The 130,863-nt window shown below is 37.8% G+C and overlaps 1 protein-coding gene across 3 annotated transcripts; it reads left to right on the forward strand.

Annotated features, from left to right (window-relative positions):
• Positions 1 to 24,102: 24,102 nt before the first annotated feature.
• On the forward strand, positions 24,103 to 112,635 carry IKBKB (inhibitor of nuclear factor kappa B kinase subunit beta). 3 transcript variants are annotated; one of them, XM_074209027.1, is made up of 23 exons: positions 24,103 to 24,277; positions 24,968 to 25,088; positions 31,696 to 31,790; positions 35,204 to 35,321; positions 42,205 to 42,274; positions 54,897 to 54,985; positions 57,838 to 57,927; positions 66,074 to 66,198; positions 72,115 to 72,222; positions 75,530 to 75,659; positions 77,284 to 77,478; positions 78,831 to 78,945; positions 81,410 to 81,533; positions 82,429 to 82,580; positions 82,713 to 82,774; positions 86,139 to 86,248; positions 91,033 to 91,082; positions 91,195 to 91,294; positions 92,483 to 92,630; positions 96,608 to 96,726; positions 103,421 to 103,511; positions 105,277 to 105,397; positions 111,304 to 111,385. In XM_074209027.1, exons 2-22 carry the CDS (start codon positions 24,984 to 24,986, stop codon positions 105,352 to 105,354), a joined length of 2,274 nt encoding a protein of 757 aa, XP_074065128.1. In that variant the 5' UTR covers positions 24,103 to 24,277; positions 24,968 to 24,983; the 3' UTR covers positions 105,355 to 105,397; positions 111,304 to 111,385. The 3 variants fall into 3 exon arrangements, with proteins under 3 accessions (XP_074065128.1, XP_074065129.1, XP_074065127.1); XM_074209028.1 differs by lacking the exon at positions 105,277 to 105,397 and having other exon boundaries at positions 111,304 to 112,635; XM_074209026.1 differs by lacking the exon at positions 111,304 to 111,385 and having other exon boundaries at positions 105,277 to 111,296.
• The last annotated feature ends 18,228 nt before the right edge of the window (positions 112,636 to 130,863 follow it).

Genomic DNA, 130,863 nt, shown 5'->3' on the forward strand with positions numbered 1-130,863 from the left:
TCCTAGACTTGAGAAAAGCCTAGAAAGGAGTGGGGAAGGAAGGAAGGAAATACATCCTTTTTTTAAATTGTGTCTTTATTGAGTGTCTACTCTGTGCCAGTCACTTTACTAAGCCCACAAAAAGGAGAGGGTGAAATCCCTAAGGCCCTAAGGCTAAGAGGAAAGGTATCATGGAAAAAAGGAAGAAGAATAGTATTATCTGGGAGTAAATAGGGGTTGAGTTGCCTCTGAGTAGGAGTTCACACATCATTTGAGGGAAAGAATTTTTCTGTAGAAAGGGTTGGGAGGCCAGCAAGGCCTGGTTGAGGGCAGAGGGAGTGTCTGCAGTATTTTTCTGCCTTGTTTAATTGAGTGCTGGCAGAGGCCCACCTGGAAATGGTGCTAGGGGCAATGGTTCTAGCTACTCTTGGGTCTTGAGGTCATTAATTTAGGGGAATTCCAGAGATTCCAACAGAGGATTCATTCTTCCCTCATCTCCTTTCTGCGTCTGATTTACAGAATCACTTAGTTACAGAGAATATTGACTCTTTATTTCTTATCTTTGGAAGCACAAGCAGCGCACTGCATTTCTAACAGGTCCCTCAGGGTCAAGAGGAAACCTGCCAGCAAAGTCCTCCCAGCATTCAGTCATGAGAGGTTCAAGTCTCACTAGCCACAGGACTGATGATTTCTCTTTTTGTATTTCTCTCTAATGTTTTCTCCATGGTTACTAATCTTAGCCATCTTTCTTTGAGAAAATTGCTATTTTCCTTCTCTCTAAACAAAACTTGAATTTTAAGAGAATTTATTAGTATTATAAGAATAATGTAATAATTTCCATAGTAAAAAGAAAGCCAGCCTCAAAACCAGGTAGACCTGGCTTTAAATTCCATCTCCTATCTTTACCAGCTATGTAACCCTAGAGAAGTCACTTAACTGCACCATGCTCTAGACAAGTATAAATTCTAAAGAAGACATGCAATGGTGGGAAAATCAAACATCCATCCATATTGTTGTTGCCATTGAATCATTTCAGTCATATTTGTGACCCCATTTGCTGTTTCTTGGCAAAGATACTAGAGTGATTTATCATTTCCTTCTCCAGCTCATTTTACAGATGAAGAAACTGAGGCAAAACAAGGTTAAGTGACTTGCCCAGAGTTACACAGTTAGTATCTGAGACTAGATTTGAACTCAGGTCTTCCTGAATCCAGGCACAGTACTACATCCACTATATCACCTAGCTGCCCCAGCCATATTTTTTTCATTTTGGGGGGAGCAGTAAGTGTTATTTTATTTTTCCTCCAGTTACATGCAAAAACAAGTTCCAACATTCATTTTTAAAACTTTGAGTTTTGAATTCTTTCCTTCATATTCTTATATAATAATAAACAATAGTTAATGATTATTAATAACTAACATTTACATAGAACCTTAAGGTTATAAAAGCATTGTATCACCCCCACTTGAATGGATGAAAATGAAGAAGTATTTATTAAGCTTTTATTACATTCTAGGAACTATTTTAAGTTCCGGGAATAAAAATACAGTGCAATCATGCAGATAAGTCACTTACTTTAAAGAGTTTTCTTTTTACTAAGGGAAGACACATAAAAAGGAGCAATAGAGAGGAGAGGAGAAAGAAAGAAGAATGACTGAATGAATGTTCTCAGTCACATGGTTTGGAGTGGTCTAAGAAGTAGTGGGCTGTCCTGGTTCTAGGCAAGATAAGGTCAACTTATCTTGGGGATAAGTGACTAATTCTTACCTGTGCCACCTTGGGGTTAGTTCGTTAATATAACCACATCACCTCAAAATTATCAGCACCATTGTTCTATTGGTCTCATTGCAGATGTCTTCCCTTGAGCTAACACTTAGTCTCAGGGTGTGATTTTTGGTTAGTATATGATGTAATTTGCAAATGGTCTTTTGACATATGGGACATCTATGGGACAGCGACTTCTAGGTTCCCTTTTGTAACCCAACCTCCTGTTATTATTATTTTATATTGAATTTTTTTAGGACTGCTAGGTGGTGCAGTAGATAGAGCACCATCCCTGAAATCAGGAGAACCTAAGTTCAAATCCAGCCTCAAACACTTGACTGTCAGACTGTGTGATCTTGAGCAAGTCACTTAACTCTGATTGCCTCACATCCAGAGTCACATGCAATCATCCTAATTCATATCTAGTCAGCAGAACCAGATGGCTTTGGAGGAGAAAGTGAAGTTGGTGACTTAGCACAGCATCCCCTAACTTAAATCTAATTCCCTTGCTTGACATGGCATCACTTCCTTGATATCATGGTCTTCTTTGAAAACAAAGGACAAGGGGCAGCTAGGTGGTGCAGTGGATAGAGCATCGGCCCTGGAGTCAGAAGGACCTGAGTTCAAATCTGACCTCAGACACTTAATAAATTACCTAGCTGAGTGAACTCAGGCAAGTCACTTAACCCCATTGCCTTGAAAAAAAAATAGTGAGTCAGATAACAAAGGACAAACATCACTTTATACTGAAAACTTATAGACTTACTATATTGACTGAAAGGATAGGATATGAGCATAATTATTGGCACTTTGTTATGAGGATAACACAACTCTGGTGTTACCCAATAGACAAAAGCTTTCTAAACCAGACCTGCACTGTCCAAATAATTCGCTGTAATAGTAGGAGAGGGATAGTGGTGGTGCTGGTGGTGGTGGTGAAAGTAGCAAAGTAAATCCCCAAGTTCCAGATTCTTTCTTGGTTCTTCCAAGAACAGAGTCCATGTGGATGACTTTTTTTCCTCTGAGAGTCATACATATTCAGGAACTCTTCTTTCTAAAAAATCAGGACCCCAAACTCTCAAAATTACAGTTTCTTCTATGTCTAAAAGGATGAATTCTTGCATCACATGAATAAGGAAAACAAAATTCTTCCTCCTTTTCACAGGAGACTATTGTTCAGGAATATTGACTGTGAATCTCCTCCGTTGACTAAGTGAACAAACACTTCTATTTCGGTTACACACTTCTACTGGAATTCTATCACTGCCCTGATTTCTGTCATCTCTTGGGCTGGGCTGGGAAGGTCCACTCTCAGGAATTCTCTCAAGTCTTATGGACCAGCAAGTTCAAGGGCACATTTGACAAGTGTTTCTGCCCTAAGATGCCATTAACTACAAAAAGGCTAATTTATTAACAATTATTAACTTATGAGCAATCTATTTCTTTCTTCTATCCTTTGTTACTGTCATGATGACTCACTAGCAAGAAGGTACAATAAAGAAAAGAATGACCTTGAGGCTGCATTACCAAACTTTTTGGTGATAGAAGCAGAGTTGACTCTACTTGGAGCTAATATTCTACTTGGTTTACCTCTTTTAGGCCTTTTTGTAGTTGTTCAGTCATGCCTGACTCTTCATGATCCCATTTTGGGGTTTTATTTCCAAATAGACTGGAGTGGTTTGCCATTTCCCTCTTCAATTCATTTTACATGAGGAAACTGAGGAAAACAGTATTAAATGACTTGCCCAGCTAGGAACTGTCTAAGGCCAGATTTGAACCAAGGTCTTCCTGACTCTAGACTCAAGGAGCTATCCACTGTACCATATATCATTTTTGCATTATGGTTATTTATAAACATGGCTATTCCCTTGTATACTGAAATGCCATGAGGTAAGAATTTTTGTCTTACCTAGCCTTGTATTTTCCCCATCATCTAACAATACTCTTAAGATAGTAAGTAGTTGATTTTATTTAAAGTTGAAGGAACTTAATGAAAGTCTTTCTTTGCAATCACAACCTAGGAGAGGAATTAAGGAACTCATTATCCATTGTATGAAAAAACAAATAAATACATACAAAATAAATGTAAACATATTTTATACATAAAATATATAAAAATAAATAAGAAATAATTAACAGAAGAAAGATCCTAGAATTAAGAGGGATTGGGAAAGTTTTCCTATGGAAGGTGGGATTTTAGTTGAGATTTAATGGAAATAAAGGAAGCCAATAGATGGAGATGGAGAGAGAGAGCATTCCAGGATGGGGGACAGTCAGAGAAAATCCTGAACTGAGAGGAGAGTTTTGCTAGTAGAACAGTCAGGAGGCCCTTCCCAGGAAGGAAAGTAAGGAATAAATAAGTAAGAAGTAAGTAAGAAAACTGCTAAGGTAAGAGGAGGCTAGGTTATAAAGGACTTTGAACACCAGGCAGAGGAGTTTGTGTTTGATCTTGGTAGCAATAGGAAGTCTCTGGAGTTTATTGAGTAGGGAAGAGGTGACATAGTCAGACCTATGCTTTAAGAAAATGACAGTGACTGAATGGAAAATGGATTTAAGTGAGGAGAGACTTGAAGCAGGTTGACCCACCAGCAGGTTATTTCAATATTCCAGGCATGAAGTGATGAGATCTGTATCAAGATGGTGGCAATGTTGGGGAGAGAAGGAGTATAATCAAGGTAAAATGAATAAGCCTTGGCAACAGATTGAATATGAAGGGTGACAATGAGGAGTCAAGGATGACATCTAGGTTGTGAGTCTGAAGACTGGGAGGATATTAATAACCTTTATAATGACAGAAAAGATGAGATAGGAATAGAGTTTAAGGGAAAAGATATAGAATGATGAATTTTTTAATAATCCTATATACATAGGTACTTTATTGTTTATATAATTTTAATCAGAAAATCATTTTATTATAATAGAAAAATATTCATGCATTTATATCTTATACTTGCTTGTTTGATATGTCTCAGTGATTTCTTGCTCATTAGTGATCCTGAATTCCTTGATTCTCTCTACCTTCATTGTGCTAGAACACAGGACATGTTTAACAAATATTTATTGATTGTCTGATTTTCTATAAAAACTATGACCCACTGATGACACTCATCTGAAAAATTCTTCTCCTGCTTTGGACCTGTAAGCAAATTAGTTATCTCTTCACTGACTCATACCCAAAGGCTGTTAAAATAAAGAATTACTATAATAGTTCTTTTTAAAGTTAAATCTTAAATTTGATTCTAAAACACACAAATCTCAGGGTATAACCACATAGTACTGGCATAAGGTAGTGGAGAATTCTTGATACCTGGAGACAGGAATATCTAAATTCAAATTTGACTCTAGACCCTTATCTAGCTGTGTGGCCTTGATCAAGTCACTTAATCTCTGTCTCAGTTTCCTCATGAGTATAACACTCACTTCCCAGGGGTGTTGAATGAATAAAATAATATTTATAAAGCACTTTGCAAACATTAAAACACTATACAAATACCAGCTATTACTGTCATAGAACTATGGAATGCTTATAAGAGCCTCATAGCCTCATGAGGACTTTCTGCATGTGAAGAAAAACCAAGACCTCATCTTTAGAATGTGTCAATGTTAGTATTTGTGGACCTGCTCCTAAGCAGTAAATGACCTGGCAAGAGATGAAAAGATTTGGAACAACCATAATGAGTGGATAAAAACTGATTGGTGACCCCTAATCAATATCAAATGAAACATAATTCAGTGAGATGAAAACTGGTCAAATATATTTGCCCACTATCATGGATCATGGAGGGCAGCTAGGTGGTGCAGCAGAAAAAGTATTGGACTGAGTCAAGCAAACATAAGTTCAAATTTGGCATAGACAATTACTAGCTGTGTCACCCTGAGCAAATCACTTAACTCATCTGTAAAATGAACTAGAGAAAGATATGGCAATCCAATAATTTTGCCAAGAAAAATCCCAAATGGGGTCCTGAAGAATCAGACACAACTTAAAAATAACTGAACAACAACAAATCATGGAGGATTTCCAGGGTGGAATTCAAAAGGAAGAGATTCTTCATTTGCTCCTATTTGTAGACAACATTGTCCAGATTGCATCCAGTCTGAGAGCATTGTCAAATCTCCTTCATGATACCTACAATCAATAAAAAGAGATTAGCCTAACTACATTGGAAAGAAAAGTCAAATGAATGAAAAATATGCATTTAGATGGACTTTTTTCAAGATTTTATTAATGTTTTGTTATTATATTACAAATATTTACAGACTCCAACCTTGTGAAAAATCTCTTATAACTAAGTAAAACAGTTAAATAAAATAACAACAAAATGACCTTATCTGAAAGCATATGCAACATTTCACATATATTGTGCACACATCTCTATATTTAAAAAAACTAAACAGAAAATCTATTTTTCTCCTCATCGCCCATCCAATTGAAAAAAAGAAAAAATTTCTTATTCTTATAATAAATATTAATAATCAAAAAACCACAAATTTCCTCAACATCTCTGTGAGTGTATATGTTTCATTCTGAACTCTAAATCTATCACTTCTCTGTAATGGATAGCATTAATAAAATGGATAATAATAAATAGCATCATTGCTTCTCTGAAATCATGGATGGTCAATATATTGATCATTGTTATTATAGCTTTCACAGTTTTTTATTTTTACAGTGTTATTGTACAAATTGTGCTCCAGTTCCACTCATGTAATTCTTTAGAAGTTCACAAAAATCCTCAAAATTGTTCCTTTTTGTAATATTGACTATAGTATAAATACTTCATTCAGTGTCAGTTAATATAAATCTTCCCATGTCTTCTTGAAATCATCAATTTCCTTATTTTTTACAGCATAATAGTACTAATAGTAATTGTGGTATGTGAATTTGATGGAGTCATATATAATTGGGATAAAATATAGAACTGGTTTATAAGTTCACATTGTTAATGGACATTGAACTGGACCCAGAACAGGACAAAAAGAACACTTTCAATGATTTTAATGATTCCAAACCTCTTCTTGAAATTAATATCTTCTAGCAATTCTAAACAGCTACAAATGTTGTAATACCATAGTTTCCAAAATACTTTAATTGTAGTTCACTCAAATGGCATTCATGGTAGGTGTTAAAATACTACACATGTTGCCCAGGAAGGTGCAGAAGTGGTACAAAAGAAGTGTAATCAGAAAACAAAAAGGGTTAGCCAAAATAAAGAAAAGTATGGTCCAGTTCCACTAATTCTCTTATGATGTCAAGAGGACCCCCAGAACACTAGGCAGATCCCTAGTGGACATTTCATGGAAGAACATGGAGAAGAGTCAAGATAAAAAGACATACTCCCACCTTTGGAGAGAGGGAGTAGAATCCACACAGATGGCATCATAGTTGCATCAAAGTATCAGAGTCAAATACAGTTTCCTGTTAGTTTTGCCATCAAAATACTACACAATTTCAAGACTATATTTCCAGCATTGCAATTACTACTTTTCCATACAAAAATATGTGTATTTGTTGTTGTAGTTTTGTCATTTATGTCAGGTACAACTCTTTGTGATCCCATTTGGGGTTTTCTTGACAAAGATACTAAAGTGGTTTGCTATTTTCTTCTCCATTTCATTTTACAGATGAGGAAACTGAGGCAACCAGGCTTAAATGGTCACACAGCTATTAAGTGTCTGAGTCAGATTTGGACTTATTTCTTCCTGACCCCAAAATTGGTATTCTATCAACTGTTCCATCTAACTGCCCTTCTCATACCTTTCTATACAAGAATTTGTGTTTTAGAGCTATCCATGGTTACCAAATAATGAGGCATCAATGAGTCTTCTAATCATAATTAAAACCAACAATATCTCAGGAAAATGGATATTTGGAACAAAACTTCTTAAGCAAACTTTCACCCAGATTGTTGATTGTCTTTAGGAATGCAATTTCAGTTTTCTTAACTAATAGTGATAGCTGAATATTATGTATAATGATGGTGCATCATCATTGTATTGCTGGTTATTTTTGCTAGGCAACCACTGGATGAAGATCAAATACTGATGAAATAAGAAGGAAGACATTTCTCAAGACAGCATTGACTTTCACCATATAGAGCCAGTCATCACTGCTATTCCACTATCTCTGGTTACTAAACACTAGTATACAATGTCTCACTAGACTACTTTGTACAGTTATGCCTTTCTCTAGAAAACCTATCACAGAAAAACCTGGACTTATACAAAAGACAAAGGATGGAATAATTGTTTTCCTTAAAAATGAACTCAATGCATTTGAACAAAGACCAAAAATTTTTACCTTTAATTTAGAAAAAAAAGTCCATTATCTTATTATGTAATTCTGCTATCTCTTATACTATATCTTTCTTCCTTAAGGATATGATTTCTCTGGGGGCAACTAGGTGGCACAGTGGATAGAGCACTGGCCCTGGAATCAGTAGTACCTGACTTCAAATCTGGCCTCAGACACTTAATAATTACCTAGCTGTGTGGCCTTGGGCAAGCCACCTAACCCCATTTGCCTTGCAAAAACCTAAAAAAAAAAAGGATATGATTTCTCTCATCACATTCAACTTAGATCAATGTATACCATAGAAACATTGTAAAGAGGGTGGCTAGGTGGCACAGTGGATAAAGCAACTCCCCTGGAGTCAGGAGTGCCTGGGTTCAAATCCAGTCTTGGCCACTTAATAATTACCTAGCTGTGTGGCCTTAGGCAAGCCACTTAACCCCCTTTGCCTTGCAAAAAAAAAAAAAAAAACGTTAAAAAAAAAAAGAAATATTGTAAAGACTAAAAGACTGCTTTGGGGTGGGGAGGAAGATTGGGGGGAAATTGTAAAACTCAAAATAAATAAAATCTTAAAAAAAATTTTTTTAAATGAACTCAATGGAAAATTCCTTCATCATTTCCCCCCACCTGGTCTAGTAGAAATAATTCAAACCATCATTTGGCCAAAAGGAGAATTGAATTTTACAAAACGTAGTGTGGTTTGCAAAGTTCTTTAGATGCATCATTCCTCTTCTAACTCTATTCCAACTCCCTAGATTCCACCAAAACACCTCAACTGTCTTCTCACCCTAGAAGATCCCTCCTGGCTGTTACCTCCTTCTCACAGCAGGGAGTCTTTCCTAGACCCTCCATTTTAAGGAAGAACCCAGGTTAGCCATCCTTCCTTCATTTCTCAACTCCACTTCTGGCTTTCTAGACTTCCATATCACTCTCTCCATTCTCTCCCCAAACTTTTCACCTTCCTTTTATGTATTGTTTTTCCCCCTTTAGAATGTAAACTCCTGGAGAGCAGGGATTACCTTTATGTTTGTTGATATTTTTAAGCCACTTAAGCAAAGAGCTGTATACATAGTAAGCATTTAATAAATGCATGTTGACTTATCTTATTTGACTCTGTTAACAATCCAATGAGGTAGGTATTATCAGCCCCATTTAACAGTTGAGAAATAAATTGATAATAAGAGAGGTTAAATATTTCTTAGTGGTCCCTTCTATAGTAATTGTCAAAGGTCATATTTGATCCCAGTTCTTCCAAACTTCAAATGTAACTGTGCACTATGCTGCCTCTCTGAAGTACTGAGTTGTGAACTCCAAAATGTCATTATTAGAAGTAGTATGGGGGGCTGCTAGGTGGCGTAGTGGATAAAGCACCAGCCCTGGAGTCAGGAGTACCTGAGTCAAATCCGACCTCAGACACTTAATAATTACCTGGCTATGTGGCCTTGGACAAGCCACTTAACCCCATTGCCTTGAAAAAAAATCTAAAAAAAAAAGAAGTAGTATGATATCCTCATTTAAATTCAATTGACATGGGAGGTAAGATATCACCCACTAATGTCACTGTTCCCCTTTGAAATGAAGAACAAACAACAGGGTGGTGTCAATTGAAAGAGTATTGATTCTGGAGTCAAAGGATAGAGATTTAATCTCTCACACTTTCTGAGTGATCACTTATCTCAGTTTACTTATCTGTGAAATGGGAGTGGTTAGTTGGTTCTTGTCCTTCCTCATCAAAGAAGAGCAAAATGACATCACTATGTTTGAGACACATTACAATATATCCAACTGTGGCTGATCAGACCAATACAAGCTTGGATTGCTCCTCCATAGTCTGGGCACAGATAGTCCATGTGAACACCTGGGGTGGGTTCTCTAAACTTGCGGATGTCACTTTCTTTTGAGTTGCTTCAATTCTGCCTTCCTCATAGAATGCAACCCCCTCACTGATGAGGGCATGCCATGCTGGGCAGTCCTAGGCCAGTGTCTCCTATGTTGTACAATCAGTTCTAAAGTTCTTCAATGAGGCCTTCAGGGTGTCTCAGTATCACTTCTGATCCCCTTGTTAGCACTTGCCTTGTGTGAGTTCTCTATAAAATAGTTTTTTTAGCAAACATATGTCTAACATTCTAACAGCCCATCATAGTTGTACTGTCTATAGTAGTGTTGGAATGCTAGGCAGTTAAGCTAGAGAAAGGAACTCAGTGTCTTGTATCTTCTCCTGCCAGGTGTTCTTCAGAATCTTCCTTAAATGGAAGCAATTCAGTTTCCTGACGTGGCACTGGTAGACTGTCTATGTTTCACAGGCATAAAGCAATAAAGTCAACACAATTATTCTGTAGACCTTCAGTTTGATAGTCAGTCTAATACCACTTCTTTCCCACACTTTCTTTCAGGATTCCCAAACACTGAACTAGCTCTGGAAATGTGTCTGCTAACCTCATGGTCAATGCACACCTCCTTGGAAAGGACACTGTCAAGGTAAGTGAACCTGTCCACAGTACTCAAAACTTCTCCATTTGCTGTAACAATTCCACATATGGATGGTGTGGTGCTGGCTGATGGAGCACCTGTGTTTCCTTGGTGTTAATTGTTAAACCAAAACTATCACAAGCCAGCACAGTGGATAGAGTACTGGTTTTGAATTCAGGAGGACATGAACTCAAATCTGACCTCAATTGGACATTTATTAGCTGTGTGAACTTGGGTAAGTCACTTAATCCTGATTGCCTCATATCTAGAGTCATCACCAGTTGTCCGAGGTCATATCTGGCCACTGGACCCAGAAGGCTCTGAAGGAGAAAGCAAGTCTGGTGACTCAGCACAGCGCCCCCTCAGTCAAATTCAATTCACATTTTTGTTTTGGCATCACCTTCTTGATGCCATGGTCTTCTTTGAAAATATACAAACATTATTATCATTATCATCATCATCATCATCATCATCATTATCATCATTATTATTATTATCATCTCAAAAGGGAAATTAGACTATTTTCTTAGTCTCTGGCTCTGGAGTAGAACTCTGGGGGAAATCTCTTATATAAATTTGAAACTTGGCTCATGTCTAAGATCTCCCTAAAAAAGGATTAAGTTCCTTAATGTTCACAGTAGTGTGGATATCAAGAATAGAAGAGCTATTTATTTCATCTATCACAAATAAATATATAAAGAACCAAAGATACATAAAAGCACACTGGCAAATATTTAAAACTGGAAACAGTAAGTTAATCAGTCAACTAGCATTTATTAAAAACCTACTATAGGCTAGCACTGCACAAAGCAGCATGGATGCAAAGAGGCAAAAAACAGTTTCTACCCTCAAGGATGGGAATGCCAAGTGACCCCACTGTGCATAGATAGCTGGGGCTGGAGCAGGAAGACTACTCTTCCTGAGTTCAAATCCAGCCTGTGTGACCCTGAACAAGTCACTTAACCCAGTTTGCTTCAGTTTCCTCATTTGTAAAATTAACTGGACAAGGAAATGACAAACAACTCCAGTATCTTTGCCAAGAAAACCTCAACAGAAACTTGAAGAAAGTCAAGAAAGCTAGAAGTCAGAGATGGGGAGGGAGATGGTTCCAGGTATTAAAGAGAGCTATCAAAAATGCTCAGAATCAGGGAAATGGAAAGCCTTGCTTGAGGGACAGCAAAGATGTTAGTGTCATTGCATGTCATTGCATATGTTAAGAAAAGTAAAGTATAAGACTAGAAAGGTGCTAGATTATGAAGGGTTTGAAAGTCAAACAATTTTTCTACTGAATTAGAAAAAATAATAACAAAATTCATTTGGAAAAACAGAGAGTCAAGACTATCAAAGTAAATACTAGAAAAAATGTAAAGGAAGGAGTTTAGCAGTACCAGATCTTAAATTTTATTATAAAGCAGTAATGATTAAAACTATCTGATACTGGCTAAGAAATAGAAAGGGAGATCATGGAATAGAGAAGACATAATAAAAAGGAGTAATAAACATAATAACCTTGTATTTAACAAACATAAAGACCTAAGATTTTGGGATAAGAATTCATTATTTGGTAAAAGTTGCTGAAGAAACTGGTAAGTGGCATGGCAGGAACTAGACAGAAACTAATACACTACTAAGATAAGGTCAAAATGGATACATGACCTAGATATAGAGAAAGATTTTGCAAGAAAATCAGAACACAACATATTAATTATCATGGATAGGGGAACAATTTAGGAATAAATAAGAGATAGAGAGCAAAGTTAGGTATAAAATGGATAATTGCAATCACATTAAATAATAAAAAGGTTTTATACAAACAAAATATACAATCAAGATCAGAAGGAAAGCAGAAAATTGGGAGAAATTTTTATAGACAGTTTATAAGATAAAGGTCTCATATCTAAGATATATAAAAAACTTTGTTTAATCTAAAAGAATATGAATCCATCCTCAATTTATAAATGATCAAAGAACATGAACAGGTAGTTTTCCTATGAAAATATGATTAGAGAAATGCACATTAAAACAAACTTGATGGGGCTGCTAGGTGGATAAAGCACTAGCCCTGGAGTCAGGAGTACCTGGGTTCAAATCCAGTCTCATACACTTAATAATTATCTAGCTGTGTGGCCTTGGGCAAGCCACTTAACCCCATTTGCCTTGCAAAAAAAAAAAACCAAACTTGAGATACCATTTTACATCTACCAGATTGGCTAAGATGTTAGAGGGGGAAAGTGACAAATGTTGACAAGAATGTGGAAAATTGGGACAATTTACTGTTTGTGAAATTGTGAAATGATTCTACCATTTTGGAGAGCATCCTGGAATTGCACTCAAAGAGTTATTAAATTGAGGATAGTCTATGACCTATCATTACAACTATCTATTTCCAAAGATAATTAGGTGAAAAAGAAAAGCAGCTTTCTTTGTGATGGCAAAGAACTGGAAACCACAGGGATGCCCATCAGTTGGGAATGGCTTAACAAGTTGTGATATATGATTGTGATAGAATACTATTGTGTTATAAGAAATGAAGAACTCAATGATTTTAGGGGGAAAAAATGGAAAGACTTGTAGGAAATAATGAACCGTAAAATGAGCAGAACTAAGAGAATATCATATGTAATAATAACAACATTATTTTAAGAATGGGGAAAGAATAAGTTTGGGGGGGCAGAATTAAGATGGCAGAGTAAAGGCAAGAAATACCAGAAACTCTCCCCTAGGTCATTCCAAATGTCTTTAAATTATGACTCTAACCAAATTCTAGAGTAGTGGAAGCCACAGAAAGACTGAGTGAAACAATTTTCTGTCCCAAGACAACTTGGAAGATCCACAGAAAGAGTCTGTTCCACTAGGTTTGGAAAGGATCTGAGCATAGCCCAGGTGGCACCAGCAGCCAGAGCAAACTGGCTCCAGTTATCCAGGAACATTTGGTGGGGCACTTGGGTCCCTGGGGGTGCCGGGGTTCATGGCAGTCAGGTGGTCTCCAGACCTCTCAGTCCAAGAATTGCCAAGGGCAACTTGGAAGGTCAGCAGGAAAACTCTGCCACACTAGAGTGAGCTTGGAGCCCAGGTCAGCACAGGTCTCAAAGCAGCCTAGTCCCCAAGAACCAGAAGCAGACCTGTGGACCACCCCACAGCTGCTTCCAGAGCACTCAGCACACAGGGGAGGCTGCAGAAGTCTCTCTGCTATCCCTGGGACAGAACTCTTATTCTTTTTCCATACTCAATCCAGGTAGCAGTCTGGGACCCCATACTCCATACTGGAATAGGAACCACCCTCAAAGTTCAGGACAGAGGGGAATACTTATGGTCATCTACAGATCAGAGCATAGACCAGGAGAACAGTCAAAACCTCTCATAAGACCTTGAAGGAATTGAGGTTACCTGGGAGGGGGAATATCCCTGAAAGCAGCTGCAAAAACTCTCAAAAGCCTGGGAAAGTGCATCCTCCACCCTAGAAGTAGAGCCCCACCTTAACAAAGAGTTAAAATCAAGTCAAAATCTGAGGAAATCACCAAACAACAGAAGAAAAAGAATCTGACCATAGATAATTACTTTGGTCTCATGGAGGATTAAAATATACACACAGAAGGTGACAAAGTCAAGGTTTCTGTATCCAAAACCTCAAAGAAACATATAAAATGGTCTCAGTTTATAGATGAGCTCAAAAAAGACCTTAAAAATCAAGTAAGGGAGATAGAGGAAAAATTGGGAAGAGAAATGAGAGCAATGTGAGAAACATGAAAACCAAGTCAGCAACTTTGTGAAGGAGATACAAAAAATACTGAAGAAAATAACATCTTAAAATCCAGTTTAGGTCAAATGGAAAAAGCAGTCCAAAAGGTCAATGAGAAGAATTCCTTAAAAAGCAGAATTGGCCAGATGGAAAAGGGGATAAAAACATTTCTGAAGAAAATAATTCCTTCAAGTATAGAATGGAGCTATAAAACTTCATAGGATAGACCCCGCTTTTCTTTCCAATACTTTGCTATGGTCATCAAATTATGGGAAGTAGTGCATTTTAGTAGACAATGTACATACTGTATAAATCTGGAGACCGAGGTCCTAGTACCAGTTCTGCTGCTTAGTATAGATATGACCTTAGATAAGACCTTTTGTCTCTCTGGATCTAAATTTTCTCTCTTGTTAAATAAGCAGTTGCAAAAAAAAAATAGCTAACTTTTGAATGCTTTTAAAGTTTACATAGCAGTTGACACATAGAAGTAGAACATGACATGAATCTTCACCCTTGGGGAAGGTTGCCCTTTTCTTTCTAAGTAACAGATGATGGTACTAGAAGCAATAGGAAACACCCTCACTTTGTTCAAGAATTTCCTTGCTACCCTAAAGGAAGGAGAGAGGCTGAATGCTTAAATGACGAGAGAATTCAAGTGTCTCTCTTATCCCAACTCCCTTAAACCTGGAGGGATGTTAACCAAATCAGAGATATGTTGCCCGGGGACTGGGAGAAGGGGCATAGGAAGGAGATTTACCCTAAACCAGACAGGAATAGGAAATGAGATTTGGTTGAGTAGGATGAGTAGGGAGACTTCTCTCTATGATCCTCTTTATGTGTAGGGTGGGGCTGTGTGCTCCATATGTAAAAGAAAAGAGATTTTCAAATAGTCTGGATAATATGCTCCACCCCCAGATCCCATAAAAAAAATACCTATAATATGACCATCTAAGGCACTAATGTTCTGCTGGTCCCTTTATTTAAGAGTTAGATCTTGGGGCGGCTAGGTGGTGCAGTGGATAGAGCACTGCTCCTGGAGTCAGGATTACCTGAATTCAAATCCAGCCTCAGACACTTAATAATTACCTAGCTGTGTGGCCTTGGGCAAGCCCCTTAACCCCATTGTCTTGCAAAAAAAAAAAAACAACTAAAAAAAAAGAGTTGGATCTTGAAAGCTGTTTATGAAAGGACAAGCTACAGTAATAGTCTTGGAGAGAAACCAGCCCTGACTTGGTCTTCTTCCTTACTGGAACACCACCCATGACATTACTGTGAATCATAGAAACCGTATAGATCTCTGGAAAGGAAGTATAGCTCCATGTGATGAGGTTCAGGGGGGACAAAAGGAGAGGGAAGGGTCAAAGAAGCCTGAAACTCCCCATGGACTTGGATGTGAGTGTTTTCTGTATATTTTACTTGGTAATTATTTCAAAGGATCTATGATTTCATTGTGGTGGGTACTCCATCCAAAGGTACAGATCACAACCCATCTATATTTTCTCAATTTGATGTGACCTGCTTTATGGCAAGTCATGTCAACAAACAGGCTATTGCAATAATCTGGGTATGAGTTGATGAGGGTTTGCAACAGGGGGACAGTGTCAGAGGAAAGAAAGGGGTACATGCAAGAAATGTTATGAAGGTTAAATTGACAAGTCTTTTGAACAAATTGGATATGGAGGTCATAAGATATTAAGGAGACATGGATGACAACTTGATAGCAAGCTGGGTGATTGAAAGGATGTTAGTACACTTAATATTAATAGAGAACTTAGGAAAATGGAAGAGTTTTGAGAGAAAAAATAAATTTAAGCTATCCAGGTCAAGAAGTTTAAGAGGCAGTTGGAAATGTAAAACTGGAATTCTATCCTCTTTATCTTCCCTAGCCTCACACAATGCCCTGAATATTTTTTCAGTTTTTCAAACAGTTAAAATTTCTTCAGTGTAAAAGATTAACAGAATATAGCAATTCATCCGTAATGTGATAGATAATTTTAAAAAATTCCTTATCATTTTCTCCAATCTTTAGCTCAATTGGGCCTCAGTCAGGATCATATAGGGCAATGTCCACGGAAGAAGGTTTTTCATTTTGAATTCTGCTGGCATGGTCTTTGAAATTCCAGGGTCACATCACAATAAAGCATTCAAGTAGCACCTTCAAGGAAAGTCTAAATACAGTAAGTATTGTAAAAAAATGTTTGCTGAATTGAAATGAGTCAATTTTGCGTTGCCTGAGGGGCTCTGAGTAAAGATAAATATCTCTTCACCCCCACCCTCATTATAGGTTGCTTCCCAAGGATCATTTTCTACCAAGTCTACTAAAAGAGAAAGTCCATTTCTTAATTCATTCTAACTAAACAAGTTTGTTTTGTTTTGTTTTCAAATTTCTGGCTATAGAAGATCAAATACAGAACCAAATTTGAATTTTTTGAAGGAGCAGGTTCTGACTTGCATGCTCTCAAATCTTTGCATTCTGAAAATCTGGAGGAGGGTGGGCTCGCTCAGCAACAAAAGTTGCTGAGAACTTGACAGAGGGCCTGAATTATAACTAGTACTCAAGGGCTATTAGATTCTTTGGCACTGAAGGGGGATTGTGGAGGCAGCATTCTTCCTGAGCCTGGATACTCTCAACTTTGTTTTCTTCCTTGCCTTGAAACTGGCTCTTATTACTATGACTCAGCTCCTGTGTGAGTCCAAAGACAACCTGGCTGCCTTCCCTCACTCAAAAAGAGGCCTGTGTTGCTTTTCCCTGTTAATAAAATGAAGGGGAGTCCACAACCCTAAAGCAGAATATCCTGGCAAGTTGATATAACAGACTCCCCCTCCCCCCTCCCCACACACACAAAGAGAAAATAAAATATTGCATCCAGGCCAGTGGTAGGATAGGAATCTTTCACCAACCCACATGAACTGAACTTTGTTTAAATATTATTTTATTTTATTTTTTCCAATTACATGGAAAGATCGTTTTCTAACATTAATCTTTTTATAAGCTTTTGAACTCAAAACCACCTTCTCTTCCCTCTCCCCTCCCCATGGCAGCAAGTGTTCTGATATAGAATGTACATGCACAATAGTGATAAACTGAACTTCTAAAGGGAAAAAAAAAAATCCAAGTGAGTATTGCCCAATAAGGCAGTTCCCATCTTATTCATAATTCCTCTACCTAAATTTTGTTCAGACAACTAGGTGCCACATTGAAAGGAGTGCAGGGCATTCAACTGAGATCAATGTATACCATGGAAACAATGTAAAAACTAACAGACTACCTGCCTTTCTGTGGGGGGTAGGGGGAGGGAACCAAGATTGGGGGGAAAATTGTAAAATTCAAAATAAATAAAATCTTTCTTTTATAAATAAAAAGAAAAGAGAAAAAAAGGAGTGTAGGGCCTCAAGTCAGAGAGACTCAAATCTGGCCTCAGATATGTACTAGCTTTGTGACCCTAGGCAAGTCACTTAACCCTGTTGACCATAGCTAGATGGTGCTGTGTGCCTTGGAATTAGTACAGGAGTTTGAATCTGACTACAGACACTAGACACTAACTAGCTATGTGACCTTGGGCAAGTCATTTAAACCTGATTGCCTAGCATCCAGGGTCATCTCCAGTCCTGTTTCATATCTGGCCACTGGATCCACATGGCTCTGAAGGAGAAAGTGAGACTGGTGACCTAGCACAGCATCCCCTCATTCAAATCCAATTCACATGCATGTGATGCCATCACCTCCCTGATGTCATGGGTCTTCTTCAAGAATAAAGGACAAACATTATTAATGATCTGGAGAAAGAAATGGGAAACCACTCCAGCATCTTTGTCCAAATGGGGTCACAGAGTCAGGCATAATTGAAATGACTAAATGACAATTTCTAACATGTTCTCTCTGTTACCAATTAGACTAATTGTCTTCTGAGTTTTCTAGGAATCATAGAATATTAAAGTTGGAAAGGATATTGGAGACATTCAAAATAACCTTAGAGACCATGTCTCCCGGATAGGATGTTACACTCCTCTGAGGAATGGAATGCTATTTTGTATTCCTTTTCTAACTGCCCTGTGCCCTCAAAAACAACATAATACAGTGGTTAGAGATGGGCAATCAGGATATCTTGAATTCCAGGTCCAACAGCCCTGTTTCAGTTCTCATTCTTGAGCTTTCTGTAGTATTTGACACTACTAACCATCCTTTCCTCCTGGATGTTCTCTCTCCTAATTTTCCCAACACAGCTCTTTCTTGGTACTACTATCTATCTGGCAGCTCTTCCTCAGTCACTTTTGCTGGATCACCAATCCTGTCCCAACTCTCTATCTGTGGGTATAACCCAAGGCTTAGTGCTGTGCCCTATTATCTTCTCTTACTACATACACCCTTTCTCACTTGATGATCTCATCAGCGTAGTGATCTTATCAGCTCTCTGAAGATGATTCCTAGTTCTATATATCTAGCTGTAGATCTCTCAAAAACTCCAGTAGTGCATCACCAACTGTTTGTGGGATATTTCCAACTTTATTGCAGGAGACATTTACCTGAGAGTCAGAACACACTTTAGAGAAGGCCCAGAGAAGCAGTATCCAATTAAGAAAACCAATTGCTTATTTGAGTCCACAGGGTCCAACTAGTCCATTATATCAGATAAAGATACAGTCCTCCAAGACTACAGCTCTTAAATAGAACTCTAGCTTTTGTTCTTGTAGTTTTATATTGCTTTCCCCAAACCCAGTCCTCTTCTTTAACTCTATTTCTGTCAGGGATATCACCATCCTTCCAGTTGACCAGGGTCAGTCAACCCTTCTCTCTCCTACAATCACCATACTAATCCAGCTCCAGTTCTAGAGTCAGCTCTAACCTACTTTGGAGAGAACTGACTTAAATTTTCAATGTGAACATTTGTTGCTGTTGTTCAGTTGTTTCAGTCATGTCTGACTCTCCATGACCCCATTTGGAGTTTGCTTGGCAAAGATACTGGAGTGATTTGCCATTTTCTTCTCCAGCTCATTTTGCAGATGAGGAAACTGAAGCATACAAGGTTAAGTGACTTGCCCAGGTTCATTCAGTTAGTAAGAATCTGAGCATTTGCACATCAGAAATGGGTAATTTTAAAATTAGGACTTGATTTATGGTTTTGTTAATTATTTAAACTTGAGAAAGTAAAGGAGAGAATGTTAATAATGCAGATCAATCTTTTTTAATTTAATTTTTTTCAAATTCCATGTAAAGATAGTTTTCAACATTCATTTTTTGTTAGATTTTGAGTTACATATATTTCTACCTACCTCCCTTCCCATTTCCTCCCTTTGACTGCAAGTAATCTGATAGAGGTTACACTTGTACAATCTTGTTAAACATATTTCCATATCAGTAATATTGTGAAAGAAGAATCAGAATAAAAGGAGAGAAAAGAAAAAACACAGAACAAATTTTAAAAAGTGAAAATAGTATGCTTTCTTCTGCATTCAGACTCCATATTTCTTTCTCTGTGAATGTGGATAGTATTTTCCATCACAAATCTTTAATAATTGTCTTTGATCATTGTACTGCTGAGAAGAGCTAAGTCTATCCTAGTTGATCACCATATAATATTTCTGTTATTGCATACAACATTCTCCTGGTTCTGTTCACTTCACTCAGTGGCAGTTCACATAAGTCTTTCCAGGTTTTTTGAAATCCACCTAATGCAGAACAATCTTAAAAGTCCCAGACTTAGAGAACTAATTGTTAAAATCATTTACCAGCAAACTCTTGCTCTATACCTTATCAGTTGTCATCTTACTCCTTTATTTGACATTCATAGCCCTTCACACCCTGCTTTCAGTTTCTTTCCAGATTTATTATATGTCATTTTACTTCATGTATACTTTCGTTTCAAACAAATCAACTGCTTCCTATCCCACAATATGACATTCCATTTCCCACCTCAGTTGTCTTTTTACTGGCTGTACCCCATGCTTCTCCAAAACTCTAAAAAATAGAGATATTTTTAAGAATTTCTAGCTCCCCTCCCCGGCTCAAAGTAGTTGATAGTGTTCTTTCTAGGTTCAAAATAACTAGTATTTATTTGTTCATGTCTTGCTTCATGTATATAATAGCTGTGGAACTGTGAATAGGTCAGTGCCCTAGGCACATCTTTACCTATACCCATTAGCATCCCTTCTACTGTGCCAATCTGAAAAGATGGAGCAGTGGTTTAAGCACCAGCACCAGAGTCAGGAGAACTGAGTTCAAATCTGTTTTCAGATACTTGACACAACCCAATTGCCTTGTTTTTAAAAAAAAAAAACACTTTAAAGTGCAGGGAAGGGGCTGATCTTTTTTGTGGAATGAGTTTCTTCAACCATCAGTTCTCTATACCAGTGAAGTCATATCTAGAACCTATCTGTAGATGTATCTGATTAAATATATTCATCCCAGCAGAATGTGAACTCTTTTAATGAGAGGGGAGAAAGCATTTGTTAATAATAGCTAACATTTTTATAGCATCCAAGATTTGCAAATTTCTTTACATATATACATTAGGCAGCCAGGTGGTACAATAACTAATGGCTATACTTACTAGCTGGCTTGGATACTTCCAATCTCTTTAAGTTTCTTCATCCGTAAAATGATTATATGAATAATATTTACCTTTCAGGATTGTCATAAAGATAAAATAGTATATTTGTAAAGTGCTTTGTGAAACTTAAAATTCTAGATAAAGGTAGGCATTATCTGATTCTCGCAACAACTTTGTGTGGTGGGTGCTGTTACTATTTCCATTTTTACAGATGAGGAAACTGAATCTAAACAGTGAGATGACTTGCTCAGTCACACAGTTAGCTCTAAAACTAACTTCAAAAGTCCTTAACTCTATCTATCACACCACTTAGCTTACTTAGGGGAGGGGGATGGTACTGGAGGACATCTGAGAGGGAGAAGTGGAATAAGTCAAACACCCAATACTATGAGCCAAGCACTTTACAAATATCATCTCAATGTATCCTCAAAACAAATCTCTGAGGTAGGTGCTATTAAGATAATCACTTTACAGATGAAGAAATTGAGGTAGGCAGAAGTTAAATGATTCGTCCAGGGTCATATAAATCAGAAATTGTTTTTCAGTTGTGTCTGACTCTTTCATGACCCTATTTAGGGTTTTCTCGGCAAATACACTGGAGTATTTGCCATTTCCTTCTCCAATTCATTTTACAGATGAAGAAACAGAATTAAATGACTTGTCCAGGGTCACAGATCATAAGTGACTAAGGTCAAATCTGAACTCAGCTCTTCCTGAATTCAGGGCCAGACCTCTTATTTACTAATTCACTATATTCCTGTGCTTAGGGAGAGAAAGACATAATTAAAACTCAAATTGCTTACATCCTATTTAGGAATAATAGGGAAAGACAACTTTGGAGCAGTAGTGGCCAGGAAGGTACACTTTGGTTAGTAAAGTTGTGAAGATGGTGGGTAGGGCCTTAGGAAACTAGATCGACATACCCTTGGGTAGAGGGGAGAGAGAAGAAAGATTCAGGGTACTCAAAGAGGAAAGGCTGTTGGGTGAGAAGATGGTTAGGAAATAGGAGATGATGTTACTAAGGGAGAAATATCTCCTCTCTGAGTTCACATGGTGGATAACTGCTGCCAAATGTATATTTACAAGACAGAAATTATAGAGGTAAAAACCTAGGTTTTATTATTATACTCAAGCATAAATTCAGGCCTTAGGGAAAACCTGAACAATGTATCATTAGGATTCTGACAAGACTTCTTGTGGACAAAATTATGTCAGAGTGACAGAGAAATAATTCATTTATATATTCCTCTTAGCCCCAAAAAGTTAAAGAGAAGATGGAGCCCATATTTCCTTCAATGTCATTAAAATTGAGCAGTCATCATTTTAGATATCCCTTAAGGAAACAAATCTCATCAAACAAACTCTATGAGTAAACAAAGTCAGGTTATAGATTAAGCTACATTTAGAGGATTTGAAAATGAACTAATTAAAAAGGAGAATTTACAAGCCCAAGGACTCAGAGACAATTGAGAACCTTTCTCTGACTTCTTATTTAAGGAATATTTAAGGCTCTAAGAGTTAGGTGACTAACTAGATGTCTTAGTGGCTGGAGCACCCAGTCCAGAGTCTTCAAATTTGGTCTCAGTTACTTAATAGCTATGTGACCTTGGGTAAGTTGCTAACCCTTATTTGTTTCAGTCCTCATCTATAAAATGGGGACATACTGGAGAAGAAAATAGATAACCATTCCAGTATATTTGCCAAGAAAACCCCACTTACAAGTCAGACATGACTGAACCACAATAATGTTCAAGCAAATTTTTACATCCCAAGGGACAATGAATTTAATATTAAGACAGATTTTTAGTTAAAAAATTTTCAGGAGGAATGGTCCTGAGACTGAAATAAAAGGAAATAAAAATTCTCATAACAAAATGAAACTTGTCTAGAGTCTACCTAACTTAGCTGACCATTCGCCAAGATGGATGTGGGGGAAACTGAGGATAGGAATGGGCTTCTCATATTATCTTTGTACCCCTAACACCTAAGCACAATGCTTATTAAATAGTTGCTATTTGTTCTTCAATCTGGAAGAAAACCAGGACATTAGGAAGGTGATGATATGACAAGCAAATGAACTGGATTTAAGTGAGGGGGTGTTGTGCAAAATCACCAGCCTTACTTTCTCCTCCAGAATCATCTGATTCCGGAGACCAGATAAGAATCAGGGTGATGGGAGATGGTCCTGGATGCGATGTTGAATACTTATTAAATGGATGGTTGGATGGGTGGATGAAATTATCTAGCCCAGGGCTCTCATTGTATGGGTGAGGAAAATGAGGCTCGAGGAAGTTGTCTAAAGTATACTGGTAGTTCTAAATCTGGAGAAATTTTAGACACAAGGCTTTCCTACTACTATAGCAGACTTCTTCTCCATTTATCAAGGATAAATTTCTTTTGAATTTCTTCATTTATCTTGGGCTCCAAACATTACCAAGTTTTTGTAAGAGCAAGAAAAAATTTACTTTAAATACCCCTTATATCAACTCCAGCACATAAATCTCAGAGAGAGGCACTGGTTTGCTCAAGGCAATCAGCTAATACAATAGGGTAAAGGGGCAGCAGTTCAATTAAATCTGGCTCCTCTGACTCTCTTCCTCCAGGACTCTTTTGAATTTATTTTTCTTTCTTCCTTTTGCCAGGACAACACTTTCCTTTGGAATGGGATTTAGCTGCGATTTATCCTTTCACCTAAAGGGAGGGGAACCTCCAGAAGGGAGAAAAAACTGACTTCTAAGGGGAATGACACTGTGGTAACAGCAAATTCTTGTAAATCATCAACCAATCCATCCTAAGCAGGGACCCATGGAAATTCCACCTCATACAGTGTCAGAGGAAACAGAAAGAGTCTCCCAGTTGTGGGAAGGTTGAGGAAATCCCCATCCTAGCCTCCACTCCCAGAACCTGTTGTTTTATGTCTGAGAAAGGGCCTGAGACTTTGTTGCAGCCATTCCTTGTTTGGGGAAGCGTGTGTGTGTGTGTGTGTGTGTGTGTGTGTGTGTGTGTGTGTGTGTGTGTGTGCTCCCCCTTCCATTACTCCCCTCACCCCCCCAACATACACAAACACATGCCCTGGGATTGTGGGGGGTTTTGGTTGTTTTGTTTTTAGAATAATACACATCTTCCCAAGAAATCCCAGAGCTGGGGACCATCCTGGGAAGAAGTCAGGTGGATTGGAGGGGGTGTGCTTTAGGACATCCAATCTAGAACATGAGAAGCCTGCAGCAGAAGGCCTTGTCGGTCCCTGTGGTCCCTTTAAGAGCCTGCCCGTCCCCCCACCATGTGGCCTGCTGACATCAGAGCAGGAAGTGTTTGAGGAAGTTTAGAGCTGCCCGGCAGGCTGTCTAATCCAGGTCCCCGCACCCTGATGTGGGCAGGGGGTACCCACCCACCTAAATCCCTTCAGGTGGTCCCCACCTCCCTCCAGGGATCTCTGTTCCCTGCCCTGACAAGTGTGGTCTCCCCTTCCCCCCACCACCAGGCAGGTGAGTTAAATCTTCTCCCTCCCCCCCCCCACCCCCCGGAACCCTAAACTGGGGCAGGTGGCTTAAGGTCGAACCAGTCATGCCCTCCCTCTAGTCCCTCTCCTTGGTCACTTCTCTCCTGACTTCTAGGGAGATAATCTTGGAGGTTCCTGTCTAGAGACTTGGGAACCGTTTCTACTGAGTTTGAGCCTTTCCCACAAAGTCTGTTTTGTTTCTGGGTGGTGAGAGTTAAAATCCAGGAGATTTTGGTAAAGCTCAGAGAAAGAACATCTTCTGGTGTGGGTTCCCCCACTGATCCATTGGAAGTGGGTGGTTTGGGGTGGAGCTGAAGAAGAATTCATTCATAGGCTCCCCATACCATATAAAGGCATATGTAATTTCCCAGGAGGTAAGAATTGACTTTCAAAATATTTTCACAGGGGAAAGTGGGAGAAACCAGCCTTTAAATGAAACCTTAGGTGTATTCTTTTAGCGATTGAGGGAAATCTTTGAGTAAGGGAGGTGGGAGAGGTGTAAAAGAATTTGTTAGATCAGAGTTTCTTTTTAAAGAAAAATAAAAATCCACTTTGTCCCTTTTCACTCCTATCCAAAGGTAGGAATTATCTGTCCTGCGTCCTCTCTCGGTGGGGGGGGGGGGGGGGGTCGTCTTGTTTTTCCGACCTCTAATCCTCCTCCTTTGAATTCCCACAGCAATAACTTCTTCAGAATGAGCTGGCCACCTTCTCTTCAGATTCAGACTTGTGGGTCCTGGGAAATGAAAGAGCGGCTTGGAACTGGGGGATTTGGAAATGTCATCCGGTGGCACAATGAGGTAGGACCCCTCTCTAGTCTGGGAAGAGGTGAGGGCATCTCACAATTCAATTCACAAGTGGTGAGATTCATTCTATTTGCTCTAGGTGCCCCCTCTGGCCATTTTCCAAGCATTGACTTGTTCTTGGGTCTGGGTGGTAGGGTGGTTTCACTTAGAGAGTAGTGGCAAGGAGGCAGAAAGAACCTGGATCACAGTAGGTTCCTCAAGTTTGAAGCCTATCTTTCAGAGAAACCTTGGAAATGTTATCTACCAAATCAATCAACTTGCCTTTATTAAACCCTTACTGTGGGTTTAATGGGCAGGAGAAATAAATAAAAAGTGAAAATCCCTGACTTCAAAGAGTTTATAATCTAGTTTAATGCCAAGTGCCTGGATTTCATCATTAAAGAACAAATTAACATCCTAACAAAATCTTATCAAAACCTATTTTCTTAAGGTTGAGGCTCACCTTCCACACCAGAAAGTGCAGCAAGTTCTTCAGCATAAATCCAGGAATCTGGCTGAAATGAAGAGTCACATCACTTGATTATTTGTCTCTGAGGTCCTTGACTGGACTGTCATGCCCCATGGTTACGCAACCCCCAAACGTGAAAGCATACCAGGTCTTCTCAGTTCCAAGTGGACAGGACTCCTGGATGTTTGGAGGAGTCAGGTTGCTCAGAAGAAAGCTCTCATCCTTGGCACAGAATCAGGAGTATAAATCAGCCCAGTACCTGAAAAGACCCATGTGGGCGGGGTGGATTATATCTTAAACTCTCAGATCTAAATGGATGATCACCACCTGAGGTTAACTCCCTCTCCCCAACTTGGTCTAGCTTGAAATACAAACCTTCCTCTTAAACAAAGTAGCCAAATTATTACTACATTATAACATTAAATTCATTAAACATGAAGTGTCTGCCATAGGAAAGGCCCTGAGCTGAAGGCTAGTAGAAAGACTAAGCAATCTCTGCCGCATTCTATTTTAGGGACACAATGTGGACAAGTATAAGTAAATGTAAAATATTTAACCTGAGGTCTTGAAAATGAGTGATAATCTTGTAGAGTGAATAAATAAAACTTACAGGATTCAGACTCTTTGAGGGACCCATAACTCACATTTCTGTAGTATATAGTATGTTCCAGCATACATATCTTCTCACCCAACCCTGTAAAGTAGAGAGTTAGTGATTTATGAAACTCCTGATAAGGAAACATCAAACATCAAACCTGTATTGATTTACACATTAGAGAGTGGTCTGAGACAAGGATGAAGTGACTTGCCCTCTAGTGTCCCATATTCCATTTGCGTAAAAGGTGGGACTTGAATTAGAACTTTTGACTTGGAGGCCTATGCTTTCTCCACTAGGCCATGCTAACTCTCCAGTGTTGTGTTATATTGTCCATTTTACAAATGAAGGGAGGTTTGGCTGTCTTGCCCAAGATCAAATGGCTATATGGTTTTTATATGGCAGTATTCTTGTTGTTCAGTCATTCAGTTGTGTCTGACTCTTTATGACCCCATGGATCATATCACACCAGGGGTGTGCATGGGATTTTCTTGGCAAAGACACTAGAGTGGTTTGTCATTTCATTCTCCAGTGAATTAAGTCAAACAGAGAATAGGATCACACAAGAATAAGTATCTGAGACCAGATTTCATTTCATTCATTTCATTTTCTGACTCTAGGCTCAATGCTTTATCCACTCCCATTGAACTGTCTCTTTATATGGTAGTTCTTGGGCTCAAATCTTGTTTCTCAGGGCTCATTCTCTTGCATCACCCTCCATAATAGGTCCCTTCTCAGTCTAATCAAGGGTAGTAATTCTTACTTTAAAAAAATATTTAAAATGAAGGAAAGGAGGGTAGGAAGGAGAGACAGACAGACAGAAAAGGAACCAGAGAGAGAGAGAGAGGGAGAGAGAGAATTTGCCTGTAAGTGTTCAACTGACTAGCATATTCAGTTTGAAATAATCTCCACCTGCTCTCTCTATGAGTGCCCACACATTACTTAACTCATTCCTTCATAGCCACAAAGGGTATTTTGGTTTTGACCTAACCATGGGCATATAGGCAAAGTCTGTGGGATAGTGAGTGTGTGTGTGTGTGTGTGTGTGTGTGTGTGTCCTGCACATTACTATTAAGTTACTTCTCTATAATACCATTTGCCCACCACACACGCACACTCCAGTTGGCTCTGCTTTCTGGGTGTGCCCTGTTATTCTCAGGCCCCTGTGTGGGTGCCTCAGTAACAAGATTGCATTTTCTTGACTAAAGGCCAGAGCTTAGGGTATAACTTCCAGGGAGGGCACCCTCATTGGAAAGGCTCATACCTGACTCACCATGAGGAAGCTGCCTTTTAGAAGCAGCTCTGTCTTTCCTTTCTCTAGAAGCCAGTCATAAGGATAAGTCTAAGTAGAGCTGGAAAGGAATTAGAAAAGATATAGTCTAGCCTCAAATTATAGATGAAGAAACTGAGGCCCAGGATTTAAACTCTAGGCCTCTGACTTCAACACCTGTGCTCTTTCCATGGACCACACTGCCTGAGACCTGAGAGCTCTATTTAGGGCTGAGAGTCATTGAAAGGTGAGAGGAAGCAGCATGCTCCTGGAGCAAAGCATGTAGGTAGGTGCTTCCAACTGAATCACCTGGAATTTTGAAATAAGCTTTAAGCATTGATGTGGACTAAACCTAAATTTAGTGCAAGAGGTTCAAGTTTTTTTAATTTTATTTAAAATATAAAAGGTATTCATGAACTATAAAATCTAATTATAACTATTTAAGTAATTAAAATTTTAAAATGCATGATACAAGAATTTAAAAGGATATAAAGCACAATTCCCTTTTTGTAGTCAGGAACTGAAGGAAGCAAACCATAGGTAGTTCAAACTTCAGAAAATTATTCTGGTCACTTCCCTGTCCCTGGGTCAGTCCTATTGTGTAGAATTCAAACCACAAGACCTATGATGGATGTGGGACTGAGCCAATGGCAAAGGGATCTGAATGACCAGATAGAAGCAAGTTCAAATTCCAACTACATCCCACTTCTTGGAGATCAGTTTCTAATAGTTTTCTGGGGGGATCTTTCACCATTAAAACAATCTCAAAAAAATAAAAACTAGAAAATGAGAATACAGCAATAAAAATTCAAAACAATATAAGTTGTTATTTTTAAAATTGGGAAAATTCTGTCAGTGACAGTTCCAAAAGACCTTATAGGATAAAATAATAGTGGCCATAAAATAATACTATCTCATAAAATATTATGAGATAAAAAAATGGCCAGGAGGGCGGCTAGGTAGCGTAGTGGATAGAGCACTGGCCCTGGAGCCAGGAGTACCTGAGTTCAAACCCGGCCTCAGACACTTAATAATTATCTAGCTGTGTGGCCTTCAGCAAGCCCCTTAACCCCATTGTCTTGCAAAAAAGAAAACAAAAACCTAAAAAAAATGGCCGGGAGTAAGCACCAGGAACTTAAATTCCACTAAATGAGTAAGATATACAGCTCTGTCACCCCATCACAGGTCTAGAACATCTGAATTAAGACAACTAAGAGAAGCAGATAGATGACTCAGTACACAGAGTGGCAGACCTAGAGTCAAGAAGATCTGAATTCAAATGTGGCCTCAGATACTTACTAGCTGTGTGACCTTGGGAAAGTCATTTGACCCCATTTGCCTCAGTTTCCTCATCTGTAAAATGAGCTAGAGAAGGAAATGACAAATCACTTTAATATCTTTACCCCAAAAAACCCAGAAAGGACTCACAAAAAGTGGGTCAGAACTAAAATGACTGTATAACTACAAGAGAACACACACCTGTTACATGCAGTCTCCCCAAAGGCCTAAGATGAAATTGTGACTCATACATTCAGTGTTCCCAGGGCCCCAATCAAAATTTTGCCTCCTTATGAGCTTCATCAAGGAATAATACCAAATTTGGGCTCTTTAGGAGTAGTTTAAAGTACTCTTCTATGGAGGTTGGATGAAGATGACACCTTTTCAACTAGATTTAAAACCAGACCCCCTTTCTTCCAAGTTAGTAATTCTCCAAGTATTGTCCCAACACCCTTTCAGGGGGTCTGCAAGGTCAAAATGATTTTGGGAGTAATAATAAGGCAGTTTAATTTCTAAAATGGCAAATACCAATTGATAGAATCCATGTAATCAAAACCTCTATGGGATCCTTTGTACATTTATAGTACCTTTACTAAGTAGAACTTAGGGTCTGGAGTCAGAAAGACCCAAAATTAAATTTGGCCTCAGATGCTAATTGTGTGACCTTAGGCAATTCACTTAACTTTCTCCTTTCCCTTTTTCCTCAACTGTAGAATGGGTATAATAATCTCACAAAATTGTGAAGATCAGATGAGATAATGGCTATAAAGCGTTTAGCACATAGGGCCTGCCATGTAGATGCTTAATAAATATTTGTTCTCTTCCCCCTCTGCAAGTCGTCCCAGGTCTTTCAACTTATATAACTTTTAAGATAGGGGAGAATTAAGTTTCTTCATTTTTAAAAATACCCTTATTCCCTAGAGTGTTTTTTTATATAACACTACTATTTCTTTGCTTAGTCTTCCATTCTTTCCCTCTCTCTATGCATCTGATCAGTCACCAGGATCTATTAATTCTATTTCCACAAACTTTTTCTTATCCATCTCCATCTTAATCACTCCTACTAGTTCAGATCCTCATGACTGTTATTCTGGCATATTTAGACAGAAAGGGTCAATTCCTGAAGCCTCCTACATTGACAGAGCTCTTCTTCAAGAACATCTGATTTGGCCCCAGCATGGAGGTACACATCTCTATACCTTGCTGCTAGAGAGGCTGAGGCTGTTGAATTGCTTAAGGAAATTCTGAACTGTAGTAGGCTAAGCTGATTGGGTGTCTTCACTAAGTCTAGCACCAATATGGACTGGAAAGGAGAGGATTTTCAAAAAAATAGAGGGATAAAGAGAATGCCTTATTGCTATCCTCAGTGAGTCAAGACATCAGAGCCAAATGAAGGTCAGAACAGCACCAGAAACTTCAGATCCACCCAATAGAAGCTAAGATGTCAGTTTTGTCCTGCCATGACAGGTCCAGACTATCAGAATTAAAACCACTAAAAATGATTTTTAATAGACCTCTTGCATGCTTCCCATGGTAAGACTTGGCAGAAGTCATTACTGTGCTAATATCAGTGATCTTTGAAACATTAAAGAGATTGGTAGAGGTACTGGAGGACTTTATGGATCATGACCTCCTGCCATTCTGAAGAAGCTCTGGATCTCCTCTTAGAATACTGTTTTTAAATAATTGGAGGAAATGCTAAATTTCAGTTAGAGAGATTAACAAATTAAAAATATTTTCTATTATATTAACATTATAATATGATATATTTTATAAATATAGAAAGTAAATATTTTCTACATTTCATATAAAATTATATAGAATGTATAAATATAAAATAAACATGATATAATTATATGTATATATAACAAATAAATAAAATAACAGGTAAAAGGAATATTCTGTTCAGATTTCTATATCATATTTGAAGAAGAAAGTTGATAAGCTAAAGAGTGTCCTGAGGTAGACAACCAGAATGGTAAAGAGCAATAATGATAATAATGATCATAATAATAATAGCAATAACAATCTATATAATGTTCATTATATTATTAATATGATATGTGATTATACCCAATAATTTACTACCACTGCTATTACTACTACTACTTGCACTAATACTATGACTTGCACTCCTACCATTACTAGTATTGCCGCTACTACTACTATTAGTAAAACTAGCACTGCTATTAATGGTACTACCACTGGTGCTAGGAAAACTACTAGTACTACCACTACAGCTAGTGATACTACTAGTACTACTACACTCCTACTAATACTAGTGCTAATACTACTACTACTATCACTAGTACTGGAATTTATTTAGTACTTTAAGGTACTCTATATTTGTAATCTCATTTGACTCTTAAAACAATCCTGGGAGGTACGTGCTGTTATTATCCCTATTTTGCAGATGAGGAAACTTAGAGACTCCACACAGCTAATAAATATCTGAGACTGGATTTGAACTCATAGCTACCTATAAGTATCAGTTGAAAGAAATGGGTCTATTTAGCTTGAGAAAAAAGCATATTTCAAAGACCTGAAGGGCTGTCCTGAGGAAAAGGGATTATACTCTTTCTTTTTGTCCCAGAAGGTAGGACCAGGAAGAATGGATAGAAGTTTCAGAGGAGCAAATTTAGTCTTGATATTAGGAAAAACTCCCTATATTAATAGAGTTGGCTTAGGGTGGTGGTGAGATGTCTATCTGACATCCCCTGGACCCCTTCCAGCTCTAAGATCCTGAGAACATGAAGCATGATTTCTACCCCCAGGAAGTTAACACACATGTGACAAAGAATAATTAGATGCTCAACTATATGATGCTGATTAGAAATTGGTAAAAACACAGAGAAAAAAATAAGCTGGAGAAATGAGAGATAGCCTGCTAGGGGAATCTGGGATTTGACCTGGACCCTGAAGACTGTATAGAAAATAGCTCCCACATCAGGGAGTACTCCAGTGTCTATTCATCACTTCCTTATCCATTCTGCACAAACTATTCTTTCAGGAAACAGGAGAGCAGATCGCCATCAAACAATGTCGTCAGGAGCTTAGTCTCCGAAATCGAGAGAGGTGGTGCCTTGAAATACAGATCATGAGAAGGTGAGGTTCTGGGGATCCTACCCCATCAAAAGAGGTATCCTGAAGCTTAGGGATAATGGGGACACCATGACCAATAAACAGAAAAAGTAACTCAAATCTATAATGACTGTCCTCAAGTCCTAACCTATGATATAATTGGGAGGCCAGGCGGGAAGGAAAGGAACAGATATGTATTCCATATGCTCCTTTCACTGATACAGGTGAGCAACTCTCTATATATTATAGTTTTATAATTTAAAAAGTTACTTGAAACAAAGTTGTCTTGATTGGTTAAGTGACTTTTGTATGGTCTGTATATATGCCAGAGGCAAGGCTAAAACCCAGGTCTTCCTGACTCAGAGCTGACCATTCATCCCTTGTACAAAAAAAATACTTTGAAATAGTCATTCTTGTTTTCATCTTCCTTGTGTTTCCCTAAAATAAAAGAATTGTCAAGTTGATAGGGCTTTTAGAGATTTTCTAGTCTAACCTGCCAGGAATTTTAGAGATTGTTTAATCTAACCCACCTAGGCAAAAGCATTTTACAGCATCAAGAAGTAATCTATTGTATACATCTTCAGAGATGGAGAACTTAATATGTCATGAGGCAGCTCATTTAAATCTTAGTTTCACCCAATAAGAAATCTTTCTTAATCAAGATGAAAGCTATCTCTGCTTTCCACCATCTACTCTCATTGGTTTGAATTCATCCTCTGGGGATCAAGAAGAATTCGGTTCAATTCAGCAAATATTTAGAGCAAGATTTATTCTTCTTCCACGTGACAAACTTTTATGTGTATGTATGTACACATAGATATATGGATATATGTCTATACAAACATATATATATATATATATATCCATGTGCGTCTATCCATACACATACATATGTCTATATCTATAGCTAAATCTAAATCTATATCTATATACAGAATTCCTTGAATACTGTATCATTGCTCATTAAAATCACATTAAAATTTCGGTAACAGCAATGTCAATAGTACCATAGAGTCTATTGATCATCTCAAAAAGGGTAAAAAGAGATCAAAGCTAGCAATACAAACAGGTCAGGAGGTTTCTCTCAAAGCTAGCTAATACTGTATATAACAACAGCAATATATTCAGATAAAGATAAGACAATGCTAAAGATCACCCCTAATAAAACATTCCCAGAAAGATAGAAGGGGGAAAAAACACATTTATGTGATCTGAATACAAACCAAAAAAAAAAAAAAAAAGACTGCCACCTCTAATCCAGCAACTGAGTTGCATTAAATTCTTCATCATTTCATTAGACGAAAGAATCTCATTATTTATATATTTTCTTCTTTTGTTGGCCTATAAATAGCATCTTTAGGTTTCTAAATATTATTAGGGTTAATTGTATATTTAACCAGAGTCCTTCTTACTATCATGGTAATATTTGCATGCTAGAAACTTTAATAATTGCTTGTTGAATTAAAGGGGAGACAGCTAAAAATAAATTACATTTATAAAGCACTTTAGAGTGTACGTGGACTTTCCTCGCAGTCTGTAATGTAGAACTAGACAGTATATTATTTGTATCATCTACTGTACCACATAGTGCTTTACCAATATTCTCATTTGATCCTCACAACAACCCTAGAGATTATGCTATTAATATTCCCATTTTGACAATGAGGAAACTGAGATAGAGTAGTCATAGAGTTAGTGTCTAAGACTAAATTTGAACTCGTCTTTTTGATTCTAGGTCTAGTGTCCTAACCACTGCACCACCCAGACACTTCTAGATTATGCAGAGGAAGTAATTAAGTAATTAAGAGGACATAATTAAGCCCATCTCCTCTCCCTTCAAATGCAGTGTTCTTTTCCCAGCACCATATTGCCCATGAGAAAGATTTGCTGTCAGATTCAGTGTGGCCACTCTCAAAGCACACTCTTAAGCATCCTTTGTTTAGACATTAATGAGGTGGAGAGTTTGCTTTCTTTGGATTTAGAATCTGGGTACTTTTACCTGGTGAACTCATTCTTCAATGCATGGAACTGCCGAAATATAAAAAATGTAGAATTGCATGATGTGTACTGAATTGGGGAACAGGAGGAATATTCAAGAAAGACAAAGGATCTATGGAAATCTGAAAAAAAATTAAAGAGTAGCAGGCTAAAGGTTGATTGTCAGTTGTGGTCCCAATGCCTATAAACTTTATTTTTCCCCTGGAGACCCCCATTTGATTCCAGGTACAATTGTACTTTTTGGAATGAGGCAGCTGAGATATGGTAAAAAGACATTCAAAAGCAGACATTGAATAAACAATTATTAAATGCCTTCCTAGGTACCAGAATTGTGCTAAGCTCTGAGCTTTAAATAAAGAAAAACTCAAAAGACAGTCCCTGCTCTCCGGAGCTCACAGTCTAATGAGGTCACCTGGTACAATCTCTGGGCAAAAATTCATTCTTAACCATCCTCAAACCACCAACTGGAGACCTTCAGAAAAAGAGACCTCATTTTTCTCTTGAGGTAACTCAGTTCATTTTTGGTTACCTCTAGTTTATATTGATGAAGGCTGCTGGATTCATCTTCATGAGTTCAAATCTAACCTCTGACACTTAGGAGGAGTTGACTAGTAACCTATTTGCCTCAATCTCCTCATCTGGAAAAGGAAATGGCAAACAACTTCAGTATCTTTGCCAAAAAAAAAACAACCCCAAATGGGATCACAGAAAGTCAGAAATGACTGAACAACAACAATAACAACAACCAAAGTTTATATTGATTTAAAATCAGCATCCCTGTAACTTCCTCCTAGAACTTTCATTAGACTGTGATCTTCTTAACAGCTGGAATTGTTTTTGCCTGTCTTTGAATCCCCCTTCATTTACAAAGAAAATAAGCATTGTCAAAATGGGAGTATTAGTAACACCTACCTACCTGTTAGGGTTGTTGTGAGGGTCAACTTTAGATAATATTTATAAAGTGCTATTAAGCCACTTAAACTTCCTGAGACTCAGTTTTCTCACCCGTAAAATAAAAATCATAATATTTGAAACTAGGACCTCTGGCTCCAGGGTTGAGTTCTCTGTTCCCTGGACCATTCTGTGATTCTTTGGTAGAAAGAGAAAAGAAACTTTATGTAAAGGACCTACCATTAATGAAGCAGTAGAGTGGAAAGAGTTCACATACAACTCTAGGTTCACATTCAACTTTACTATTTCTATGACCTTGAACACTTAACCTTTTGAGACTGACTTCTCAACAGTAAAATGAGAGAGTTGCATTAGATTGTATGCTCAGATTCATTTGAGGTCTAATTCTAAAATCTCATGAGGACAATCCATTGGGAGACATATAAATAAATAAAATTCTATTCCTGACCTTAGGGAATTTTATAGTCTAATAGCAAAAATGATGAGATATTGACAGTTTGGAGATAATACATTGACTCTCTCCTCAGACTTAATCATCCCAATGTGGTTGCTGCCCGAGATGTCCCTGAAGGGATGCAGAAGCTGGCACCCAATGACCTTCCCCTGCTAGCTATGGAATATTGTCAGGGTGGAGACCTCCGAAAGGTAAAGTACTTGGGTTAAGGCCTCTAACCCCTTCGGAGAGCCAGGAAGTGGAAGAGATTTGGGACTTCTTTATTTGAGAGGATTTTGAGGAGGACTTTTCAAGTTTTTAAAAATGAGGAAACTGGCAATAGCCAGGATGACTCTACCCTAATTTCTTTAGCTTCTCAAGTATCCAGGACACCACCCAGTTTCCAGTTTGGTGGTGATGCAAGATTGTTCTTGAATATCTTTATCAGAAAGTTGTACAACTAGGATGGGGAAGTCCCCATCCTGCTTCTCAGTTAAGATGAGGACGACCAGCACTGCTGGGTCTGGATTGGAGTCAATGAGTGGAATGCCAGCTTTGTAAATCATAAAAATTGACTTCTTTGTCAATTCATTGGTGCCTCTTCTCTATTTGAGTTTCAGAGTTGTAACCTGGCCATATCAGAAAATTATTTTTTCCACTACAGACCCAAAAAGACCAAAAAGAAGTTTAAAATGTGAGGTAGTAGGGGGAAAAAATTGGAGCAAGAGTCTTCAAAACAGCTGCCCTTTCTGCTTCTGTCCTCCACCATGGACTTACTGTGAGATATCTCTTGGTCTCTTTCTTCTTCTGTGAAAGAGAAAAATTGACATGTCTCCAAACCATTCGAGAGATTGTTGTAAATAAATACAATATGAGACATTCTGAGAGGATAAAAACATTTTGAAAAGTAAAAACTGCTATGAAAGATATTTCCTGTCAATGGTGTTAGCAACATTTCTCTGAACGTAATTTTCCCAATTAGTCCTGAAGTCACTGTAGTCATCTCACTTAAAGCACTGGTATGGACATGAGGATGACAGTGCCCTGCCCTTTGTTTTATTACTACCTCTCTCCATTCAGGAACATCATAGATATTCATCTATTTCGTCAGTTAATCCCTCTAAAACTTTTTTCCTTTTTTGAAAGAAACTTCCCTGTTTAGTTTTATTATCCTAACTCACTTATCCACACATGGGAGGTGGGCACAGGAATGATAGTGTTTGTCAGCAGGATATGAGCATAGTCACTGGTATGATAAGATAGGAGAAAGCCATGGAAAATCAGAGGATCTGATAACACTGGGTATTTGAATTTTTTTCCTTCTATTTTGCTAACCTTTGAAAATGTTCTGAGTATAGACATGATTTTTATAAAGACATTTAAAAAACTGGTTGTTGAGGGTTGGGTTGTTTGACTTTTTTGTGGGGTGGGAGGGTGGGACTGATGGAATAAACAGCATGTGTTTTGGAGTAGTGGATAGGAATGGTATCAGACCATAGGAAATCCTGAAACTGAGCCATAGGAGAGGCTAGACCTAACGTAGTAGACAACAGGAAGAAACTGAGTAAGGGAGGGAGATGGCAAAAATGATACTTCAGAAAGGGTAGTCTTATACTGTTGGACAAGAATAACTGAAAGGAAGAAATATGGAAATAAATAAAAATACAAAGAAGTTAAGATTTGTCTCGCTCACATTAATAATAATAATAGTAGTAGTAGTAATAATAATAATAATAATAATAATAATAATAGCTCATGGGCAGCAAAAGGGTGCCATGGATAGAGATCTGGGTCTGGCATTAGAAAGAGTTGAATTTAAATCCAGCTTCAGGTACTTACTAGCCATTGGACTTCAGGTAACTCACTTAATTCCTTTGCCTTAGTTTCCTCCTCTAGAAAATGGGAATAACTTTAGGACCTACCTCTCATAGTTGCTGTGAGAGTTAAATGAGATAATGTTTATTCCAATGCCTAGTAATAGGAGAGGCTATTTAAATGCTAACTATTATTATTATAGTTATATAATACTTTGAGGTTTACAAGGTACTCTGCCAAAACTATCTCATTTCATACTCACAGCAGTCCTTGGAGATAGATGATATTATTATCACCCATATGATAAATGAAGAAACCAAGGTAAACAGGTTAGTGGTTTGCCTTAGGTCATACAATTAGTAAATGTCTTAAGTCGGGATTTGAATTCAGATCATATTTCATATATATATATATATATATATATATATATATATATATATATATAATTCTAAAACATACTACTGCTCTGATAAGAGTTTACCCAATCAAAAGCATTATTATTCAAGAATGAGTGTGTGACTCACTGCCAGTTTCATGACTCACTGCCCATGGTTGGAGTCACCCCAAGTTCTAAGTGTTGTCATCCCATTTGCAGGTTCAGAAAGTGAGTTTTATCAGTTCACCCGAGATTGATCAAGTTCTAGTTATTCTGCTCACCAGATTCATAAGAGACTATTTGGTAAGCTAATAGACCAAATGGTTAAGGGTATGAGAACCAGTCATTGTCATTTGTCCAGGGTGCTCTTTGGTGAATAAGTTTTTGGAAGAAGCCAACTTAGTCAAACATAGTGGGGAGGGACAGATCTGGTAGAGAAACCCATGCTCTTTTGACCATTTCTGCCTATAGGGATAGTATTATTGGTTGTTCAGAATTATGGCACTCCTTCTGGACACTACTGGAGCCATACTGATACCAAATGATACTATGTATAACTCTTTTTTTCATTGTCCTTTATCAGTGGCCAAGAATACCACACTTCCCTATGACATACCTCCAAGATCCCAACTTATCTTCTATTAATTTCATTTAAATTGATGCCTTCCCTTCAGGGTGGTACCCTGGAGTGCCTCACTGAGAATGATGAACTATCTCATGGGGTCATAAATTTAGCTCCAGAAATGAATTTAGAGGTCATCTAGTCCAGTGCCCTCATTTTAAAAGTAAAGAAATTAAAGCCTGGAAGGGTAAAAACGACTTGCCAAACAAGGTCAAAAAAGACCACACAGGTTATAAATGACAGAGCTGACATTCAGACTTTGGACCCAGGCCTCTCTAGTTCTTTGCTCCAAGTTCAATCTTAGTAATATAGACTTAGAAAGGGAAGGAACCTTGGAAGCAAACTAGCCTCTTATTACTAGATTGTAAGTCATCTGTTTTATCCACTTTTATTGTGGATTGCTCTTAAAGGTGTGACTGTAGGATCACAGATTTAGACCTAAAAGTTAAGAGTTTAACCCACTTCCTGTTACAGATAAAGTAACTGAGGACCAAAGATGGTAAGGGACTTGCCCAGGGTCATACAAGAAATAATAGTAACCAAACTAAGATTCAAACTGAAATCATCTGACTCTTGATGCACCATATTGTCTCCCAGGGTGAGGAGACCTTTGTAGATGGCCACTCATAATTCATTTTGATTCTGATTACCTTCAGTACCAGAGAATGATCTCTTTGCAGCTTATTCTCATATTCTGGGAATAGCAGGGGATCCTGTTTGTTTATCAAATGAAGTAATATTTGTGAAACACTTATGCCAGTACCTTGTTGCCTAATAGGCAATTAATAGATGCTGCTTTGCTTCCCTTTTCACTAACATCTGTGTGGGTAAAGGGGTAGGCAGAAGCCAGAACTGTCTGATCTTTCCTTCCTCTGGCGGGAACTTGTGAAAGCATTCCCTGATCTATGAGTGATCTATCCTTCTTTTATGGCTTGCTAATGAGTCAGCTTATAATGTGCAAACAAAATCCAAAAATCTCATATCCAAACCCTGCCCCCAGCAAAAAAACTCAATCCAAATCAAACTCTTTATCCCTGAACATAGAGAGACAAGACTGGCTGACAAGTAAGCAAATGAAAATGCCTGAATTAATCTGTACAAATATTTATTAGCTCCATTCTAAATAATTGCACTAAAATATTAATAAAACCATACAATAAAAAATCAAATGAGATCATATTGATAAAGCATTCTTGTTCCCTTCCCCTTCAAACTAAACCTCAACTCAGATAGTAAGAGATAAACTATTTTGGCCCAGAGAGGTAACTTCACAGAATTCACATAGTTAGTAAATAACAGGGACTGATTCTAAATCTATTGCTCTTTCCTCAGCAGCATTGTCTCTCACATTTACACAACACTTTCAAATTTATTTAAAAAAAATATCTTCTTAATGTTGTTATCCTTATTTAACAGATGAGGAAACTGAGTCATGGAAAATTTAAGTGAATTGCTCAGTGTCATAAGGCTAGTATGATTTGAATTCAGCTCTTCTGACTCTAAGACCAGTGTTCTCCCATAGTTGTCTGCATGTAAGGAGGCCTGCACCCCTGACTCCCAGTGACTTCAGCTCCTCCATGAGGATAGGATGAATATAGGCTAACTTTCAATGGATATTTTTCATCCTGGCCAATCTAAGAGACTCTTAGAAAACGTGATCCATTGCACAAGTTAGAAACTGGCCTGCCTCCTTCAGACTCAGCATACATAGCAGGGAAGGTCCAGGAGTAGTTCTAGGTTCATCTTTGACTGTAGCTTCCAGGTCTGGCTTCCCTCAGAATCCCAGGTAGGTAGTGTGACTGAATACGGGGAGATGGGAGCTCTCCAAAGTGTCACTGGAAGGGAACAGAGAGAAGTCATCCCTTGTCTGGGGCCATCCATCATGTGAAACTTCTTTGGTGTGGGTCCTCTGCTCTGGGGCATATTGTGACCCCTCTGTAATTTAGAGTAATTTACAGGGTAAAGTTCCTATAGTCACATAACTTATAACACCACACAAATAATAGAAATAGAGACTGGACCAGTCACTTCATTGATATGGGAGAAACTCCCTTTTCCAATTTAGACTGATATAATCTCTGAAATTTATAGTTTTAAAAGAGATGCCCAGAGCAGGAGATGGAAAACTAGAAACCTCAGCCAAATTGTCTTTGGACAATCCTCAGGCAGTTGTCTTTTGTTTGTTGACCCCAGGCCTAGAGCACTGAGAGATTATGTGTGACTTGTCCAGATTCATACTACCTGCCAGACACTGTTAAGTGATGGGGAGAGAAAGAAAGGAGCTCACTGTTTAATGAGGGGAGATAACTTACACAGAACTATATGCAAACAAGCTAAATTATAGATAATCAACAAAAGAAGGCTCTAGAATAAGAGGGATTGGGGAAAAAATTCTTGCAGAAGTTTTATCTGGGATTTAAAGGAAGCCCTAGTTGAATAGAGTCCCTGGTCAAGAGTCAGGAAGACTCAAATTCTTGAATTAAAATCCAACCTCAGACACTAGCTTTCTGACCCTGGACGAGACACTTAATTCTATTTACCTTAATTTCCTTATCTGTAAAATAAGCTGGAGAAGGGAAGGCAAATCAATACAGTATCTTTGCCCAGAAATTCAGGAATAGGGTCAGAAAGAGGCATACATTGAAAAATGACATTGTAGAATTATCCACTTCTTGGTTTGCAGCCCTTTACATAATTATCTCTCATTTATTCCTTATAGCTACCCTATGAGGTGGGTCTTAATATCATCTCAATTTTACATATGAGGAAATTGAGGCAAAGAAATTTAATGATCAGCTGAGGACCATACAACTAGTATCTTTTTTAAAAACATTTTTTGAAAGACAGTGGGGTTAAGTGACTTGCCCAAGGTTCACAACTAAATATTAAATAGCTGATACTGGATTTGGACTCGGGTCCCTGACTTCAGGGAAAATGCTCTATCCACTGAGCCACCTAGCTGTCCCCCATACAGCTAATATCTTGAGGCAGATTTTGAACCAGATCTTTCTGAATCCCTATCCAGTTTTCTATTTACTTTATTACACTATACCTCTCTAACAATAAATGTGGTTTTTAGAAGTTCCAACTCCAAGTCCAGTGCTCCAGGTGATGCAATGTATAGAACCCTGGGCCTGGAGTCTGGAAAATCTGAGTTCAAATTCAGCCTCCAACACTTATTATCTGTATGATCCTGGGCAAGTCATTTAATCTATTTGCCTCACTTTCTTCCTCTGTAATTGAGGATAACAACAGTACCTACTTCTCAGGTTTTTTTATAAATACAGCAAGGTAATAATTGTAAACAGCTTAGTTAGCTATGTAAGCATATGCTATTTAAATGGCTGTTTTCTTCCCCCACATCCAGATTTAAAGCCATTGAAGGACTGAGCTGATTAAAAATGGCTTCATTTTCATTTATGTCTACCTTGGCTAGGTTTTGGGGGTGGAAGGGAATTAAAACTCACTCTCCAAAATGTATTCTCTTTTGATGGAAGACATAGACATAAGCTCTTATATAGAAGCATATAATCCAAAGATGCGACCATCCCTGGGGATATGTGAAGCCTGAGCATTTTGTATTCTACAATTGTCCTATGTTCCTTAACTTAAAGACTTTATCCAGCTTTGTAGTCAAGTTGGAATAAATATAAAGGGCAGTCTTGAAAAGGGCAGGAAGAAGAATTTTATAGGATTATTGATTTAGAAATGAAAGGAGTCCTTGAGATCATCTTATTTTATAATTTCATATAATTTATATAATATGCACATATATTATATATAATTTATATAATTTTATCATTTCATACAGCTTATATAGACATTTTATAATTTATATAACAATTTTATAATTTCATATAATTTATTTAAAAGACAATATGTAATACATAATTTATAATTTTGCATAATTTATATAATATATAATTTAATAATTAAGAAACTAAGGCTAGAAAATTAAGTGACCTTTCCAAGGTTACACAGATAAGTGGAGAAAAAAGGATTCTCATCCAGCTCCTACACCTCCAAATCCAGTATCCTTTCCAGTATTCTCTGCTGTTGGTCATGGGATTGTCACCAAAGAGCACAGGTGACATTATATTTGGATACAACCCATTTCCTAAAAAAAGCAGTTATGTCCTAAGGGGTCAATGACTTTAGTCAGTTCATTAAGTCTTAAGGGTGGAGCCTGGTACAAAGCTTTTGTGACCTCTCAGGTAATTTGCTGCTACCTATAAAAGGTGGATAGAGTCTGATGTTCTTTTTCCCTTTGAAACCCTGACAGTACCTGAACCAGTTTGAGAACTGCTGTGGTCTTCGGGAAGAAGCCGTCCTCACTCTGCTTTCTGACATTGGTAAATTGGATTTCAGAATGGGTAGGGTTGTTGGATTTAATAGGATGGTATATGGGTCAGCTCAAAGGTCCAGAGGAACTGAGGAGCCATCTCAACACATTGTGCCTTACATAGAGAGAGAGAGTGAGGGGGAAGGGAAGGGAGGCCGCAGGCCAGACAGACAAATGCCAAACTCAAGTAGACTGCTCTTCTTTCTTGTCTAAATTATGAAGATTGATGATGTGTATAAATTGATTTCCTTTCTCATTAAAATAACTCCACCCCCTTTTCCCCCTGGAAGGGCTAACAATAACTCAAAGTGTCATTTAAGTTAATTTTATTTCCATGCAATAAATTCTTTCTCTTCCAAAAAAAGGGAGATTAGGAAAAATGATCTTTGTATGGTTTTTTGATAATTCATATGAAGAGTTTTTCCTCAAGACAACCCTTTGAAGTAAGTCATGAAAAGATGATTATCCCTCTCTCCCATCTAAGGGAAACTGAAGTTCAGAGATTAATGAATTTGTTTAAGGTCTTCCAGTATTTTTATGCTGTCTGCTTTCTACTCCCAGCTGCTTCTCTCAATATCTTCAGTCTCCTGATTTTTGAAGTATTGTGTGAGGAATGCAAGCAGGATCCAGGACAGGGTGATGGCAATCTAGTAAGAGATGAAGAAAGGCTTTAGATACATTGATTCTCTAGAAAACCAGAAAGCAAGAAAGAAAGTAGGAAGTCCCAGCTTATCCTCGAGGTGGTTAGTATAGGTTAGCAATGTAGTATTATAAAGGAGTGACCATGGAGCAATCTAAGGGGTATCTTTATATTTCTGCTGTGCATTACATAATGCAGACAAACTTTTCTTTCTGTCTGTCTTTCTTTCTTGTTTTCAACATTCATTTTTGTAAGATTTTGAGTTCCACACTTTTCTGCCTTTTCTCTACCCTCTCCTTGATTGTGAACAATCTCATATAGCTTATATATGTGCAATCATATTCAACATATTTCTTTGTTAGTCATGTGAAAGAATAATCAGCACACAAGGGGAAAAACATGAGAAAGAAAAAAGTAAAACAAGTTTTAAAAAGTGAAAATAGTATACTGCATTTAGTTTCCATTTTTTTCTCTGGATATGGATATTTTCCATCACAAGTTCATTGTACTGCTGAGAAGAGCTAGTTGGTCATCACACCATGTTGCTGTTAAAGTGTACAATGTTATTCTGGTTCCGCTGCAGCCATACTTTGCTTAAGCAAGGTTCTTGAGCTGTAGTCTTGGGGTAATAGTGGGAATCCCTTCCCACTCTTCATTCTTCCTTCAATACTTTTCCTTTGGCATCTATCACATGCTCTGCTCTCCCTCATACCCTTTTGGTGTCTTTGACAGTATATGGAAGGTGTAGGTGGGGAGAGAGCTAGATAGTGCAATGGACAGAACACTGAATCTGGAGTCAAAAGGACCTGAGTTCAAATTTGACCCAGACACTTATTAGCTGCATGAACCTGGGCAAGTCACTTAACCCCAACTGATTCCAAAAATTTTTTAATGAGAGTGAATGGGTAAGAAGGGAGTGAGAAGAGGTGGAATGACTGTCAAGATATGGTACCTTTGAGGATGGAAGACTGACTATAACCTCCCATTATCTCTCTTGCCTTTCCTCACCTACATTCCTGGCAAATATGATGGTTTACCTGTCTTATCTAACTCCAGTGTATTTCCTCCAGCACTGACTACCAAGGGTGGTAACCTTCGTCTGCTAAGGGAGGTTTGGGGACCCTGGGAGGGAGTCATTCTGTGAGGGTGGAAGGCCACTAGTCATCTTGGTATTTTTCCACATGTAGTATGATTATGTCATGGACATTCCAACCAAATCAACAACTTCTGCTTTGGTGTTATTGGCTACACCCTAAATCACTGAAGATGAAGTGGTGAGGTTGGTAGACTTTCTTTTGCTCTTTTTTTTGGCAACTTGTTTTGTTATCCTATAAGGTAATTTTAATTTTGTTTAGTTAACCCTAGTCACTGTCTTTATTTGGTACTATTTCTTTTTTTAAAAAAAATTTTTTTTCATTTAACAAAGACCTACTTTCCCATTGAAAAAGAAAAAAATAAAATGAACTGCATAATAAATATGCTTAGGAAGAAAGAAAACAAGTATTTTATAAGCATCTTTTATATGCTAAAGTCTTTACAAATATTATTTTATTTGATCCTCACAGTCACCCTGAGAGGTTGTGGTGTTATTATCCTCATTTTATAGATGAGGAAATTGAGCCACACAGGTTAAGGGATTTGCTCCTCACACAACCAGTAAGTATCTGAAGTCAGATTGAAACTCAGGTTTTCCTGACTCCAGGCCTAGAGCTCTATTCACTCTCCTGTCTATTTGCTGTAGTCAAGCAAAATAGATTCACATACTGGCCACGTCCAAAAAGCATCTTTCTACATTGATCCTGGGGTTTAACACCTCTCTATCAATAGGTGGATAGCAGGCTTCATCATCAGTCCTCTGGAATTGTGATTGCTCATTGCTTTGATTAGGGTTATTAAGTCCTTCAAAATTGCTTGTCTTTTCAGTGTTGTTCCTGTATAAATTGTTCCAGATCTGTTCACTTTACTCTATATCAATTCCTACATGCCTTCTAAGGTTTTTCTGAAACTATTCCTTTTCATCATTCCTAACAGCCTAATCATCTTTCATTCCATTTAAATATCATAATTTGTTCAGTCATTCCCCAGTTGATGTGTACTCCTTTAATTTTCCATTTCTTTGTCACTATAAAAATATTTTATGCTGCTAAAAATATTTTGCTACAAAAAGGATCCTTTCCCTTTTTTTCTGATATTTTGGGGCAGGTCTTCATTGGGAAGTACAAGCATTTTTTCAAGAGTCTTTGGAGTGTTATTATTCTCTGCAACTGTGTGTAGACCACCCTGAAAAAGGGAACCAATGAACCCAGAACTGACAACTGTTTATTCTCTTCTTTAAGATTTCCAAGAATAGGGATTCTCTGACTTTCTCTATTATTCATTCCCAACAAGAAATCCTTGTTCTCCTCATGGTAAAGAAATTCTTTCTTATTTCTACCCCAAATATCTTCTAGATTAATGTAACACTATTCCTTTTATTTAGTCCTCAGTAAATGAGGGGCAGGGAACAAGTCTACATCCTCTTCATAAGAACTGATCTGTACTTTTTATATTGGTGAAATGCTGAACAACATCTTTTCCTAAATGGTATAGTGATTACAGCATTAGCACATTAGATGTTTTCCATGCTCTGTATATTCCTAATTGCCAATCCTCACTTTGGGTTTGTTCCTATCAGTTTAGTGTGGATTGCAGAGAATTAGGATGCAGTCAACAAACCATCTCCAGCTTCTCTGCATTAACCTGAGCAATCCCTATGTCTTAAATGAACTCCCTCTTTATCCTCATGTCTCAAGAAGCTTTATCTTCCTTCAAGATACAGAGCAGGTCCTGGCTAATTCCTCCAGTTGGAAACGTTCTCTACTTTCTCCAATATTCAGAGAGCACTGCATTCCCTTCATTTTGTTTGTCCTTCATTTTTTAAAATTTTTATTTAAAGGAATGGAGTAAAATGACCTGACCAAGGTCACAGCTTGGCAATTAAGTGTCTGAGGCCAATGCTCTATCCACTGCACCACCTAGCTCCTTGACCTTCATTTTCAAAGAAGACTATGATATCAGGGAGGTGATGCCATGACAAGCATATGAATTGGATTTGAGTGAGGGGACACTGCACTAAGTCACTAACCTCACTTTCTCCTCTGGAGCCTGGAGGGTCCAGTGGCCAGATATGAATCAGGACAACTGGAGATGGCCCTGGATACAAGGCAATCCAGGTTTAAGTGACTTTCCTAAAGTCATGTAGCTAGAAAATAAGTGATGGAGACCAGATTTGAACTCCCATCCTCCTAAATCCAAGTGCTCTATCCACTGTGCCACCTTGCTAGAGTACTTATATATGTTCCATGTGATATTCCCTCCTTCCCCATAAAATGTAAGCTCTTTGAGAACAAGGACTATTTTTGTCTTTGTGACCCCCAATGGCTAGCACATTATCTTGTCAGATATTAACCTAAAGGCATCATTGCACTGAATTGAATTAATAAAGAGCAAATAGAATTCTATACAATTCTCATTTGACCTAACATTACTGTATGCTTTCATCTATTAATACAATTTAAATAATACTGTTCCAGATTTTTTTTTTGTTACTGAGTCTTTGCAGCCATGTCCAATTTTAGTGACTCCATTTAGAATTTTCTTGGCAAAAATGCTGTAGTAGTTTGCCATATCCTTCTCCACCTCATTTTACAGATAAGAAAACTGAGGTAAACAGGGTTAAATGTTTTGTCCAGCATCACAAAGCTGATATTGATGTTTGTCCTTCATCATCAAAGAGGACCATGATATCAGAAAGGTGATGCCTGGACAAGCATATGAATTACATTTGAGTGAGGGGGTGCTATGCTAAGTCATCAGTCTCACTTTCTCCTTTGGAGCCATGTGGGTCCAGTCCTCTATCCACTGCACCACTTAACTGCCCCATTGGTCTTGGAGTCAAGAGGAAAGGAGTTCAAATCTGGCCTCAGATTCTTAACACTTACTACTGGGTGACCTTGAACAAGTCACTTTACCCTGATTGCCTCGCATCCAGAGCCTCTAGTCATTCTGAGCCATATCTAGACCTGGATCCAGATGGCTCCAGAGGAGAAAGTGAGGATGGTGACTTAGCCCAGCATCCCCTCACTCAAATCCAATTCATGTGCTTGTCATGACATCACCTCTCCTAATGTCAACATCTTCTTAAGGACAAATGTCATCAACAAATGATCATATAACAAAGCTAATAAGTATCTGAGGCCAGATATGAATTCAGGTCTTTCTGACTCCAGGCCCAGCACTTTAGCTCCTTTGTTCTAGATTGGAGGGAAAGGGATAAGTATTTATTATATATTAAGTATTTCTAAAGTTCTTAATACTGTGCTAAGTACTTTTTAAATATTATCTGAGTCTTATAACCCTGGAGAATTAGTACTATTATAAATTCTGTTTTGCCAATGAGTAAACTAATTCAGAGATTAGGGGATCTTCCCAGTGTCACACAGCTGGTGAGTGTCTGAAGCTAGATTTGAATTCAAGTCTTGAACTTCAGGGATGACACTTCATGGACCATTTACTTTAGACTTTCCTTTTTGGGGGGTATTCTACCTTCATATCCTCTTTTATCTTATCCATTTTACTATTTTTAAAAATCAATCACTTACTTAGTGAGTACCAACTACATATATAGTATAAAACATGGCCTCAGTCTACAGGAGATTTATATTAAAGCTCATAAAACTGCTGAAAGAATGTGTCAATAATAGATAATTAAACAATTATTAACAATAGAATTCAGAAGGGGGAATATTTGAGTGCTAGGGAGGTCAAAAGAAGGCATTTTATTTTTCTCTATGTGTATTTTTAAAAATTAACTTATTTCCAGGGAGGCTAGGTGGCTCAGTAGATAGAGCACTGGCCCTGGAGTCAGGAGTACCTGAGTTCAAATCCGGCCTCAGACATTTAATAATTACCTAGCTGTGTGGTCTTGGGCAAGCCACTTAACTCCATTGCCTTGCAAAAAAACAAAACTAAAAAAAACTAAAAAAGATTAATTTGTTTCTGATGTTCGTTTATAAAAATTTTAGGTTCCAAATTCTCTCCCTCTCTGTTACCCCTTCCCTCCCCATTGAGAAATCAAGTAATATGATATCAGTTATACATGTATAGTCATGTAAAACATTTCCATATTAGCCCTGTTGGGGGGGGGAGGCAAAAAGAAAATAAAGATGGTGAAAAAAAAATATGCTTCAACATGCAGAGTTCATCAGTTATCTCTCCAGAGGTAGTAGCATTTTTCATCATGGCTTCTTGGAATTGTTTCTTAACAATTAGAGGAGTTCAAATGTGACTTAGGCCACTCTCCTCCTGGAGGTCTTCAAGCAATGCCTGAAGGATCCTTCTCTGCTACAATATAATGAGCTGGATAAATGGCTACTGAGGTCATTTCTCCAATTCTATGAAAAGTTAATAGAAATTAATGACTAACTGAATATATGTGTAAAAGAAAGGGATCATAAAAATGACTCTAAAACAGGCAGTGAATATAACTCCCACTCCCACCTCATCCCAATTGAATCCTCCCTTTTTACAAAGTAAAAGAACTCAGCAAAAACACCCAATTTTGTGGCATGATCTGATTCCATACAACCTTCTGCCTGTCACAGGTCCTACTAAGAAAGGGGAGAGATGAAAAATGAGATAATATTTGTAAAACTCTTTGCAAATCTTAAGGACTGTATAAATCCTAGCTTTCATTCTTACTATATTTCTATATCTGTTCTTCCTAATCATTATTGGTTTTTCAGTTATCCAGAATTCAACTTCTTTTTAGTCATTTTTAGATTTACATTGCTATTGCAATGTGTATTTTTTCTTCTAATATCTTAGCTGTACCTTAGCAATCAATTAATTCAACCATCTTTTTTTATAGATGAGAAAACTAAGCCTCACCCAGGTTATATGACTTGTCCAAGGTCTCGGAAGTAGGATTTGAATGTAGGTCCTCTAGCTTCATAACCAGGACTTTTTTTCCCAAAAGAATTGGCAGCTCTTCTGCAACTTAGAATCTCAGAGAAGTCGGGGGACACAAAGAAGTCAGACTTATGTTAGTATGTGTCACAGACTAGACCTGAACCCAGGCATTCCTGTCTCCCATGCCAGATCATATTACAGTACCATGTTACAGTATCCTGCCTTAGTAAGCACCTAATGTTGTTTTTAATGCAATTGGACCTGTGCCCAGCCTCTCCAACAAAGTGGTCTAGCATCAAGGCAGAAAGTAATTAGATTATTTGGAGGAAAAGGGGCTCTTTGGTGAACTTTGAGATACTTGTGAGTCAGGAGATTATTCTGATTTTTGAGGCCATGGGAATATTACTAATTCCATTTGTTTATTTTGCTTCAATAGAGGAGCAGGGTGAAGAAAGAGTGGAAGGGAAGAGTCTTCCCATCAGCACCCAGAAATCATGTAGTAATAGTACCAGTAGTAGTAGTAGTAGTAGTAGTAGTAGTAGTAGTAGTAGTAATATGGGCAGATCGTTAAAAAGCTATGACTCAATCAGGAGATTTCCTGTTTGACTGAAAATGAGAGAGGGGTGTGAGGATGGAGGAAAGGAGAAGGGGAAAGCAAGAGGAAATGGATAGATCTAGCATATCCCAAATTGCCTGGTGGTCATCTGAAAGAGAGAATGCCACAATAGATCTGGCAGCTCCAAAATTGCCAGGGACTAGCAAGACTTGTGAGTCTGGGACCTCAAGCTTAGGACTGAAGAAAGCCAGGTTATTAAAAGTGTGGTGTTTAGCATTGTTAGGGTGGCAGAGAAGTGGTTTGTAATTTTTCCACTGGGACTTCTTGAGGTGAGCTGAGAGATGCTTACTGCAGAGAAGTGAGAGGAAGAGATCTTGTCAGACACTGATAGCAGCATCTACCACACCTCAAGCTTTCAGCTGCACCTACAACGGCACAGAAGTAACCAACCCTTCCCGTTGCCATACCAAGCTTATTTTGTTCTGCCACTCTCCCTAAACACATTATCCTTTGTCTACAGAATTTTTTTAAAAACACTGTACAAAAGTCCCTTTCTTCAGTTCCCCCCCCATTTGCCCCCAAATATCTTATAATAGTCACTCCCAGCTAAACTAATTTTATTTATTTGTTTGTTGAGACTAGATCTTCTACCTAGCTGGTTTGGAAAGACAGCAACCCCTCACAGGCACACTCCCAATACTGACTGGCACAGAATTTTTTTGTTGTTTAATAATTTTTAAATTGTATTCAACTCTTCATGATCCCATTTGGAATTTTCTTGGCAAAGATACTGGAGTGATGTGCCATTTACTTCTCCAACTCATTTTACAGGTGAAGAAACTAAGACAAATAGGATTAAGTGACTTGCTCAGCATCTCATAGCTAATAAGTATCTGAGGCCATATTGGAACTCAGATCTTCCTAATTCTAGGCCCAGATTCTCTATCTACTTTACCACTTAACTGTGCCACAAAAGCTTTAAAGCTGCTCCATTTTTCCAATTACTGTAGGTAGCCTAGCAATTCTCCACTTTCAGGGGCTTACCACGTTGGTACAGACTTAGGATAGAAACTAAATGAGCCTTAAACTCAACTGGGTTTAAGCTCAGGATTTCTGAACTCAAGCTACCAGCCTCAGCCTCACCAATAGCAATAATAGGGGTTATTACCTTGTTCCCCTAAAACTAACTGGGTTCATTTGTATTTATGGAATACAGTCAAACCCCACATTCATTCTTTGATTCAAGCTATAAGTCTCCATATCTGGATTAACAAAATAGCTAAATGTCCAGCAAGATCAAGATCGGTTTTGTCATCTGTAAAATGAGGGGGTTGTTTATGATAGACAGATTCTGAGGACCCATCCTCTAGAGTTAGTAATAGTAACTAACATTTACACAGGGTTTTTAAAAAAGGTTTGCTAAACTCTTTACAGGGGATAAAGCACTGGGCTTAGAATCAGAAAAACTCATCTTCATTATTCACATCTTTGCCTGGAAAATTCCAAAATAGGGTCATGAAAAGTCATATATGACTGAACAACAAAGCACTTTCTAAATATTATCACATTTGATCTTCACAACAACACTGTAATGTGGGTATTATTATTTGTTCCATTGATCCAGGAAACTGAGGCTGACAGAAATTAAGTGACTTGCTCAGGTCTTCCTAACTCTTGAGTCCAGTTCTCTACCTGGTTGCCTCTAGTTCCTCCTATCCTGAGATGAAAGGAGAATGTTTTTTAAGGAAAAACCCTTAGATTTCCTGTACTATTCATGTAGCAATAAGCAATGTATATAGAATTGTATTTCTATCTGTAAAATTAGTCTGTAATTCAGATTTTTTCAAAAATTTAGACATTTCTTTAGATAAAGAAACTTTATGGCCTAAGCTCTACCCTCAAATCTGGAAGACCAGGGTTCAAGTCCTTCGAAACAGTCTTTGTGACTTTGCCTCCAGGGCCCTGGACAGTTCTGCAAAACTGAATTGTTAATAGTTTCTGATCTGCATTTTTAAAGGGAGTTTGCTCATTGAGAGTTTCCTTTCCTGAAGAAATCTATAGCTAGGGCCCCCAAAAGAAGCCAATGTCATCCAAGTCATTTTGATTCCCTGGTTACTGGTGCTTGGATATGAATGGCCTTGGGGACTCCACCCATTGGAACTGACCAATGATTTTGCCTAATACTTTTCTAAAATAGTTAGAGGAAGTCCTGTAAAGGATATTATAGAAATACTTCTTGATTATTATTCTTTCTGAAAATTACTCAAGTATGTTTCCTTCTGCTTGGAGAAGTTCATATTATGAAATCTCAAGTATGTATGATGAGGGCTCCAAACAAAGGTCTCTATCTCAGCTTCCCAAAGGCTAACATGTATCCTGCCCATACCAGCAACTTCCGTCAGACCTGGGACTGGCCTTTGTAATACATGTAAGCTTATATCATCTTTAGTTGGAATTAACTCCTCTTACTCTTCTGGACTTAGATGAGTCAGCAATGAGTAGTTTGATGTAATAGCTAGCTGTTCTTATTTCTCTGAATTAATAGAAGGCTGTGGGTTTAGTTTTGCTATAAATATCGGTTATTTTTTAACATTACCAGAAAACCTAGGTTCTAGTCCTTCATTCTTCTATGTGATCTCAGATAAGTCACTTGGTGTTAATCTCCTTGGATGCTGGAGTCTTCTGACCTGTCTTCTTTGAATCACATAAGATTATGTAACTCTTGAAAACAATGAACTCTTATGCAACTAGAAGGTATCATGAACTCTATTATAACAAATAGTATATGAAAGTGACACTGGTCAAAATGTCCAAAGGTGTGGGTTCTAGACTAGCCTCTGCCCTACAGCCTTTGATATGACATAATATTTGAAAATAAAAAGTCACAGTACCAATTATATAATAAGTATAAAATAAATGCTTATTCCCTTTTTATTCTCTTTGTGCTTCAGCTTCTTTATCTACAAAATGAGATTCTTAAAATAAGTGGACCTCACATTGATTTAGAAAAGCCCAAATTAATATTACCTATGTTTTTATATTTTTTATTTATTTTGCTAAATATTGCCCAATTACATTTTAACCTGGTCCTTTGATTTTTTTTTGAACTACTAAATGACAATCAAAACCTTTTATAAGCTGATCCTCTCCTACTTTTACACACACACACACACACACACACACACACACACACACACATTCACACTCATATATGCTTTTCTATTCAGAAACACTGATCTTCCTCCTTTAAGTCTCAGTTAAAACCCTACCTCTATAAGAAGTCTTTCCCAGTCCCTTTTCTCATTCTAATGCTTTGCCTATATTGATTCTCTCCAATTTAACCTGTTTGCTACTTGTTTGTTGATAGTAGTTTACCTGTCCTTTGCCTTTGTTTCCTTAGGTCTTAATACTAAAAAATGATTATTTCTCTCCTATATTAATAACCAGTTATTAAATTAGAACTAAGGTTTTTCCCATTTCTATTTCCTCACTCATTAATCAGCACCTGTAGACTGTTAAGCCAGGGCTGATTATTGGATGAAATTTTGATCAAATCTGTCCAACTGGAAAAACTTAGGTCTGAATAGAAGCTGAAGAAATTCTAATCTAGGTGAATTGGTGAATTCTGGCTCATTATGTTTTTTAGTCAGGTCTGAGTAGAACTGGATTCCCCCTTTTGTCTATATTGAAAGAGTAAGGTGACACAGTGGGTAGAGCACCAGCCCTGGAATCAGGAGGACCTGAATTCAAATGTGGCCTTAGACATTTATGAGCTTTATGACCCTGGGCAAGTCACTTAACCCCATTACCTCACATCTAGGGCCATCTCCAGTTGTCCTGCTCCATATCTGGCCAGAGGATAATGATCCAGAGGAGAAAATGAAGCAGATTACTTAGCATAGCACCCCCTCATTCAAATCTATTTCACATGCTTGTCACAACATCACTTCCTGGGTGTCATGTTTTTCTTTGAGTACAGAGAATAAACTTCATCATCATCATCATCATCATCATCATCATCATCATCACAGATTTTCCTAGTCTGGGGGTGGTCTGGGAAGAGATATGTCTCTGTGTTCAGGCCTGAGTGATCAAAGTCACATTCTCCAGGCCCTATTTAGAAATATGCCCACCTCTCATCATAATATTCATTCTCTCATTACTTATCCAAGTTGATTTCCACCCTCAGGCACCCCCCTTTTTTCAAAGGCTTTATAAGCATTCAAGATACTTCATGTTAGCATTTATAGGCATTCAAGATACTTCATCAAGAGGAACAATTGAACTCATTTTATTGATTAATTACTAGCTATAATGCATAAAAATTGATTATAATTTACCCAGAAATTCTGTTTCTTGAAAATTTTCCTCATCATAGTACAGTATCTGGCACATAGTAGGTGATTAATAACTGCTTATGGACTAACTTCTTGCAATAATAATAGCAACATGCTGCTTTCAGTCTTACAAAGCATCCATGTCACAACAATCCTTTGAGACAGGAAATAAAAGTATTATTATCTTCATGCTATATAAGAAAAAAAGTCAGACAAAGTCATCTGTGCAAAGTCACACAATTAAGAAACACCAAAGACTACATTCAAGCCCAGGTCTTTTCTCCTGACTCTCAAACCTGATGCTTTTCTACTTTTCATTCTGGGTGTACCAGTTTTTATCAGTTTGAATAATATACTTTGCAGTGTTCCCAGAATAATTGTACCTCACAGTATCCTCCTCAACTTAATACATTCCTTTTGTCAAGTACTTTCCTTGTTCCCATCTTCTATTTTGTGTTCTCCTTCAGCCTTGAACTCTTCCATGATGGGGGAATCTCATTCTCATGAGGAAGCCCATTCCATTGCTAGAAAATTCTATGATGGCTTGCCTCAGTACCTCCATCTGTAAAATGAGAATACTGAGACAGCATTTACACTACCTATCTCACAAGATGACTGTGGGCACAGCCATTTGTAAAAATTGAAGTATTAGCTATAGAGTGACAATCTTAGCTTTTTTTGGAGAAATGTCAAACCTGAATAAGGAAGGACCTGGATCCTGCCTCTCACACATACTGGCTGGGTGATCATTGGAATTCACTTAACCTCTCAGTGTTATGCCCCCCAGCATAATTAAAATTGCAGAATTTTTAATTATTTAGTTAAAAATTGTAGAATAGTTACCCATCTGAATCTTTGGAAGGAGCTTCCTCCCCAGGAGTTCCCAGTGCTAATAATATCAAAGGTATGACCAAAAATCACTATATTAATGTAAAGAGTTATCACTAATAAAAAAAAATTAAATTAAAAAAATTACCCAGAACGAAAGTGAAGACTATAGCAGAGACCTCTAGAGACCTCTGGTCTTTTCCTTCTTAAAACACCTCAGGCAATTGGAAAGAGTTCAAATTTGAGTTATAAAGTCATAGGAAAAATTCTAAAATGTGAGATATTCTGTAGACTTAACAGCTGCTCCTTTTCCAAACCACAGCCTCAGCACTAAGATATCTTCATGAAAACCGAATCATCCATCGGGACCTGAAGCCTGAAAATATTGTCCTGCAACAAGGAGAAAAAAGAGTGAGTGACTCCAGAGCCTGGTGACTGATGGTTTTGTATGTGGCATTCATCTCAGGGAGTTCATTCTTGGTAGAGAGAGGAAATGTTTTTCTGCCTCTCTGTTTGTATTTTCATTTCCTCGTGTGAAGCTTTTATTTTTCCCTGGGACCACTTTTAATAGCTTGAATAAACCAGCTCAGTATGAAACTTCTGCAAATCAAAGTGCATCTGAATGGCTGGCATTGTGAAGAGCCCAGGTGGCACAGGTCTGATAAGGGAAGGATTGTTTACCCCTTACCCTCAAGGGCCTTATGATTCTTGGAATTGAACCTCTATTCCCATTGATGTTGATTGATCACCCCCACTTTAGTTGTTATACTAGAAATGAATTGAAAGCCAGTTCTAGACCTTGATGCCAACATTAAGACTTTTAGGCATGAGAACTGGTGTGAATTTTGGCATAAGAGAGATCTGGGTGGTCAGGAAGATTTGGAGGAAGTGTCTCCCACCCATCCATCTATCTGGATATTTCATGGGAACACAGGAAACTTTGTGTTGCTAGGTCAGACCCATGCTCCAGCCTTCTTTGTATTTATTCTGTTGTTCATAGCAGCTTAAAGAAATGCAACGTGATGGTCCTCCCTGGTCATGGTGGCCAGGGAGGGGTATTGTGGTTTGGTGGTAGGAAGACAAAGGGTTGGTGAATGGAGGCCTCTACTGCAGGGACTAGCTTTTTTGGTAGTTAAGTGGTATAGAGAATAGAGCACTGAGCCTGAAGTCAGGAAGACCTGAGTTCAAATCTAAATTCAGACATTTACTGGCAACTGGATTTGAGTGAGGGGGGCTGTGCTAAGTCACCAGCCTCACTCTGGAGCCCTCTGGAGTCCAGAGGCCAGATATGAATCAAGATGACTGGAGATGACTTTTAAGTGACTTGCCCAAGGTCACATAGCTAATAAGTGGCAATGTCTGAGGTGAGATTCAAACTCCTATCCTCCTGTCTCCAAGACCAGTACTCTGTCCACTGTATCTACCTCATATTATAATGAAAGTACCTACTTCCCAGGATTTGTTGTGAAGCTCAAATTAGATAAAGTTTGTAAAGTATTTTGCAAAACTTCAGTGCTAAATAAGGAACTAGAGCATGATGTAGATTATATTGAGCAAATTGACTTACCAAAATAGAGAGAAATAATAGAACATTGAGATAGAACAGTAGATAAAGTGCTGATTGAATTCTAATGTAGCCTCAGATATATACTAGTTGGACAAGTCACTTAACTGCTGTTTGCCTCAGTTTCTTCATCTATAAAATGAGGATAAAAATAGAACCAACCTCCCAGGAGTGTTTTGAAGATAAAATAATAATAATAAGTGCAGACCTGATGCATAGTTAGTTGTTGTCCCTTGAGTGTTTTTCAGTCATGACTGACTCTTTGTAACTCCATTTAGGGTTTTACTGGCAGAGATATAGGAGTGGTTTGCCATTGCCTTCTCCAGCTCATTTTATAGATGAGGAAACTGAAGCAAATGGGGTTAAATGACTTGCCCAGGATTACACAGCTAGTAAGTGTCTAAGATCAGATTTGAACTACAAAGATAAATCTTCCTGATTCCAGGTCTGGAATTCAATGCACTGAAACACCAATCTTCCTTTTATTTTATTGTTGTTATTGGAGTCTGAAGCAAAACGTATGTCAGGCATCAAAATAAGAGGTTGGATTAATAAAGTCCAACTCTGGTCCTAGGGCCTCCCTTTCCTATCACTGGTTGCCTGAATCATCATTACATCTGGATCCACTCACTCCTCAGCCAGATTCCACCAGCCCCTCAGCTATAGGGAAATCTCTGACCCATAGTCAAATTATTTCTGTCAATGTTTTTGTAAAAGGTATGTCAATTTGTACCTCTGTGCTCCTTCTAGTCTCATTACCTTCCCTCAATTTCCCTTTAACTTTCCAACCAAGGTAGCCTCCCTGGCCATTGATCTCCTTTATGTAATGTCTCCCCCATTAGACTTTAAACTCCTTTAGAGCAGGGACTATCTTTGCTTTTGTATATGTTTTGTTTTCTCCTGTGCTTGGAACATACTTAGTATATTCATTCATTCATTCATTCATTTAAAAAAACTGGTGTCGAATTCAAATAAAAATGAGTTGCCCTGAGGTCTTCATTTTGACTTTAAAAACCCACAAATTAAAGTTACTTATTTGTTTTATTTATTTTGTTAAACTTTTTTTCCAATTACAATTTAATCTGGTTCCACCTGGCAATTGCAACATTGATTCTGACACCACTGATGTAAAGGCCAAGGTTGAAATCAAAGGAATAGGGTGGGTTTGGGGTGGGGGATGCCTAACAAAATCTATACTTGGGCCAAGAGAATTATTTCTTACCCAAGACTAGTCTCAATTCACAATGATCAGGGTGAATCCATATCCTCCAAAGCTCAATCTGAACCCATGATGCTGATGCCATCTTCTTTGGGCTTCAACCTCTCCAGGAAGTTTCTACTCACCTGTGTGTGAGTAGCAGTGGAGAGGCAGCTTTGTTTTTTCAGGTGGGAAGATGAACAGTAGCCTTCTGTCATACTGGGACATCACAGCTGGTATTTTAGGACTACAGTGACAGAACTCTCAGGCTTCCTAACATCTTCTAGGAGAAACCAGGATATGTGCCAAAAGGAGTCAGTCCCCTTTGTCCCAATGTACTTGAATTTACTGTATCAGATGGAGGATGTTTACACAATCTTGGAGTTAGGTGATTTAATCGTTAAAGTTCTCTTTATTCCAGCACAAAGATGTTTATGCTAGAAAGCATAAAAACAGCATGTTTTTTGTGATAAACCTTATTTTTTTAAACTTTTTTCCCAGTTAATACACAAGATCATTGACCTAGGATACGCTAAAGAACTGGATCAAGGCAGTCTTTGCACGTCCTTTGTGGGGACATTGCAGTACCTGGTAAGAGGTGGGATTGGTACATACAGCCATTGCTTTTTTATGTGATAAGCCCCCAAGCCCCTTATTTTCCAGGACTCCAGACATGCTCAGTTTATTTCTGCCCTAGGCATCTGGATGTTTTACTGGAACACGGGAAACCCATCTTTCTGAATCAACACCATGAACCAGTCATCCTAATATTCTTTTGTTTGTAGTAGCCTCAAGCTATGGGTCATGATGGTCTTTCTGTGAATCATATCCCAGCCATTTATGACTTTGCCTCAGTCTTAAACTCCCACTATGGCTGGGAAAGCCACAACTTCTCTCTGGCCCTGAGCTCCCTCATATATAACCTGAGAAAGTTGGATTTAGTCATCTCTAACATCTTTTCCATATTAAAAAAAATATGCTTAATTTTTTCAAATCCATTTACTGTTACTAGCAGTTTCCTTTTATTTGTGCTAATCATAACTCATCCATTTTTCATGATTAGATTTTGACAATCTTGTTTGTCCTTCATTCTCAGAAAAAGACCTTGACATCAGAGAGGTGGTGCCATGACAAGCACATGAATTAGATTTGAGTGAGGGGATGCTGGGCTATGTCACCAGACTCAATTTCTCCTCCAGAGTCATCTGGGTCCAATGACCAGATATGAATCAGGACAACTGGAGATGGTCCTAGATGTGAGCAGTAAGGGTTAAATGACTTGCCCAAGGTCATACAACTAGTAAGTGACAAGTGTCTGAGGCTGGATTTGAATCCCTGTCCTCCTGACTCTAAGATCAGTACTCTATCCACTACTCCATCTAGCTGCCCAGGAATCTGATAACTATAAATGCCATAATTTCATATATTCTGTAGAGTCTGTTCTAGGGGAGTTCTACCCACCATTACTTTATTTTCTTCAGTTATATGGTATCTCTAAGAGATTTATTGTTGTTTTTTTAACACCTTTTGGTTTTTGTATCATCTTTTTTTTATCATTTTTCTTTTTCAATTATAGAGATAGATAGTTTTCAGGATTCATTTTTATAAACTTTTTCTACCTCCCAACTATGCCCAAAAGGCAATAAAACTGTACATACCCTTTGATCTAGCAACAACACAACTAGCTCTATATCCCAAAAAGATCATAATAAAGGAAAAAGAATGCACATATATAAAAATATTTTTAGCTGCCCTTTTCATGGTGGAAAAGAATTAGAAACTGAGGAAATGCCCATCAATTGGACGATGGCTGAATAAGTTATGGTATGTGATTGTGATGGAATACTATTGTTCTGTAGGAAATCATGAGTAGGTAGATTTCAGAAAATCCTGGAAAGATTTACATGAACCAATGCTGAATGAAGTGAGAAGTAGGAGAACACAATATATTTTAACAACAACATTGTGAGACAATCAAATATGATAACCTTGTCTTTTCTCAGCAAAACAGTGATCAAATACAATTCTAAAAGACTTGTGATGGAAAATGTGTTGTATTTTATTTTTTCAATTACATGTAAAGATAGTTTTAACATTAATTTTTTTAGATTTTCCAACTTTTTCTTCCATTTTCCCTTCCCAAGACAGCAAGTAATCTCAAATAGGTTTTGCATGTATAATTGTGTTAAACATATTTCCATATTACTCATATTGGGAAAGAAGAATCAGAACAAAAGAAAAAAACATGAGAAAAAAAATTTTTAATTGAAAATAGGGGCGGCTAGGTGGCGCAGTGGGTAGAGCACCGGCCTTGGAGTCAGGAGTACCTGGGTTCAAATCCGACCTCAGACAATAATTACCTAGCCGTGTGGCCTTGGGCAAGCCACTTAACCTCATTTGCCTTGCAAAAACTAAAAAAAAAAATGAAAATAGCATTCTTTGATCTACATTCACTCTATAGTTCCTTCTCTGAATGTATCACCTTCATTTTTAAATATCTTCCTTTCCCCTTTCTCCACAGTGAGTCATCTCTAGTGCCAAAGAATTTTTTAAATTATGTTTATTTGTATTTTTTACAAGTGATTTTTTTATACATTACTAAAATACTCTTGCTTAAGAGTAAACATAAATCCCCACCAAAAAACATATAGATTCTCTTGAGCAATAAAGGAAAGAGGGAAAAAAATTAAAATTAAAAAAAAATAATTATAGGGACAGCTAGGTGGCACAGTGGACATAGCACTGACCCTGGAGTCAGGAGCACCTGAGCTCAAATCTAGCCCCAGACACCAAACAATGATCCAGTTGTGTTACCCTGTGCAAGTCACCCTAACCCCATTGCCTTGCAAAAACCAATAATAATGATGATGATGATGATGATGATGATGATGATGATGATGATGATGAGAATGAGAATGAGAATAATAATAAAAAATGTGCTTCAGTCTGTGTTCCAACACCACCAGCTCTATCGTGGGTGAATCACATCCTTTATGATAAGTCCATCACAAAAGCTGTTTTGATATTTTTCTACTGTTGTCATTGCTAATCACAACTCCTTCCATCCATACCTCCCCACTACCATATACTATATTTTCTCTCCTTTCAATCTGTCCCTCTTCTAAAATGTACAGTAGGTTAGCCAAGAGGCCCCAAGCCTACATACCACCCCTAAGGCCCAGCAACCACCCAGCCCTGTGGTCCCGGACAGGCCATCCAATCCCAGCCCCTCGGAAGAAGTAAAAAAAGAAAATAATGTGTTATATCTGACCACTCTCCCCCCATGATCCACCCTCTCCTCCATCACTCACATAAGCCCCTTCCCCCTTTCCCCCTTCTCTCCTTCTTACTCTGGATGTCTGTACCCCATTGAGTATATATGCTGTTTCCTCTCCAAGCCACCTCTGATGAGAGCAAAGGTTCCCCCATTCCCCCTTGCCTTCCCTCCTCTCATATCATTGCAATAGCTCATTGTAATAAAAAAAATCTTATTATATGAAATATCTTAGCCTATTCCACCTCTCCTTTCTCTTACTCCCATTACATTTCACTTTTAGCCAATGACTCCATTTTTACAATATATCATATCTTCAAATTCAGCTCTCTCCTATGCTTCATCTATAAAAGCTCCTTCTACCTGCTGTATTAAATGAGAAGTTTCTCATGAGTATTATCAGTATCATTGTTCTATGCAGGAATACATGCAGTTCATCATTATTAAGTCCCTCATATTTTACCCTTCCCCTCTACTCTCTATGCTTCACCTGAGTCCTGTATTTGAAGATCAAGCTTTCTGTTCAGCTCTGGTCCTTTCAACAGGAACAATTGAAATTCCCCTGATTCATTGAAAATACATCTTTTCCCCTGGAAGAGGATGTTCAGTTTTCCTGGGTAGTTGATTCTCAGTTACATTCTGAGCTCTTTTGCCTTCCAGAATATTATATTCCAAGCCCTATGAGCCCTTAATGTAGTTGCTGCTAATTTTGTATTATCCTGACTGAAGCTCCATGATATTTGAATTGTGTCCTTCTGGCTGCTTGTAATATTTTCTCTTTGACTTGGGAGTTCTGGAACTTGGCTATAATATTCCTGGGGGTTGTTTTTTTTAATCTCTTTCCAGGGTATATCAGTGGATTCTCTCAATTTTTATTTTGCCCTCTGCTTCTAGGATATCTGGGCAATTTTCCTGTAGGAATTGTTTAAAAAATGATGTCAAGGCTCTTTTCCTGATCATGACTTTCAGGTATCCCAATAATTTTTAAATTATCTTTTCTGAATCTGTTTTCCAGATCAGTTGTTTTTTCAATAAGATGTTTCACATTTTCTTCTAACTTTTTTATTCTTTTGGTTTTGAAGTATTGTGTCTTGACTTCTTTTAAAGTCAACAGCTTCCTTTAGCTCCATTCTAGATCTGAAGGATTTGTTTTCCTCAGAGAGCTTTCTTATCTCTTTTTCTGTCTGGCCAATTCTGCTTTTTAAAGCAGTCTTCTCCTCAATAACTTTTTGAACTGTATTATCCATTTGAACTATGTTCTTTTTCTTCTTTTAGGTTTTTGCAGAGCGGCTAGGTGGCACAGTGGATAAAGCACCAGCCCTGGAGTCAGGAGTACCTGAGTTCAAATCTGGTCTTAGACACTTAATCATATGACCTAGCTGTGTGGCCTTGGGCAAGCCACTTAACTGCCCAAAGCCACAAAGCTAGGTAATTATTGTTTGAAGCCGGATTTAAACTCAGGTACTCCTGACTCCAGGGCTGGTGCTCTATCCACTGTGCCACCTAGCCATCCCTTATGTTGGTTTTTAACATGTTATTTTCTTCAGCATTTTTTTTTGGATCTCCTTGACTAAACTGCTGGCTTCTTTTTCACATTTTTCCTGTATCTCTCTCATTTCTTTTCCCAATTTTTCTTCTATCTCCTTTACTTGGTTTTCAGAATCTTTTTTGAGCTCTGTCATAGCCTGAGCCCAATTTCTGTTTTTCTTGCAGTCTTTAGATACAGGAGCTTGTACTTCCTCATTTTCAGATTGTGTATTTTGATCCTTCTTGGGATCATAGATAATGTATTTCACAATCGTGTTCCTCCTTTTTCTGTTTACTCATTTCCCCAGTCTGTGCCTGGTCTTCTTGAGCTTGTGAGTATTATTGGAATACCCCCCCCACAAGGATCTCAGTGTGGCAAGCTCTGTCTTCCCTCCTGGTCTGTGAATGACTACAAAGTGTACCCCTCTGCCATGGGGCTGAGGTTGGGGGGTCCTACTGTTCTATACAGGGCCTAGACTGTGATCAGGATCTAAATGTGGTCAGAGTCCCAGAGTCCTGTTCCAGGTACAGAGGACAGACCCCGGAAGTCTCTCTCCACTCCCCTCCCTTTGGTAGTTTGAGCACTCAGGGCTAAATTGCCTGGGGGCTCTGACTTACCAGCTCCTCCTGCTTCCATTTCCTGGATCTGGGCTGCTGCCACCACCACTGCTCACTGAATGCCCTCAGGGCTGGGCTTCACGCCCTCACTCTGGCAGAGGTCCCCACTCTGATCTTACAAGTTATGCCCACTGCTCCCTGGGGTGTAGTTCAGGAAGAGCCATCGCTCCCAGTACCCTGGAGTTGCATCTGGGAGGTTGAAGTTCTTTCACCTGGCTGGCCACCCTCTAACCCCATGGAGAAGAGCCTTTCCACTATTTTTCCAGGTTACCTTGGTCTGGAGAATTGCCTCACTGGATCTTTCTGTGGGTTCTGTCTCTCAAAAATTTAGTTAGTGTCATTATTTTATGAGTTTTGAAATATTATAGAGAGAGAGCACTTAAGAAAGGCTCTTCTCCTGTGGCCATCTTGGCTCCGCCCCCCCAAAGAATTTTTTTAAAAGAAAACTACAGTTTTAACAAAATCAGCTAATATATCAATAGAGTCTGACAGTGCATGATATATACTACAACAAGAGTTCCCCACCTACATTTATTGTTCTCTTTGACCAGGATTCTTGATTATTATTATTATTACATAATTTTCATATTCAAATTTTGGATCTTTGCTGTAGTAATTGTGCATATTGTTTTCCTATTTATGTTCATTTTATTCTGCATCGGTATGTTGGTCTTCCTAAGTCTCTCCAAATTATTCTTATTTATCCCTTCTAGGAATATGTCATCACATTCACATACCATTTCCTAGTCTGTAGGCATTCCCCCAGGAATTTGTTCTTAGACCTCTATTCTTTATCCTGCATGGCAGGATCCTCAGGTTTTGTCGAAAAATTCAACCAGCATCTGGATGCTTTCTAATTATTGCTATCTGTCCCTGCACCATTGTCCTTAAACCAGGCATACCAAATACTTTTACTTCCAAACATCTCCAACTTGAATGATATGTTATCTCAGTTCTCATCAACATGGCAAGACAACCTGTTTATCTTTCCTCTACTCCTTTCCCTATGGATAGATTCCCCTACATAGAATCCCATAAATAACAAATCTAGACATTTTAGAGTGGGAAGTAATTTCAGAGACCAACCCATATTTAAATAAGAATCTCTTTTATATCAGAGCTAACCAGCAATCACTGGACCTTGCTCTTTCTCTCACCTTTCAGGGTTTTCTGATACCAAGCCAAAAAAAACTAAGATGCAGAAAATTTAAGCAACTTACTTGTCCCTGATCATATAACTAGCAAGTACCAAAGATAGGATCAGAATTCAAGTTTCATGACTCCCAAATCTTGCAACATTCTTTCCACTAGGTCATGCCTGGCTTATATACATTAAAATATAAACTTTTTACCTTGCTCCTCATTTACACCAGACTAGGGACCGGGCTGTGATGTCATTGGTATAGGCCAAAGAATTCCTAATCAGAAAATTTCTCCCTATGCTGTTGGACAAATTGAGAGGATAACTAACTTACCTAGAATTGCACACTCAGTGGATCTTGAACCCAGGTCTTCCTGGTTTTGAAACACATTATCTAGGCATGGTACTATACCTCCTATCATCTCATTTATATAGCACTTTTTAAAAATTCAATTTTCTTTATTTTCTCCCTCACCTCTTTCCTTCCCTCACCCAGTGAGAGGATAAAAAAATGAAAACTTGTTACGAATATGTATAATTATGCAAAACAAGTTCCTCTATTATCCATGTCCAAATCAATTTTTTAAAGATTTTATTTATTTTCAGTTTTACTGTTTTCCCTCTAATCTTCCTTCCCCCAGCCCCCACAGAAGGCAGTTTGTCAGGCTTTACATTGTCTCCATGGTACACATTGATCCAAATTGAATGTGATGAGAGAGAAATCATATCCTTAAGGAAGAAACATAAAGTATAAAAGATAGCAAGATCAGACAATAAGATATCAGTTTTTTTTCCCTAAATCAAAGTTAATAGTCCTTGGTCTTTGTTCAAACTCCACAGTTCTTTCTCTGGATACAGATGGTATTCCCCATTGCAGACAGCCCCAAATTGTCCCTTATTGTCCCACTGATGGATTGAGCAAGTCCATCAAAGTTGATCATTGCCCCCATGTTGCTGTTAGTGTATACAATATTTTTCTAGTTCTGCTCATCTCACTCAGCATCAGTCCATGCAAATCCCTCCAGGCTTCCTTGAATTCCCATCCCTCCTGGTTTCTAAATAGAACAATAGTGTTCCATGACATACATATACCACAGTTTGCTAAGCCATTCCCCAATTGAAGGACATTTACTTGATTTCCAATTCTTTGCCACCACAAACAGCTTCTATGAATATTTTTGTACAAGTGACATTTTTACCCTTTTTCATCATCTCTTCAGGGTACAGACCCAGTAATGGTATTGCTGGATCAAAGGATATGCACACTTTTGTTGCCCTTAGGGCCAAAAAAACTTTTTTTAACGAAAGAAGAAAATATGTCTTTAGTCTGTAGTCTGAGTTCATCAACTCTATCTGGAGGAAAATTTATATAGCATTTAAAAAGCACTTTCCTCACAGTACTTATCCTGCCTCCTTAGATTATAAGCATCTTGAAGGGAGGGGACTCTGTCTTGTACTTCTTATCAACAGAGGCAAAACAAAGCATTTGTGCACTTTGAGACACATTTAGAGGTGCTACCTCCCCCCTTCACTTCACTCCCCTCCATGTTATTGCTTAAACCCCAAAGGCACTATCTGTCATGGAGATCAAACTTTTCTGGAATTTAAAAATGCCTGCATTAATCAAAAATCATATTTTTAAGTACCTACCCACAATTTTAGAAGTTTTATATTGTATATGGATGTCAATGGGCTTTCTTATTAAGGAAGGTGGCTTTCTTATCTGACCCATTTCTTAGGTATAGCAAGCACTCAATCAACTTTTTGTTGATGGTGATAACAGTGATGCTGGCTTCATTTAAAGAGTGGGTACATTGAAGCATAGGGAAACTTATAGGGTACTGCGTCCAATACCTCCCCTTCTCTGCTGTCCCATTCCTCTCTATCCCCCAAAAGAGTAAGGATCAATATAAAATCTAGGAGTCCTCCTTCCTTGATGTTTCCTCTGATTTAAAAAATTGAACCAGAAGAATAAGATGGATCCCAGGAATTAGGGTCTAGGACCTAAATAAGGAAGCTCCTTCATTTACCCCCTTCTGCACAGATTAGGCATGGCATGACATGGCTCCATTGGAGGGGAATGAAAATGGAGGTAGTTTGAATGTCTTGACTTTCCCCATAGGGCTTGGAGGACAAAAGAACTTTTCTGTTTCCAACTCAACAATATTTCTTTGCAGGCTCCAGAGCTGTTGGAACAACAGAAGTATACAGTCACCGTGGACTACTGGAGTTTTGGGACTCTGGCCTTTGAGTGTATTACTGGATTCAGGCCATTCCTTCCCAACTGGCAGCCAGTACAATGGTGAGTGAGTGGGTGACCCAAAGATCTGTGGGATGTTTTTTTTCCTTCATCTACTATCCCCATTCAATCAGCATAGTTGACCTCAAGCCTAGAATATATGAATTTTATAAAAGCTTTCTGAAATTATTTTTCAGTAGTCCCAGTAGTAAGCCTGCTATATTTTTATTTTGATAATTTCTCACAATCAGTTTTATTTTGAATGCAAAAGTTAGATGGAATTGTGGAAAGAATGGGGTCAAAAGCTCAGGGATCAAGTCCTGACCCATTCTTTCTCTAGCTATGTGATCCTAGTCAGTTCATAACCTGAGTCTCATTCCTCATTTAAAAATTTTGCATCATGATGCTGTTATGATAGAGGTACTTTAAAAAATTATATAAATATGGGGCATCTGGGTGGCATAGTAGATAGAGCACTGACCCTGGAGTCAGGAGGACCTGAGTTCAAATCCAGACTCAGACACTTAATAATTACCTAGCTGTGTGACCTTGGACAAGTCACCTAACCCCATTTCCTTGGGGGGAAAATGCCATATAAACATGAATTATTGTTCATTGTAGTGTTAATAAAAACAGCTGATATTTTACATAGTGCCTTGAAGGTTTTGAAAGGAATTTACATATAATATCTTATTTGAGCTTCATGAAAATTGTACCAGTAGGAGATTGAGCTATCTATTGCCGTTTTACAGATAAAGAACAAAGACTCAGGGAGGTGACTTGTCCATGCTATGGATAAGTATTGGAGGTAGCTTCTGAACCTAGGTCTCTTCTGAAGTCTGGTTTTCCTATGTTCTTTCCAATATACCACAATACCTCTCATTAACACCTCTAAATTACAGAAGGATATCTGTCTTCAATAGTTTTAGTGAACAATTCCAGAGTCAGTTATTGGTTCATATGCATTGTTGGTATGAGGATAGACTATTTTCTTCCCCAATCTAACTCAAACAAAATCCTAGTTAAGAAAATGATAATGGGGTGGAGCCAAGATGGCTATAAGAGAGGATTGTCTCTTAGGCGCTCTCTCATAAAACGTATAAACTAAGAACTCTAACTAAATTTTCAAGAGACAGAACCCACAGAGGGATCTAGTGAAGCAGTTGTCCTACTCAAGGTAACCTGGAAAAGAGCAGAAAGGCTCTGCTCCCCTGGGTCGGAGGGGCAGCCCACCAGAGGGGTGGCCTGCCAGAGCGAAAGAACTTCAGCCTCCTGGAGGCAGCCCCAGGGTGCTGGGAGCCGAGACTCACAGCAGCAGGGGAGTTTCTTGATCTACACCCTGAGGCACAACTTGGGGGAACAGCAGGGAACCTCTGCCAGAGCGAGTACGTGGAGCCCAGCACTCAGGGCACACAGCGAGCAGCATGGCCAGATCCAGGAACAGGAAGCAGAAGCCAGTAAGCAGGAGCCCCCAGGGCATGAGTACACTGAGCCAAGGGAGGGAGTGGAGAGAGACTACCAGGCTCTGTCCTCTGCCCCTGGAACAGGACACTGGGGTTCTGACCACATTCAGATCTTGATCACAGTCTAGGCCCCCCCATAGAACAGCAGGGCCCCCCCCACCTCAGCCCCATGGCAGAGGGGGGTGCATATGGTCATTCACAGATCAGGAAGGAGGACAGAGCCTCACACACTGAGACCCTTGTGGGAGTGTCCCAAAAGCTCAGGAAGCACTCCAAAACCAGACTCAAGCCGGGAAAATGAGTAAGCACAGTAAAAAGAGAAACACCATTTAGAAATACTTTGCCTGTGAGCCCAAGAAGGATCAAAACACTCAGTCTGAAGATGAGGAAGCACAAGCTCCTGCATCTAAAGACTCCAAGAAAAACAGAAATTGGGCTCAGGCTATGACAGAGCTCAAAAAAGACTTTGAAAATCAAATGAGGGAGATAGAAGAAAAACTGGGAAAAGAAATGAGAGAGATGCAGGAAAAAAAGATGAAAATGAAGTCAGCAGCTTAGTCAAGGAAATCCAAAAAAATGCTGAAGAAAATAGCATGCTAAAAACCAGCTTAGGTCAAATGGATAAAACAGTTCAAAAATTTATTGAAGAGAAGAATGCTTTAAAAAGCAGAATTGGACAGATGGAAAAAGAAATAAGAAAGCTCTCTGAGGAAAACAAATCCTTCAGACAAAGAATAGAACTCAGGGAGATTGCTGAATTTACAAGAAATCAGGACTCAATACTTCAAAACCAAAAGAGTGAAAAATTAGAAGAAAATGTGAAACATCTCATTGAAAAAACAACTGATATGGAAAACAGATTTACGAAAGATAATTTAAAAATTATTGGAATACCTGAAAGTCATGATCAGGAAAAGAGCCTTGACATCATTTTCAAAGAATTACTACAGGAAAATTGCCCTGATATCCCAGAAGCAGAGGGCAAAATAGAAATGGAGAGAATACACTGATCTCCCCAAGAAAGAGACCCCCCAAAAAAACAACCCCCAGGAATATTATAGCCAAGTTCCAGAACTCCCAAGTCAAAGAGAAAATATTACAAGCAGCCAGAAGGACACAATTCAGATACCGTGGAGCTGCAGTCAGGATCACACAGGACTTAGCAGCAACTACATTGGAAGCTCATAGGGCTTAGAATATAATATACCGAAAGGCAAAAGAGCTTAGAATGCAACCGAGAATCAACTACCCAGCAAAACTGAATGTCCTCTTCCAGGGGAAAAAGATGGACTTTCAATGAACCAGGGGAATTTCAAATGTTCCTGTTGGGATGGCCAGAGCTGAACAGAAGATTTGATCTTCAAATACAGGACTCAGGCAAAGCATAGAGATTGGAGGAGAAGAGGAAAATATGAGGGACTTAATGATAATGAACCGCATATATTCCTGTATAGAAAAATGACACTGATAATACTCATATAAACCTTTGAATTTGAAGATAAAATATGGTATAAAAATGGAGTCAATAGAAAAAAGGGAAATGTAATGGGAGAAAGAAAAAGGAGAGGGGGGAATAGGCCAAGATATTTCATATAATAAGATTTTTCTTTATTACAATGAGCTATTGCAATGATATGGAAGGGGGGGGGAGGCAAGGGGGAATGAGGGAATCTTCACTCTCATCAGAGGTGGCTAGGAGAGGAAACAGCATATATACTCAATGGGGTATAGGGTAAGAAGGGGGGGACAGGGGGAAGAGGTGGGGATGTGAATGATGGAGGAGAGGATGGACCATGGGGGGAGAGTGGTCAGATATAAAACATTTTCTTTTTTACTTCTTGCAAGGGGCTGGGATTGGATGGCCTGTCCAGGACCATAGAGCCAGGTGGATGCTAGGCCTAAGGGGTGGTATGGGGGCTCAGGGCCTCTTGACCCCAGGGCCAGGGATCTGTCTGCTGTGCCACTCAGCTACCCTACAGCAGTGTCAGAGTGAAAGGAAAGAGAAAATATAGTACATGGTAGTGGAGAAATGCGAAAGGAGGGAGTTGCGATCAGCAATGGCAACAGGGGAAAAATATGGAAGTAACTTTTGTGATGGACTTATAAAGAATGTGATCCACCCGCAACAGAGCTGGTGGTGTTGGAACACAGACTGAAGCATATTTTTTTATCATTATTATTTTTGGGGGGTGCAGGGCAAATGGGGCTGGGTGGCCTGCCTGGGGCTGCATAGCGGGGTGATCATTGGGTGTCTGAGGCCGGATTTGGAACCAGGTGCTCCTGGGTCAAGGGCCAGTGCTCTGTCTGCCACCCGGCTGCCCCTATTATTATTATTATTACTATTTTATTTTATTTTGGGTCTTTTTTTTTCTTTATTTTGTTTTTTTTGCAGGGTAGTGAAGCTGGGGTGGCTTGCATGTCACACAACTAAGTGATTGCTGGGTATACGGGCCGGATTTGGGCTTGGGTGCTCCTGGCTCCAGGGCTGGTGCTCCATCCACTGCACCACCTGGCCAAACCTGCAATTATTGCTATTATTATTTCTTTAATTTTTATTTTAATTTTTTTCTCTCTCCCCCCTTTACTTTATCACTCAAACGAGTCTATATATTTTAGGGGGAGGGAGTATTTTGTTTACTCTTAAACAAGAATATTTTATTAATGTATAAAAAACATTTGTACAAAATGAGAATAAATAAATATTAAATTAAAAAATAAAGTTATATCAGTAAAAATCAAAAAAAGAAATGATAATGCAGATAAATAATAAATGATACTAAAATTTAATATAAACATCTTCATTAAAATCGAATGGGATATGAAAGAAATTTACACAGTAAATGTTTACATTATTAAATTTTGCAAAAGTGTTGTTCAGTGCATATCCCTGTATTTCTTTTTTTTCAAAAGATAATTTTAGGGGTATGACCTATATTCTAGAACAATTACTGTTAAATTTATACCAATAAATTTATCTAAAAAGATAAGATGAATATTCTTCCTAAAGATGTCTGAATTTTTTTTATTTACAAATGCTTAAGAAAATGTTTAACCTGGATATAACTAGGAAATTCTTTGAAATTGTCTATCAGAACTTCAAGATTTTCTATTGAATAAAATGATAGTAATTGCTAGACTTTATATAGCTTTATATTGCAAAGCACTTTACAGACATGATCTGATCTGATCCTCACAACAACCCTAGGAGGTATGTGGTATACCTCTTCTGTAGAAGAGGAAACAGATTGAGAAAGGTTCAATGACTTGCCCAAGGTCATATTGCTAGTTAGTGTGTGAGGGAGTTTTTGAATTCAAGTTTTTCTGATTCCAAGTCCAAATCTTTAACCTCTGAGCCCCCTAGCTGCCTCAGAATGAAATCTGGGTAGGGGAAAAGTTCAAAAAGTCCTAGGAGAGGATGTGCTGTACCAACTTATAATGGCTCATAGGAACCTATTATTAAATCTTCAATGTGATCATTTACCCTTGAAAATCAGTAAACACCGCAAAACAGGACTTCATTTTTATTTTGTGGATTGTCTAGACTTTTAAAAGTGATGAAGAAATGTTAATAATGTAGATTAAACTTAAAAATATGTCATATATACTTTTTTCTCCTTTACATTCAATTATTAAACATTTGCTAACTTTCTCCTGGGTAAAACCACTCTAAAGAATCAACAACATTGGGGTGGCTAGGTGGTGTAGTGGATAAAGCACCAGCCCTGGAGTCAGGAGTACCTGGGTTCAAATCCGGTCTCAGACACTTAATAATTACCTAGCTGTGTGGCTTTGGGCAAGCCACTTAACCCCTTTTGCCTTGCCAAAAAAAAAAACACCCTAAAAAAAAAGAATCAACAACATGGATGAATAAAGAACTAGATGTTCTGAGAAATAAGTCTGCCAAAAACTTTTTCCATGAATAATGTTTCCAGGTAGTAAGTCATTCTTAAACTTCCAAAGGTACCATCTTTCCATGAAAAAAGAAATTGACTTATGTTTCTTATGAAAGACAAATCAGTCTAGAAAATGAACTCTTTTTCTGGTATACTTTGGAATTTACCCCCATTCTAAGGGTATGAGAACTCCTGCCCAATCTCTTTTAAATCATTCCTTAGTGACCATTTTCTAAGGAATGAGTCTCTCTTGGGCTTCAGGGATGCACATTCTATTTCTGGACCAGTCCACAAATTCTTCTTGCATTAAGAAGGCTCATTAGGGCTTGTGTTCTACAGCATAACTTTTAAGAACACAGGATCATCACCTCTAGCCCATGGTAAGGGCAATAGTGAAAATGTATTTCATATATATATATATATATATATATATATATATATATATATAGTAAAATATTTAAAAGGTGGTTGGTTATCCTCGAAAAAGTGGTTAAAAGAAAGGTTAATGTGTGTAGCATAGTACCTGCTATATTGTAAACACCTAATAAATGTTGGTTGAATGATTGTACAGAGAATCATCACATAGCCAATTACTCTAAGAAATCTTCTTTTTTTTTTTTTAGGCATTCAAAAGTCCGACAGAAGAGTGAACTAGATATCGTTGTTAGTGAAGACTTAGCTGGAGGGGTGAAATTCTCAAGCAGTTTACCATACCCTAATAACCTTAACAGGTAAGATACACCACTAAAGACTACATTTAGATCAGCCATAGACCTATACTATAATACAACTCTCAGATATGAGCATCCATAATGGTTATCTGAATGACCTTCTTGAAATGGTCCAGCATATAGGCTCCTTGGGGCAAGGATTATTTCATTCTTTATATTTATATCTAGTACCTAGCATAGTGCCTGATTCCTAGATGTTTAATATAGACTCTTGAGTGATTGCTTGATTGAATAAGTTTTATTTTCTTCTGGGTACTTAAGCAGGCAATCTCATGCTGGGTATATGTCCATTCATTCCAAAAAATATGGATTAAACATCTAGTGTGTTCTTTGCCCTGTCCTGGGTAAAGAAGGGGATAAAAGAATTAGTAGATATATGATTCTTGCCATCATGGAGTTTAAAATCTAATTGAGGAATAAGCAAAGAATATGAACAGTTTTCAAAATAAAAATATCAGATTATAAATGAACACATGAAAGTGAACTCACTAATAACATGAAAAATGCAATAAAAATAGCTTTTAAGATTTCACCTAATACTATTCAGATGGCAAAGTCTATAAATGATGGGACTGGTCAGTTTTGGAGGGACTGTGAAAAGGCTGGCACATGGATACCCTGTTCATGTAACTGTGAAGAGGCTATCTTCAAAAACAATTTGTAATTGTATAAGTCCATACCTTAAACTCAGTAATCCTACTGCTGGATATATAATCCAAGGAAGCAAAGACAGAAACAAAAGTCTGATATATCTTCCACAGTGGTGAGATGCAGATCTGCTGGTCCGAATTATGTATACATTGGCTGGTCATCAAAAATGTTTTTACTTAATTGTTTCTTTTGTTGTAAGGAAATTTCAATTTGGAAAGGATAGGAATTGACTGTGATGCTAGATAAAGGACATTTTTTTTTCAGAAATCTAATTGACAGGCAGCTTATTACTACAGTGGATAGAGTACCAACCCCCTGGAGTCAGGAAAACCTGAAATCAAATCCTGCCTCAGACACTTAATAATTATCTAGCTGTGTGACCTTGGGCAAGTCACTTAACCCCATCACCTTGCAAAAACCAAAAACCCAAAAGAAATCTAATTGAGAGACAGCACAGGAAATTACTAATAGTAAAAGAAGTTAAATAACATAGAAGATGTCAATAGGTCATGATTGATAAACAAGTAACAAAATGTAACTGCAATGAGATCAACAGTGGAAAAGTCACTATGGACTTGAGGTATCTAGCAAAGCATTAAAAAAATTTTTTGTTGATATCTTTCACTTTTCCTAATATATTCCTCTTCCCTTCAGAGAACTCTTCCATTGTGACAAAGAATTTTTTTAAATGAGATAGATAAAGAGAACAGAAAGACAAAGAGAGAGGCAGAGAAAGAGACAATTCAACAAAATTAACCAATAAATAGGAGCATAGATTCTAAACTGAAAATATCCACAAAGGCTGTTTACTCCAAACTTCTTGTTTTATACATAAGGAAAACTGAGGCTCAAGGAGATTATTTGCTCATACCATAATCATAAAGCTGGTAAGTGACCAAAATAGAGATCACATGCTACTGATTCCAAGCCTAGGTTTCAGTTCTCAGTGTCACTTTCTTGCCTCACCAACAAAGTCAGAAAATTTGCATTATTCCACACTTCTAATCACTCACCTCTGCAAAGAAGTTTCCCATTTTTGTCATTATTGTATAAATTATTATATTGCCTCTAGTTATTAGAATTGGCATTGGTTTCTCTGTATTCTCCATGGTGATTGTTTCTTATGATACAGTAAATTTTCCATTACTATGATAGGTGAAATCTGAAATAACTGAGGAAACAATGGTTCAAACTTCTGAATGTACTGATTTATTAACAATGCACACCAATTATATTACAAATCAGGACCAAGCCTCCTCAGTTTGGCACTGGACCCCAAATACAGAGGAAGATAGATTTTTAGGCAGTAAAAAGAAAATAATTAATAGGAAATATAAACCAGGATACAAGATTAGGTAATCTAATATCTAATTGGAGGAAAGACTAAGGACTTTCTGAGTTGGGACAGACAAAACAAATAGGTACAATTGCCTGAAATCAGAAAAAGAAGTGTCCCACTCTGCCGTGTGTCTGTACTCAATCAAAGGAACAGGATAACAGTATAGGGAAAGTTTTCAGATAAGATATACAGGTTGTTTGAATTAAATAATTGTGAAAAGATTCCTTGAATCAACCTTTAGATCTAACTGGGTTTCATGTTACAAAAAAGATTAAGAACCCCTGAACTGGAGAACAGCAACCTGAATGGTCAAGGATCTAATACTGATGCCATAGAAGTTGAAGCTGAAGGAATTAAAAATATTCATCCTCTAAAGAAGAGAGCACTACAGGGGGAAGATAATAGAGTCTGCAAGTATTGAAGGGGTGACGAGGAAAGTGAATTAGACTTGATATGCTTGACTTATCAGTGAGAATTAGCACAATGGATGGAAGTTTCAAAAAGTTAGGTTTAGGCTAGATGTAAGGAAAACTTCATATCCAAAGGTCTTCACAATCACTTGATGGACATGCTATAAAGGAAGTCGAATTTCAGGCATGTTTAGGGTTGACAAGGTGCTTTCCAGTCCAAAATTCTATGTAATGAGAGACAATAATAGAATTGTGGTACAGAAAAAAAATTAATATTGGTGGGCATTGAAATACCAGGATAAATAGTCTGGATTTGCTCCTATAGGCAGTGAAAATTGCTGAAAATTTTTGAACCAGCCACTTTAATAAAAGTGATTATTTTTGAGGTGGTTAGGTGGCATAGTGGATAAAGCACTGGCCCTGGAGTCAGGAGTGCCTGGGTCCAAATCCAGTCTCAGACACTTAATAATTACCTAGCTGTGTGGCCTTGGGGCAAGCCACTTAACCCCATTTGCCTTGCAAAAACCTAAAAAAAAAAGTGATTATTTTTTTTTTTATTTTAGGGTGTTTAACCTCAGGGTGGTTTGCAGGATGAAATAGATATGGGGAAAGACTGGAAGCTGGAAGACCATTTAGGGGGTTATTGTAACATCACATTTTTAGGGACAAGGGTCTAGGCTATTCAGTCGGTTAGAAGTGATAACATCCTTTCTTAGATTTATCCATTAATATATCCAACAAGTATTTATTGAAATGTCAGTTGTGTACATGATGTTGTATTGCACCAGTAAGTTGTAGAGGCCTATAAGGCTTGAACCTCCTCACCTTTTTCATAAAGGCAAGATGAGATTGGCATCAGAGATTGTCTTCTTCTCCTGTCTACTTCTTGTCCTTTTCTGTCTCTCAGTATTCTAGTTCAGCGACTAGAAAAGTGGCTGCAGTTGATGTTAATGTGGCAGCCCCGACAGAGGGGCACAGACCCTACTTATGGTCCAAATGGCTGTTTCAAAGCACTGGATGACATCTTGAACCTAAAGGTCAGTGTAAAAACTCAATTACCTCAAAATGAAAAGTGTCTGCTTCTTCTGCAATCAGGAGATTAAGTTATATGATGCTACTGTGACAAAGGAATGGAAAGAAACTATGAGAGAAAATCAGAAACCATTCAGGACTAGGTAGACAATGAGGAAACTGGTTTCTTCCTTCCATGTGATTTGAATTGTTAAACCTGATGAGTGTTGAGGAGGAGGAGTATGAGAGTTGGGTAACCCTAGGGCCAAAACTCAGGACATAGTGGAATGTATATAACAATATGAAATAACAGGTACCCAGATTGTACTTCTATACCTGATCACAAAAGGAGGGTTATCAGTATGGTGATGGGATTACAAACTGCCCCAGGAGGACTAGTTGAATAACCTTGGATAGGAGAAGGTTTCTTTTTGGGGAAAACTATTTCCTTATCTTCAACTATCTGAAGGATCATCATGTCTAAAAAGAGGCACAATAATAATTATTATTATAACAGCAAACATTTAAATAGGGTTTACAGTGTGTCCTGGAAGATAACTTGGAAAGTAATTTTTTTTATTATGCCCATTTCATAGTTGAGGAAACTGAGGTAAACAGATTAAAAATGAAAATATCTGAGGCTAGATTTGACAAGAGTCTCTGCCACTAGAATTGATATATGAATGGCATAGAGAGAGAAAGGTTTCAGTTCAGTGTAAAGAACTCTGTAATAATTTTTTGTTATTGTTCAGCCATGTCCCATTCTAGGTGACCCCATGGACTTGTCCATGAGGGTTTTCTGGCAAAAGATACTCGAGTGGTTTGCCACTTCCTTCTTCATTGTATCCTCATTTTACAGATGAGGAACTGAAGCTAATTAAAGCAGGTCATAAGGCAAATGAGCTATCTTGAGAAGTCATAGGAATACAGATTGATATCATCTAGTTTAATTTCCTTACACTGGGGGAGGAGATTAAGGGGTAAATGGGATCATGGGGGGGGAGCATTTATGTAGCATCTACTCCACGTTAAATATTTTTTATAAATATTTCATTTGATTCTCATACCAATTCTGTGAGGTAGGTGCTGTTATTCTCATTTCATAGATAAGGGGGAGGCTAAGTGGTGGCTCTGGAGTCAGGAGTACCTGAGTTCAAATCCGGCCTCAGACACTTAATAATTAGCTGTGTGGCTTTGGGCAAAGCTACTTAACCCCATTTGCCTTGAAAAAAACCTAAAAAAAAAAAAGATCATTTCATAAATAAGGGAAATAGAAAGATCTAGTTGAAACGACTTGCCCAGAGTCACACACTAGTAAATATGAGTCCAGATTTGAACCTGGTCCTTTGACTTCAAATTTAGGATTTGTTCTTCTATACCATACTGTCTCCTTTTACTGGAGGATGTCATCAAATGAGTATGTTGTAGGGAGGGTTTCAAGTAAGGGGTTAAATTAGATGATCTCTCAGATCCTTCCCAACACCAAAAGTCTACATTATTAAGGCACATCATTGTTGTAGCAACTCCTGAAAGGCAGGTGAAAACTTCAGTCCTGGGGAACAGTTTGGGCTGATAAGTCAGCAATGTTGGAAAACAGAATGATGATTCTCTATCCTATCGTTTTCCCCTTGACCTGTTAACTTCTTGTAGCTGGTTCACATCTTGAATATGGTAACTGGCACTGTGCACACCTATCCCATAATGGAGAAAGAAAGTTTGCAGAGCCTAAAGGCAAGGATCCAGGCTGACACGGACATCCCAGAGGAGGATCAGGAGCTGTTGCAGGAGGCTGGCCTGGCATTGTTTTCTGACAAACCAGCCACGCAATGTATTGTGGATGGCAAGGTAAGCAAGCCTCAGGGGTTTTAAAAAACAACTCTTATTATGATCATCATCATTATTATCATTAGAACTATTTTTACCATGGGATCCAGAGGTAGCTTCACATTTGTCACCAATTTGGCAGGCACCCTATTGAATTTGTGATATTTATATCTCTCCTCTTCTGTTTTGGGATAAGATGGCTCACAACTCAGGATTTCCTTGAGACACAAGTGCTTTGTTTTGATTTCTGACTCTTGGGTCATATCTCCTTTCAGACATTCTCTTCCAGCAATTATTCTTACAAACTTGGCTTTATCTTTCTAAAGTAATTGGTCAATTAAAAACTATATCTTATTAAGCATTTATGTGTTCCAAACTGTTATATTGTAAATGAAAACATCCAGGATTAGAGCCCTACCCACAAAGACTTTACAGTGACCTAGAGAAACAAAATAAATGCATATTAGATAGTGATTTTTTAAAAATTTATTCAATTCCTAATTCTCTCCCTCCCTCTAGCCCTTCCCCATTTGTTGAGAAGGCAAGCAATACAATATCATAATACATCTGAATTCATGTGAACACATGTGAAGTCATGTAAACATATTTCCATATTAGTCATGTTGCCCCCATAAAGTAAGAAAAATACAGTTTAAAATGTGTAATTCAATCTGCACTCAGAGTTTGTCAGTTCTCTCCCTGGAGGCCTATAGCATTATTCACCATTGAGTCCTTTAGAATTGTCTTGGATCATTGTATTTTCAGAGTAGCCAAGTCTTTCAGTTGATCATTGCTACACCAATGTGCACAATGCTTTCCTGGTTCTGATCACTTCACTCTGCATTTAAGCAGTGATTAAACACAAATGTATATAAATTAAGCACTAAACTCTAAAGATAATTGAGGTAGTGGTAGTAATAATAATTCATTCTTGTGAATCACTTTAAGACTTGTAAAATACATCAATCTTAGAAGACAGGTGGTACAATTTTTTTTTCATAGATGAGGAAACTAATGCCTAGAGAATTAAAGTTACTTGTCCAAGACTCATAACTGATTAATTAAGGCTATAGGCAGGACTCTAGCCTAAATCTTCTTATTCCTAGATTTTCTATGGGACCTCTATAACAGAATACAAATAAGGCATATGGTACAGACAATAAAAGCAGATTTGAAGTAGGCCAGAGGTATCAAGAAAAGGCTTCATGAAAGATAAATGACTACTATATATTAGATAAAGATTATAGTGTTCAGAGATGTCTAGAGACCATATAGGTGGTCATTAGAAATCTCACTGCTATGTAAGCTTTATTATATAAAAGTTGGGGGTATTTCATTCAAAAATATCTCATCTTTCTCTTATCCCTTTGCAGCTCAATGATGACCGAATATTGGACATGGATCTCATTTTTCTCTTTGACAATAGAAAAATCACCTATGAGACTCAGATCTCCCCAAGGTCCCCACCAGAAAGCGTCAGCTGTATTCGTAAGAACGTTTTCCTTATATAAACCAGTAGTTGTTTTCATTAAGGCAGAATCAGTGAGACATGGATACGGCCTTCAAACAGGGCAATTATTCTCAGAACCAGTCACTAATTCTTGGGGTAGGAAGAGATTAGTCCATAAGTAAAATGGTGAAGAAATAGAACTCTAAAATAGAACTTAAACCAGAAACTGCTGAATTAATCCTCAGGGTTTTTCAAAGGTCTATGGGTGATGAAGCTAGAGCATTTTGTCTGGGCTCTTAGCAATGAAGAAGTCTCTAAATAAGCAGGGTACATGACCAGACCATCACTACCGAAAGAGAATGCACCGGCTTTGTTTGGAATAAATTGTCATTCACAACATTTTTCTCTTACCCTTTGGGGTGCTTCTTCCCGTGAGGAAACCCCTCTGTTGCTCTAGATACCATCTCACAATTCTGTCTGACCCTGTGGACTGGCTACCTCTGAACCCTTTGGTTTTTAACCCTTCAGTGTTTATGTTTCATAATCTGGGCTTAAACCACAGATCTCCTTTCCCCTGTGCTTGTTCCCTCTCTCTTGGATTGTTCATGGCCCCTAATCATTAACATCCTGACCTTCCCCCACAAAGGTATGAGATCCATCACAAATACCCAGAGAGCTTAAATAATAAACATAAATAATACAATTTCCCACCCATTTTTTAATATTTGCAACTTCATTTAATTTTCTATAAGGTAAGATATAAACATAAATAATATAATTTTCCATCCATTTTTTAATATTTGCAACTTCATTTAATTTTCTATAAGGTACAATCTATATAGTTTAGATCCTGTAATTTCAGATAAGCTTAAAAATTGGGAAGATTCTATATTTATGTGTATATAGAGAGATATAGATATAGATATATACATCTCTGAACACATCTTTAAATTAACAAATATTTATTAGGGCCTGTGAACATAACTCACTTTGATGATTTATCAGTCAACCCATAAACATTCATTAAGTGCGTGCTTTGTGTAAGAATTATATTAGATATCAGAGATACAGAGACAGAAAATGAAACCATCCCTGCACTCAGGGAGCTTAATGACAACAAGCATATATTATGTTAAGTCCTGGGGATACAAAGAAAGGCAAGCAGAGTCCCTCCCCTAGAGGAACTCAATATCTAATACAGAAGAAAACATGAAAATGATTACAATTATCCCTTCCATATCTCCAGGGTTAGAGGTATGGCACTGCCACAATCTGGAAAATATGAGTAAAAATTTTTTGTCCTCCCTTCATACCAGAGAAGTCTGAGTTTTTCCTTGAATGGGGTATTTACTGCAACTCATTGTAAAATTTGGATGAACTATTTAGTCATCATCTGTTGGACTTCACTTGTGAACCACGGCTTCAAGCAAAACTCCCAAAAAATTTCCAAATAATTTCTTAAGCTGACCCATGATATCAAAAAATCTTGATCAAGAAAGTCACCATGTGGAAGGGATAACTGCAGATACATTCAAAATGAATATAGTGTAGGGGAGACACCCCTAGAGGGAAATGCCATGGCAGCTCGAGGTGGGAGAGAGAGAAGAGGAAGGAACCAGGAAAGACCTTTTGGAGAAGGTAGAACTGATCTCATTCTTGAGGGAAGTTAGGGAAGTTAGAGGTGAAGAGGGAGCATTCTAGATATAAGGAACAGCTAATGCAAAAACTAGGAAGGGGTTGATGGATTATCATCCAAGGAACTACAGCTAGATTATTGTATCAAGTTAGTTAAATTATGGAGAAAAATGTAGTGTAAGGAGATTGAAAAGATAGAAGGGGCCAAGTTGTAAAGAGCTTTAAATGCCTAACAGGGGATTCTATCTAATAACTAGCATTTCTATACCTCATTCAGTTTTGCAAATCACCTCACATGTATTAACTTATTTAATTCTCAACAACCTTGTGAGAATTTTACAGATGGGGAAATTGAGGCTGGGAATGGTTAAGTGTTTCTACAGCGAAGTAAATGTCTGGGGCAGGATTTGAACCTTCATCTTCTTATCTCCAGGTTCAACACTTACCTACCATGCCACCTTGCTGCCACTGTGTTGATACTTTTGGTGATGAGAAGGAACACTATTTCCAATTACCCTCTTTTCCATTGCCACTAATCATTGACATTCTGCTTCCCCTGCTCCCAGTGATATGGATAGACCTATTGGAAACTCCTGTAGAGCTTTGGTAGACATACTACAGATTCCTTTTTTGTTTTTTTAAATAAAGAAGTATGCAACACCATCCCTACTCCCCGGTAGGATGTAATCTACTTGGTGAAATGAGGTCCATAGAGGTGATCAGTTAAATGAACTGAACGGTAGTTGTCCCAAAAATACAAAAAAGCCTTTGATTTCTTGCCTGACGTATGGTGTAGAGGGCCCAGTGGGGACTCCGAGTCCAGAGGAGGGTTTGCTATTTGACTCCTGTTTGTGTCTCTGTTTCCAGTTCAAGAGCCCAAGCGGAATCTCCCTTTTTTCCAACTGAGGAAAGTGTGGGGACAAGTGTGGCACACAATCCGGACCCTAAAGGAGGACTGTAGTCAGCTGCAGCAAGGCCAGAGAGCTGCCATGTGAGTTCCTGCCCTGCCCTGGTGCCTCCTGCCAGAGGATGGAAGGGAGCCAGAAGGAGAACACTGGTTTGGATGGGTGGGAAAGAGCTGGTATCCAAGTCAGAGTGAGGAAGGTCCCTGTAGAATGGATGAGGAGAAGGTGGTCTATATACAGAAGGGGGTGTGGAATAGTCAGGGCAGAATATGCAGTGTGAGAAGAATCTAAAAGATCATCAGAACTTGGGGAGATGATGCTGATAACTGGCATTTCTCTGGCAAAAGACTGCCCATGTCTACTCTGTAGGGTAGACAGAGCAGTAGGTGAAGTGATCTGCTTCAGCATGTAGTTAGTGAAAGGGTCAGGACTTTTGACTCCAAAACCAATGCACTAAAGTTCTCTGGCTATATTGCAGCAGAGGAACCCTTCTGATCAATCCTTCCACTGGTTATGCACTATGGGTAATTTGTTTGTATGTATGTATATATTTTTGCTATGCTTCATTTCCAAATAGATCTCTCTCTGATCCCTAGAAGTTCATCCCTTGTAACAAGAAATTAAAAAAAAAAAGAGGAGGGAAAAGCAATTTGTAAAACTAACCTGCATATCAATGAAGTCTAACAGTATGTGCAGTGTTCCACACCCATAGTATCCCACCTGTACCAAGAAATGAAGAGAGGAACATTTTTTTTCTTCTTTATCCTGTTATTATCATAATTTAAATGATTATCTCTTGGGTCAGAGGATCTTGCTCCTTATCTATCTGAATGCCCCATTTGTTTCTGAGGTTCAGGGAAAGGAAATTGCTTAGTTGTAAGAAAAGATGATTTGAACATCTTGAGCGATGGTATTTGGGTTTGGTACTTCATATGCAGGGCAGGTAGGATGCTAGTATCCTTTTATTCCTGCCTACTGCAGGATGAACCTCCTACGAAATAACAGCAGCCTCTCCAAGATGAAGAACTTAATGGCATCCATGTCTCAGCAACTCAAGGCTAAGCTGGATTTCTTTAAAACCAGCATCCAGATTGACTTGGAGAAATACAGCGAGCAGACTGAATTTGGCATCAGTGAGTGTTGCTCTCTTTGCCCTGAGTCAACAAAAGAGATCGTCTCTGGTCTTCTCTTTCTTCTTCTTTTTAATCCATCTTCATTTCCCAACTGAAAACTGAATGTTTTTTTCTCTCCAATTCCTTTTCCAGCATCAGATAAATTGCTGCTGGCCTGGCGGGAGATGGAGCAGGCTGTGGAGCTCTGCGGGCGGGTAGGAACACTAATTTTAGGTTTAATTGCCTACCGGGAAGGAGGAGGCTTCTCAAGGCCACTTTCTACTTTCTCATCATATGCCCAGGCAGGCATTGTCCCAGGAATGTCAAGTGTTCATTGCTATGCTATTTGACCTTGGTTGGGGAGTGGTTGGGAGGACATGGGATACTCAGGTCGTGGGGGCCCCACTGTGGCCAGAGGTAGTATTTACACTACACTGGATGTCCAGGTTGCAATAAGAAGCATAGCAGAAGTACTGGTTATGGTTTCTCTTTGGGGGAGCTTATAATCCACAATGATATCTAGATGTTTTACTTACTAATAACTATTGTTAATATTAAAATTATAAATATTAACATATTATAGTACACAACATATTCATATCAATTAATTAATATCAGTATATTATATAAAATAATAAGTTGATAAATTTAATAATCATAATCCTTTTAAAATAAAAGCATATATTTAATTACATAATATATTGATATATTGATAGTAATATATTATATAATAACATTCTGTAATGTTATTGATATTAATATATTATTGATGAAATTTTGATATTACAATATTGATCTGTTATATAATATAATCAATATTGCTATATTATGTAATGAATATATAATTTTATTTTTAAATGATGATAATAATTAACATCTACTAATATTGTATCGACTATGTGCCAACATATTCTATCATTTGATCCTCACAGCAACCTGGTAAGGTAGGTAATATTACTATATCCATTTTGATAATAATAAGAATAATAGCTAACACAATACCAAACATTGTGCTTAGCACTTTACAATTATTATTTCATTGTATGCTCACAACAATCTTGGGAAGTAAGTACTATTATTATTTCTATTTTATAATTGAGGAAACTGAAGCATGCAAAACTTAATTGACTTTTCTAGCAAATTGGATTTGAACTTAGATCATCCAGACTTCAGTTCTAAGCACTCTACCCACAGCACCACTTAGTTTCCCAGTTCCCATGGAAAGATAAAACCAAAGAAAAGAAAATGACTTGTCTTAAGGACCCAATTCAGTTCAATTTAGCAATCATTTAAGTCACTAATGACGATAAATGTTGAAAGCAAAAAAAGACTAAGCAAAGAACCATGCCACTTTAGCAATGTCCATTTTTAAACACTTTACATTTTATAAAAACCTTTTTTCAATTCATATTAATTACAAGTATTGATCCTGATTTTAGAGAACAAGGGATATAATAATGCATATTCCTTCTCTCAGGGAAGAGGTGGAGGGCTAGGAATGTGAAATGTACCGTATACACTGTTGGACATGGTTGCTTTGTCAGTCAATTATTTAAATACTTAGCCCTAAGTTAAAATTGAATTATTTATTTACTCTTTAGCTACAGTACATATATACAATTGTATCTAATCACATTACATACACAGGAACATAAATTCTCAATCTCATTATCAAGAGAAAGCACAAATTAGAGACAGCACAAATTAGAGACAGCTGATATAAGGGAGAATCTACTGGTGTGGGAGTTATGAAAACTAATTTCTAGGCTTATATCTGCTATTGCTGATCTCAGTCAAATTAGGTATCCTCACTGTCTCATTTCCATTTGAAAAATGGGATAATAACAACTATCCTATTTTTCTATCAATTTGTTAAGAGGACAGTGTGGTTATATATATATATATATATGTATATATATATATATATATATATATATATATATATATATAGTTTTGTACTTTGAAAAGATTAAAGAGATATGTAGATAAAGAATTGATTTTTAAAGTTGTACTGCCCTAACTATATCACATAGAGATTTATGTAAACCTTGATCATCTAGAAAATACTAGCAAACCCAGAAATTATCAAATAAAGCTTTTGAACAGCAAAGGAAATAATTGTCTCAAAATACTAGTTATATGAATTTGGGCAGGTCATTAATCTCTAAAATAAAATGGTTGGACAAGATGAACACCTAGCTCTAAATCTCTGATCCTGTGATCTTGTAATTTGCTATATATTGTTCTATGGTGTGCTTAATGCACTAAGGTTGACACAAATCTGGATATGATAGTTGTTGGAAAATGGAATGCTATGTCCAAAAAGTGACTTGATATCCTAGAATATTTGACCAAATATAATAACATTACATTTAGAAACTTGAAATGTGAACTGATTTGGGGTGTCAAGGATTCAGTTTTACTAGTCGAAAGTTTGAATGAAATAGACCTAGAACTTTTTTCTTAATATTTTATTTATTTATTTTTACATCTACATGCAACAGTAGCTTTCAACAGTCATTTTTTTGCAAGGTTTTGAGTTTCAGTTTTCTCCCTCCTTCCCTATCCTCTCCCCTTCCCCAATAGAAATCAATCTAGTATGGTTAATATATATACATATATATATATGTATGTATGTATGTATATGTATATGTATATACGTATATATTTAAAAACTATTTAAAAACAAATAGTAAACAAAAGTAAAAGTAAAAATCAAATCATGACTCATACCCCAAGAATGTTCTTTCACAACAACCCTTGTGAAATGCATAGTACACTTACTTATCTTCCACTTTTGATAGCTGAGGGGCCAAAGAAGCCCCTTGTCCTTCCTAGGACTCAAAGATTTAGGCTTCTGATTTCTCTACTCTCTTTCCTATACTCCCTGCCTCTATGAATGAAAACTCAGGGTTGTGATTTTTTTTCCCAACTTTTTCTACTGACTTTCTATGTAACTCTGGCCAAATAAGTTCAACCCTGTTCCATAAATTTCCTTATCTGCAAAATGATGATGATAGGATGTATCAGGGCCCAGATACTACTATGATAGATTCAGAAGCAGGCAAATACCCTGCCGTGACTCTGCATCCAGGGTTTGATGTATGGATGGGCATCTACTTACATATATAATTCACAGAGTTATGGGGGTCAGTGCCTCTAATGAGATTTTTGTCATTGCTGTTGAGTTTCATGATCCCATTTGGGGATTTTCTTGGCAAAGATACTTATTTACCATCTCTTTCTCCAGATGAAGAAACTTTGGGAAACAGGGTTAAATGACTTGCTTAGGTCACACAGCTACTAAGTGAATCCAGATTTGAACTCAGGTCTTCCAAGTCTGGAGCTCTATCTACTGCATCTCCTAGCTGTGCTAAGAAGTCATAGTATCTGGAAATAGATTTCTGATACCTAAAGTTATTTAAAAAAAAAAAAAACTTAAGAATTGTTAATATCTTGAGACTCCAGTATCCCTTATTTAAAGAATTGATTTCATTTTTTGCTGAGTTTTAATGGTTTCACTTCTGTATTACAGATTGTCTCTCTTGCTCCTATTTACCTTAGTGCTGTTTTTATCAGGAGTCAGATGTGAAGCATCTGGTGGAACAGATGATGGCCCTGCAGACAGATATCGTGGACCTACAGAGGAGCCCAATGAGTCGGAAACAAGGAGGGACCTTGGACGATCTGTAAGTATTAGCTTGCCACTGCGAAGAGCAATTTTGTCCAGTTGCTGCTGCAGATAGAAGGGAGGGTCACAATAATGACAAGTGGTATCTATATAGATCTTTCATTTGATCCTCACAATTACCCTAAGAGCTTGATACAGATAATATCATCTGCATTTTACAATTGAGGAAACTGAGACAAATAGGAGGAGGGAGGGGGAAGGGATGTTTTGTTTAGTTTTTCAAGTAATTTTCCCAGGGTCACAGAACTAGAAAGTGTCTGAGGTCAGGTTTAAATTTACATCTTCCTGACTCTAGGTTCTATGTTGTTTGTCCTTCGTTCTTGAAGAGAACCATAACATCAGGAAGGTGTTGCCATGACTTGCAAGTGAATTGGATTTAAGTGAGGGAGGCTTATACAACATCGTCAGCTTGACTCTCTCCTCCAGAGCCATCGGGGTCCAGTGGCAAAATATAGATCAAGATGAGTGAAGATGGTCCCAGATACAGTGGGAGACCTTGAACTATATTCTATGTATGTGCCACCTACCTGCTTCAAGAGGCAATCTAATCACCTTCATTTTGTAAATGAAGTTATTGTACACAAATGATGAATACTAGACAAAGTGAGAAAGCATTCATTAACATAAGGGATGAATTGACCCTTAAAGTAATATAAGAATTCTGAGTAATGGATTTAATGGAATGCACTCCAAGGTATAAGGTACAGATTATGTAAATGTACAGAGACAGGAGTCAAGAGGAACAGCAAGCAGTAAAATCTGATTTAAAAGTAGAATATAAGAAGTAGAATTCTATGAGAGGAGGCTAGAAGCTAAACTGAAGCCAGAAGTGTAGATAGTCTTAATTGCCAAATTGAGGTCTTTGTATAAGAGGGAATAGAAAGACCCTAAAAGTTTCTGAATAGTGGAGTAATATTGTTAACCTGTGCCCCATACATACATATACATATATAGATAGATAGATAATTTTTTAATTCATATCTATCATTTAATTCTTATTTTTTATAAATTTGACTCAGTTCTCTATGTTTGAGAAATAAGGTCTTTATCAGAGAAACTTGTTTCAATACTTTTTCCTACAGTTGCTATTGCTAGCTGTATTTCCCTCTATCCTATTCCCCCCACCTCCATTTATTTGTTCTCTCTCCTTTCACCCTCCCTCCTCAAAAGTATTGCATTTGACTACTCCATCCCACAATATTCCCTCCTTTCTATCACTTACACCACCACCCCCAACTCCCCCCTGCCCTTTCCTTTCTGCCATCCCTTTCCTCTCCTTTTTCCTCTGGGGTAAGATAGATTTCTATAGTCATTTGAGTATATATGTTATTCCCTCTCTGAGCCAATTCTGATGAGAGTAAGGCTCACTCACTTTCCCTCACCTATCCCCTCTTCCACTCTACCACAAAAGCTTTTTCTTGCTTTTTTATGTGAAATAACTTACCCCATTCTACCACTCCTTTCCCTTTCTCCAAGCATATTCCTTTCTTCCCCCATTAACACCATCTTTTTAATATGTTATACTTCAAATTCAACTCCCACCTGTGCCTTATCTATATATGCTCCTTCCAACTACCTAATAAATGAGTTATCAGAATTACTTTCCCATGCAGGAGGAATACAAGCAGTTCAACATTATTAAGTCCCTTATGATTTCTCTTTCCTGTTTACCTTTTTTATGCTTCACTTGAGTCTTGTATTTGAAGGTCAAATTTTCTGTTCAACTCTGGTTGTTTCATCAGGAAAGTTTGAAAGTCGCTTATTTCATTTAATATCTATCTTTTCTCCTGAAAGCTTATCCTCAGTTTTGCTGGGAAGTTGATTCTTGGTTACAATCTAAGCTCTTTTGCCTGCCAGAGTATCAAATTCTAAATCCTCTGAGCCCTTAATGTAGAAGTTGCTAAATCTTGTGTTATCCTGACTGTAGCTCCATGATATTTGAATTGTTTCTTTCTGGTTACTTGCAATATTTTCTCTTTGGCTTAGGAGTTGTGAAATTTGGCTTTAATATTTCTGGTAGTTTTCATTTTGGGATCTCTTTCAGGAGGTGATCTATAGATTCTTTCAGTTTCCATTTTACTCTCTGCTTCTAGGATATCAGAGCAGTTTTCTTGGATAATTTTTTGAAAAAAGACATCTGGGCTCTTTTTTTGATCATGGTTTTCAGGTAGTCCAATAATTTTTAAATTATCTCTTATGGATCTGTTTTTCAGGTAATTTTTTTTCCAATAAGATATTTCACATTTTCTTCTAGTTTTTTTATTCTTTTGGTTATGTTTTATTGCTTCTTGAAGTCATGAACTTCCTTTAGCTCCATTCTAGTTTTTAAAAAAATTTTCTTTAGAGAGCTTTTGTATTTCCTTTTCTATTTGGGCAATTCTTTTCCTCATTGGCCTTTTGAACTGCTTTTTCCATTCAACCTAAACTGGTTTTTAAGATGTTATTTTTTTTCAGTATTTTTTTATCTCCTTCACCAATCGACTGAGTCAGTTTTCATGATTTTCCCACATCACTCTCATTTCTCCTCTCAATTTTTTCTCTTTCTCCCTTACTTGATTTTTTAAATCTTTTTATGAGCTTTTCCAAAGACTGTGACTAATTCATATTTTTCTCGAAGACTTTGGATGCAGAAACTTTGACTTTGTTGTGTTTGAATGTGTAATTTGATCCTCCATGGGAACAAAGTAATTGTCTGTAGTCAAATTTCTTTTCTTCTTTTGTTTGCTCATTTCCCCATCCTATGACTTGATTTTAATTTTTTGTTATGGTGGGACTCTGCTTCCAGGGTAGAGGATACACTGTCCCAGGCTTTTTGATATTTTTGCAGCAGTTTTCAGGAATACCCCCACCCACCTGCAAGTTTAGAATTGTTCCAAGATCTTATGAGAGGCTCTGACTGCTCTCCTGACCTGTGGATGACCAGAAGCACTCCCTTCTGCCCTGGAATTGTGAAGAGAATCCCTGCTCCACTGTAGAGAGTGGACTCTGTTGTGTTCCTGCTCCTTTTTCTGAGACTGGGGTCCCAGACTGCGACCTGGATATGAGCAAGGACAAAACAACAGTCCTGCCTCAGGGATAGACCTCTATAATCTCTCCCAACCCCCTTACTATCTATAGGCTGAGTGCTCTGGAAGCAGTTGATGGGTGGCTCCCCAGATCTGTGCCTGGTCCCCAGGACTGGGTCTGTACTGAGGTCTGTGCTGGACTGGGCTCCACTCTCACTCTGGTGTGGCAGTTTTCCTGCTGACCTTCCCAATTGTCCTTATCAATCCTTAGGCTGAAAGGTCTAAAAACTGCCACATCTGCCATGGATCTAGGCATCCCATGGTCAGTTCCTGGATGGCTGGAGTTGGTTTGCTCTGACCCAACCTGGCTGTACTGCAGCCCCTTTCTAAGTCTGGTATAATAGACCCTTCCCACAAATCTTCCATGTTGTTTTAGGGTGGAAAATTGTTTCACTCAGTCTTTTGGGGTGTTTTGCCTCTCTAGAATTTTGTTTAAATTATTATATTTGAGGATATTTGGAGTGGTTTGGTGGAGAGCTTATGGGAGCCCTGCCTTTACTCTGCCAGCTTGACTCTGCCTCCAAAACAAACATTTTTTTTAAAATATATAATTATCAAGTTACATTTTTTAAATTTTTTATAAATTATTTACTTTTTCTAACCACATGCAAAATTATTTTTCAACATTCATTTTTTAAAATTTTATTTATTTTATTTTATTTAAGGCAATGGGGTTAAGTGACTTGCCCAAAGTCAAACAGCTAGGCAATTATTAAGTGTCTGAGGTCACATTTGAACTCAGGTCCTACTGACTCCAGGACCACTGAGCCCCCTAGCTGCCCATTCAATATTTATTTTTTGTAAGATTTTTGAGTTCCACATTTTTCTCCCTCCCTCCCCTTGACAGCAAGTAATCTGATATAGATTATATATGTAAAATTATGTTAAACATATTTCCACATTAGTCAGGAAACAAGCATTTATTAAAAGACTACTCTGTGCCAGACACTAGCTAAATTCTTTTTTTTTTTTGCAAGGCAAATGGGGTTAAGTGGCTTGCCCAAGGCCACACAGCTAGGTAATTATGTGTCTGAGACCAGATTTGAACCCAGGTACTCCTAACTCCAAGGCCGGTGCTTTTATCCACTACGCCACCTAGCTGCCCCTAAATTCTTTACAAATATCTCATTTGAGGGGGCAGCTAGGTGGCACAGTGGATAGAGCACCGGCCCTGGAGTCAGGAGTACCTGAATTCAAATCTAGCCTCAAATACTTAATAATTACCTAGCTGTGTGGCCTTGGGCAAATCACTTAACCCCATTGTCTTGCAAAAACTAAAAAACAAATCTCATTTGATCCTCAACAATCCTGTAATGCTCATTTTACATTTGAAGAAACTAAGGTAGAAATAAGTTAATGACTTGCCCAAATTCACACAGCCAGGAAATATTGAAGACTGAATTTGAACTAGGTCTTCATGACCTGAATTGATGTTGACAGGCAAGTCACTTAACCCCACAAAGGAAGTTTAAGAGGAATAAATGTAAATTCTGATATTGCAATACAAAAACTCAATGCCATGGGTATGAGATGAAGCAAGCATGTCTAGACAACAGTTCAGAAAAAAGATCTAAAGGTCTTAGTTGAGCTTAATATAAATCAACAAAAGGGAAAATTGGAAGAAGTTTAATTAGAAACCATAAATTGTGACAGGTTTGTTTGTTTAAATGGTTTGAAATTTGGATTATGGGCAGAATTTTTTGTTCTTATGTTTCAGAGAAGAACAAGCAAGAGAGCTTTATCGGCGATTAAGAGAAAAACCAAGAGGTAAAAAGAGCTTTAATGTTTGTTTGTGGTTCCATTCTAATTTCCTATGTTAGATCCTGGGCTGTCTTACTTGTCACATTGGAAAAGATGTCTCATTCTCTCCTCTTTATAGACCAGCGAACTGATGGTGACAGTCAGGAAATGGTCCGGCTACTTCTTCAGGCCATCCAGAGCTTTGAGAAGAAAGTACGAGCCATTTATATGCAGCTCAGGTATTAATAACTGTGTGCTTCTGTGAATAGGGCAGAGGTTGGGATGACCTGGAAGCAGAGGGAGTGTGTAATAATTTTCTTCTTGCTTTAGGAAGAGCAGCCCACATTGCCTGTCAGAGAACAATACAGCATGCCTCTAGGACTCAGCTAACTGAAACTCAATAAGAATAGATAAGTAGATAAATGGACAGATTAGATACATAAATATATAGATATATAGATGGATGAAGAGATGATAAAAGGCAGGAAGAGAGAAAGGAAAGGATAGATGGATAATATATAGAGAGAGAAGACAAGATTTAATAATAGATAGGAAGGCAGAAAGGAAGAGATGGATAGATGATAGATAGATGAATGGGTGGATGGATACTAGGAAAGCAGAAAGAGAAACAGAAAGAAAGGATGGATAGATAATATATAGATAGAAGACAAAAGGTTTGATAATAAATAAATAGGAAAGCAGGAAAGAAGAAAGGAAGAGGCAGAGGCAGAGAGAGAGATTTTTAGATAGAAAGATAATAAATAGATAGGAAGGCAGGAAGAGGTAGACAGATAGTGGATGGATAGATAGATGGAAAGATAATAGGAAGACAAGAAGAAAGAGAAAAGAGAATAGATAGATAATATATAGATAGAAGATAGAAGGTTATAAAATGGATAGGAAAGCACAAAGAGATAGAGAAAAACAGAAAGACAGACCGAGTGATTAAGCACTTAATCATGCACCTACTAAATACTGGAGACTCAAACACAAGCAAGTAAATACAGTCTCTGCTCTGGAGGATGCAGAGTCTTCTATAGGAAGACAGTACATAAAGGGGAGTTTAAAATCAAAGGGAGAGGGCAGTGTGGCAGATCAGAGAAGTCCAGGAAAGCATCCAGGTTTGATTGAAGTGAAACCTGGCTTGTTCCTTCCTAATATGAAGGTCTCAAGAAGGGAGTTACCAATTAGGAGAGAAGGGCACCAAGATGGAGGTTTCTCAGCTCACTAGAGGCAAAGAAAATAAATCTGGAAAGAATTCAGAAGTAAGAGAGGTGAAGCACTTTAAAGACACTTTAGCAGTAGCAGACTAGATATCCAGTTGGCCATAGCTAATTAAACTAGTAGTTTTCCATTTATCTCCTTTTTAATCCCAAAATAATCATACTAATGAATCCATTTGCACTGTTCTTTCATTTTCCTTATAGTAAAACTATGGTTTGCAAGCAGAAGGCCCTGGAATTGTTACCTCAAGTGGAGGAAGTGGTGAACTTAATGAACGAAGATGAGAAAACTGTCGTGCAACTTCAGGAGAAAAGACAGAGGGAACTGTGGAATCTCCTGAAGATAGCTTGTGTGAGTGCAGATAATTAGCCATCATGGTAATGAGCAAACGATATCAGCCCTGGAATCAAATACTGACTGTATAACCTTGGATAAATCACTAGCTCTTAGTTTCCACATCTCTATAATAGGAGGGTAACTACAGGGTCTCTGAGGTCCCTTCCAGCTTTAAATTTCTAAATTCCCCCTTTCAGAGTTATTGTGGGGATCAAATTAGATGATATTTTAAAGCATTTGATATAATATCTGGTACACAGTAGGTGTTTAATAAATGCTTATTCTATCCATCCATCCTATGATCCTAGACCCTCTCCACACAAAGTGATACTATTGCTTACTCACAAACATGGACAAATCCTTTCCATCCCTGGGCTGTTATTCCCCCACCAAGGGGAAGAGCCTTTTTTTGTTCATATAGATCAATTTGATTCCTATCATTCTCCTCATTTGTCTTTTCCTTTCTTCTTTCCTTCTTTCCTTTAATCTCTCCTTTCCTAATTTTTTTCCCTTTTCTTTTCTCTTTAAAAAAGTAAGTCTCCCTCCCCTAGCCTGAAAGTTCAGGGGCTCCCCCTGGGTCTGTGTGCATTCCAATCAGTGCAGCTTTGCCCTCTTCCATTTTCTGACATAGGCTGGGGACACCTCTTTTGCCGTTCACCATAGTACCATCTATAGCCCAATACCCTCTAGCTCAAGAAATCTACCAGCCTTGACTTCCCCCAGAAACAGGGCTTATAAACAGGCTGACTTACCTTTCAAGGCTAGGTAGGAAGCACATGAATGGTCTTGGGAACTCCCTAGGACAGAATCCCTTTTGTAGAGGTCTAGCTCAACTATTACCTCTAAAAGCAGCTGGTAACAACAGCCTTCTGTACACCATAGGACCTCCACATTTTTTTTCATTTCTCATAAATTTGCTATGAGGAAATCATTTTTAAAACCTTAACATATTATATTAGCGATAATGATGATGATGATAGGTATGCTGAACCTCTGTGCCTGGGGAATTCCTGCCTGAGGCCGGGTCACCTTTGCCATATCCCACTTGGCAAGCCTCAGTTTCCTGCTGGCTTTCTCCCTCCCTCACACAAAATAAGACTCATACGGGGTAATTCTCTCCAGGAACACAAATATCCCACTTGGCAGGACTTGGTTTCCTGCTGACTTACTCCCTCCTTCACATGAAACAGACTCTTATGGGATAATTCCCTCTAGGAATTACAAGGAGATTTTTGACATTCCAAAATTGCCAGCCAGGATTTGCCAATTTTCAGGCAAGGACCATAGGAAGGACCATAAGGTCTAGATTTGGAGTCAGGAAGACCTGAGTTCGATTACTTCCTCAGATACTTCCTCACTATGGGATTCTGAACAAATCACTTAACTTCCATCTGCCAAAATTTCTTTATCTGCAAAATGATGATAATAATAAGACCTCCCTAACAGTGTGGTTGTGAGGACTGAACAAACTAATATATGTAAAGCATTTTACAAACCTAAGAAAAGATATATATATATATATATATAATATATATATACACAATATATATATATATTATATATATATATATAAATATATAGACTAGCTAGAGATCAAATATGGTGGCTCTTAAGCCAGACTTGGTGGAATTCCCCTACCCTGGTTGCTCAAATATCAGAAGGTTTAATTAGCTGGAGGCACCTGCCAGTCTACCCTTGCCCTAAGACAGTCCTGCCTTGTGCATGTTGGTAACACCCCCAAGTTGTATTTATGGGAACACATAATCACAAGTATCACAAAATAATAGGGCTTGAATGAACTGAAATCTTTATTGTTGGACATATTCTCCATATTAGGATGAGATCATAGATCTATCAAAGCAAAAAGTCCCTGGGGGATGTACAATCTGACCTGGACATCATTAAGTGATGAATGGAACACCATTATGCTACAGGGAGAAATCTCTCCATCAGCAAAAGATTTGAAGAGTATCCTTGGCATTGTAGGATTTCACCATTGCTTTACCCATAAGTTCCCTACACTCACAGACCCAAAAAAATATCCATGGGGCACAAGAGATAGAAGGTGCATCCATCCCCTGGCTTACCTCAGCTCCTGCCTTGATCTTTTTGGAAACTCATAAATAATTTTGTTGTTGACACTCACATATCCAGACTTCTAGTGAGAGCTTCAAGAGAGTGTCCTTCAGGGGCGGCTAGGTGGCATAGTGGATAAAGCACCCGCCCTGGAGTCAGGAGTACCTGGGTTCAAATCCAGTGTCAGACACTTAATAATTACCTAGCTGTGTGGCCTTGGGCAAGCTACTTTACCCCATTTGCCTTGCAAAAATGCTAAAAAAAAGAGAGAGAGAGAGAGAGAGAGAGAGAGAGAGAGAGAGAGAGAGTGAGTCAGGGGTGGTGAGAAGAACTCTACCATATAGGAAAAAGAACTGTTGATTCTTTAATCATGTCTGATGAAAACCCCACTCTGGGGTTTTCCTTCTCCAGTTCATGAGGAAACTAAGGCAAAGAGGCTTATCTAGGATCACACATCTAGTAAGTGTTATAGGCTGGATTTGAACTTGGGAAGATGAGTTTTCCTGACTCTGGACCCAGGAATCTATCTACCTAACTGCCAAGGAAAGGAACTACTCACAGTTAAAGACATGATTGAGGCATGAAATCATCATCCTGAGGAGTGTGGCACATCATCGGGGTCCATACCCTGATCTCAGATTAACTATTAACTCAGAAAATTTCATAAGTGTGGGCATTATTTTTAATAGATTTAACTTCATCATCCTATATTATCAAACCCAAGAAGCATATGTACCATTGGAAAATTCAGAATTTAGGTCCACAGTAGATCAGTCCAACCAACAGACCTCCCTTAGCCCATGATCTTGCTGCTACTCATCCTTCACAAACTAGTATATCTGATACACCAGCATCACACACACGAGATGCTAGTTCAGCTATTATCCAAGTCCAGCTATCTTTGCCCAAAGCAAAGTCAGTCTCACCTGTGGTACCTCCACTCATGACTATACATTCCCTGGTTGTTTCTATCTAAGAGTTCCTAATGAGTCTCATTAGGATATATTTTCTAATTTTCTAAGGTAAAAAAATTAAATGGAATAGATCTTGAGGTCAATCCTCTGGTTCACAAGTATCTATGAATGCTATGAATGATAGCATAAATCAGTAATTCCTTGATGATAAGAACTCCTAACTAAGAGACTAAATGGGGGAATATAATGGAAAAAGAAATACACAATGAGAGGGGGAGTCTGAAAGTGTGTGTATATGTGTGTGTGTGTGTGTGTGTGTGTGTGTGTTTGTATGTGTGTATAATTACCCTAGTACAAACTTTAGATTTAGAATTCTAAGACAAACTAATAGAGTACTCAGGAATGTCAGCTGCATCTAATACAAATGTGATCCCACAAGTATTTTTTTTTACCATTATTCCAAAAAATAGGACTGAATATTCAACTGTACTTCAAAGAAATAACTGGAAGGTGATCTTAATTTGTGTGTGTGTGTGTGTGTGTGTGTGTGTGTTTGCACTTTTTAGATCTGAAAACAGAGCTGTTTGTTTAAACCCTAAGGGTGTGAGGTTGTGTCCGTGGCACTTTTTTGGGGAACCAATATTTCACTTTTGCTGCCTGCTCTACCACACAACAAATCACTCCTCTTTGTTTCTCAAGATTCCCCTTTAGCAAATGGGAAAATACCTGCCCTTTCTTACCTTGCATTTCTATGACAAGGATTAGGATTGATGAAAATAATGCCCAGGAGAAAGGTGCAAAAGACTTGATGTCTTTAGAGCACAATCTTTGAAATTTTGTCAACTAAACATTGTCTGGGCAGAAATCCAAACTGGTGTGGACAAGAATCAACATGTCTGATATCTTTTCTGAAAGAATAATTAGTGACTTTTCTTCTGGGTGAATATATAATTTTATTCTTCCCTTTACTCCAAAGTTTTCTATATATTATTTTTTCTTCAGAGTAAAGTACGAGGTCCAGTGAGTGGGAGTCCAGATAGCATGAATGCATCTCGTCCTTCCCAGTTGTTATCTCAACCTCCTGCAGCTTCCCTCAGCTTACCTGAGTCAATCAAAAAAAGGTAAGTCAGTCACTTAGATCAGCCCTTGTTGGGAACTTTGTACAGGGGATTCCTGTTCAGGTATGGGTTGGATTAGATGGCCTTTAGGTTTTCTTTCTTTTTTTAAAAAAATTTTATTTATTTATTTGTTTATTCATTTAATTTATTTAATTTGTTTATTTATTTATTGTGTTTATTTTTAATTATTTATTTTTTATTTTTATTTAGACAATGGGGTTAAGTGACTTGCCCAAGGTCATATAGCTAGGCAATTATTAAGTATCTGAGACCTGATTTGAACTCAGGTCCCCCTGACTCCAGGACCAGTGTTCTACCCTCTGTGCCACCTAACTGCCCCTAGGCTTTCTTTCAAAACTGAGATTCTGTGCTACCAAATGTCACATTCAGATCATCTTGAGAAGATGAACTTAAATTTATTATTGCTATACTATCAGTTTTCTATCTTTCATCTGGAATGTAATTTACTAGAAGTCAGAAACCCCATCCTTGCTTCCATCTGTTTCTTCCATATTGTAGACATGGATGGCTCTCAATAAATACACATTAAGTCATTAATAGTCAATCATCTATGATTTCTCTCTCAACACATTCAATTTTGATCAATGTATAGCATGGAAACAACGTAAAGACTTTCAGACTGCCTTCTCTGGGAGAGGGGTAGGGGAGGGAAGCAAGATTAGGGAAAAAATTGTAAAATTCAAAAAACAATTAAAAAAATAGTTAACTTCCTTCCTACTTCCCCTAAAATGAGTTCTCTGTGACTTCTCTCAATGATAGTAATATTCTCGGCTTATTTGGGAAAAATTTTGAGTTACAAATTTTCTCTCCCTCACTCTGCAACACAGTAATTTGATAAAGGTTAATTTCTCTTTTTATTAATTATTTTTCATATATATATATATATATGTATATATATATATAAAGAAAATTTTCAACATTAATTTTTTGTAAGGTTTTCAGCCTTCCACCCTTCCCTCCCCAAACTTAGAATAGAAAGTAATCTGATATGTTATATATGTGCAATCATGTTATACATATTTCCATATTATTCACTCTTTGAAGGAAAAATCAGAACAAAAAGAGAAAACCACAAGAAGGAAAAAAGCAAAAAACAAATTTAAAAAGGTGAAAATAGTATGTTTTGATCTGAATTCAGGTTCCATAGTTCTTTCTCTGGAAGTGGATGACATTTTCCCATCAGAGGTTTTTTTAGAATTGTTTTTGATTATTCTTTGCTGAGAAGAACTCAGTCTTTCATAGTCGATTGTCACACAATGTTGCTATTAAGGTAGACAATGTTCTTCTAGTTCTGCTTACTTCACTCAATATCTGTTCATGTAAGTCTTTCCATGTTTTTCTGAAATCTATCTGCTCATTGTTTCTTATAGAGCAATAGTATTTCATTATATTAATATACCACAACTTCTTCAACCATTCCCCAATTGATGAGCATCCCCTCAATTTCCAATTCTTTGCCACCATAAAAAGACTGCTTAGAATATTCTTTTTCATATGGATCTTTTTCTGGGGTTTTTTTGAGATCTCTTTGGTATACAAACCGTGGTATTCCTGGATCAAAAGGCATCCCCAGTTTTATTGCCCTTTGGGAATAATTTCAAATTGCTCTCCAGAATGGTTGGATCAGTTCACAACTCCACCAACAGTGCATTGGTGTTCCAGTTTTCCCACATTCCCTCCAACATTGATCATCCTCCTTTTTTGTCATATTAGTCAATCTGACAGGGGTGAAGTGGTACCTCAGAGTTGTTTTGATTTATATTTCTCTAATTCACAGTGACAGAGTATTTTTTCATAGTACTATAGATAGTTTTACTTTGTTCACATGAAGAAATTATTCATATCCTTTGGCCATTTATCATTAGGGAAATGACATGTTTTCTTATAAATTTGATTCAATTCTCTATATATTTAAAAAATGAGACCTTTATCAGAAACGCTGGTTGCAAAAATTATTTACCAAGTTTCTGCTTTCCTTCTAATCTTGGCTATATTGGTTTTGTTTGTGCAAAAATTTTTCAATTTAATGTAATCAAAATTATTCATTTTGTATTTCATAATGTTCTCTGTCTTCTCTTTGGACATAAATTCTCCTTCTTTGATAATTAAATGATTCTTGTTTTTCTAATTCACCCTTTATGTCTAAATCATGTACCCTTTTTGACCTTATCTTTATATAGGGCATGAGATGTTAGTCTGGGCCTAGTTTTTGCCACCATTAAAAAGAACTGCTTTTATGCCACCATACTATTTTCTAATTTTCCCATAAGTTTTTGTTAAATACTGAGTTCTTATCCCAGAAACTGGAGTCTTTGGGTTTATCAAATACTAGATTAGTATAGTTATTTACTATTGTGTCTTGTGAACCTAATCTATTCCACTGATCCACCATTCTGTTTCTTAGCCAATACCAAATAATTTTGATAACTGATGCTTTATAATATAGTTTTAGATCTGGTATGTCTAGGCTACCTCCTTTGAATTGTTTTTGAATTGTATTCTCTTGATATTCTCAATCTTTTATTCTTTTTTATTTTTTATTTTTTTTTGGCAAAGCAGTGGGGTTAAGTGATTTGCCCAAGATCACACAGCTAGGTAATTATTATGTGCCTGAGATCACATTTGAACTCAGGACCTGACTCCAGGGCTGGTGCTCTATCCACTGGGCCACATAGCTGCCCCTTGATCTTTTATTCTTCAAGATAAATTTTGTTATTATTTTTCCTAGTTCTATAAAATACTTTCTCGTAGTTTGGTATGGCACTGAATAAGAAGATTAATTTAGGTAAAATTATCATTTTTTTATTATATTAGCTCAACCTACTCATGAGCTACTGATATTTTTCCAGTTGTTTAGAACTGACTTCATTTGTGTAAAAAGTGGGTTTGTCTTGGCAGGTAGATTCCCCAATATTTTATATTGTCTGCAGTTGTTTTGAATGGAATTTCTCTTTCTATGTCTTGCTTTTAGACTTTGTAGGTAATATATAGAAAGATGATAGTTAATATGGGCTGTTTTATATCCTGCAACTTTGCTAAAGTTGTTAATTGTTTGAACTTGTTTGTAGTGGATTCTCTAATATAAGTATACTATCATCTGCAAAGACTGATAAATTTTGTTTCTTCTAATTCCAAATCATTTCTTTTTCTTCCCTTATTGCTAAAGTTAACATTTCTACCACAATATTGAATAGTAGTGGTGATAGTGGGCACCCTTGTTTCACCCCTGATTTTATTGGAAAAGCTATCTGGGTCTATTTTCAAGATTAGTCATTTTTCCTTTGAGGTATTTTACATTTTCTTCTGTTTTTCTGGTCTTTTGATTTCATTTGATGGATTCTTTGGGGGTTTGGGGGGGTTAGTTTTTGCAAGGCTAATGGGGCTAAGTGGCTTGCCCAAGGCCACACACCTAGGTAATTATTAAGTGTCTGAGGCCAGATTTGAACTCAGGTACTCCTTACTCCAGGGCTGTATCCACTGCACTGCACCACCAAGCCACCCTCCACTGCACCACCTATCACCCCATTTGATGGATTCTTGATGCATATTGTAGTCATTAGTTTCCACTTACCCAATTCTAATATTTAAATATGTTTTTTCTTTAGTTAGCTTTTGTATCTCCTTTCTTATTTGTCCAATTCTACTTTCAAAGAAGTTGTTTCTTGTTCCATTTGGAAAATTCTACTTTTAAAAGTTTTCTTCAGTCAATTTTTGTGCTTCCTTCTACAATTATTCATAATTCCCCTGCATAAATCTCTTATCTTCTCCCAAATTTTCTTATACCTCTCATATTTGTTTTTAAAATTCTCTTTGAGCTCTTCCAAGAGGACTTTTTGGATTCAAGACCAATTCATAATCTCCTTTGAGATTTCACACGTAGGCATTTTGTTACTGCTTTCATCTTCTGAGGTGGCATTCTGATCTTCCCTATTGCCTCAGTATTTTGGTTATAGAAAGTATACTGGGCAAAACTTAGAGAGGCAAGAAATTTGTTTGAGGCAAGATGATTATTAATAAAAACAACTGTCCTCATCATAATCATCATCATCCCTATAGCATTTTACAATTATAAAGCAGTTACATTTGACTCTCCTTTGTGCAGGCTGTATTCCAATGAACTCATTCATTTGCTGTTTTTGGAATTTGATATTCCATTTCTCACTTCCCTGTCTTTGTAAAGATTGTTGTTGCAACGATTAGATCACTGGACCTGGAGTATGGAAAACCTGAATTAAAATCCAGCCTCAGACAACTTATGACCCTGGCAAGCACTTCACCTCTGTCAATCTCAGTTTCCTCAGCTGTAAAATGGGGGCACCTCTCTGTATCTTTGTAAGGATAAGAGGAGATAACTTATATAAAATGTTTTACAAACTTTAAAACCCTGTGCAGGAGATCCCCAAAATCTTAGTGCAGTTTTAAGTTTTAATAGATTTAAGTTTTAGTAACTTAATTAATTAATTTGGTAACAAGATTATTTTTTTGGAACATCCTGTGTAAATGCTAATTAGCAGGTGCTTAATATACACTTGTTAAATTGAATTTCACCTGTATTTTTTCATCTGATCCTCACAACCATAAAATAAGGCATGTTTTATAGTCTTCATTTTATTTTTTCCATTTTTTTATTTTAAGGCACTGGGATTAAGTGACTTGCCCAAGGTCACATGGCAATTATTATGTGTGAGGGCAGATTTGAACTCAGGTCCTCTTGACTCCAGGGCCAGTGCACTGCCCCACCTAGCTGCCCACATAGTCTTCATTTTATAGTTGAAGAAGCTGAGGCATATGTTTGGGTGATTTGCCCAAGATTATACAATCAATTAGTGATGATGCTGGGACTCTGTTTTGACCCCAGGGTCAAGATTCTTTCATGACTGCTATAAAATACAGGTCAATAAGTATTATATGATCACATTATTCACATTAAAAATTGATATTTAAGGGAGAGAAAAGAAGGTTGTGGGGCGGCTAGGTCGCACAGTGGATAGAGCACCGTCCCTGGAGTCAGGAGTCTGAGTTCAAATTTGACCTCAGACACTTAATAATTACCTGGCTGTGTGACTTTAGATAAGTCACCTAACCCCATTTCCTTGCAAAAACCAAAAGAAAAAAAAATGTGATCTCGGGTCCCTTTATAACTGAGCTCAAGGACAGAGTATGTTATACTGTCCTGGAAGTCAGAAGACCTGGATTCAAGTTCAGCCACTAACCAACCACGAGTCTTTAGTAATTCACTTAACTTCATGGAAGGTCAGTTTCCTCATCTGAAAATGGGGTTGGACTAGATAAATGCCTAATGTCTCTGTCATCTTTAACTCTAAGAGTCTAGGTTAATAGAATTTAATACATCATTTTCCAAAATTTGCTTTCTACTAAATCACAAGCAACTATCAAAACCTGGTACAGTTGACTGATATTCTCTTTTGAAGCATATATATTAGATAGAAAAGTCTTTTTTCAAACAATTATCCTTAAATTTTGGCAAGTATGGGACTAAAATTCACTGATTCACTTGTAATACTTCAAAAGATCTTTGATTTAAATAGTGTGGTCTCTCTCTCTCCCATAACCCGTATTACTTGTCCACACCTGGGTAGATAGCTTCATTAATTGATATGATCATCTTAATTCAACAGGCATATGTTAGATGTATACTATATGCAAAGGCCTTGGCTTCTTGCTGAGGATACAAAAGAAAAATGAATTTAAGAGTTAGAATTTTGGGCGGCTAGGTGGCTCAGTGGATAGCATACTGGCCCTGGAGTCAGGAGTACCTGAGTTCAAATCCAGCCTCAGGCACTTAATAATTACCTAGTTGTGTGGCCTTGGGCAAGTCACTTAACCCCATTTGCCTTGCAAAAACATAAAAAAAAAGAGTTAGAATTTTAGAGATCTTGTTTTCTTTTTTTGCTATTAAAAATGCGCAGCAATAAATATTTTTGTATATGTGGTACTTTTCTGTCCGTCTATTGCCTTCTTTTGGGTGGTATCACTGTAGTAGTATCACTGAGTCAAAAGTTTTAAATAGTTTAGTCAATTTTCTAGCCTAATTTTAAATTGTTTTCCATAATGGTCAGGTCAACTCACAGGTCCACCAACAGTATATTAGTGTACTCATATTTATAAAAACTCCATCCAACGTTGTTTTTCTTTTGTCTTTTCTAACACTTTGATGAATACCAAGTGAGATCTCAATTGTTTTAATTTGCGTTTTCTCTTATTATAAGTGATTTGCAGCGTTCCCCCCGCCCCATTTTAAGTCAGTTAGATTGAGCCAATGTGGGCTTTTATACCCTTTTCCCTACCCTTAGTATATCCCAAAAAGACATTTAAAGCTTTACTTGATAGCCTATCATTGCCATGGTAACTGAACTTTAGCAAAAAATTTGCTAGTTAAATGTCAATTAGATTCTTTTAACTTTTAAATTAACTAGCAATCTCTTTATCTTTTAAAACACTTAACATGTCTGAATTTTGACTTTCCGGATATTTAACAAAAAGACTAAAGGTACCTGTCTGTATTCACATTAAATGATCGCATCTGTGTCTGGTTAAAGACTCTTCTAGTACATTTTTAGACAGGGTCAAACATTTCAGCACATTATGATCAGTGAATTCTGTTATCAGTGTTTTAATTCAGTCAATTTTCTAATAACCCCTTTATTTTCTTTAGTGAAGAATTGGTAATGGAAACACGGGACCTCTGCAGCCAGTTACAAAATGCAATGGAAGACACCATGACAAAGCAGAATCAGAGTTTTATGGTAACAGTTTATTCACATTTTATTTTTTTTCTTTTCCCCTCCAAGAGAAGAAAAAGAAAAGAAAAATGAAGGAAATTTAGAAGTAATCAAGATACTTAATAGCTATATATATATATATATATATATATATATATATATATATACACATATATATATATATACATATTATAGAGAGAGAGAGAGAAAGAGAGAGAGAGAGATAGCTTAATATATAGCTATATGACCCTAGGCAAATCACTTAACTTCTCTGAACCTCAGTTTCTTTACCTGTAAAACCTGGATCATAGCATTTACCTTGCAGGGTCCTTATGAGCAATAAGTAAGATAATGTGCATTGCTTTTCAAATGTTAAAATGTTGTTTGTTGCTCAGTTGTTTCAGCTATGTCCCTATCTGGAGTTTTCTTAGCAAAGATTTTGAAGTGGCTTGACATTTTCTTCTCTAGCTCATTTTATAGATGAGGAAATTGAAGTAAACAGTATGACTTGCCTGAAGTCATACAGCTATAAGAAGTATCTGAGGTCAGATTTGAATTCAGGTCTTCCTGATTCTAGGCCTGGTGCCCTATTGAGTTCTTATTACTATTTTTTTTTCCTTTTGGAGCAGTGCTATGATATAATAATAGTAATAGTAATGAATAATAAACATTTATATAGCACCTTTGGCTTGAGAAATACCCAGTGAGGAAATCCATTTTACCAGTGCAGTTCAGTACCTGCTCTGTAACCTAGATAGCTGCCTTAAGCCCTAAAAATCTAAATAACTTTCCCAGGGTCACATAGCTAATAAAATAATATAATGGAACATCCTTCTTGAACCCAAGTCTTCTTTACTGCAAGGTTAGATCCTTATCCACTCACCACATTGATCAACAAATCAGCCCACCAGAGACATAGGTAAAAAAAGGAGAAAGTGTGTTTTTTCTTCCTGACAGTAAATTCCAATTTGGGGAGTCCAGGAGGAAATAAATTGCTTTTTTGGGAAGGTTTAATAAAACTGTGACTATCTAGCCCCAAGCAAGACAGTGGAATGCAACCAGTGATATAACAAATGTGCCTCAAAGTCCTGGGTGTCACACAGCCCATGCTGCTGTTTTCACTATATACCTCAGATCCAAAATTGAAAGCCAAGAGTGTGCTTCAAAAAATTGGGGAATGGGCAGCCCTGGTTGGAGTCCATATCCACAGGTAAGAGTTTATTTTGTACCTGCAGAAATGTCTCTAAAGGAGGAGGACTTGTGAACCCCATTTTCATTGATGGATTTAAACTTGGAAAATTGTCCTTGAAGTATAAAAAGATGCACGCTGTATTGCTCATCCCCTAGATAATAAAAATAATGATAATGGTAATGGTATGGTGGTGGTTGTGGTGGTAGACATCTACATAGGGCTACCCAGATTGTAGAGCTCTTTGTACCTATTAAATATTGTGAGTTTCACTTAAGCCTCACAATAATTCCATGTGGGAGGTATTATTATCCTCATTTTACAGATAAGGGGACTGAGTTTCAGAAAGGTTAAGTTCCTTGCCCTTAGGGATCACCCAGCTAATAGTAGAAGTAGGATTAGAAGCCAGGTCTTGCTGACTCTAGCTGCACTACAGTGGACTCGTGAGAAGAGAAGTATTGGCTAGGGGAATTCAGATCCTCCTAAACTATTTCAGAAACACTGGTGTTGAGTTGTTTTCACTTGTCTGATGTGGTGACACACCTTTCTGGAGTTTTCTTAACAAAGATACTGGAGTCCTTTAACCATTTCCTTTTCCAGTTCATTTTACAGATGAGGACACTGAGGCAAACAGGGTTAAATGACTTGCCCAGGGTCATACAACTAGTGAGTGTCTGAAACCAGATTTGGACTCTGAAAGATGCCTTCTTCCTGATTCCAGGTCTGACATTTTATCTTCTCCCCCAGAGACATTGGTACTCACTAACAAAAACAATCAATTCTTAAGATTCTCAAATATCTCAGAATTCCCTACTGGTGCTAGTGGTAATATCAATAATAATAGCAATGATAACAGCAATAACAATAATAGCATGCATTTACCTAGTTCTTTGAGTTTTCAAAGTATTTCATATACTTTATTAAAGCAGTTCTCAAAGTGTCTTTAGGAGTCCCTGAAGCCCTTTCAGTGATTTACAAGGTCAAAATACTTTACTTAACAATGCATATATTAAAACATTAAAACGTAAGAGTATTTAATTTATAATCGAATAGCCACTGATAAACATCATGAGGGTATGCTGACAGATGATAACTTGAGTGTTAAATTTTCAATGTTAGCATTTACATATTGGAAATTAGTAGATAAATCAAGACTTGATTTATTGATTTGTTGATGATCTGAACTTAGGAAAGTAATGGAAAAATATTAATAATTCAAATTAAGGGCTAAAGGATGTCATAGATAATATGGGGGGGGTGGAGAGCTGTTGTTAAACATTTGTCAGAACTCCTCTGAATATAGCCCATATAAACAAAAGCTTTTGGGGTTCCCTACAATTTTAAAAAGTTTAAAGAAATTCTGAGACTCCACAGTTTAGGAACCATTGCTATATTTCATTTGATCTTCACAAATATTTGAGATAAGCACATTGGGTACTCTCTCTATATTATAGTCAAGGAAACTGAAAATCATGGAGTTTAATTGTCTTACCTGTGGCCACATAACAATAAATTGAGAATAGGATTTGAACTCAGGACTTTCCAACCTCTGTATTTAACTGTTTCCTCAAAACCCCAAACAACATGTTTCTTGCTTTATTTTTATAATTAATTGGGTAGGCTCTTGAGTTGTAGTAGTAAGAGCACTGAATAGGTTTGGAATCAAAAATCACTGGGTTTGACTTCTGGTTCTTAGCTGTGTGACTTTGAATAAATTATATTACTTCTCTGGGCCTCAGGTTTCTCATCTATAAAAAGGTTGGGCTAGGTGAATACCAATATTTGTGTAGAATAATAATGCCTGTAAAGCATTTACTTCTTAGGATTGATGTGGAAATCAAATGAGATAACTGTAAAACATTTTGCTTAATCCTTAAGATGCCCCATAAATGTCAATCATTAATACTACTGAGGCAAATATTAGCTGACTGACCTCAGAACCAGAAAGGTCTGCATTCAAGTCCACCCTGACATTAGAGACCACATACAATCCACTGAATTTCTCAGTGCTTTTGGTTACTCTGGAGGACTATAACGCTGCAGAGAGAAGGAACTGATTTATCTTGGTTGAGTTTCCTTAATCTGGAGTTTCCATATCAACAAAATCCTCAGTCCAGCCTCTCGTTCTATTCCTCTTATTATTTCTCAAGTCCCTTCCAGCTCTCAATTCTATCTTTTCTTATCAGTTTAAAGAGAAATTATTAAACCCCCAGAAAGATGATTTATTATATAAAAGGATTAAGAAAATTTTTTTGTTTTTTCTTTTCTTTCTTTTTCTGCTGGAGTAGGAACCTAGGGCCTACTCAAATCAGGCAGTTTTCAGGGTTTTTTTTAAACATCTGGAGGAAAAAATAGTGAATTTCTGCCACTAGGACAGAAAAATAGACATAGCATTAAAAAGCCCACATGTGATTATGAACAATATTTTGAGCGATTTAACACTGCAAAGCAAAGAGGTCCAATGGGAGAGACCTGGACAGCTTATAAATATATTTTGAAAACCCACATAACAAAGAAAGAAATCAAACAGCATATTGGAAGAGCAAGGAAAAAGTCATATACCAAGAGGATTGCATAAGAATTGATGTTAAGATTGGGATTACTAAATGGAAAAACCCAGAAATTACAGTTCAAGGAACACATAATCAAGAATTGCTCCTGCATTTGTATTAAAACTTTTCTACATTTGAAGTGCCAAACTACTTTCTTGGGGGTCCTTTCCAAATAAAGTGTAGAGACCCTGACCATGCTAAATTCAGTGTGTCCATGTTCAGACATTTCTGAAAGAGAAGGCAATTATAGAATGATTACAAAGTACGATGAAGTCATGCTTATGAGGTCTGTCTTATGGCTGAGAAGTGATCAAAGACCAATACTCCAAATGCCCATGTATCCAGAAACATATTCTCAAATTTCTACCAAGTACTAAACTAACCTGTACCATTGGGCTCAACAACACACCTCATCACTATGCAAGTAACCAGTCAATGGGCAACAACAGGATAAAGTGGTGTGTCCTATTTTCATTTTAAAACAAAAACAAACAAAAACAGGGTAATTAGCCAAGGAATTGACGATGATATATGACTTTTTTTTTGGGGGGGGGGGGTTGAGTCTACCTATCCTACCCAGACTAGAAGTGCAGGGACCACTCTTGAGAGGCATGAAAGCTTTAACCTTACTTGTCTGAGCCGAACCAGTTTGCCCCTCCTTAGGCAGCCTGGTGGCCCTTCACTCTCAGGAGCTCACCATGTTAGTGCTACACTTTGTGTGGCCATCTGATCAGTTTTAGCCCTTAATGGAACTCATAACTCCCAAGTTCAAGTGACCCACGAACTTTCCTCAACAGAGGGTACTATAGGCATGGACCTTCACAGCTATGAAATGCATTCCTTTAAAAATCTTCATCGTCGTGCAAAGTATCTTTAGAGAGAATAATTGCTTTGTGTGAGCACATTTTTTTCTAGGTGCTGTATCACAGTGTCTTAGAGAACTCAAAGCACCCTCTTTTTTTTAAATGATAAATATGTTAATTTAAAAACTTAACACTGAGCATCAGTACAACTATCTAAACTTGCTTAGTAATTATTTGCATTTAAATTCATTTCAGTATATAACATATACCAATTTTTTGTTACTCCATCCAACTTGAAGCCTCTTTTGCTAAGGGTTAATATATTAGAGGATACTATCCTGAGGCAGAGAGCATGTATTTTGGCAGCAAGAACCTTCTCTACTCTGTTTTCCAATTTAATAATTAATAATTTATTAAGCACAATGATAAGACATTGGGATATAAAAAGAGGCAAAAGTGAAACCCTGCCATCAAGGAGCTTACAATCTAATAGCCTAACATAACTATCACTTAGTCCTCATATGAATTTTACCAAGTCATTTGGCCTCAGTTTCCTCATCTTGAAAATGATGGGATTGTTCAAAGCAGCCTCTAAGTTCTAAAGCTATGATCCTTGTGGGTTTGGCTCCTTTGCCTCCTATTTCATGTTTCATCAAACATCTTTCTTCTTTTCATGTTAAGCGCTGATCGTTTAGTCTTGGAGCAGCGGACCGTCCCTTAAGTTTACAACATATGGGTCTGTAGACCAACTAGCTACCTATTCCTCATTCTTGTGGCTACAAAGTCTTTGCATTGACATTCAAGATTACCCAGATCTGAAGGACTGACATGCTTTTCTAAAGGCAATGCGTGGAGATTTTAGCTCATTATAAATGCAATGTTTCCATGTTTGTATTAACTTCTGCCCTCAAAAGAATTTTTATATGAACCCACAGGCACTAATTTCATCACAGAATCATTGGAGTTTAAGGGAAGGAAATCTTTGGCGTTTTTATTTTACATTGCTGTCATTTCCAAATAGTCTTATCTCCCTAATCACCCAATCTTCTCCCCCCATGAGTCTTCCCTTGTAACAAAGAACTATTAAGCAAACTTAGTGACCAACTAAGCCTGACAGTTAATGGAATATTTGGAATGGTTTTTTTTACTTCCTTTGAGATTTTCTTTTTCATTTCATTCAAGAATTATTTCACATCTTTAGAAAATAACTCTGGACACAACAACATACTTTTTGTCTTAATATCACCCAATATCACCCTGTATTTTTTCTTCTTCCCCCTCCCAGAGAGCTATTCCATATAGGAATATTTTTTGAAAGAAAAAGAGAAAGAAGGTAGAAACATCAAAATGAATCAATGCATGATCTGACAATCTATGGAGTATGCCATACCTGTATATTCTTCTTCAGTGCTGCAAAGGAGTCGGTAGACATATTCTTTCTTCCTTTTTTTTTTTTTGCAAGGCAAATGGGGTTAAGTGGCTTGCCCAAGGCCACACAGCTAAGTAATTATTAAGTGTCTGAGGCCTCATTTGAACTCAGGTACTCCTGACTCCAGGGCCGGTGCTCTATCCACTGTGCCATCCAGCTGTCCCCAACATAGTCTTTCATACCTTTTCTTCAGTCCAGAGTTTATTCTTTATATTTTTACATTCATTTTCTTTTTTTTGTAAATTTTTTTCATTTTAAACTTAAATACAAAACAAGAAAAGGGAAAAAAGTACACAGCCAAACATAAAAGAGGATTCAATTAAAAAACAATGAATTTCTATTTCAAGAAAACATATATAATAAATACTATACATTGGTTTTTGCAATTAATTTTCAATGATTTTGTGATAGTTGATCTTTCTGTTTACATTATTATAATTGTGCATATTATTTTCTTTGCTTACTTTACTTTACCATAGTTCATATAAATTTTCTATAATGACAATAATTATAGCTAACATTTATATGTCATTCACTATGTGCCAGAAGCTTTACAATTACTATCTCATTCAATCTTCACAACATCTCTGGGAGGTAAGTGCTATATTATCCACATTTTACAGATGAGAAAACTGAGGCAAATACAGGGTAAGTGATTTGCACAGTCATGCAGCTAGTAAAAGCACATCTGAACTTAGGTGACTCCAAGCCAGATACTCTATCCAACCATCTGCCTAGCTTCTTTGTATGCATTATATTCATACTATTACTATTATTATTATTAATGGTAGTAGTAGTAGTATTGATAATAATAATAATAACAATATGTTGGAGAATATTGTTCTCAAACAAAGAATGGATTGATTAATAGGGAATCTGGGGCAGGCACCACACCAGTGTCTTCTTCTAAAAACAAGTTTTACAGAGTTTGGCAGCTATGAAGGGACAAAAACATTAGTGTACTCTATTAATTAACCCATTCGACATGAAAACATTGACATGCCTGTCCTCTAAGTTAGGCACTGTACTTGGGAAGAACAGAAACAAAGGAGACCATACAATGTGTGAATTTAAAGTGGGAGGCTCAATGTGGGAAAAATGGGGTCATAGAATTTTAGGTTTAGAGATGGAAGGGGACCTTAGGGATCATCTCCTCCTACCTTCCCCCCTTCATTTTACAAGCAAGAAAACAGAGGCCCTGAGGGTCAGGTGACTTTGTGGCAGGAGAGGAACCAAGGTTTTCTGACTCCAGAACTGCTACTCAAACATTTTCATCAAGACAAATGCATTTTTTATGCTTCCCTCATTATTATTTCCATGGCTTCATACAACTCCAAAAGTGTAAGAAGTAACACTTTCTTTCAGTAAAGCATAAATAAGTGCTCTGTACTAAAAACAATTACCCTAAAATTCAGCTTCATCATAATCAAATCTTAAGATTCAGGACCTGGAGTTCAGGAAGACTCATCTTTGTGAGTTCAAATTCAGTCTCAGACACTCATTCGCTGTGTGACCCTGATCACCTCAGTTTCCTCATCTGTAAAATGATCTGGGGAAGGAAATGGCAAACCCCTCCAGTATCTTTACCAAGAAAACTCCAAATGAAGTCATAAAGTCACTCATGACTAAAATTAATGTAAGCTGTTCCTATCTAATTCAACATGAATCACTTAAATTAGATTTTTTTAATTTGAAGACAGCATCCAAAGCATACTTTATAATAATCAGGATATAACAATTAGGTGACTTATTTTTACTGCTAAAATTGGACTATTTTCCTGATATTGAAAAATTAGGTCTTCTGGTGGTGACTGTCTTTGTAACCTTCCTGTTTGTCTTCCAGACCCTGGACTGGACCTGGTTACATTCTGAAGATGGAGAACAGAACAGTCTGGAGCAGACACAGATCTGAACCCCTAAGGTTTCTTGGGTGGACTTAACTGAGTGATGCTGCTGAGGGATGCCATTTTCTGGGACTTTTCTGACCCAAACCAAGAGGGCTATCTGGATGAGAAGCTTACTTTCCCTTGCAGTGGTGACACAGGTTTAAACTGAAGCTGTGGGCCCAACAGGGAGAGTTGAAAGACCCTCATGAAGGAGGCCATGCCAAAGTGAAATTGTTCTGAAGCCTTACCATGAGTTTTCAAGCCTATGAGGCCATAAATGATCCTGTTTGTACCCAGGGAAGAGGCTTCCGTGTGTGGGTGCCTCCACAGACCACGGAAGGCTTGGCTGCCTTCTGGATTCATGCAGCCCCTTTGGGGCAGAGGATAGGATTGTTCATCTTTTCTTGACCTCCTGGAGACTGCCTGTCCCAATCCTACCTGTTCCACACACACAGGACCAGGAATGTGCTGATCCCAACTCTGACAGCTCCTGAGAGATTGCTAAATTTCCAGCATGAACATTTATGTCTCAGAAATTGGCATTTGCTCCAGTCGGGGCTTGATTATTGTCCTGCTGATTCTCTAGACTTAAGAAAGTGTTAATAATGCAGATGAACTTGCAAAGTGTGAATGTATACTCCCCAGCCCATCCCCCGGTCCTGTTCTTCATCGTTGACCAGCACTGCCCTGACCTGAGTCACTCTTCTATGTATTCTTCTCCAGGCTAAAAGCTCTGTGTTCCATCTGGACTCACACACATCTTGGCACTTTGGAAGGAAACCTTCCCCTTCATTTCCTCATTCTCTACCACTGAGTTGCCCATATTAACTTATGCCTGACCCCCCACTTTGCCCATCCCCTGCCCAGCCTTTACCAACCCTCAGGCCTAAGCATACCAAAGCGGTGCTCCTACCATCCTCTTTTCAGCTTAGTCTTGGTTTACTATAAATTGGAAACTTAGAAGAAGCCCCATTTGAAAACTGGATTTCCCAGGACCCATGCTATGAAACTGAAGCAGGCCAACATAAAACAGGAGCAATCATAACTTCCACCAAAATACTTCATGGTGGAAATAATTAGTTCAGATAGAAGCCTACTAGTTAGTGTTGGAGTGAGAGCTCTCAGCAGGCATGCTTTTTCCCCAAGTGCAAAAATGAATATAGTTCTGGAAAGAAATTAAAGTTGCTTATGACTTACCAGGCTGCTGGTCAACCCTCCCTAATCCATCCACCTTTGTTTACTGAATGTGTTTGTAAATATGGCTGTCTGCCTTAACTTCTTTTACCTAATCTGGAAAAATAATTAAATTGATTGATTTTTCTAAATTCTGTACTGTGTTTATCATTCAAATACCTGAAGTTGTACATTCTTATAGTTATCATAAAGTTAAGATCTCTAAACTTAGCAAGGCTCCATATATAAAATACTAACATAAAAAACTGGGTTATACATCCTTTATCAGGTCCAGGAGTTATATTTACTCCCTAATTCTTCTTGTCTTCTTTATAATGATATAAAATTAGGTTATATAGATTTCAAGACCAAATTCATATAATGTTCTTCATGCTCCTCCTCATTATCACTATTATTGATTATTTACTATTTACCATTGGTGCTATAGCACTGATCCAAAAACAGTGTTTTGAAGGAAGCAAAAAGGGATAAGACCCAGTCCCTGACTTGTGGGAATTTATAATCTATCTTGAAGGTACATGGGCACATATGTCCAATTAAAAAAAATAACAATGATTTAAATCTTGAATAAGATGTAGCTGCTATAGGAGCTCCTGCTAGCTGTGTATCTCAGCAAAGGCTTTATGAAGGAGATGATATTGAAAATAGGGCTGAACAAGATGCACAAAGATAGAGCAGGAGTCAGGAATACTTGAATTCAAATTTGGCCTGTCATTTACTAGCTATGAGACCCTAGGCAAGTCACTTAACCCTGTTGGCCTGTTTCCTTCCATAACAAGTAAATCAGTTTTACTGAGACTGGAAAGGTAGGTTGGGGTCATATTATGTTTAGCCTTGAATGCCGACAAGTCTAAATTTGATATTATAAGCATAGTGACTGAGGAAGGAAGTGACTATTACAAGTACTGTTTCAGAAAGTTAATTGTTATGTGTAGCAGAGAATGGAGGCTATTTCAATAATCCAAGCTTGAGTTAATAAAGGCCTGCTTTAGGATGTGGCTAGTGAGAAAGGGATAATGCTAGAGACATGAACATCTGAGTAATAAAATTTAAAATGGAAGTAATCTGTTCCTTTGGTTCTGATGAAACCAAGTTAACGGTAATCCCAATTTGTTCCTTCCTTTTATATATCTACATTTTTTTCCTTGAAAGTTTTCTACTTTCCAAAACTCAAGCCCAAGACTATCTTCTCTAAAGAGTCATCCCATATAAAAGAAGGAGTAAGATGAATTCATCACCAAACTTGGGGCTTTTCCCTTCACTACTGGGAAAATTCCCAATTTCTTTTTAATGGGAAACCATTATTATGCAATCTATCCTGGTTTTCATCAGGAGGTAGGTTCATAAAGGATCAGGATTGTATTTCACAGCAATGGGGGAGCCGGGGAGAGTTGAGGTGTTCCGTTAGCTGGATAATGGTGAACTCAATTTGACCTTGAGACTGCTGAGCAACCTCCTCATGACCTTCCCTTCCCTCCCTCCTCCAGCCGGCAGAAGATAAAGGATTCCTGCCACCGATCCTCTGAGTTGGCTGGGCCCCAGCATCTCATTCTCATGCAACACATGAGCCAGCCTGCCTTCAACTCTTCCCCTCGGCACACTTAGGACTGTTACTTCATCACAATTCTCAATGCCTTTTCCTTACCCCACCTTCCTCTCTGCCCCATTCCTGGGCAAAGGCCTAGGGCCCCGTCAATGTGCCATTCTTGGTTAACTTGGCTCAACCTAATATTCATTTGTTTTACAATGAACCATTACTGCTTTTTGGATGGATTTGGAATAAGGGGAAAAGAGAGGCCTCTTCTCTGTAAAGGGAATAATCACATTTGCAATGCTTGCTTACAGGGTTCTCTTCATAATGAAGAGAGAGCTGTAAGATATAAGTGATTATTTCTAGCTTGGTAGGCCAGGTGAAAGTTGCCACTCGTCTGATATAAGCTTCAAGAACTCAGGATCAATGATGGGAAAGAGAAGATATAAGAGGCGGGATGTTGTAGAAGGTGACTATAATATGAAAATAAAAGGGATCAATGAAACTTTAAAAAATGGTTATCGCCTCCATGCCACGAATTGAACTAAGCTTTTAATGGATGATAGACATTCAGTGCCATGGAGAAGACAGCAAAAAAAAAAAAAAAATGGTTCTGCATTATTCCAGCTTACTGATTTGACCATTCCTAAGGACTTTTTTCCTCCTTTGTTTTCAATTTAAGCAAAGAGGCTTTAAAAAATATATTTATTTGAGGTCTGACAATAATCCTGTGATACAGGCACTATTAGCCCCATTTTACTGAAGAGAAACTGAGACTCAGTTACTCAAGCTCACAGATCCAGTGAGTATTAGAGGCAGAATTCAAACCCAGATTTTCATGGGTCCAATCTGTCACTCTCCTAGTATACTATGCTAAATTAGGTCCATGTTAAATTAGGAAACACATAATTAATAAAATTACCTTAGGGGGCAGCTAGTGGATAGAGCATTGGCCCTGGAGTCAGGGGACTTGAGTTCAAATCCAGCCTCAGACACTTAATTGCCTAGGTGTGTGACTTTGGGCAAGTCACTTAACCCCTTTTGCAAAGGCAAAAAAAAAATGAATTGTCTAAAGGACAGATTTTTTTCCCCTCAAGTATTTATTATGGGATGTCCATTCTCTGAGCAGAGTAGTACTTGTAGGTCACACAAATAAAGATACCCACCAAAAACAGCAGACTTCAGATAGGCTGACATCCTGCCCTTCCCAATTTTATGGGCTTCACTGGCAACTTTTTACTATAGCTTTAGAATTTCATGTAAATGACAGTATTTTGCAAATGCTCATTTATCATGGACTTGATTTCATAAAAAGTAGAGACCCAAACTTGAACTCAAGAAGACCTAAGCAGTCATATGATCCTAGCCCCTAACTTCTCTATGCTGATATTTAACCTCAATTTCCTCAACTATAAAATAGAAATAATTGTATATACCTCACAGGATTCTGCTAAGGTTAAAAAAAGGTAATGTATATAAAATGTTTGCTAACTTGAAAGTCATATAATTGTCAGCTATTATTATTATTATTATTAATTATTATTACTAAATGATCAGAAAAATTTAACAGGGAAAGAAACTTTATTTAGCTAGGTGGCATAGTAGATGGAGCTCAGGCTGTGTGATCCTGGATAAGTCACTTAATTTCTATTTGCCTCAGTTTACTTACCTGTAAAAATAGGGATAATAAGAACGCTTTCTTCCCAAGATTGTTATGAGGATTAAATGAGATCATAATTGTAAAGAACTTACCATAGTGCCTGACACATAATAGGTATTTTTTTGTTGTGTCCGACTCTTTGTGACCCCCATTTGGGGTTTTCATAGCAAAGATACTAGAGTACCATTTTCCTCTCCAGGCTCATTTTATTGTGAAGGAAATTGAGATAAAGAGGGTAAAATGATTTGCCCAGGGCCACACAGTGAGTAAGTTTCCAAGGCTGAATTTGAAGTTGGGTCTTCCTGACTCCAGGCCCAGCACTCTATCCACTGTGCCACCTAGATGCCTTTAGCCACCTGCTGCCTTAGTAGGTACTTAATAAATGTTTATTCCCTTGCTTTCTATGCTGCGTAGACTGTGGGGAAGTGGAAGAAAGGGGAATGTGAGAACAAAGTAAAAAAATGTTCTAGTCAAAAGGGGCTAGAAAGTGAAGGGAGAGAATCTGTTAAAAAATCACAGCCAGGGAGCATTTGGCTCAGGGGACCAGTGTTGGATACCCAAGGACTCCTTGGACTCCAAGATCCTCTTTCCAGTTCTCTCATTTGATGAATTCATTAGATATGTGACACAATAACATTCAATTCAATAATAATAGCAATCTCCTTCCCTCCCACCCCCCAGAAAAACCCAAGAGCAATTACTAAGCATTTTTACCTGCATGGTACTATTGGAAACAGAAGCTGTCCCTGACTTTGTGGAGCATTTTACTACTATTGTTGTACCTTTACATCTATGATATATATATATATTTGACCATAGAGTAATGAAGAAGGTCTTCCTGACCTGGGTTCAAACTCTTATTAGAGTCCTATTGCTGTAGGACCCTGGTCAAGTAACTTAACCTCCCTGAGAGTCCATTCCACATCTGAAAAATGCAAACTTTGAACCAGATAAACTAAAGTTTTGGAGTTCCTCAGCTTGAGGATCAGATGAAAATCCAGAGAATAATAAATGCAACTAAGTAGTACAGTGGACAGAATACTGGCCCTAGAGTCAGGAAGACTCACTCATCTTCCTGAGTTCAGATCCAGATTCAGACATGTACTTGCTGTGTGACCCTGGGCAAATCACCTAACCTTGTTTGCCTCAGTTTCCTCTTCTGTAAATGACCAGGAGAAAGAAATAGTGAACCAATTCTGGTAACTTTGCCAAAATGTGGTCAAGAAGAGTCTCATAGGGGTGGCTAGGTGGCGCAGTGGATAAAGCACCGGCCCTGGAGTCAGGAGTACCTGAGTTCAAATCTAGTCTCAGACACTTAATAATTACCTAGCTGTGTGGCCTTGGGCCAAAACACTAACCATTTGCCTTGCAAAAACCTAAAAAAAAAAAAAAAAAAAGAGTCTCATGACTGAAATAACTGGACAAGGACAAAATATGACAGAAAAGGAAACTATCAATGGGGTCACAAAGGATCAAACATGACCAAAATATTATAGGAAAGGAGCATTCATAGTGCCCCTTAGATCTTAGGAAGAAGGACATTATCAATGGGTAGAAACTGGGGAAGACTTTCTGGAACTATTAGCCTTTGAGTTGGGCTTTGAAGGGTGGATATAAATGCAGCAGGCGAAGAGGAAAAGGGAGGCAGAGCAGGCCTAGGTCAAGCCAAGTAGTTTCAGGGAAGCAGGCCCATTTGTCTGGAGGACAGGTCTCTTAGAAGAGATAAACCGAGTACACAGAACAGCGTCGTATTATCTGAGTGCTAGGCCAAAGTGTTTGAACTTTACTTGGAAGAAAATGAGAAGCCAATGAAGATTTTTAAGTGGTGAAGTGACATGAACAGATTTATGAGTAAGAAGAAACATTTGGACAGTGTTATGAGAGGCTTTATGGTAGTGTGGAAAGAGCGTTAGATTTTTAAGTCAGAGGACTGATTCAAATAGTGTTTTGTTCCTTGCTCTGGACCTTTAAATCTCTCTTCACCTCAGTTTTCACATTTGTAAAATGAGAATGTTTAACTAGATGACTTCTAAAGCCCTTTCCTATTGTGATCCTATAAAGGATGAATTGGAAGGGAGAGAAAATGGAGGCAGGAATTTATGTTAGAGTGGTGGCAGTGAGAAGTTGAAGGAGGAGAGATATGGAAAGGGAAGAGATGGTTGTGAAAAGGAGTCAGACGCACAAACCTGTAATCCCAGCTCCCTAGAATCCCAAGGGCAGCATATCTCTTGAACATTAGAGTTCTGAGCTCCAACAGGTAAATATCCTATGAGCCCAGGAACTTGGGGCGGGGGGGAGTAGGCTGCCTAAGAAGGGGCAAAGTCATCCTGGTTAGAATTGGAGCAAATCAATGCTCTTATGCCATGTCAATCAGTAGTGGGATCAGACCTATGATCAAGAAGGGGAGACCCTTGGGGGCGGCTAGGTGGCGCAGTGGATAGAGCACCAGCCCTAGAGTCAGGAGTACCTGAGTTCAAATCTGACCTCAGACACTTAGTAATTACCTAGCTGTGTGGCCTAGGGCAAGCCACGTAACCCTATTGCCCTGCAAAGAACCTAAAAAAAAAAAGAAGGGGAGACCCAGTCTTTAAAAAAGAAAAATGTCATAGAGATAGAATTGTTAGGATTTGGTAAACTAAACATGAGAGATTAATGTCAGCGAATACAATGTAAGCTGATGGTTTCAAACATAGGAATCTAGATGAATATTAGTAGCACCAAAAAGTCAGAAGAAATAATTTTGGGGGAAAGATGATAAGCTTAGTTTGGGGAATGTGGAATTTAATGTATTTGAGAAACATTTGGAGAAAATTAGTTCTCCAGGGAAATGGCAAAATGGTTCCAAATTTAAGAGAAGAGATATTTTGAAATTATTTGCATAGAGGTAAGGAGACAGTGTACAATTCATAATATCACATTTAAGGATGATAATATGAAGAACTGGTCAAAAAAGCAGAGGAGCAACAGTTTGAGAAGTAGAAGAACCAAGATAATATTGTGTCTCCAAAGTCAAAGGGTATATCTACTACACCTTAACTTTGGCATAGGTGCAAGCAGCTTATCCTGGGCAAACCTGAAGAATAGGGCCCTCAAACCACTTTGTAATTCATGTTGTACTAATGATTCAAATAATTAAGCTAAATTCCTAGCAGCTGGAGAGTGGATTAATTAATTACTATACAGACTCAAAGATGGATATTATTAACAATCACTCCATCTAAACGTTTCCTGTTTTTAACTAATTATCCTTGTTAACTGGTTGCTAAAGTCAATTGTTTCTAGACTGTTGAAGGAAGGTAAATTTTTACACCTTCTAAATTTCAGTGCTCTGGGAAACCACTTCTCAAACACCTCTATCTTCATTGTGGAATAGCCCAAAATATCAAATGCAGTGAATTTCAATCTATAAATAAGAGGCAAATTCTTCAATGGTCACAGTTATCAACTTCTTCCTCTTCATACTTGTTTCAAGATTATAATTAAAAAAGTTCAAACACAGTGCTACAATGAGGTCTTCTTACTTTGAACAGGTGCTATCTACAATAATCAAAAATGTGAAGAATTTGTGATATAAAATCAAGAAAAATGATTTTGAAAGACTACTTCCCTAGAAGTACCTGAAGATTATTGTTGTTGTTGCTGTTGTTGTTGCTGTCTAGGCATTTTCAGGTGTGTGTGACTCTTCCTGAACCTACAGGGGGGATTTCTTGACAGAGATACTGGAATGGTTTGCCATTTCCTTCTCTAGCTTGTTTTACACATGAGAAAACTGAGGCAAATTTAGTGAAGTGACTTGACCAGATTCACATAGCTGGTAAGTGTGAGGCCAGATTTGAATTTAGGAAGATAACTCTTCCTGATTCCAGCCTTAGCATTATATCCACTGTACCCACATAATATTTGATAAAATTAATGATATACAGCTTTAAAGTTTACATAGAGCCTTACACATACTTTACTTCAACGACACTGTAAAGTGCTACTTTTATCATTATCCTCATTTTACAAAGACATTAAGGTTTGAAGTGTTTCAGTAACTTGTCAATTCAGGGTCAAAATCTGCCAGAAGTAGCTGCTTCAGATAATCCTCACAGGAAATATGCAACTATTCATGATTTTAAATCGTGTCCAGTGTCTTGGCTTTGGAAATAAGTATAAAATAACAATAATAATGATAATAATCTGCACTGTAACTCTTGAACTTACCTTTTAATACCAATACTCTTCCATTTGTGGTAGTTAGTTGTGAATATGCAATAATAGAATATAAGAAAAATCAGCAATTGCAGGTAACCTACAGGTCAATCCAGTGGAGAAGCTAATAATGAAAATAAACAGGTTGTAGCATATTACCAATAAAGACATACATGTGTGAATGATAGTGTGTGTGCATGTGTGTGTGTGTGTGTGTGTGTGTGTGTGTAAAAGAAATGATGTAAAAACTCTCACCTAAGAAATGGATGATTCTAAAAAGAAGTAGAGAAGTCATGTTATGAGGCTAGTTTGTCCAGATCACAGGTCTGAGGAAGGGAAAACAGTGAAGCTAGAAAGACAAATTATGCTCATTATTCATACCAATTTGTTGACCATATGCAGGATAAATCATTTAACCTTGTTTTTTTCATTTATACAATGGAAACAGTAAAAAAGTATTTTCTTCACTAAGTTATTGTGAGGATCAGTAAGGGTCTAGACTCAGTCTCTTACTAGCTGAACCCTGTAGGTTTAGGAAGAGTCACACACAACTGAAAATGTCTAGATAGCAACAATAAAATAATAATAATAATAATAATAATAATCTTCAGGTACTTCTAGGGAAGTAGTCTTTCAAAATCCTCTTTCTTGATTTTATAATATCACAAATTCTTCACATTTTTGATTATTGTATAATCATATCTGTTCAAAGTAAAAGGACCTCTTCTATTTCCATCAGGTTCCTTATCTGTAAAATGGGAACCATTAATAGTTCCTACCTCCCAGGATTATTGGAACAATAAAATGAGATAATATTTATAGGTGATGAGAATACTTCAAAGCTCTGTGTAAATGCTAGCTATTATGATGTAAGAAAAGGGCTTTGTAAATCTTAAAGTGTTGTACCCAGAAAGCAAGTCGGAGACCAAGCCATGAAATTTGGGAGTGGATTTTTATTGCCTGTAGCTGTGCAGGGTTACATTTCCTCAAAGCATACAGCACCCTGAGTGTTCAGAGGATAAGGTTTTTATAGTATTTTGAGGGGCAGGGGTATCATGAACAAGCAGGGTACAGAAGCAGAGATAGCAGTTAGATATAGTTTCTTGTCAGGCTATTACACACATGTGACATAGTATAGATAGGAGACCAATAATAGACAGAAGGGGGGATCAGGATCTGCCTAAAGTCTAAAATGTTTCCTGTGGTGTAGGATGGTCACATACCAGGGAGAGGGTCAGGGTCTACCTGTGGCATAGGACAGTCACGTACCAGAGAGACTTAGGTGGGGTGGAGTTTACTATCTCACAACTTCAGCTGCACCTGGGGGAAGGGGGGACAGTTTTAGGAGGGAAAAGGAATATTGCAGAAACAGCAAAAGGATTAGGTTAACAAAAACATTAGGTGAGTCTCAGATAAAATTTATAGTCCATCTCCTGACTCTCAGGGTCAACTTTTTGAGCCCTGTCAGGATGTTCCTAGACTTATTCAGGCATTAGCCAAACTTCTTGGGTCCCAGAAGTGTCAAGGACCCCCCTTAACATAGGGGTTACACAAATATTAATATTGTACTTCAAAAGTATTACATTTTATTTTATTTTAGAAGTAACTAGGTACACAGTGGAAAGAATGCTGGGCCTGGAGTTAGGAAGAACTTAGATCAAATCTAGTTTTAGATTATGTGGTCCCAGGCAAGTCACTGAACCTCTATTTGTCTCAGCTTCCTCAACTGTAAAATGGGGATAATAATATCACCTACTTTGGAGAATTATTATGAGGATCAAATGAGATATGAGACTGAGACATGGTAGGAGCTAAATAAATGATTATTCATCCTTCTATAGAAATGTGAACTATCATTAATCATTGAATTTAAAACTTGAAGGGACACTAAAGATTATCTATGTAACCCCCATTTTACAGATGAGGAAATTGAGACCCAGAAAAGTTCTATGACTTGCCCAAGTACATCCAAATAGTAGATATAAGAACTAGAACTGAAATCTGGGCCCTACAATTTCCACTCCAACATGGAAGAACTTAAACTTCTAAGATCATAGTAGTAGAGCTAGAAGGACCCTTTGTGGTCTTTAATTTTTACCAATGAACAAAGGAAGACATAAGAAGATTAACTGACTTGCCCAGGATCACAACTTTTTTAGTAGAATTCAAAGATCTATCCTGCCTCAATTCATCATACCACCCATTTGTCTGTATTTTCCCTCCCCTTAGAAACCACTGCAAAAAAAAGGCTAATGAAAATGCTTAAGTGAAGTACTTGAAGGAAAATAGATCAGAGTGAGGGCAGCAAACTTCCCAGGGAAATGTTAAAAGACCTGGAGGAAGGCCTTTAGGAGGAGGACAGATCCTCTAGTGCAGCTAGGTGGCACAAAGCTAGGTGGCTCTAGGATAAGAGCACTGACTTTGAAGACAAGAGGACAGAAGTTTGAATCCAGCCTTAGACACTTGACTCTTATTAGCTGTGTGACCTTAGGCAAGTCACTTCACCCTGATTGCCTTGTATCTAGGACCATCTCCAGTTGTCCTGATTCATATCTCACCACTGTACCCAGATGGTTCCAGAGAAATTGAGTCTGGTGATTTAGCACAGCATCCCCTCACTCAAATTCAATTCCTATGCTTGTCATGACATCACCTTCCCTGATGTCATTGTCTTCTTTGAAAAAATGAGCACCAGCCCTGGAGTCAGGAGTACCTGGGTTCAAATCCAGTCTCAGACACTTAATAATTACCTAGCTGTGTGGTCTTGGGCAAACCACTTAACCCTGTTTGCCTTACAAAAAAAAACAAAAAAAAAAAACCTGAACAAAAAAAAATGAACAAAAAAAATCCCAAACAGATCCCCTAGACATAAGTGAAGGCCAGGAAGGTATGTACAAAGTCAAAGTAAAATATCTTGTAAAACTGAGAGAAGAATTTGAGGAGGAGCTAAGGAATCAGATTAGAGTTCTGTGCTTTGCAAAAGTCAAATATGTTTTAGTATATTGTTTTATTTTACTTTTCCATTATTGTTTCTTCCTTTGTTCTGGACATCAGGGAGGTGATGCCATGACTTCCATATGAATTGGATTTGACTGAGGGGGTGCTGTGCTAAATCACCAGCCTCATTTGCTTCTTGGGAGCCAGACTGGAGATTAGGAGGCAACTGGGATTAAGTGACTTGTCCAGGGTCACATAACTAGTAAATGTCAAGTGTCTGAGATCAGATTTAAACTCATATCTTTCTGATTCCAGGGTTGGTACTCTATCCACTGTGCCATCTAGCTGCTTAGTAAAACTGTTTTTGAAAAACCCAATCTTTTTATCTCTTGAATTGAGAAAAGAGGACCAGGCCACACCTAACTGTGGAAAACTAGGGAATCTAGTCCTAGTGTTTGCTTAGTCTGGTGATAATCTGATAAATATTTAACAACCAAACAGGGGAAAAATTTAACAACCAACAGAGAAGGGGAATTACCCCCACCCCGAAAAAGCTTTTAAATTTAATCTGATTTATTAACATTTTCTCTTACACTTTCTTTTTTTTTAATTAAAGATTTTATTCATTTTGAGTTTTACAATTTTTCCCCCAATCTTACTTCCCTCCCCATACCCTCCCACAGAGGGCGATTTGTCAGTCTCTACATTGTTTCCATGCTGTACATTGATCCAAACTGAGTGTGATGAGAGAGAAATCATATCCTTAAAGAAGAAACATAAAGTATAAGAGATAACAAGATCAGATAATAAGATATCAGTTGGTTTTTTTCCTAAATTAAAGGGAATAGTCCTTGAACTTTGTTCAAACTCCATAGTTCTTTCTCTGGATACAGATGGTATATTCCATTACGGATATCCCCAAATTGTCCCTGATTGTTGCACTGATGAAATAAGCATGTCCATCAAGGTTGATCATCACCCCCATTCTCTAACACTTTCTTAAGCCTAGTCCAGCAACAAAAAATCTGGTTTGTAACACTAGGAAATTTCCAAGGTGTAAATGCTCACCCTGAAAATTTAACATTAGGTCCTTTTCAGCTGGTTTAGACCATTCTCCAATCCGTGTGTGTGTGTGTGTGTGTGTGTGTGTGTGTAAGAATGATGGCTAGGTGATGCAGTGGACAGAGCACTGACCTTGGAGACAAGAGAACAGAAGTTTGAATTCAGTCTCAGACACTTGACACGTACTAGCTGTGTGACCTTGGGTAAGTCACTTAACCCAATTACCTCGAATTTAGGGACATCTACAATTGTCCTAATTCATATCTAGCCACTGGATCCTAATGGCTCTAGAGGAGAAAGTAAGGTGGGCACCTCTTCATTCAAATCCCATTCATGTACTTGTCATAGCATCAGGGGGTCATGGTCTTCTTTGAGAACAAAGAACAAAACATCACATCAACAACATTCTTTTTACAAGAGCTTCATGCACAATTCAAAATGACTATAATAGACTCATAGGGAAAGTCAAAGACAAAAATGATTTTCCCTTCCAAGAGGACTGGTTTCCAGTTTCCCAGTCTGCCATATTTATCAACATCTGAAATCTAGTACCAGGAACTATGGACATATGGAAGCAACACTCCAAAATCAAAAGGGATCCTAACAGGCAATTTTGGCTTGTTGGAATAAATATATGTTAACCTTCTCAAATTTGACCAAATATAGCAGGTTAACTTTTAAGCTGATAATTTTGTATAACCTGCAAATGATGTTTGCCTTAAGGAAGAGCAAAACAGAATTAGGTTAATGGATATATTTATTGATATTTCTCTAAATGGCAACCTTCCACTATGCCTTAAGGGTCTGGTTGGAGGACTATATCCCTCTGATGTGGGAAAAATTGGTGATGCTGTCATAAAAATGAGATTTCTTAAAAGTGAAAAACTAAAGACTAGACCTGGAGGTAGAAAAGCTCAGGATTTTTATTTTATAAACCTGCAAAGTTTATAGAGTAAACGTTTTCCTGTAGAGACAATAAGCTGCTTGAGGATAGGCAAGAAAGTGCCTGAGGGAAAAAGAGAGAGGAAAGCCACCAAAGGAAAGTTGGATTTAGACTACTATGTGTTCGACCACATGGAGTTGAGGCCATAGTTCTCCAGCCACATAGGCTGGGAACACGAGGTTTAAGGAGAGAAAGTGATCATCCTGCAAAGAAGAAGAGAGGGAAGGAGAGAGAGCTTTAACACACACACACACACACACACACACACACACACACACACACACACAACACACACACACACACACACACACTGGAAAAACTTGCTTAAATGCATTTCTTTAGTGGGTTAGACAAGGGTAGTGCTTGGGAAGTAGCACCTGGCATTCTCCAATAGGTATGCCACAGGGGCAGTCCCCCAAGTTGTGGCTAAGACTGTACTCATTGCATTTGGATGGTGTTCTATGCACTAGTCTTTCCAGTCCCAAAGGGTAGTCCTTCAAGTCCAACATGGTCATTTCCTGTGCCCTACTTCACCTCCACTAATGAGTGGCTACTCATTCTAAAATGCCGATGTTACCTCTTGTTTGTCCAATAGAAGAAGGTTATAACCTCCAATATAGAAAGGTGAAGGGATATGGTTCAGGTGGAGGCAGAGGAAACCCAGTCTAAGTTCATATGTAAGGTCAGAAGCCCTTTGAATAAGAACAGCAACAAGAGGTGAATGGAGGGGGGATGTGAAGCTGTTTAACTGAAGGAAGGAATGTCAGGCTGAATCTGAACAGACTCCAGTGTCAGGTAATTGAGAAAACATACCTTTTATAGGGTGAGTGCTGTAGGAAAGCAGGGTGTTGTGGTTTCCATGGGGTTTTTAGAATTGTTTGGGGTGTCCATGATACAGGGAAATGATGTAGAGAATTATGAATGTAGCAGAAACAAAATCTGTTAAATGGGTGGATGTTCCCTGCTCTTGAGATCCTGTCTCCCCGACACTGTTGTCTTTATCTTGTCCCCATTTTCCCCTTCACTTGACTTTGGCCTGGACACCGGGGCAACAGGGAATGATCTGTTGAACTTGGGGGTCAAGCACCTTGGGCAGGAAGGACCTATACATAGTTTGTCATAAGACCACTCCCCAAGTGCCACCCTCTGTCCAGTCTACCATAGAGGGAAACACCACCCCTTCAAGCTCTCTTGCTTCTTCCAGTCTCCCATCCAGAAGGATGGGGCTTTCTCTGGCTCTTCCTTAATCCACATGGAGGACCATGGGCCTTATCATGTGGCCTGGTTAAAGCCAAGCCCCACGGCTGCCTGCTCTCTCTCTCTCTCTCTCTCTCTCTCTCTCTCTCTCTCTCTCTCTCTCTCTCTCTCTCTCTCTCTCTCACACACACACACACACACACACACACACACACACACAGAGTTAGATTTCAACTGATCTGTGGCCTGTCCTCAGGGTGCTTACTGCTTTTCTTACTAATTTTGCCCTACTTTATAACAATATTTCCAATATTTCACCATAATAAAATCCTAAGCGGTTTTAACATCCCAGAGAGCTGTGAATTCCTTCACTTTCTCAATGGCCTTAAATCTTCTGTCTTCAATCTCTAAATCTTTCTTAATCAGCAACATCCACGGAGGTTGTGAGTCCTTTGGGGTTTCTACGGAGGTTAAAATTCAGTTTCTCAGAAAGATACTTAACCCAACTCAACTGGGCAAGAGTAAAGCTCAGACCTGGATCCAAGGAGGGGAGGGGTCAGAAGTGAGGTAAGGGAGAAAGTGGTGGTGGTGACTGGAGATGGGGAGGGGTGGGGGGGAAAGCTAGGAAGGAATAGGGGAAAGAGGTGAACCTCCAAAAACAAATATATACCTATGAGGGGATTAGAAGGAGAGCCTTTTGTTTTGCTTTTTGTTTATTGGATTCACTTTAAGCACCCTTTTCAAATGCTAATTGACTTGAATACCAAGAGGTACTTTGGTATATTTGATTGGTCCTTGCCCACTCTTCTCCCCCCTAATTTGATCAAAAGGGAGCTTTATGAAATGGAGGAAATTCCAGTTACTTATTATAGTACTAAAAACTCACTTTTGACATTATACAGTGCATCTATAGTGGAATATCAAAGTGCAGTATTTTTGAGCTAAAAGGAAATGCATCAGAAAATTTATTGGTGAAGTTTATTCCTAGCTACTGCACCTTGCTGTGTGTGTGTGTGTGTGTGTGTGTGTGTGTGTGTGTTGATGCTGAATTGGACTTTTGTATTATATTGTATAAGAAAGGATACAACAGCTTTCTGGTGATAAATCTCTGAGTGGAAAGGACAATAATATGGTGGGGAACCTTTTGTCTGCCAAGGGTCATTTGGATATTTATAACATCATTATAAATGATACAAAATTATCAACTTAACTGTTAGCCTGCTATATTGAGTCAAACATTTAATTCATCCCTAAAAAGTTCCTAGATTTTTTGAATTATGAGTCCGTCCTACCTATGTTTGCCACAGCAGCACTAGGCCAAATGTTTTTCCAGAGCTTTATATAGCCCTCAGACTGGACATTCCCTACCCTGATTTAAAGGATGCTTGAATTTCCTGTTATCTTAGGACTCAAATAATTGTCCAGAGTCAATTTCCAGGGGAATATGTCACAAATTTAACATTTTTTGAAAGTCTATTTTGATTAATTTGTAAGTTTACAGCAGTATTTACATGTTTCTGTGGCTTCAAAGAAGTTATTGATTCTGTAATAGCAGATTTTGATTGAGTTGACTTTAAAAATAAATATATGTTTAGATTTTACTTGTGATGCAGTAGAGTAACAAATGATGGGTCTTAGATCAAACTTTTATCAAAAATGGTCATATTGAATTTGAAAGTCATACCCTTTGGGATAATAGAATACCACCCAAATGCAATGAGTACTGTCTTAGCCACTCCTTCGGGGGGGGGGGGGGGGCGGGGCTAACCCCATGGCATACATATTAAAGAATACCTAGAGCCAGGAGCTAAACCACTCCCCATATACCACCCTTGTCTAACCCACTATGGAAATGTATTTAAGCAAGGTCTTCCAAAGTGGAGCTCTCTTTTGTTTTCTCTTTAGTCTTTGCAGGATGATTACTTTCTCTTAAGCTAGAACCACATGCTCCTGGACTATGCCACTGCAGCAATATGGCCACAGCTCCATGTAGCCAGATTTATGTTTGAGCTAAGCTTTTTTCCTCTTCTCTCCTGGGCTCCATGCCGTTTCCTTCTCTTTTCTTTCCTCTAAGTTCTTTCCTATGTTTCTGGGCTTGTAACAAAATTCTTTCCTAGGTCTATATGGTTTCTGTAAACTTTGTAGGCTTGTAAAATAAAAATCCTGAACTTTACAGCTCCAGGGATACTTGTGTGTGGTTCACTTTTAAGAACTCTTATCTTTATAGTGGCACCATGAATTTCCCCATTATCAGCTTCAAAGAAGCTACTGATTCTGTAGTAGCAGATTTTGATTGAGTTGACTTAAAAATGTATATCTATGTGTATAGATAGATGTTTAGATTTTACTTATGATGCAGTAGATAAGAGTAACAAATAATGGGTCTCATACAAACTTTTATCAAAAAAGGCCATAGTTTACACACACACACATGCACACACACACATATCTTGTTGTGTACAACTCTTCATGATCCCATTTAGGGTTTTCTTGGCAAAAATACTAGAGTGGTTTGTCATTTCCTTCACCATCACAGTTCACAAATGAGGAAACTGAGGCAAACAGGGTCAAGTAGCTTGACAGTCAATAAATGTCTGAAATTGACCAATATAACTAAAAAGGAACATGATCAATGTTGGAGGGGATGTGAGAAAACTGGATCATGAACGCATTGTTGGTGGGGTTGTGAACTGAACCAACCTTCTGGAGAGCAATTTGGAATTATGCTCAAATGGCAATAAAACTCTGCATACCCTTTGATCTAGCAATACCACTACTAGTCTGTATCCCAAAGAGATCACAAAAAAAGAGTTAAAAAAAACCCACCTGTACAAAAATATTTAAACAGCTCTTTTCTTAGTGGCAAAGAATTGGAAATTGAGGGGATGTCCATCAATTAAGGAAGGATTGAACAAATTATGGTGTATGAATGTGATGTAACATTATTGTTCTATAAGAAATCATGAGAGATGGGACATTAGAATAGACTGGATTTGCATGAACTGATGCTGAGTGAAATGAGCAGACGCAGAAGAACATTGTACACACTTACAGCAACATTGTGTGATGATCAACATGAAGGACTTATTTATTTCAGCAGTACAAAAATCAAAGACAATTCTAAAATTTGTGTTGGTGTGACAGATACAGCTCTTCTAAACATTTTAGAGGTCTAGGACAACCTGGGGAGACCTGTTATGGACAGTGCTATTCATATCCATAGGGAAAAAAAACAATAAGATAACCACAGAATCTGAGTGAATACTATATCTTTTTAAAAACTTTCTTATATTTTTCCTTCCTATCCCATGTTTTTCTTTCTTTTCCCCTTGGTTCTAATTATTCATACATAAAATGATTTGCACATGTATGAGAGCATGTACAACTTTTACCAGACAGTTCACCATCACTGCTGGGGGATAGGGGGAAGAGGAAAGGAAGGTGGTGGGAAAATATGTAACTTATGATTATGTGGATGAATATCAAAAGGATTTCAGACATTTAATTGGATACATCAAAATAAAATATTTTTTAAAAAGACTGTGCTGGAAAATACATCTATATCCAGGGAAGAAACTATGGAGTTTAAATGCAGACCAAAGCTTCTTCAATTCAAATACTATCTTCAATTTTTAAAAGTTGTCTTATGTATTGTTTTTTCCTCTCTAATGTTTTTTCCCGTTTTGGTTTGATTTTTCTTTCTTAACATGATTAATATGGATCTATGTTTAGCATGGTTATACAGATTGCTTTCTGTTGGGGGGGGAAGGAAGGGAGGAAGAAAGAAAAATGTGAAACCCAAAACATTGCAAGAAAATGATTATTGAAAACTACCATTGGGTATGATTGGAAAAATAAACGAGTTTTTTGTATTTTTTTTTTTAGATTTTTCAAGGCAATGGGGTTAAGTGGCTTGCCCAAGAAAACATGGCTAGGTAATTATTAAGTGTCTGAGGCTGGATTTGAACTCAGGTACTCCTGACTCCAAGGCCAGAGCTCTATCCACTGCACCACCTAGCCGCCCCTTTTTTGTATTATTTTTAAAAACTAAGTGAAGTCAGATTTGAACTCAAATGAAGATGCTATCTACAACAAATTGGTGATTAGTATGGAACTATCTTAATTAGGGTCAGGACTCTAAGAATGAAGAAGTGATGTATGTAAGAGATGCTGAGTGCATAGATTATACAAGAGTAGGGAACTGATTGGACAAAGAATCAAGGTTTTGAACCTGGATGACAGAGAAATAGGGAAACTGGGAGAGGAATGGGAAAGATGAGCTCAGTCTGGAGCATGTCAAGCTTCAGGTGAGCAAAGGAAGGTAGGTTAAGCTGTCTAGAAGCCTTGAACAGCGCAGAACTTGAGAGATCAGACTCAGGGGAGCGCTCAGGACTGGACATATGTATGTAGAGATGATAATGTGCTCGATTTGGAAGTTAGAAATAGGAAAACCCAGCAACAGTCCTTCCTTGACTGTGTTAGGGGGAAGCTCCAGAAATGTTTGAGGAGAAGATTGAGGAAGGTGGGGATGGCACTTGAACCTGGAAGCCAGAGAAGGACTTTAAGAGGAAGAGAAGAGGAAGGACTGGATTCCAAGAGAGGGAGATGGCTCCCCAGGGAGCGAGATGAGGGAGGATTTTAGACCAAAGGAGTGGATAGTTCGTATTTCATCCCTCGGACAGTAGTGAGCCATGGAAACTTCCAGAGCAGGGGAGTGAATGTCAAACTTGCCCTGGGTACTTTTCCCACGGACTCAGCAGCGGTCGGTTGTGTTGTTTTTTTTCTTTTTTCTTTTTTTT

This window comes from Macrotis lagotis, chromosome 1 (genome assembly GCF_037893015.1).
Source record: "Macrotis lagotis isolate mMagLag1 chromosome 1, bilby.v1.9.chrom.fasta, whole genome shotgun sequence".
In the NCBI taxonomy this organism is placed as follows: Eukaryota; Metazoa; Chordata; class Mammalia; order Peramelemorphia; family Peramelidae; genus Macrotis; species Macrotis lagotis.

Coding starts and splice junctions, on each gene's coding strand:
- IKBKB (XM_074209027.1), top strand. CDS start 24,984: ATGAGCTGGCCACCTTCTCTTCAGATTCAGACTTGTGGGTCCTGGGAA. Junction 42,275..54,896: donor CACTCTGCTTTCTGACATTG/GTAAATTGGATT, acceptor TCCAAACCACAG/CCTCAGCACTAAGATATCTT. Junction 75,660..77,283: donor ATGACATCTTGAACCTAAAG/GTCAGTGTAAAA, acceptor AACTTCTTGTAG/CTGGTTCACATCTTGAATAT.